The following is a 144179-nucleotide window of genomic DNA, read 5'->3' as shown; positions in this document are numbered from 1 at the left end:
GATCAGCAAATTTGTGGATGACTCCAAGATTGGAGGTATAGTGGACAGTGAGGAAGGCCATCTTGGCTTGCAGAGGGATCTGCATCAGCTGGGGCAGAAAATGGCAAATGGAATTTAATACAGACAAGTGCAAGGTTTTGCACTTTGGTGGGATCAACAGGGGTAGGTCTTCCGCTGTGAACAGTAGGGCACTGAGGAGTGTGATAGACGAAATGTATCTGGGAATAGAAGTACATGTTAGCATTCATTTCAAGAGGTCTAGAATACTAGAGCAAGGGTATGATGCTGAGGCTTTATAAGACAGTGGTGAGGCCTCACCTTGACTATTGTTAACAGTTTTGGGCCCCTCATCTTAGAAAGATGTGTTGGCATTGGAGAGGGTCCAGAGGAGTTCACAAGGATGATTCCAGGGATGAAAGAGTTATCACATGAGGAAAATTTGATGGCTCTGGGTCTGTACTCACTGGAATTCAGAAGGATGAGGCAGGGCGGGGGGGGGGGCGGATCTCATTGAAACCTTTCGAATGTTAAAAGGCCTAGACAGAGTAGACATGGAAAGGATATTTCCCATGGTGGGGGAGTCTAGGACGAGAGGGCACAGTTTCAGCATAGAGGAGCACCCTTTCAAAACAGAGATGCGGAGAAATTTCTTTAGCCAAAGGATGGTGAATTTGTGGAATTTGTTGCCACATGCAGCTGTGGAGGCCAGGTCATTGGGTTTTTTTAATGCAGAGATCAATAGGTTCTTGATTGAAAGGTTACAGGGATAAGACCGGGAACTAGAGTTGAGGAGGAGATAGAAAAAATGATTGAATGGCGGAGCAGACTCAATGGGCCAGATGGCCTAATTCTGTTCCTATGTCTTATGGTCTTATGGTCTTACGTAATTTGTTAAAGGTAGCATCACAGTTAGAGTTGTAAGGAAAGCTTTTGGCACATTGGCCTTCTTAAATCAATGTACTGAGTACAGAAGATAAGAAGTTATGTTGAAATTGTATAAGACATTGATGAAGTTTAATTTGGAGCGTTCTGTGCAGTTTCATCACCTACCTACGGGAAAGATATAAACAAAGTTGAACAAATGCAGAGAAAACTTACAAGGATGTTGCTGAGTCTGGAGGACCTGGTTTATAAGGAAAGATTGAATAGGTTTGGACTGTATTCTTTAGAACGTAGAAGATTGAGAGGGGTTTTGATAGAGATATACAAAATTTTGTGGGGTATAACTAGGGTTAATGCAAGCAGGCTTTTTCCATTGAGGTTGGGTGAGACTACAGCTAAAAGTCATGGGTTAAGGGTGGAAGGTAAGAAGTTTAAGGGGAACATGAAGGGAAGCTTCTTCACTCAGAAAGTTCTGTGTGTGTTAAATGATCTGCCAGCACAAGTGATCTTGATTTCAACGTTTAAGAGAAGTTTGTTTAGGTACATGGATAGAAGGGATACAGAGAGTTATGGTCCTGGTGCAGGTCAATGGGAGTAGCAGTTTTAATGGTTTTGAAAATAACTAGATGTGCTGATGGGCCTGTTTCTGTGCTGTACTTCCCTATGACTCTTGTTAACTATGGTTTCTTTACCCTACATGCCCTTCCCTGCTTCGATTGGATAATCCTATGGAGAAACCCATGCAAGTGTTTCCTCTGGTGGAGGTATGCAGAACTAGAGGGCACAACCTCAAAACTGAGAGGCGACATTTTAGAACAGAGGTAAGGAGGTATTCTGTGAACCTGTGGAATGCGCTGCCACAGACTGCGGTGGAGACCAAGTCCATAGGTATATTCGAAGTGGAAGATTATAGATTCCTGACTTTCCATGACAGGGGTTTCAAAGACAAGAAGACATGGGTTTAAGCTGCAAGGTAGGATTTTTTAGAGGTTATGTTAGGGGAAATGTTTTCGCATGAGAAGGTGGTGAGAGTCTGGAATGTGCTGCCATGTGTTCACCACAGAAACAGCAGCGAGCTGTGGACGCAACTCAGCACATCACAAAAACAAGTCTACTCTCCATGGACCCTGTCTACACTTTTCACTGCCTTGGTAAAGTGACTAACATAATCAAATACCCTTCCCAGCCTGGACATTCTCACTTCTCCCTCTTACCATCAGGCTGCATCACTGGAATGCGAAGTTCATTGAAGTTGATCAACCTGTCTCTTTCTGAACATTTCCAGCGTACTCTGTTTTTATTTTTGAACTAATTGTGGTAGGCTGTATGTGGAAAAATCCTTTCTCAATGCCTTCTCCTTTCTTTCATCAAGGTTATAGTATCAACAGCATCATCCTCATGGACATTAGATTAGATTATGAGGAGACACAGTCCTCTTTTATTGTCATTATGCGTTAAGAAATGATACAATGTTCCTCCAGTATGATATCACAGAAACACAAGACAAACCAAGACTGAAAAACTGACAAAAACCACATAATTATAACATATAGTTACAACAGTGCAAAGCAATACCGTGACTTGATAAAGAACAGACCTTGGGCATGGTGAAAAAAAGTCTGATAGATCTTAAACCAGGCAGACATGAAATATAAATATCAGTTCATGCTGAAGGGGAAGTATTTGCATGCAATACACAGTTCAAATTTCCACTGTACCAAATACACTGTTAGAAAATCATACCTATCTCTAATGGCAATTGAACATAATAAGCAGCTCCATGAGATTAAATTGTTATTGTCAATGGATAAGTTCTTCTTCTTTGCATTGATGACAGTTTAATAGAACGTTTTAACAATAAAATCATCTACAAATCTCCGTCCTATGCTTTCTTCATGCTGCTGCCACTAGCGAGGAAGTACAGAAGTCTCAAATCCCATACCACCTGTTTCAGGGACAGTTATTGCCCATCAGCCATAATCTTGAATCAGAGGGTCCAACTTCACTCACCCCCTACACTAAACTGAATCCACAATTAGTGGACTCACTCTTAAGGATGCTACAACTCATATTCTTGATAATTTATGCTTATTTATTTATTATTATTTTCTTATGTTTTGTATTTGTACAGTTTGTTCTCTTTTGCACATCAATTGTTCATCTTTGTCGTGTTTTTCATTGTTTTTATTTGAATCCAGCATGAATGACCACAAGAAAATGAATTTCTGGGTAATATATGGTGACATATATGTACCTTGATAACAAATTTACTCTGAATTTTGTACTTAAAACATTAAGCCCAAACAGATCACAATCAGGCCTGAGATATGTTGTGGCTCTGTTCAGCTGTCTTTGACCATGTGAGTGTAATACTCAGACACTCCCTTGCTGGTCTACATTCCACATTCCCCAGAAAGCACAAATGCATGTTCATACCTCAATGAGTAGCCTGATTTGTCACATTTTTGCATGCATTCTGCAGAGATAACAGAGATGGAACTATTTAAAAAATTTAACTGAAGGCACACTTTACCTCAAGCCATATGAAATTCCTGCTTTTTTTCAGGTACACTTGCATCTGGTATGTCAATGAAGACTTGCACATTTCCATAGATATATGGTGGAGAGCTTTCTGACTGGTTGTGTCACTGCCTGCAATGGAGGCACCAATGCACAGGCTCACAAGAGGCTACAGTAAGTTGGAAACTTAGCCTTGTCACTATTATCACAACCTTCCTATCATCAAACTTCAATGTAAATTTTATTATCAAAGTACATGTATGTCACAATATACAGCCATGAGATTCATTTCCTTGTGGGCATACTCAACAAATCTATAGAATAGTAACTATAACAGGACAAATGAAAGATCAACCAGAATGTAGAAGACAACAAATTGCATATATAAATAAATAGCAATAAATACCAAGAATATGAAATAGTGAGATAAGGAGTCCTTAAAGTGAGATTATTGGTTGTAGGATCATTTCAATGATGTGGCAAGTGAGTGTAGTTATCCACTTTTATTCAAGAGTCTGATGGTTGAGGACCAGTAACTGGCCTTGAACCTGATAGTATGTGTCCCGCGGCTCTTGTACCTTCTAACTGATGGCAGCAGCAAGAAGAAAGCATGACCTGGGTGGTGGGGATCTCTGATAATGGATAAGGATTGGTTCATGGACCTCTGGTTTCCCTCTCCTGAATTTTATAATTGTTTCCTTGGTCTTGCTGATATTGAGTGAAAGGTTGTTGTTATGACACCACTCAGCCAGATTTTCAATATCCCTCCTATATGCTGATCCATCATCACCTTTGATCCGGCCCATGACAGTGGGGTCATCAACAAACTCAAATATGGTGTTGGAGCTGTGTTTAGCCACACAATCATAGGTAAAAAACAAGTAGAACTGGGGATAAAGCAGACAGCCTGTGTAGATGGAGATTGTGGAGGAGATGTTGTTGCCTATTCAAAGTGACTGGGATCTACAAGTGAGAAAATCCAGGATCCAATTGCACAAGGAGGTATTGAGGCCAGGGTCTTGGAGTTTATTGATCAGTTTTGAGGGATTGATGTTTTAATAAACTAAGCTGCAATCAATAAGGAGCATCCTGATGTATGCATTTTTGATGTCCAGATGTTCCAGGATTGAATGAACAGCCAATGAGATCGCATCTGCTGTGGAGCTGCTGGGCCGGTAAGCAAATGGTCTTGGCAAGGAATGGCAGGCATTCCTTATCTTAGTATAGCAGTGGTCTAGTGTGTTGGGACCTCTGGTGCTGCAGGTTATATGGGCAGGGTTTTCTTCAAACAAGCCCAGTTGAAGTCTTTGAGTATAATATGAAGAGTGTTGGGATTAGCTGTTTCTTTTTGGAGATGACATCATGCAATGTCACGAGTGTTTGATTATAGTCGGGTGGTAGATACACTGCAGTTCAGATTACACATGAGAACTCCTGAGGTAAATAGAATTGTAACTACCTCTTGAAGAAAAATGTACCAAACTCCTTGGCAAGTGGGTAGTGAGAAATTGCCACTTATACAAAATAGATTAACTACTACTGAAATAGCTAAGTTCACAAAGGCTCTCTAGCCAGTAATAGTAGATTGCATTTTAAACAATACATTGCTTCCACATAAGTTTACAGGCACAGGAACCCATTTTCCTATGTTAATCTCCACCGAGTCTGATTTCAGGACATTAATATGTTGTCCTCGGTTTGGGAAGTGCAGAATGCAATTCAGATCAAAGACCATTTCCAATTATACTATTTGTAGGGCGCAGAGCCTGTTCTTTCATCAGTCCTGATTATTGTTCCATTTCTGTACTATCTTTGTGTTGCCCTTAAGGCATTTATTTGATTTTGTTGGGTCTATGCTTTAAATGATTTGTTTGTAACTATTTTCTAGTTAAAGTTAAAGGTTGATAACTAAGTCACAGTATAACAAAGGTAAATTCATTGTCTATGGTATACCGCGGCATGTGATGACATCACCTACGGTTTTGCCGTGTCTTATGTGTAACCTCCAGTTCGGGAAGGCGTAAAGGCGGCTGCCATGCATGCAGCATGATCATGAAGAGCTCCGTTTCTACCCACAAAGAAACATTATAGAAGTAACGCCGTAAGTTCCTATGAAAGTATTTGAAGTAAAAATATTAACACGGTTTCTGCCAAGGAACCGGCGGTTGGGGCGGCACGCATGTCGGCTTTTCAATTTCAAACGCAGGGTCGGTTTGAGCCCGATGGCAGTTTGATGCGACCCCCTTGCTCCCTACTCGGGCGGCTGGAGACAATCGCTAAAAGAAGAGAGTGCGGGTGGTCTCCAGAATGAAACAGACGCTGTATATGTTTGTATTTTTTTATCAACAGTTTTCACCATACGCTGTTAATGTGGAAGAGTGCACAGTAAATGGTTGACCTTACTATGACTCTGTCTTCATTGGCTCCAGTTTAACTTGGTGCTTAGTCAGAGTTTCAACACACTGCACGAGTTCACTACAGTGAAAAGGCGGAATCATTTGGTGTTTCAACAAGTGGTACGATGGCTTCGCGATCAAGCATCAAGTCGCTTGCACTCAGCACCAAGAGCAGTAGGACGTCGACAAGTGTGGCTGCCCTCGCAAGAGCTAAAGCAGAAGCCGCCAAGGTGCGAGCGTCATACGCTAACCAAGAAGCAAAACTGAAAATGGAAAAAGCTGCCAGAGAAGCGGAAAACCAGAAGGAAAAGGCTGCCAGGGAAGTGGAAAACCAGTTGGAAAAGGCAAGGATAGATACAAAGTTAGAAGTGCTGATGCTACAACGAGAAGCTGATACAGCCGCGGTGGAAGCACAAGTGTTGGAAAACGCTGAAGAAATGCACGTTCTAGACGAAACAGGAAATTCTATGTCAGAAAGGGTCAAATTGGAATGCACCAGCGAATATATCCAATCTCAAATTGACCTGCAGATTCATTCTCCCTCTCCATACTTGCCTGTTGGCGTCGCATCTCATGTGAAATCACAGGGAAGCTTTGTTGCATCGCGTCCACCTGGGGAAGACAACTCACAATTGCACCCTTGCCACAAACTCAAGTATGAAAGGGCTGACTACAAATACTTCCCGACACCAAACTTACCGGATCCGGCGAGATCAGAGACAAAGGCTGAAGTCAGAACATTGAATCCCATCATGAACGTCCATGCTCAGTCATATGTTCCCCAACATATTCCCCCGGCTAGCATGCCACCTGCAGCAGAACCCTTGGCACAGTATTTAACGTGACAAGACTTCGTCAATTCAGGACTGTACCAGTTTGACGATAAACCTGAAAATTACTGTGCGTGGTACTCCTCATTCACCAGTGCCACTGGCGGAGTCCAGCTTACAGCAACTCAAGAGGTGGACCTTATGACTAAATGGCTGGGAAAGGAATCAAGTGAACAGGTGAAATGCATACGATCAGTGTACGTCAACAACCCCAAGCTAGCCTTACACAAAGCATGGGAGAGACTTCGGGACTGCTATGCGGCCCCTGAAATTATTGAGAGGGCGCTATTTCAACAGCTGGACAATTTTCCTAGGGTGTCAGCCAAGGACCACACTAAATTACGAGAACTCGGAGATCTACTCATGGAGATTCAAGGTGCTAAAGAAGACGGCTATTTAACTGGCCTGTCGTATCTGGATACCTCACGCGGAGTTGGACCAGTTGTGGACAAGCTTCCATTTGGGCTGCAGGAAAGATGGGTGTCTATTGGCTCAGAGTACAAGGAAGAGAACGGTGGTCGATTCCCTCCCTTTGAGTATTCTAGTAGGTTTGTGTGCAAGGAGGCGAAGAGGCGAAATGACCCTAGCTTCATGAATCAAGGCAGCACCACAACTCACACCAACCCAGTCAAACCCATTTCGAACAAGTTTTTCATCAATAAACCCGTCTCAGTGCATAAAACTGAAGTCTCCACAATCAGCGACAACCCCAGCAAGAATTGTCCATTGCACAACAAACCCCACCCCCTCAAAAAATGCAGAATGTTTTGAAACAAACCCTTTGATGAAAGGCCCTTCTCAAGGGAAAAAGAATATGTTTTAAGTGCTGTTCCTCTACCTCCCACCTCGCTAAAGAGTGTACGTTCCCCGTAAAGTGCTCGGAATGTAACAGCACTAATTACGATGGAGCCTTGCATCCCGGCCCGTCACCGCAAACTGCCAAGGCTCCTCTGCTCGCACAAGGGGATGGCGGGGAGGGAGAGCATTACTCTGATACAACTATTGGCAGTTCGAGCTGTGCAGAAGTTTGCAGTCTAGGTCAGTTAAGCTGTTCGTGCTCAAAGATCTGCCTCACTAAGATATACCCTAAGGGAGCCAAAGACAAGGTCATCAAAGCCTATATAATTCTGGACGACCAGAGCAACCGCTCACTAGTGAGACCAGAGTTTTTCGAGTTGTTCAGCGTAAAGGGTAATCCATTCCCATACTACCTTAGAACTTGCTCTGGCATCGCAGAAACATATGGCAGGAAGGCAGAAGGCTTCCAGCCCGAGTCGCTGGATGGCAAAGTCGTCATCAGTCTCCCTCCACTCTTAGAGTGCAATGAGATCTTAAATAACCGATCTGAGATTCCGACACCAAGTGCCATATACCAGCCCCATCTCCACCACATCCCAGAACTGGATCCGGAAGCAGAAATACTCCTGCTACTCGGAAGAGATGTTCTTAGGGTGCACAAAGTCAGGCAGCAGGTCAATGGACCACACAATGCCCCCTTCGCCCACCGTCTGGATCTGGGCTGGGTGGTGATAGGAGAGGCGTGCCCTGGCAACGTACTCAAACCGACAGTTAAGACGCTCAAGGCTAACATGCTAGAGAGAGGCCGCCATTCAATTTCTCAGCCCTCCACAAGTGTAACATGTATCAAGGAAGCACAACAAAGGCACAAGCATAATAAAGTAACTGAGAAGACACTGGGACAGTCAGTCTTCATTCAAACTAAGCACGACAATAAACTTGCTCCATCGGTGGAAGATGCCATCTTCTTAAAAATAATGGACACAAAGATCTTTAGAGACGAAGCAAACAACTGGGTCACCCCACTACCATTCAGAGTACCGCACCAGCGCTTGCCAGACAACAAAGAGCAGGCAGTCAACCAGTTCACATCTTTACAACAAACCCTGAAAAGGAAACCTGAGACCAGTTACAGAGGTTGTTCTACTTCTACCTAAAGACTGATCTAGAGACTGAAGTTCTGTACCTTGTTTATAGTGACCTTACAAAGGTCAGGCGGGGAGTGTGTTGCCCTTAAGGCATTTATTTGACTTTGTTGGGTCTATGCTTTAAATGATTTGTTTGTAACTATTTTCTAGTTAAAGTTAAAAGTTAATAATTAAGTTACAGTATTACAAAGGTAAATTCATTGTCTATGGTGTATCACGGTATGTGATGATGTCACCTCCGGTTTCGCCGCATCTTATGTGTAACCTCCGGTTCAGGAAGGTGTAAAGGTGGGTGCCATGCATGCAGCATGATCGTGGAGAGCTCCGTGTCTACCCACAAAGAAACATTATAGAAGCAACACCGTAAGTTCCTATGAAAGTATTTGAAGTAAAAATATTAATGTGGTTTCTGTTAAGGAAGCGGCGGTTCGGGTGGCGCGTGTTGGCTTTGCAATTTCAAACGCGGGGTCGGCTTGGGCCCAGTGGTGGTTTGACATGACCCCCTCGCTCGCTACTCGGCGCGGCTGGAGACACTCGCTAAAAGAAGAGAGCGCGCGTGGTCTCCAGGATGAAATAGACGCTGTATATGTTTGTATTTTTTTTATCAACAGCTTTCACCATACGATGTTAATGTGGAAGAGTGAACAGTAAATACTTACCTGGCAGGGGAGAGACCGTGATCATCAGAAAGACGGTTTCTCCCATTGTTTTTAGTACAAACGTAGCGGTCCATGTTGTTCTCGGAACAGAGAGATCGTTGGCTGGGGAGAGGATCTCACGCTGACACCAGCGGTGGGTGTGCTGTGGATTGTTTGCACCTGAGCAGCGGAGAAGAGGATGGCTGGTGAGACCAGTGCATCTGGAAGGAGTGCTGGAGAGACCAGCGACTTAGAGGAGAGAGTTGAGGGGTCCAGTGGATCAGAGACGAGAGCTGGAGAGTCCAGCGCATCAATGATGAAGACTGGAGAACCCGGTGTATCGGGGAAGAAGACGGCTGGAAAGTCCAGCCAATCAGGGAAGAGAGCTGCGGAGACCAGGGAATCGGGGAAGAGAGCTGAGAAGACGAGCGATTCGGGGAAGAGACCTGCAGAAACAAGTGAATCGGGGAAGAGAGCTGCGGAGCCAAGTGAATGGGGAAAGAGAGCTGCGGAGACCAACGCACCGGGAAAGAAGACTGGGGAGACCAGCCCTTCGACTCGGGGGCTGGAATCAAGAATACCGTATGATTGAGTGTTAGGGATCTGAAGGATGGCAACGGCTTCAGTCGGGTGACCTTCATTCGTAAGGTGCTTTTAGACTGCTGTGGCTTCAAGACAGATGATCTGTACTGCGTGCAGGATTTCGCGAGCTACTACGACGTCACCTTCCGGCATGCAGCAGGGTGGCAGAAACTACACCAGTGCTTCTCCGAGAAAGGGAGCGAGATGCCGCTGTCGTTATTTAAAGCGCAACCCCTCTTCGCCGAGGCAACGCAAGAGAGAACAGTTTAATCCCTATGTACCTGTCGTCGACGTTCTCACGTTCCTAGTGTGATATGTAGAGAGCGTGGGAAAGTGTGAGAGCGTCGACGACAGTCTAGGAGCTTGGACATCTAAACGGCAGGTCAGGGTAAAATTGAGGATGGATGCCAATGGCTGTGTCATCCACCCACCCTCAGTCTTCGCAATAGGAGAGAACCGGGGCTTCCTGGTTTACGCCGGGCAACCGAAAGTGTGCCGCAACTGCAGCAAGGCGGGACACATCACAGCCCAGTGTAAGGCTGTGGTGTGCAGAAACTGCAAAGTGGAGGGACACCTCACCAAAGACTGTACGCAGGCCAAATCCTGCAACCTCTGTGGGCAGGCGAGCCACCTGTATAGGGCCTGTCCGAAACATGCGGGCTCCTACGCACAGGTGGCCAGGGGTAGTGATATCATCAAGCTCCTTTTCGCTATATCTTATAACAAACAACAATTAACTCATAGGGGACCAATCGTAAGTGTGTATATTTTACCAGCTGTAACGAAAGGCAGCAACGCACAAGAGCTAGCATAGCTTCAAAAAAATCACATAGTGTAGTCACTCCTTTATACACAAATGTCATCTACCCCCATCAGCTCAGGTAAAGGGTGCATTCTGCTAGTCTACTTAATTAGTATACTGGTCTTTCTGCAGTTTGTTGTACATTCTGCACAGACATTATTAGCAAAGCACTCTGGTACAATACAGGTTCCATTTTGTTACAGACAAGAATGCCATTTTGTTACTACAGGTAAAGTACATTTCCACACTGCACATTGGGTGTATGAAGGCCCTCTTTTTTAGCAGGCTCTATTGCATTTCCTTGTTTTGTGGCTCTCTGTAAGGAGATGAATCTCAAGGTCGTATATAGCATGCATACTTTGATAATAAATATACTTTGAACTTTGAACTTTGAGTAAGTTCAAGTTAAAGCAGCTTAATGATTTTAAACTCAGTAACATAGAAGTTCTGGTGATATATTTCTCCATCAGGATGATGCGCAGCTTCGAGGGGACCTGTGTTGGGGAATTGTCAGACATGGGTCATATTTTATGGGATTATGGTATAGCAATAGCAGGTACTGTATATCAACAAGGAACAACCAGTCTTCTAAAATAAACATTGAAATATAATGTAAGAGTATTAATCAGTTCTGAAGTTAAAAGGAATCTACAGAATCTGCCCTCTCCTATAGGCCAGCAGGGGGCAGGCTGCTCAAGCAATATGATTTGTAAAGTGATCGTGGCCATGAAATGTTCTCATCTGCATCAGCAAAACATAAGACATGGGTCCTAATTAACTGGCCTACCTCAAGACAGGCACTTATAGCTGCACACACAACATGTTGGAGAAACTTAGCTAATCAGGCAGTATCCATGGAGGAGAATAAACATTTGATATTTTCAAAGGCTTTCGAAGTTTCAAAGGTACATTTAATGTCAGAGAGATGTATACAATATACATCTTGAAATGCTTTTTCTTCACAACCATCCATGAAAACAGAGGAGTGTCCCCAAAAAATTAATGAGAGTTAAATGTTAGAACCCCAAATTCCCCGCTAGCTTATCTCCCTTCCGCGCTTAGGTGCAGCAAGCAATGATCCCCCCTCCCCACCAGCAAAAAAAAGCACCGGCACCCACCATCAAGCACTCAAGCGTGCAGCAAAGCAACAGCAAAGACACAGACTTGCAGTACCCCAAAGACTACATGTTCACCCGGTAATTGACATACCACAGGCTCTTTCTCTCCCTAATAAGGGAGAAAGAGGTGTCTCCGTTTCACAGCGAGAGGGGAGACATAACAAACAACTCGCTGCTTTACAATGTTAAAGGTCCGTTACATTGCTTTTTCCGAGCTCTGTCCCAAAGATCTCAGGTCTCTGGGCACACAGCCATAGATCTTCCGACTCCCATGATTTCACATTGGGAATGGAAAGGGAGGGAAAAGAAGCCCGATTTAAAAGGAGGGGGAAGAGTAGAAGAACAAACTTGCAAGGGTAAGACCAGGTGAGAGTGGTTGGGGGAATGGGGATGAAGTAAGAAGTTGGAAATGATAGATGGAAGAGGTAAAGGGCTGAAGCAGGAATCTGATAGGAGAGGACAGTGGAACATGGAACAAAAGGAATGGAGGAGGGAAACTAAAGGGAGTTGATGGGCAGATGAGGAGAAGAGAAGGAGTGAGAGGGTATCCAGAATGAAACATTGAAAAAGAGATTGGGGGCGGGGGAAGTAATTACCGGAATTTACAAAAATCAGTCTGAATCATTGCTTTTACTTAGAATTCCCTGACTGGAGAATTGGCAGCAAACTTCCATTCACCATCGAGACAGAGAGTGAGGGAGGGAGAGAGAGCAACAATCATGGAGTTGTGAGGCCTCTGACAACCGCCCTCACTGTCCTCAATGTTCTGGCTCCCGCTACGTTTCATTTCACGACACCGGTGAGAATTTGTGTCAACAGGGCCATGCAATGCTGCACCCCGAAGGCACCTGACTGAGGCCAAACTCGGACCTATCAACACATGGGAACACGTCATAGTGCAGAACCGCTGTTTAAATGCCAGTGTAGATCAAAGACCCCAACAGAATGCCAACCACCCTGAAAAGGAAAATAGATACATTAGTGGAGGAAAAATTTAACTGTTTCGCTGATGGGCTTGGAGAAATCACACTGTGACGCCATTTTTGGCACTGTTTCTTATGATGCCATGTCTCTTAAGAATTTTTTTTATTACTTTCATCTATTCTTATGGCTATTGTCTAGAACTTTGGTGGCATGAATGCTGCTTATCACCAATCAACCCATGCCTGAACCTCATCCTTGGCTGGCTTCATTTTTTTGAGGAATTGCGAATGGAATTGAGCATTGTGCAATCACAAGACAACATCCTCACTAACCTCTTCAAGATGAGATAAAAGTCATTAATGAAGCAAGCAAAGATCTTTTAGAAACATAGTGATCTTAGTATGATTGACTTCCAATCACTAACTTCTATGTACCATCCACCCTGTTGTTTTTCTTATGGATGCACATTGAGTTAGTTTTTCTAGGGCACCTTGAAGCCTCACTTGTTGACTTGCTGTCAAAGCCAATCATTATCAACTCTAATGGCAAACCAACCCCTTATCCATACTAATACATTATCCTCAACTGCATGCATTCTTATCTTATGGATAGGTCTTCTATGCAGCATCTTAATGAACGCATATCATTGTCCACCCTTGTTCTGAATATTTGTGTGTCTCTGCTCCATGAATAGGACAATTGCTCTGACCTGGTAAAGTTGAGCGAATCAGACTTCAACAAATGTTACTTCTTTCACAAAGTTAAGGCAAGATCAATAGGTGAGAGGAATCTTCATTTCCTGACATTGTATTGTTCATGTGCTTGTAACCCCGATCAGTTATTTTTCTCACCAATTTATGATTTTGTTTCTTTGATGAATTTTGGTGCAGCTAGTGGATCCATGTTTCCTAGCGCTGAAGACTCAGCTTCAGTCCTGACCTCTGGTGTAGTCTGTAAGATGTTTGCAAGTTCTTCCTTTGACTGGGTGAGTTCCCTCTGCCCACTCCCTGGTGCTCTGTTTCCTTCCCACATCTCATTGATGTGTTCATTAATAGGTTAATTGGTCACTGTAAGTTGTCGAAACTATGTAGGTGAATGTTAGAACTTGGGATGAGTTGATGGAATTGTGCAGACTTTACAAACAAATGGGATTAATACAAATTTGAAAGTAGCTGAAAGAGCCTGTTACTAAGATATCTGTAAATCTGTATTTTTGTCCACTTACATTGTGCAGCCTGTTTGTCAAAAAGTTTGGACCTGGCTCAAGTGCGGAGAGAGAGAACAGGAGCAGGTCAGCAGTTTACTGACTTTAATAAGAACTATTGTAAAGGAAAAGAAAAACAATAAACACAAAGTGAACAGGGCCATTAACCAAAACTCCCAAACTGAATGTAAAATGCCAGCATTGTGGCTGGAAGCAATAACTAAACGCTAAATTCCTTTAACGCATCTGTCGAAATGGTAGTTTTCTCTCCTCGGTAAGCAGGGAGCTTTTGGTCAAGTTTCGACAAGACTAGAAGGAAAAGAGGGCACTTAAATACCATGATAATGAAGCACTAATTGGCTGGAACATGCGCACTCACAACCATGATTGCTGAACCTGTTCCACAGCCTGCCTGCGTGGGCACATAAACCACACAGAAGATTTGTGATTGTGACAGGGTATCCCTCCAAGGCACAGCTCCTGAGGTGCCACAGTCCTGTGCCCGCTAGAAGTCCCAGATGAGAGTTTTGTCTGGGATGTCATCGACCAGGATCCAAGAACGTTACTCAGGACCATACCTCTCCCAAACCATGAGGTACTGGACCTTGCCCAACACTTGGTGAGATGCACAATATAGACCAGTAAACCATTCACCAAGGGAGGTGGAATAGGGAGGTAGGACAACAGGAGCCAGCAGGGAGGTAGTAACCAACTTGAGCCAGGAAACATGGAATGCTGGGTGGATCTTCATTGATGATGGTAAGCGCAATCTGTATGAGACCTAGTTGATAGCTTTTCCCACTATGAATGCGGCTCTCAGCTTTCAGGGGAAGGTCCCTCTATGCCAGCCAGACTTTCTCTCCTGGCTTTGAGGACTCAGATGTCAGTGCAACCAATCAACCCACCAGGCACATTGCTACTGAACACGCAGCGGAGAAGCCCTGGCTTGTCTCCATGTGGACTTGTAGCGTTGGATCAACTGCTTACCAGCAGGAATGGCCACATCAATCTCCCGGTCAAGGAAGAGCGGTGCCTGGAAAGTCTTCTGGCATTCAAAGGAGGACATGCCACTAGGGGACAACTGGAGGTTATTGTGGGCAATCTCTACCCAAACCAATTGGGAGCTCCAGGACATGTGGTTGAAAGAGGCGAGACAGTGCAGGGCTGTCCCCATCTCCTAATTCACTCTCTCAGTCTGGCCATTAGACTGGGGGTGGAAACCAGATGAGAGGCTGGCCATGGCTCACACAAGAGTGCAGAAAGCCTTCCAGAACTGGGATGTGAACTGCTGTCTTGAGGGAAGCCAGGTGGCCTGAACACATGTTAAACCATGAAGATGGCAGTCTCACAAGCCAACGTGAACTTAGTGAGGGAAATGAAGTGAGCAGTCTGGGAGAATCAATCCACAACAACCAGAACGGTGGTGTTTCCAAAAGACCGGGTCAGCCAGTGATGAAATCCACCGAAAGGTGGGACCAGAGGCAGTGGGGCACAGGCTGCGGACATAACAGACCCGCAGGGCACTGGCATGACACCTTGTTCCGAGCACAAGTAAGACAAGCAGAGACAAAGTTGTATACATGCAGGAATATAGATAGCCACCAAAATAGTTTCTCGATAAACTCCCAAGTCCGTTGAATTCCCAGATGGCCAACTAGATGGGAGGAGTGACCCCATTCCAACACTTTGGAGCACACCATAGCAGGGACAAACAACCGGTTGGGAGGTCCCCCCACCTGGGCCTGAGTCTGACTGTTGGGCAGCCCTCACCCGCACCTCTATTCCCCAGATTACCAGAGCAGCAATGTATGAGTGAGGAACGATGGGCTCTAGATTGCTGTTGTCCTCAGACATGTTGAACTGCCAGGAGAGTGCATTGGACTTGGTATTCTTGCTGCTGGGATGAGAGATGGGTTGAAATTAACCTGGGTGAAGAAGAGAACCCAACGGACTTGATGGGAGTTGAGTCTCTTAGTGCACTAAATGTAGGAAACATTCTTGTCTTCTGTCCAAACCAAAGAGGGATGTTCTGCCCCCTCCAGCCAGTGTCACCATTCTTCCAGGGCCTTCTTGACGAACAAAAGTTCTCAGTTCCCAACATCGTAGTTACTCTGGAGTCAAGTGACAGAAAGGCAAGGTATAAGGGTGCAGCCAGCTATCTGCAGAAGAGCGCGGAGAGAGTACAGCTCCTATGCTGACATCTGATGCATCCACCTCAACAATAAATGGGTAGGATGGGTATGGGTGTTGTAGCACTGTGCAGTAGTAAAGTGTAGCTTTAGTTCCAAGAATGCTTGGTCTGTAGAGGTCATCCTTGGTGAGTGCACTTATGGAGGCCGCAAGAGAGCTGAAATTTCAGATGGAAGGCCAATAAAAGTTCACAAATCCCATGAAGCAGAGGACCTGTTTGACTATAGATGGTTTGGCCACTGTGTGACCATCTGAACTCTACTTGGGTCCGTCTGAACACTGGAGGAGGTAAGTACCTAGCCCAAAAATGATAGCTGGTCTTTACGGAACTCACACATCTCTGGCTTGGCTTACAAGCAGCTCTCCGGATATGTTGGATGTTTTCTTGATGAGAGGGGGAAACGAATGATCAGAATGTCATCCAAAGACATGAAAACAAACTGATTCAACATATCCATGTCACATTATTGACCAGGACCTGAAAAACAGCGAGGGCATTGCCCAGACCAAACTGCATCACAATAGGCTCATAGTGGCCAGTGGAGGTGTTAGCAATTGTCCCCTTCTCTAATATGAGCAAGATTATAAACATTACGCAGATCTATCTTGGAAAATATGATTGCCCGCCTGGAGGTGTTCGAAAGCAAGGCAAATAGGGAAGAGGGTAGTGGTTCGTCATGTTAAGGGGCCAATAATCAGTGCAATGATGGAGCTTACCATCCTTCTTGCTCACAAAAAAGAAGCCTACCTCCATTGGCGAGGTCGACAGAATGAATAAACCCCAAGGCCAATGCCTCATTGATGTACTCTTCCATGGCCATTGTGGAGGGCTGAAGTGGCATTATTTTTACCGAAGACTTCACGAAGATCAGCATATTCAGCCAAAATGCCAGACAGGTCCACATAAGTAATAGACACAGGAGGGGATTCATGGATTGGAGCTTGAGCTGGACCCATACAGGTAGGCAGGCATGTCGGTCTCCATCTTGGAGTGCTTCAAGGGACCAATCAATCCATGGGTTATGTAGGGATAACCAGTGAAGACCAAGCAGCCATGTCAGTTCAGGTGAATCAACCAGATAGAAGGATAGTTGTTCCCTTTGGTTGCTTTCTAGCACATTTTGAAAGGATTCGGTGGAAAGGTGGATCTGGCCGGTGCCCAGATGTCAACCATCCAGGGCCATGATGTCAATCTTTTCTCACTATTTCTGAGTCAGAACTCTCCATCTCCATCTTTGAACCAGAGGGATGTCCATGAGGTTCCCAGCTGCCCTAGAGTCGATAAACGCCTGGCATTCAGAGCTCTGAGACCCCCACGACAAGAAAGATGGGAGCATAACACAGTTAGCGGAGGCTGACTGCAGGAGAACTGATCCATCAGAACTCCCTTCCCTAATGATGAGTATTCTGTTCTACAGCTTGCTTGGGATGTGACGCAGGAAATGTCCTGCATTGCCACAATAGAGGCAGGAACCTGTTCTCTTGCGCTGATCTCGTTCCTCCTGAGATAGGCACATGCATGTCACTTGCACAGGTTCCTTCATGGACTGGGTACTGGGTAGAGAGAGCTGGTGATCCAATGAGTATGAAGCTCCAGTCATTCACTTAGTTACCCGGATGCCAATTTGAATAACCAGATTAATCAGGTCATCCAGACTGTCCTGCTCATCACGGTCAACGTTCTCGTGCTGCACCCCGCATTCAGTCTGTGCTGGAAGGCAACAATGAGGGATCTCTTGTTCCATCCTGTCTCCACTGCAAGCGTGTGAAATATAACTGCTTTGTCCCTCAGTTTCCCTCTACCTTGGTGCAAGTTCAGGAGTCAGTGGGCAGCCTTCTGACCCTGTACTAGAAGGTCAAAAAACTCAGATTGAGCATTGAACAGGCCATCCAGGAAATTTACCATGTATGCCAGTTTGTGCACATCGTTACCAAACAGACCACGATATAAAGTCAGCTCACACTGGGCAATGAAATTTTTCCAGCAGCTGTTGAGGTCACCAGAGTATATGCCCAGTGGAGGAATACTTGGCTCTGGTCCAGATGCGGGAGTTGGGACATTAGTGACCGACGTTGTTAGGGCAGTGGAAAAGGAGGATCTGGGGGTAGGGCTAACATAGCCAAAGGCTTCTGAATTGCATTTGTGAGAATACTAAAAGCTGTCAGCTGTAAGGTCCTGGACTGTGGCTGTGCGAGCAAAGACCGCTGCCACCTGATTCCGATTGTCTGCGGTGAGCTGCTGAACTGTTGTTGTGAGGGATGACACCTGAGACTGGACATGTTGAACTGAGTTTATCTGTTGCATTGCTTCGGTCACTACACCCAACGCAAATTCGATCACCTGTAACTTCTCCACGACCTGGCCAATGAGTCTCAGGACCAAGGTCAGCTGCTCTCTTTTCTAGATCCATTTGCATGGTCAAGATGTGTTGCCAAAATAGTTGGATATGGCCCAAGAGTGGGGAGTGAGACACTGAAGTGGGTGAACAATTTACTGACTTTAATTAGAACTGCATTGACATACCTGTCATCTGAATTTTCAGAGCTCTGAAGAAAGGCGTCACAAAATGTTAACCCAAAAGCAGAGCAGTGGAGACAATTCAGCAGTAAATGATATTATGGCGAACATTCGGTCCATGATGTCAGATGAGAAAAACTCGTTTATCTCAACTGGCATCTTGATTGCGACAAGCATAAAAACAGACCAGGCGCTAAGACCCTGGGAGAGAACCCACTCAGTCACATACAGAGGGGGGAAGTGATTATTACCCACCCCAGTCACAGTCAGAGTGGCCCAGAAATACACATGCAAATAACTGTATAATCCAAGGTAAAATGTAAAAAGAACATCCCACTATAATCTCACAAAAGCATTTTAAAACAAGAACAATAAATAGAACTGGCCACTAGGACTGCTGAGTGGGGGGTATCAACTACACTGCCTCCCCTGCCTGGAGCAACTACACTGCCCCCCCGCTTGGAGTACTACACTGCCCCACCACCTGCCTGGAGCACTACATTCCTCCCGCCCCACCAGGAGTACTACACTGCCCCCCCACCTGGAGCACTACATTGCTCCCCCACTTGCCTGGAGCACTACACTCTCCCCCCTGCCTGGAGTGCTACACTGCCCCCCGGCCTGGAGTACTACACTGCCCCCTACACTGGGGAGTCTGTAGACCTCCTCCCCCACCCCGCCAAATAGGAGACACTATTTGGTGAGGCAAAAGGCAGGACACCCAAAGTCCCAGAGTGTATTTCTTTCCTTCAGCCTCACTGGGTTGGTGTTGGCTGAGGGCCAACACGGTCCCAGCCAGTCCCAGTGCTGTATGACTGGCTTCTGCCACTCAGGAAGCCACACCGTATATACCACATTGCAGACACGATAAAGCACAGCTCCTGGCCCCTTCCAACAGCTTCCAAGCCTGTGGGACAGATCCTTCTTCCATGTGGGGTCCCCACAGATACTGCTGCAATGGCGGCCTAGCCCCTTCTGGGACATGCAAGCATTGGGACAGTGCACGAACAGCTCCACATCCTGCCCGTACCCAGGCCCAATCAGCTCCAATTGTCGTGGTTTCCATGCCATTGGAATCAGTTGGTTGATTTGTGAAGTATCGTGTGCTTCTTGGAGTGCAACATCAAGTACATGTTAAACAAATACACGCACAGGCGTCTTTGCTCTGTATGGAACGAAGACCATCCTCCTCGACCTCGAGGGAAAGCCACGATGACCCAGGCCAGTAGAAGCATTCATGCAACTTGCCCGACTGCTTTGACGACCCCAAAATGGCCAGCCTCCACCAGCCCATGCACTGACCGCAGCACCATGGCATGGAGCCCCTGGGGGACCACCATCTGAAGGAGATGTCTGTCATCACCTGAAAATGGCCACTGATGGAACAGCAACTCTTTGTGCATCTCCAGTGTGCCCCACTGAGAGTATGGGGCTTAGGCCTCTGGATCCAGGGTGGAAAGCTGTGCCCACTCCGCCTGCTGTCCCGTGCTCAGCCATCCCTTCAACTGAGCCATTACGGATTGCTCACCTGCTTGCTGCCCAGCTGCTGGTCAATGGCGTGAAAGACTACATTGCCACCGGCTGCCTCATGAAGTGCCACCACCACCGTTTGCTCCAGTTTCTGCTGCATTGCACCAGGCTGCTGTGGGGTGTGCTTCACTACAGCAAGACCCTGAGAGACCAGCGGCAGTTATTGTTGTCCCCACTGGGGCCGCTCTGTGGAGCTACTCTGCCAGAGAGCCACGGCTTCAGCGCCAAGGCAGAGTGTTTCCCCCAGCACATCTACGTGAATCCCCCAGCAGGACAGCAGGTCCAGCCCAATGATGCAGGACTCCCAAGATGTCAGCTAACCATACCTTGTGCTCCACTGTGTTTCTCCCCATTGTGATGCACAACCATCTCTTCCCTCTTCTCGTCGGACAGTCACCAGTGACTGTAGCCAGCTGGACTGCCATCATTGTCCACCCAGGAGGGGATGGCTGGTCCTTGTTGGGGAGGACGCCGGACAGATGTTTGACCCTGTGTCCAGTAATGCACGGCATCTGATACCTCCACCATGCAGTCCGTGTATAAGCCTTGCTCTTCACCCAAACAGCCCACCTGGAGAAGCAGCAATGGAGGGAGGTGTCAGGTGGTGCCCACTGCTTGGCATTTCCTGATGGCTGTGTGGGGCTGTGGTGTGGCGCTGGTGTGGGGTATTTCCAGGCCACATGGCCTGCCTCGCCACTCCAGTAGCACATGTTGCTCCATGACACACAGCAAAGGCTGGCGCGGTGCTGGTCGGACCTGTCTCAAGGGCTCCTCCTTGTCAGTTTTCTCCTTTGCCCCAGGCTGGTGGGGTGCAGGACAATGCTGGATTGCCTTGGGGGTCTAAAATTGCTTCTGTGCTCTCCTGCTCTGCCAGTGCTTCGGCCAGTGATGATGGTGATATCAGGTGAACAAGCTGCTGAAGGCACTCTGTCAGTGGCTTTACAAAGGCATGGAGAGCAAGCTTTTCCTGGGCCACAGGAGGGAATTGGGAGTAGGCATAATGAGCACAGTGGTGGAGATCTGCTGCAAACGCCCCCAGGCTTTCTCCCACACAATGCTGCCTGATGCCCAGTTCTTTCCCCATTCCCTGAAGTCCCGCTCCAGTGGCACTATGAGGGCCCTGTAGTCACGCTGCTCAGCTGGAGTAAGGTCGGGAGGGCCCACAGAGCATCTCCCTCCAGTGCCAAAGCAAGGTTCACTGCTGTCTCGGTGGAGCTCCACCTGTTATGCCATGCAGCAAGGTGATTTGCACCTGGGAAGTCTCCAGGCAGCTGGCACTATTGTACCTGGCGGGCTTCAGGGCAGTCTTTGCGGGATAAATTGCTGAGGCCCATTGGTCTTTTTGCTCCAGCGGTGTCACCCATCCTCCCATGACTGTAGTATCTTGGGTTCCCCAATGTGGGCCATGATGGAGGTGGGAGATGCACTCTCCCCCAGGTTGGGGAGCCTGGGTACCCTCACCTCTTCAGGTTTTCCTGGGAAGGCATGATGATCGGTTCCCAGGCCCTCCCTCCAGGTCAGTATCCCATCTTCATAAGCCCGGCCCAGGGACATAGGGGAGGCACACTGCACAGTTCCTCAACCTATTCCCCGGGTCTTGAGGCACTCCATCCAACATCATAGCTCTTCAATCTCATCAGCAATTTCTAATTCCACTCCTGACACCAATGGGGCAAGCATTCGGTCCATAATGACAGACGAGAAAAGCCCATTTATCTCAACTGACATTCTTATTGAGACAAGCAGAAAAACAGACCGAGCACGATGACCCAGGGAGAGAACTACTCAGTCACATACTGACGGGGAACATGCTGATCACACACCCCCGGTAATAGTCATGGTGACCCTCAAACACACATGTGAATAACTGTATAACCCAAGTTAAAATGTAACAGTAAATGAACTTGAACATCCCTCCATAATCCCATGAAAACATTTGAAAACAAGAACAATAAATAGTGCTGCCCACTAAGAATACTGGGGTGGGCTGTGGATGAGAGTTGGGTTTAAGTAGGCTGCAGGTGATGAGTTGGAAACAAGTGGCAGGTGGTTCTTGTTAGCTGGATGGAGACTGGGAGGTGTCTGCCTACGCAGTCCTGATAAAAGGTTATCTTCTTGAAAAATTAATTTGGTCCTCACAGTTGCCACTTTATATAGTGAGAATTTCCAGCATTTTTAGTTTTGGATTTTCAATATCTGTGTTTTTAATATATATTTCACTTTGAACTTTGAACTTTTAAATTTATGATGGTGTTACCTGTGATGGAAAGATCCAAATATGAAAAAAAATTCAATCAACCTGCTACCTTTAGAATAGAGGAGACTTGCGTGAAGATTTAGTTTTCAATATTTGTGAGTAATTCAAATTTTAACAGGAAGAGGAGACTATCTCCATTGTGTCAGGTACAAGCATGAGAAAGCTTAAAACAAGGCAAACACTTTTGCAGGACTAGAATTGGATCACCAAATTTATGGATGATATCAAGATTGCAGGCATCGTTGGCAGTGAGGAAAGCTACCAAAGTGTGCAACGGGGTCTGCACACGTTGGTAGCATTCCTCACTGCCGACTGCCCGCAATCTGGGAAAATGGGCTGAAAAATGGTAGATGAAAATTAATGCAGACAATTGTGAGGTATTGCACTTTGATAGGACAAACAATGGTAGGACTTGCACAGGGAGTGTTAGAGCACTGAGGAGTGTGGTAGAACAGAGGGTACTGGGAATATAGATCCATAATTCCTTGAAAATGGTATCACAGGTAAATTGGTCATAAAGCGAGCTTTTGGCACCTTGGCCTTCATAAATCAAATTACTGAGAATATAGGAGTTGGGAAGTTATACTGAAGTTGTAGAAGATATTGGTGAGGCTTAATTTAGAGTATGGTGTGCAGTTCTGGTCACCTACTTACAGGAAATATATCAATAAGTTTCAAAGAGTACAGAGAAAATTTACAAGGATGCTGCCTGGATTTGAGGGCCTGTGATATAGGGTAAGATTGTAAAGGTTAGGACTTTATTTACTCAAGAGTAGGAAAACAAGTGAATATTTAATAGAGATATACAACATTATGAGGCATACAGATAGAGTAAATGTAAAAGTGTTTTATTCCCACTGAGGTTGGGAGAGACTAGAATAGGAGATCGTGTCAAGGATAAAGGTAAAATATTTAAGGGTAACATGATAAGGAACTTCTTCACTCAGAGGCTGGTGGGAGTGTGGAACAAGTAGCCAGTGGAAGCTTTGACAAAATACTCTGCAGATGCACAGTAAAGAGTATCCTTACTGGTTGCATCACAGCCTGGTATGGAAATGCTAATGCCCAAGAATGGAAATGTCTAGAACAAGTGGTGAATACAGCCTATTCTAAATTTATTCTACTCTACGTCTTTGTTTTGCTGTGAATGCCTGAAAGAAATGTATTTCAGGGTAGCATATAGTGACATATATATTTTTTTGATAATAAATTTACTTTGAACGTTGAAAATAGATGATCCAAATCAGCTGCCTCCTGTGATCTCTATTATCAGACAGTCTTCAAATAGTTAATTAATCCTAGGTGATGTCATAAAATGGCTGCGAGCACACACGAGACCTCACGTCGTCCCAGCTATAGTACTGAATTCATGCAGAGCTACATGCAATCTGAGCTAAGTTGTTCCTACACAGTTACAACACCTCCATCTCCCTGTAGAAAATTGATTACATTTGTCCTTTTTACAAAATGCAGAGAAATCTAATTCAGCCATTCTCAATCATTAAAAATGTGGTGGAAATATCCAATCAAGCAGTCAATGCTCATTATGGAATTTCCCACGTCATTTCATCTCTAGCAACACACACAAAATGCTGGAGGAACTCAACAGGTCAGGCAGCATCTGTGGAAAAGAATGAACAGTTGACATCTTGAGCCCAGACTTTGTCATTACTCTTTTCCATAGATGCAACCTGGCCTGCTAAGTTCCTCCAGCATTTTGTGTTTGTTACTTGGATTTCAAGCATCTGCAGATTTCCTCTCTAGACTCATCAGAGCCTTGATACAAATATGTTTGAAGTTCAAGATTCAGCATTCAAAGTAAATTTATTATCAATGTACACATATATCTCCATTTATAACTTTGAGATTCATTTTCTTGTGGATATGCACAATAAATCCAAAATAGAAAAATAACCATCAAAGAATTAATGAAAGATCACACTAACTAGAGAGTTCAACCAGTGTGCAAAAGATAAGAAACTGTGAAAATACAAAAAAGAAACAGATAATAACAATAATAAATAAATAAGCAATAAATATCGAGAATAAGAGATGAAGAATCTATAGATTGTGAGAACATTTCAATGATGGGGCAGGTGAAGTTGAGTGAAGTTATCCCGTTTGGTTCAGGAGCCTGATTGTTGAGGGGTAATAACTGTTCCTGTGGGCTCGTGGCCAAGTGGTTAAGGCATTGGACTAGTGCTCTGAAGGTTGTGAGTTCGAGCCCCAGCCGAGGTGACGTGTTGTGTCCTTGAGCAAGGCACTTAACCACACATTGCCCTGCGATGACACCGGTGCCAAGCTGTATCGGCCCTAGTGCCCTTCTCTTGGACAACATCGGTGTTGTGGAGAGGGGAGACTTGCAGCATGAGCAACTGCTGGTCTTCCATACAACCTTCTCCAGGCCTGCGCCCTGGAGAGTGAAGACTTTCCAGGCGCAGATCCATGGTCTTGCAAGACTAACGGATGCCTCTATAACTGTTCCTGAACCTGGTAGTGTGAGTCCTAAGGCTTCTGTATGTTCTTCCTGATGATAACTGTGAGAGGAGAACAAATCTTGGGTGGTGGGGGTCCCTCATGATGGATACTGCTTTCCTGTGACAGTGCTTCATATAGATGTGCTCAATGATGGGGAAGGTTTTACCCATGATGGACAGTGCTGTATCCACTACTTTTTGTAGGATTTTCCATTCAAGGGCATTGGTTTTTCCAGCCAGTCAATATATTCCACCACACATCTATAGAAGTTTGTCAAGGTTGTACGTCTGTAGATGTCACGCCAAAACTTTGCAAACTCCTAGGGAAGTAGATGCACCGCTGTGCTTTCTTTGTAATTGCACTTATGGGCTGGGCCCAGGACAAGTTCTTGGAAATAATAACACCAAGGAATATAAAGTTGCTGACTCTGTCTACCTGTGATCCTCCAATGAGGACTGGCTCATCGACCTTTGTTATTGTCCTCCTGAAGTCAACAATCAGCTCTTTGGTCTTGCTGACATTGAGAGGGAAGGTGTTGTTATGGAACTACTCAGCCAGATTTTCAGTCGCCGTTCTGTATGCTGATTCATCACCATCTTTGGTTTGGCCTATGACAGTGATGTCATCAGCAAACTTGAATATGGCATTGGAGCTGTGCTTAGCCACACAGTCGCAAGTGTAAAGCAAGCACAGCAGAGGGCAGCAAAGCATACAGCCTTGAGGTGTACTTGGACTGATAGAGATCGTGGAGGAGATGTTGTAGTCAATCCAAACTGATTGGGGTCTGCAGGTGAGGAAATCCAAGATCTAATTGCACAAGGATGAATTAAAGCCAAGGAAGTACTTTGAAGCTTATTGATTAGTTTGAGGGGATGATGGTATTAAATGCTAAGCTGTAGTCTATAAAGAGCATCCTTATGTATGCATATTTGCTGTCCAGAATTGATACAGGGTTGAGTGAAGAGCTAACGAGATGGCATCTGCTGTGGGCCTTGTGCTCTGGTAGGCAGGTTGGACTGGATCCAAATCACTTCTCAGGCAGGTGTTGGACTATAAGACCATAAGATATAGGAGCGGAAGTGGGCCATTTGGTCCATCGAGTCCGCTCCACCATTCAATCATGGGCTGATCCAATTCCTCTAGTCATCCCCACTCCCCTGCTTTCATCCCATAACATTTGATGCCCTGGCTAATCAAGAGTCTATCTCTTTCTGCCTTAAATACACCCAATGGCTTGGCCTCCACAGCCGCTCATGGCAACAAATTCCACAGATTTACCACCCTCTGACCAAAGTAATTTCTCTGCATCTCAGTCCTAAAAGGACATCCTTCAATCCTGAAATTGTGCCCTCTTGTCCTAGAATGCCCTACTATAGAAAATAATTTTGCCATATCTAATCTGTTCAGGCCTTTAAACATTCGGAATGTTTCTATAAGATCCCCCCCTCATTCACCTGAACTCCAGGGAATACAGCCCAAGAGCTGCCAGATGTTCCTCATATGGTAACCCTTTCATTCCTGGAATCATTCTCGTGAATCTTTTCTGAACCCTCTCCAATGTCAGTATATCCTTTCGAAAGTTGATATGTTTCATCACCAGCCTCTCATACACTTTGTCATTGTAAGCTACTAGATGATAGTCAGTGAGATATGTTCCCATGTTCTTCTTTGCCGCCAGCATAATGGAAACCTGCTTGAAGCAAGGCGTTAAAGATCTCAGTGAACACTTCAGCCGTTTGATCAGCACAGCTCCTCAGTACTTGACCAGGTACCCTGTCTGGGCTGGATGCTTTTCATGGGAGAGTGGCTGCGCTTGACATCAGGCAACGTATGGCCAGATATGACATCAAGGAAAAACAAAGTCATGGGTATCAGCAGGACCCCTCCCACCTCCTTCCCCCATTGATTGGAGGCATAACTTGCACAAAAAAGATTGTTATAGTTCAATGTGGGTGATCATTTCATCCCCAGGATATCATCATAAATTCTCCTTAGGACTGTATCCGAAGTTTATATTCAGCTGCCTCATCAGGAGGTCAAAGACAGAACATTCATTAATGAATGTAATGGAGCACAGAGTCCATTGAGCTATGGAGGGAAAGAAGAATTGAAATAGATTTTAATCCATAATCTTATTTAAAGATTGAAGGCACTATGTGGCTAATTACTTATTATTAGATCTAATCATAATCTCATCTGTTTCTTGTGGACTATTTAACAAGAACTGCACCAGCAAAGTGATGACTCTACATACAAAGGAATGTATAGGTTTCACAGTTTGATAATAGACTTGGAAGTGATTAAAGTGTCAAAAATAAATTTATGTGCTTGTCTTTTCATTCAAATATATGTTAGGCTTATTTTTAATCTTAGTTTTAATTCATTCATCATCATTCCTAACCTGTCACATCAGTTGCTTCAACTCCATCCTTTTTTTGGATTGTATCCATCAATAAATGATGAAGGCTCTTCTGTCAATTGATACCAATCCCTTATTAGGTGCAGCTTGTTGTGCTTTGCACACTGTTTGTCTGCTTTAGACAAAATCCCCAGCCACAAAAGTTTCATTTCACATTACTTCCTTCTCAGAAATTGATAGAAAGCCTACTTCCTTTTTATGCTTTGCAGTGGTTGAGCAAAACAGAACTGCAGAAACTTAATTTTATCACCCTTTCATTTTACAACTGAGAGTTACAGAAACTGAGGTTATTTTGGTTTAGAGAGAATGATCTATTTGTTCATTCTCATGGCACAAAGTGGGCACCCTGCAGAATCAGCAGATTAGGTCTGGTATATCACAAAGAGCAAACTTTAATGAGTCATTCTAATCAGATTTCCAATCTGCGCCTTGTAAGGCATGAAAATACCCAGTGCAGGCCTTTCATGGTCTGAGTCAACGTTCCCTCCCTCTAATCAGGTAGAACTTAATGATGGCTTCACACTTAAGTTAACAGTGTTGATGAAAAAAAGATGGTTGTATGTTCATGCTTATGTTTTGAACCTTTGTGAGTTATGCAATGGGAATGACATTTACAAGGAACTTGTTGCAGGAAAGCAACATCCATCTCCAAGGCCCCGCAGCAAACAGGCCATGCTCTGTTCTCACTGTTACCATCAGGAAGTTGGCACGGGAGCCTCAGGTCCCACACCACCAGGTTCAGGAACAGTTATTACCCCTCAACCATTAAGCTCTTGAACCAGAGGGGATAACTTCACTCACCCAGCACCAAACTGATTCTACAATCTTTTACTCATGTTCTTGATATTTATTTAATGGGTATTTATGTATTTATTTATTATTCATTTATGTATTTATTTATTATTGTTGCTGTTATACTTTTATTTTCCTTAGCTCAGACTGGTAAAACCAGAGGTGCTGGCATAGCCAAGCACCACTCATTTCTCAATTGCTAGGAGCTTTCGGACCATTCTAATGGTGTTTAGTATTGTGGCTTTCTGAAGATTTATATAAATATTGCTATGTAGGCCTAATTGTTTAACGCTATTGTGTAGAGACTTTGGGATTACACCAGCCATAGATATTACTATTGGGACGATGTACAGCTGTTGATGTTCCATAGTCTTTCAATTTCCTCCTTTAATTTAGCATTTTTCTGGTGTTTTTCACTTACTGATTTCTGTATTATGTTATGTGTGCTTGAATTGACTATATCTACATCTTTGTTATGAGTGGTTTTTCATAGATTCTGTTGTGTTTCTTCATACCTACCGTAAATGTGCACAAGAAAATGAATCTCAGCATAGCATATAGTAACACATTTGTGATTTGATAATAAATTTACATTGAACTTTTGAATTTTGAACCGAGCTGTCCTGCTGGAGGAGAGCCCAGTCCAGTTTGGATAAGCAGTACATATTGGAAGTATGTGAAGTGATCAGGGCAAGATAGATCAGGAAGTTGGAAGCATCATACGACACCGGAAATATCAGCATAAAGAATGCTGGGAACATTCATAGCGGGGAGCATCAGACACCTTCAGAGAAAGAAGCATTAAACATTGGGTATATTAGGTAAGAACATGATATAATGGAAGAAGAATCCCAACAACTGAACGAGCCAGAACGAGTCTGGGTGAGGAGATGAGAAGCTCCGTTCAGTGTGCTATTAGGAAACCTGAGGACATCAGGTATGAAGAAACATCAAAGAAAGAACAAATATGAAAGAAGGACTTCCTCTAGGACTATGAATACCAAGCCCCTGCAACTCATCAGTTGAGTTTAACCCATTTAGATAATAATCAAAGCAGACCTCAAATCTTCAACGAAGGCTTGTTTCTAAGGCTGAAGATGTTTGCACAATTGGCTTCAGAGCATGCATTACGCACCATTTGATACTGTGCTTGTGCTGAGCACCCTTCATGCTTATGTACATCACACAATCCAGACAAAATTTGCCGAGGTGTACACAAAGTTCCGGATCATATCTAGCTATTGTAGATTTGAATAAATTCACTACTATTACACTTGAAAACATTGCAGAATGCAAGACAATCTCTCATTGTAAACCTTCTTTAGGGGCAGTAATTTGAAGCAATCACCTGTAATAATAATATGAGGTACTCAGGTTCATTTACATTGTAGTGTTCTACAGGATCTATCAATGCATTATGAACATAATGGCAGAAAATCTGCTGCCCTGTCATGTTGTTGCTCAACCCTCTGTGGATATATTTCTGAAGTTATCACCTTATGATAGCCCCAGGGACAATCATAACTATTATCAATCTGCTCCTTTGTTCTGGGGTGTTGGATTATCTTACGGTAAAAGGATCAAGGCAAATCTCTGGCTAGCTGCCATGGTTATGTGGAACCCACTTATCAGCGTATACACTGTCTGAAATACTATAAAATATATAAGGAGCTGCCACTGCAGATTTTATGGAGTTCCTCCTACTGGTTTTTGATCCCGAAGGAATAAATAGGTTTTTACAATTTTTTTTCTCTCTTCCTGCTTGCTTTTTGTATTCTAATCCCATTGAGAAGAGCAATGAACTGTGCAACTATGACGTTTATAATAAGCTGTTTGGTTAATGTGTCAAAGTCAAATGACAAAATGCTCATTATATCCATTTTCACATGATTAAACTTTCAGAGTGAAGTGTTAGTAATAGACGTATGGAAAATTGAATGAATACACCTGCTGGAGAAAATGGTACATTTTAAAACCTGGGGATTATACAGCAGTAAGCCTAACATTTGTGGTAGGTAAGTTATTATGTCACTTGGTTACTACGCCCACAGTATCTTATACAGTTCATAAAAACTCATGTAACTTCATTGGAAACACTGAACAGTAAAAACAGGAGATGACCCACAAATCTGTCAAGCTTGTCTAAAAATATAGTCAATTATTCTACATTATTTAGAATGTAAATTACACTACCATTATAAATTTACAGATTTCTTAACATCCATGATCATATCAGGGAGTAAAACCAGAAATCCAAAATAAAAAGGAGCACGAGATAGCTTTGGCAGAAAGATTACAAGAAAAAAGTGTAACTAGTGAGAAAATAAGACTCTCAAAGATCAAAATGGACATCTTTGTGTGGGGATGCAGGAGATGGGTGAGATCATCAATTAATAATTCTCTGCTGTTGTTATCATGGAGAAGTAAATAAAGACTTCAGAACTTGAGTAGCTAATGGTGGTAGATATTAAACCAGAGGAGATACTGGACGTCATGAAACATAAGAGGGTAGATAAATCTCCAGGATGTGATCTGGTATGAAAAAGAATACTACGAATCTGGAAAAGAACATGCAGGAGCCCTGGCTTTGATATTTGCACTATCATTAATTATGGGTGAAGTGCTAGAAGACTGAAAGGTGAGTAATGTTGTTCCTTAACTTAAGAAAATCTGCCTAGAAAAACTTGGGAACTATACAGCAGTAAGCGTAACATTTGTGGTAGGTAAGTTATAAGAAGGAATTCTGAGGGATAAGACATGTAATCATTTGTAAAGACAGTGGTTGATCAGAGCAAATCAATGCAGCATTATGCATGAAAGATCATATCTAAAAAATTTGATGAGATGTTTTTTTTTAAAGAAGTAACCAAGGTGCTTATTGAGGCTGGGTGGGAAATGTAGTATATATTAATTATAGTAAAGCCTTTAATAAGTTTCCGCATGGTAGACTGTCATGTAAAGTCTGTTTCCATGGGATCCAGGGACAGCTAGCTAATTGGTTATAGAGTTAGCTTAGACAGGAAGACCAAAAGACACAGGGCAGAATTAGGCCATTCAGCCCATTCCATCATGATTAATTTATTATTTCTCTCAACCCCATTCTTCTACCTTAACCTTAAGATCATAAAACTTAGGAGCAGAATTAGGCCATTCAGTCCATCAAGTCTGCTCCGCCATTCCATCATGGCTGATCCCGGATCTCAATCAACCCTATATAGCTGTCTTCTCACCATATCCCTTTGATGCCCTGACCGATCAGGAAGTGATCAACTTCCAATATACCTATGGACTTGGCCTCACTGCAGTCTGTGGCAGAGCATCCCGCAGATTCACTACCCTCTGGCTAAAAAAAATTCCTCCTTACCTCTGTTCTGAATGGTCATCCCTCAAATTTGAGGCTGTGCCCTCTAGATCTGGATATCCCCACCATAGGAAACATCCTCTCCACATCGACCCTATCTAGTCCTTTCAATATTCGGTAGGTTTCAAAGAGATCCCCAGGCATTCTTCTAAATTCTGGTGAGTACAAACCCAAGACTGCCAAACATTCCTCATATGTTAACCCCATCATTCTCAGAATCATCCTTGTGAACTTCCTCTGGACTTTCTCCAATGACAACACATCCTGTCTGAGATATTGAGCTGATACCTGTTGACAATACTCCAAGTGCGGCCTGACTATTGCCTTATAAAGGCTCAGCATCATCTCACTGGTTTTATATTCTATTCCCCTGGAAATAAATGCCAACATTGCACTTGCCTTCTATACTACAGACTCAACCTGTTAATTAACCTTCTAGGAGTCTTGCATGAGGACTCCCAAGTCCCTCTGCACCTCTGATGTTTGAACCTTCTCCCCATTTAGATGATAGTTGTTACAATTGTTCCTTTTACCAAAATGAATTATCATACATTTCCCAACATTGTATTCAATCTGCCACTTTTTTGCCCATTCTTCCAATTTGTCTTAAGTCCTGTTGCAATCGCATTGCTTCCTCAGCACTACCTACCCCTCCACCTATCTTTGTATCATTCGCAAACTTTGCCACAAAGCCATCAATTCCATTATCCAAATCACTGACAAACAATGTGAAAAGTAGAGGTTCCAGTACTGACCTCTAAGGAATACCATTAGTCACTGATAGCCAACCAGAAAAGACACCGTTTATTCCTACTTGTTGCCTACTGCCTGTCAACCATTCCTCTATCCATACCAGTATCTTTCCTGTAACGTCTGAGGATTTATCTTGTTAAGCAGTCTCATGCGTGGCACCTTATCAAATGCCTTCTGAAAATCCAAGTTAATTGCTTCCACAGCCTCTCCTTCATCCACCTTGCTTATAACTTCCTTGAAGAACTCTAACAGATTTTTCAGGCAAGATATGCCTTTACAGAAACCTTACTAACTTTGACTTATTTTATCATTAGTCTCTAAGTACCCTTAATAATAGACTCCAGTACCTTCCAACTAAGATAGCCTTTCCCCGAGTAGGCGCATGCACAAGCCACTCTAAAAAGCCATCTCATAGGCAATCAACAAATTCCTTCTCTTGCAATTTGATGCCAACCTGATTTTCCCAATCCTCTTGCATATGGAAGTCTTCCATTATAATTGTATCCCCCTTATTACATGCCTTTTCCAGCTCCCTTTGCAATCTCAATCCCATATCTTGGCTACTATTTGGAGGCCTACAGTGGCATGCAAAAGTTTGGGCACCCCCGTCAAAATTTCTGTTACTGTGAATAGCTAAGCGAGTAAAAGATGACCTTATTTCCAAAAGGCATAAAGTTAAAGATGACACATTTCTTTAATATTTTAAGCAAGATTATTTTTTTATTTCCACCTTTTACAGTTTCAAAATAACAAAAAAGGAAAAGGGCCTGGAGCAAAAGTTTGGGCACCCTGCATGGTCAGTTCTTAGTAACACCACCTTTGGCAAGTACCACAGCTTGTATACGCTTCTTGTAGCCAGCTAAGAGTCTTTTAATTCTTGTTTGGGGGATTTTCGCCCATTCTTCCTTGCAAAAGGCTTTTGGTTCTGTGAGATTCTCGGGCCGTCTTGCATGCACTGCTCTTTTGAGGTCTATCCACAGATTCTCGATGATGTTTAGGTCAGGGGACTGTGAGGGCCATGGCAAAACCTCCAGCTTGCGCCTCTTGAGGTAGTCCATTGTGGATTTTGAGGTGTGTTTAGAATCACTATCCTGTTGTAGAAGCCATCCTCTTTTCATCATCGGCTTTTTTACAGACGGTGTGATGTTTGCTTCCAGAATTTGCTGGTATTTAATTGAATTCATTCTTCCCTCTACAAGTGAAATATTCCCTGTGCCACTGGCTGCAACACAAGCCCAAAGCATGATCGATCCACCCCCGTGCTTAACAGTTGGAGAGGTGTTCTTTTCATGAAATGCTGCACCCTTTTTTCTCCAAACATACCTTTGCTCATTGAGGCCAAAAAGTTCTATTTTAACTTCGTCAGTCCACAGGACTTGTTTCCAAAATGCACCAGGCTTGTTTAGATGTTCCTTTGCAAACTTCTGACGCTGAATTTTCACCCTTTTGCAGTTTGCCACTTTTATATAGCTTAAATTCTTTGCTGTGTTGCATTTGTACCCAATCATTGGCTTGTCCTTCCTTAGATTCATGTTACACCAATCACCTACTTGTAAATCTGCTGGCTCATCCTCAGCTCTATCATCCTGGGTTCCATCCCCCAACAGCTCTAGTAAATCTGCCTGCAGGGATATTGGTCACCCATCCCATTTGTACAGGATGTCTACAGATCATAATCTGTGCGGATTGATGATAATACCCCCTCCTCGCTGACGATCAACACTGGTGCACCTCGGTGCTGTGTGCTTAGCCCTCTACTCTACTCCCTCTATACCCATGACTGTGGGCCCAGTATAGCTCAAATGCCATCTATAAATTTGCTGATGACACAACCATTGCTGGTAGAATCTCAGCTGGAGATGAGAGGGCATACAGGAGTGAGATATGCCAACTAGTGGAGTGGTGTCACAGCAACAACCTTGTACTTGACATCAGTAAGAAGAAAGAACTGATTGTGGACTTCAGGAAGGGTAAGACAAAGGAACATGAACCAATCCTCAGCGAGGGATCAGAAGTGGACAGAGTGAACAATTTTAAGTTCCAGAGTGTTAAGATCTCTCAGGATCTAACCAGGTCCCAGCATAAACAGCATGCAGCTGTAAAGAAGGCAAGACAGTGGCTATATTTCATTGGGAGTTTGAAGAGAGTTGGTTTGTCACCTAAACACTCACAAAACTTCTATAGATGTACCATGGAGAGCATTCTGTCAGGCTGCATCACTGTCTTGTATGGGGGTGGGGGGAACTACAGCAAAGGATCGAAAAAAGCTACAGAAAGTTGTAAATTTAATCGGCTCCATCGTGGGTACTAGCTTGCGTAGTATCCAAGACATCTTCAAGGAGCCATGCCTCAAAAAGGCAGCGTCAATTATTAAGGACATCCATCACCCAGGATATGGTCTCTTCTCATGTTACTGTCAGGAAAGTGGTACAGAAGCTTGAAGGCACACACTCAGCGATTCAGGATTAGCTTCTTCCCCTCTGTTATTTGATTCCTAAATGGATATTGAACCCATGAACACTACCTCACTTTTGTAATATTATTTCTGTTTTGCATTATTTTAAATCTAAATAGATACACACACACATACATACACTTACTGTAATTGATTTCCTTTGTTCTTTTTTTTATAATGTTTTGCATTTTACTGCTGGTGCTATATTAACAAATTTCACAACACATGCGGTGATAATAAGCCTGATTCTGATTCTCCTGGTTCTGACATTGGCTAAATGACTGATATTAACTCATTTGCCTTGAATACCTCTCTATCACAGTTGTGATGTGGGCTGTTTAACATCCATCTGAATGAGCAGACAGAACTGGGGCTTATCACCCTCCTCTGAATACCAGCTCTTCCAACAACAGCATTTCCTCAGTGTCACACTGGCAGGGATGCTTGGACACATGTTCTCAAGTCACTGGAATAAACTTTGAACCTACAATCTTTTGGCTTACACTTGCTAACTGTGCTGCAACATTGCTAAAGTCTACCGCCAAATAAGTATTTCAGTTATCAACTATAAGTAGTTACAGGAACACAGTGTGGAAATGTTTAACAAGAAGCAGAGTTTACACAAAATGAATTAGCTTATGTAATTGCTTGTGGAAAGAATATGGATCCAGAAATAAACAAAATAGTTTCCCAATGTCTGATGATATTTTGGATTTCACTATCGATTTTATTATTTCATGAAATAATTTCAGGGTAACAGAAATCCCAAAGATGCATACAGGTATATGATGAAACATGCCTCATTTGCAGGAGAAATTTACCCTTGCTATTAGTCGTTAAAATACTTAGCACCAAGACCAAACAATCAATTTAATTTGCCTCAAGGGATACTTCAAGAAGATCCATTTGGCATTCACTATTTCGTCCAATGCAAATCATCAGTTTGCAAAAAAAAATCAACAGGCATGGAGATCATTCAACTAAAACCAAAATTACAAGGTGCACAAATAGGCAGAGATAGAGGAAAATGTGATATTAGCTATATCAGCAATTTGGAACCAGCTTTTCATATTGTCACACCTCAAAGAGAATTAAATGAGATCTATGAACAAGGAATATGAATATCTTCTTGCATTACTTCAAAAATCTAAAACCAATTTAATTATTTAGGTATATATTCCACACAACGGGACTCTACAGGTGGCAAAAGTTATATTGGCCATATTCTATAGACAGTAGTGCTATGTGAAAAATAAATTTGGATAGGCGACTGGGGGAAACTTATCGCTGTTCTCCTTTGAACTCAACTTTCCTGGCCACTGAGAGAACAGATGTGAGTACAATAGATAACTGAACTAAAAGTTCACGTAAGCACTGTTTGTATTGTTTGACTGACTCTTCAGTCTTTCAACACTCCATCTGCAGCCTGGATATCTGGATAAGCTTATTCCAATAAAACCTCCCACAACCATATTACCATTCACCAAAGTAGTGTAATGTCAAAGCTGATCATTAATTACAATTATAGCCACGTACATTCAAACATGTAGACTGTCTGTAGATATATAATGATATGCAAAATCACAGAAATTTAGAAAATGAAACAAAAGAACTTTTCATGTTGTCTTCTTTCTCTATTCTTCTTGGACATCAAACTCTAAGCAACCTTTTGCATTTTTCAGTAGATTGCAGTCAAAATCCACAAGGAGTTTTCTTTTCCCTGTCTTAAAGGGAGTAAAGTCACAATTCACTTTCGCATTTCCATTTGCTTTTACATCTTCAACCCTAAAAAAATCAAGGGAAACAAAATGATCTTTCCTTAAATACATGAAATTACAAAGACAAGACTACTGCATGGCTAGTCACTGTCAAGAACTACATCATAATAACTCCAGTTTCTGTTTGAATACTTAAAAAGGAAAAACAATTCTTTGGAGGAAAAGCATTAAACATTAGCACTTGGCCGTAACACTTTGACTTAATCTCTGCTCCTCCACATATTCCAAAAATCCAATCATATTCATCTTTTTTAACAGCACAATTCACTAATGAACCTATCCATTGAAATAACTCCTGTTGATGCATGAAAAAAGGTCCAACAGCTTCTAAAATCACTATCTGCCACATGGTGTCTTTGTTCTTCACAAGGCATGGAGCTGCTCTACACAGTAGGCTGACAAGCACCCAAATGCCAGCTCTCCCAAAACGTTGCACAATCAAGCATTTATAATTTTGCCACATTTTGTCAGGTTCCTGACTGAACTGGGATGGTAGAGATACAGAAAAGGCAAGTCTTGTTTGGCTAAAACATGATGTTTAGAAAAGAAATCAAAGACATTAGCTTAATTATATCCTCCGGGACAACTGTATTTATTACATGTGTGAGATCTGATAAGGGATGAGGCAGATTAAAGGAATTTTAAGAAGGCCATTTGCAGCGAATAACCGATGGTATTCCAGGGAAATCCTAAAACAGTGAACAGTTTTGACAGTGGATAGGTCCTGGTATTGCTTAATGTGGTCCTCCCAGATCTGATAGTGCATGGTTGTCTTCCATACTGATTTAAATCTTTATTCTTGGCATTATGAAATTGAGGTGAGGGCTATAATAGGGATAATGGTCAAGGAGAGAGATAACTTTAATGCAAACAGGTCATCAAAGAAGGAGCTAAGTGATGTTGTAGGAATGTAATGATGAGAGAAGGAATAAAGAGTTGCAATTTGGAAAGCACGGTTGGGAGTGAATTGTGCCACATTTCTTGTGCAGAAGCAAAGAGGGTTGCCATTAGCAAATATTCTGGAGTTATGGGAATAGAGTGGATATTAATTCAAACATGAACCAAGCTTCAGTTCTCATTGTAAATGTGAAAATAAGTTCAGGAAGCTTGCCACTAGCCTGCATTGACAAGCAGTAAACTAGAGTTAAAGCACACAAACTATGAGATATGCTTTGCAAAATGATGACATGAGACATTTGCGTATGCATGAACTAAATGTTAAGACAATGGGGTTAATTGACCTGCATTGGACCAGGAAACTATGGACTTAAGTAATTTGCACCAATGTAAATAAGCTCAAGCAAGCTTGCAATTAGAAAAGGTATTTGAATATGTCTTCCACTGTAGATATAGAATTCAAAGGAAGCACTGTTCACCCAAAGTACTTAAGTAAATGATGTCATTTGTAACTGTTGAAACTTTTGAATCACCTATTGATCTTAAGGGTATTAAATACGATGTACTTTGGAGGTCTTGAGCCTCAACTGAGAGTATCTCCACACTGCTTGTGGTGACCTAAATCTCCAGCTTCTGTGCCTCTCCAGTGACTTTGATCACAGTCACAATAGTTGCAAAGAGAATAGTCAGAAAAGAAATCCTCCTGTAAGGACTTGGATTCTCCTCATAGATTCTCAGATAGACCCTGATCTTGTACTGTCTGTCAAATGCCTGAGCTCACCAACAACTCCCCTTAGAGGATGTACCGTTCCAATGCCCAGCACAATCTTCTAGTAGACCAAATGCTAGCTGATGAGAGTGAAGCTGTGTAGCACTGGAGCTTCCTGAGCATAATGGACCAGCTCCCTCCTAGAATAGTGTGCCCCAAACTCACTGATTGTCACCATTAGTGTTTAAATTCAACACCTGCGATTGCCTTTTACACACACATGCACACACTACATACACAAGATTATACTAAGGACATTCAAATTCATAGAAAATAACTGAATTAAAAGATGTAAATATAGAAAATTGGCTTTTCCCCTCTCCTTAGTCCAGTGCTTAGTCCCATCATTTCAGTAGATATATGTACTTGCACCTTCCAGGTGCACTTGGCACAGACTCAGCTGGCAGACCTCCCTGCATACGTTGTGGGAAATCTGACGAAGAGTGTGCTGCCGACTGGAGCCCTTGGACAGGAGTCTCCATGCTGGCATTAGCTCTCTAGGAGACCAGACTTCAGTCTGATTTCAGGAGAAGATGAGCTTCCATCTGGCTAAGCGTATTAAAGCAGATTTTAGAACCTTACAACCTTACACCTTTGTGCATTCTCCAGTAGTCCCTAACATAAAGTTTCAAAACTTGTTTGCACTCTCTGTCATCCTTAATTACTGTATCAAGTCTTACAACATGATTATTAGTAACCAGATGTCACAAATATGTGTGATTCATGTTCTTTTCAATATGTTAACTTACATTATTGTCATTTCATCTTCAATCAGACCTTTTCCCTCAAGGGTCATGACACAATCCTTCAGTGTTTCAGGAAAAGGATTCTTAAAGCTGATCTGTATACGTAACTTTTCATTCACGATAGCACGATAATTCAGCATCTGATGAAGTAAATCAGTTTTTAGCATTGTAACTGATACTTCACATTCTTTGGAACATAAAGATTAATCGAACAGCTTAGTCATGACTCAATTCACAAATAAATGGGAACCAACTGAAAACAACATATAAAATCAATATATCTAGTTTTACATTTTAAATTTTCAACTCAGATATCAGAAACAGGTCATAAAAGGATGATAGGCAACTGAATATTGAAAAAAAAAGTATGCATATCTTGGTCACCCAACGCAGGTATCACAATTTTCAGACCCGATATTAGTGGCGGTCGGTATTATTATTGACGATAGCTGGCAAGGTTTGTAGATATGATTGGTGGCTTAACCAATAGATGAAGGGAGATAAAGTTACAAGCTTCAGTTGGCAGGTCTTGCTTAGCTTTAAAGCTTCTTGGAAGTTTCTATAAAACCAAGCCTTGTCATTAATTTTAAATCCTTGATGCATAATATAATGAAAGTCTGCTTTAATCCTACTTGGTTTCAGTAAGCTACATGTTGCCCTTGCTACTGCTTCATTGCCCTCTCTTTGACAGTGTAGCAATCTAGGCCATGAAGATGACTCCTGATCGTCAACGTGTGATGCTCTGGAAGTAGAAAGATCATTTCCCATCATTGTTTTGGAAGCCAGCTAAGTCACACCTCATGGGTTATTAACTGTGAAAAGACATTGAAAATCTTCAGATGCAGGTCAGGCAGCATCTACAGAAAAGTAGTGAAGAATCAATATTTTGGGCTGAGACTCCTCATTAGAGTAATGAAGATTTTCAGCTTAAAATGTTGACTCTTTATTCCTTTATATTGATGCTGTCTGACCTGCTGAGCTTCTACAGCATTTTGTGTGTGTCACTCTGGATTTTCAGCATCTACAAAATCTCCAGTATATTTGAAAACTTTCAGGTGTTCCTATTGGTGAAAGAGGCAGATAGTCTCACAACAGCTATGAAATATTCATATCAGCACTTGAAGCACTGAGGAAATTTATGGTAGGTGTAAACATGACAGGCCAAAGGATCTATTTCAGTGCTCTTTCCAAGGCTGAACTCCCCATGGAGCTTAATTGCAAAAGAAAATCTTACAACAGTTTCCTAGTGAAAATCTGCATGTTGAATCTACACCAGGTGAGATCTAGCATAGATTTAGGAACTGCATTCATTTCAATGGAAATGAATGATTATGAAGATAGGCATATTTAAAATAAATTTTATGTTTTTTTTTCTAATTTAATTAGTTTAATTGTTTTCTGTTTTAGATGTATTAGGCTGATCTCCACTTCAGCGCAATTTGTCTATATTTGATCTGCATCTCTTATCGAAAAGCTTTTCTTAGCCTTAAGGTTGTCAGCTCCTTAACATCTACAACTCTTCATATGAAGAGGTGAGCAAATTTCCCACCAGAACAGTTTCTTCCTGGTCCTTGAAGATATGCCAAACAATTTGCCTGAACTATCACTATATTTGATTTTAATCCATAGAGTTACCTGTTCATGCTCATTTCCCAGATAGGCTAGGCCCTTCCAAAGCAATGGCTAATTGGGCAGTGACATTCATGATAAATTTGGAATACTTCTTATATATTTCGTGCAATAAAACTCAGACAATTTGATTTCATTTCCTGACACTCATACATTGATTTCCATTCAGTACGATAAAGTTCATCAGCACATAATCTGCCCTGGCGTTGTAAGAAAAGTAACGTCAACTGAGTTTTGACTTCAATGAGGAAGACATATATAGATCCTTACCTTAATTGTGAGGGGAGGGTTGATCAGACCAAGATCTTTTACAGCTGCTGCATTCTGTTGAGATTTTGGCTCACTTACAACAGCTATCAGCTTCATCAGGTTGTACATGTCAGGGAATGATCCATATTCTTTGTAGCTCACTTCCAAAGAAATTTTCTTAGCTATGAAATATTAGGAAATAGCAAATGACTTGTACTTAAGGATCATATGGAATTTTTGATACAAACCAGCTATAGATTTGGCGGTGGGGGGCAAATATAGGCTCAAACATTATTACCCCTGAATCAGGTATTTGAAGAAAATGCTAAGAGTTGAGCCCTCTTTGCAACAGGAATAAGGCTATATTCCATAGCAAAGCTGTCTACTCATGAAAGCAAATTGGAACAATACTCTGCCCCCGGACTTCTGTGTGGGTTATATAATTTTGGCTCCAGTTAAATGAAGGTGAGCACAGATTTCACCAAGGCTTTGCAGTGCCATTGTTAACTGATGAATGCCTAATGTCAATATTAGATTATTTTCGTAGAAGTTATTATATTAAGAGAATTATACTTGAAAGTCCATTAAAACTTTAAATAAGAGAAGGCACAAGAAAATGCTAATGCATACTTCTGGTTACTTCTGAAGTGCTGAGGCTATATATTACACATGCAGTAATAATGCATATAGCAAGACTTTTGATGTAGTCAGGAAATAGATGTCTAGCTAATATGAAGCATTGGTGGTGGCTGATTACTTTCCAAATGCCAGAAAAAATTTGTCACTTTCTCAAATTTAATTCATTAAATTCATTCCCTTTTTTTCATTTCCTTTATCTTCGCCTCATCTGTTCCCAGTATGAGGTTTCCCTTTCCAAGACATCATAGATGTTCTCGTTCTTCAGAGAATGGGGTTTTCGTCCTTTTACTATTGATGCTGCCATCACCCTCATCTCCTCCATTTCCTGAACATCTCTACCTATCTCATCTTCCCACTACCTTAACAGTGATAGAGTTCCTCTTGTCCTTACCTCCACTCCATGAGCCTTCACGTCCAATACATCATTCTCTGAAACTTCTGCCATCTTCAATGAGATCCTACCACCAAACACACCTTGCCTTCCCTTCCTTCTCTCTGCTTTCTGCAAGGATTGCTCCCTCCATGATTCCCTAGTCCATTTGTCCCTTCCCACTAACCTCCTTCCTGGCACATATCCTTGCAAGCAACAGATATGCTATACTTGCCCATTCACCTCTTCCCTTATCTCCACTCAGGGCTCCAAACAGTTCTTCTTGGAGAGGCAACGTTTCACCTGCAAAACCGTTGGAGTTCTCTGTTGCATCTGGTGCTGCCAATGCGGCTTCCTCTTCGTTGGTGAGATGCGATGTAACCTGGGTGGTCACTTTGATAAGCACCTCTGCTCCATCCACCAAAAGCAGAATTTCTCAGTAGCCAACCATCCCTATTCCCGTTCCAACATACCATTAAATTGTCTCCTCTTCTGTCACAGTGAGGCCACTCTCAGGATGGAGGAGCAACATCTCATATTCTGTCTATGTAGTATTCATGAAAATAATTTCTCCTTGCAGTAAATTGTTCCCCTCCCCCTTCCCTCTTCTTCTATTCCCCACTCTGGCCTCTTACCTCTTCTTCTCACCTGCCTATCACCTCCCACTAGTTCCTCTCCTTCTTCCCTTTCTCCTATGGTCCTCTCCTCTCCTATCGTATCAGATTCCTTCTCACGCGCTTTACCTTTCCCACCCACCGAGCTTCATCTATCACCTTCTAGCTAGTCTTCTTCCCTCTCCCCCTACCTTTTTATTCTGACATCACGCCCTTTCTTTCCAGTCCTGAAGAAGGGACTTGGCCTGAAATGTTGACTATTCATTTTCATAAATGTTGCCTGATCTGCTGAGTTTCTCCTTCATACTGTATGTTTTGTTCTGGATTTCCTGCATCTGCAGAACCTCTTGTGTTTATAATTTATTTAATTCAAAACACTCAGCAGTCCCTCAGTAGTGGAGTGAAGAACTGAATCCCTAATAATTTGGCAATTAATCAATGTTTTCCTTAAAATGTCTTCTATTACCTTCATCAGGGGCAAGATTGATCTGTTCTTTATGTTTCTTGATACATTGTTTCTCTGTACTTCCATCATATTTTCTTTTCCTAGCCCAAAATTTGACGTCATAGACCTTTTTCTCCGAAGACTTGTTGGCAACAACTATGGATACTTGAACAGAATTTCCACTGTAAATGGGCTGCTCAGTGAGCAGAGACACTTGCAGTGACTTTTCGGGTGGTGGAAAATTTTGTATCCTGTTAGCCTTTGCAAACACATCTTCTTCTTGCGTGGAGCCTTGGAACAAAAAAAAACAGGGGCATTATGTAAAATAAAAACACCTGCTATCTTTACTTAATAATTGTATTCTGACACAGCTGTATATATTGGCACCAAAATCATATGATCCAAAATTAAAACCTTTAGTACCTAATCACATTCTGATAACTACACAATTAAGATCTATTGTTCTTATTTTTAGAATTTAGTAGTTTCATAAACTGACCAATTTTTTAAATTCTGGTTTAAGGTCTTAGGGTCTTATGGTCTTAATTATTATGTACTTATGTCAGTTTCAAGCTTTCCTTTAAACTAATTCATTTTTACAACGTACTGTCACTCTACTATTTAAACACATGCTTTAAGAAACCTTCTTTTAAAATTCCCACAAAATTTGTAAGATTAACCATCGGCAGATTTCATTACAATGTTAAATTCAACAGGTGAAATTTTGTCCCTGAAATGTTGTCATTCGAGTCTACCAGAACTCCTGACTGATTAGTGGGACTGAAGAGGAGGTCACCTCTTTTTCCCTTATTAGGGAGAGAGAAAGAGCCTGTGGTATGTCGAATTACCGGGTGAACGAGTAGTCTTTGGGATACTGCAAGTCTGTGTCTTTATTAATGCTTTGCTGCACACTTGAGTGCTCAGTGGAGGGAACAGATGCTTTTTTGCTAGTGGGGGAAGGGGTCATTGCCTTGCTGTTGCTTGTGCATAGGAGGGGGGGAAGCTGAGGGGGGGCGGACTTTGGCGTTCTAATGTTTAACTGTCATTCATTCTTTGGGGCACTCCTCTGTTTTTTCTGGATGGTTGCGAAGAAAAAGAATTTCAGGATGTATATTGAACCTAAACATATCAAAGTTCAAAGTACATTTATTATCAAATTATATATGATATACAACCTTTCATCTCCTTACAGGCAGCCAGAATACAAAGAAACCCAATAGAACCCATTAAACACCCAATGTGCAAAGAAAAACAAATTGTGCGAACAATAAAAAGTAAGCAAAATACATTCAGAACTAAAGTTCACAAAAGTGAGTTTGCAGCCACAAGGCCAGTCATCACTGCAGCTGGTCCAGGAGCCCATTAGTTGCAGGCCACAATCTCAGTTTAGCACTGAACATTTGCAGTAAGATATAACTCAACTATTATATATAGTTACTTCAAAACACTGATTCAAAAAGATGCTTACGAGGTAAAATTTGATACTTATATACAGAGTATTTAATTTGTATATTGGTTAAAATAGGGATAGAGAGGCAGGTGAAGTTTAGAGAGAGAATTTTTAGTTTAGAATTTGGATTACTTAAAAAGATCGTGCTAGTGATGTTGTAAATAAAATGGAGATTCAAACCAGCCAAGAAAAAGAGAACTGTAAATTTCTTAGAGAGTTGTAGTGTTCGAGGTGATTAAGAATCTGTGGAAGGTAATAAAATCCTTTTCTCAGATATTTCCCTGACATTACCCCCATGCCCACAATCCTCCTCCAGTTCCACTTTGACCAAGTTTTAACTTCAGCATGGAAGAACATAAAATTGTTGATTTGGTTTTGTTTTGTTGTATTGATTCGTTTTTGATATTGGTTTATTCATTTATTTGAGTAATATAGACACTGCTGTCAACGCCAGCATTTATTGACCGACCCTAATTCTCCTGAAAATGAGGAAGCGGTTAAGAGTCTAGAACACTGATCATTCTGGACCAGATTAGTGAAAAAAACAGATTTCCTTCTCTTTCCTTTGACTTACTAGTTTCATTGAAGTATCCAAATAACACATTGTTAAAAACAAGCTGTTTTTTGAGGGAATGTGGATTTTACATCAGCAGGAGAGGGCTCAAAAAGGCAACAAAGTTCATTGCACAATACGTTGCATTTCAGCTTATTTCAGGTAAAAGTTCACGGTCAAGTTGATTGTCATCTGACTGTACTGTACATATACACAACCAAATGAAACACTGTTTCTCTGGACCGCGGTACGCCCACAAAACATATATCATACATAGCACATAAAACAAAATATTACCATAAATAAGTTAATAATATATAATTCAAAGTGCATATAGTGCACAGCACAGGTAAAGAATAAACTGTAAACAGCTTGCTGCCCTCGTGAGGAGACCTCGGTGGTGGCAGGGTATTCATTAGTCTCACAGACTGAGGGGAGAAACTGTTACCCAGTCTGACAGTCCTAGTCTTGATGCTCCTGTACCACCTTCCTGATAGTAGTGAGTCAAAGTGATTGTGGGATGGGTGGTAGGGATCCTCAACCATGCTTCGATCCTTTGTATACAACGCTCTGGGTAAACGTCACAGATAGGGGGAGAGGGAGATCCCGATGATACCCTCGGCAGGTTTTATTACCAACACACATAAAAAATGCTGGTGAACGCAGCAGGCCAGGCAGCATCTATAGGAAGAAGTACAGTCGACGTTTCGGGCTGAGACCCTTCATCAGGACTAACTGAAAGAAGAGATAGAAAGAGATTTGAAAGGGGGAGGGGGAGATCCAAAATGATAAGAGAAGACATGAGGGGGAGGGATGGAGCTAAGAGCTGGAAAGTTGAATGGCAAAAGGGATACGAGGCTGGAGAAGGGAGAGGATCATGGGACGGGAGGCCTAGGGAGAAAGAAAGGGGGAGGGGAGCCCAGAGGATGGGCAAGAAGTTATAGTGAGAGGTACAGAGGGTGAAAAAAGAGAGAGAGAAAAAATAATAAATAAATAAGGGATGGGGTACGAGGGGGAGGTGGGGCATTAATGGAAGTTAGAGAAGTCAATGTTCATGCCATCAGGTTGGAGTATTTTTAAAGCACTTGAAAGTAAATAGTTGAGAGTAGTGGGGTCAAAATGGGCCAAAACTGTGGTCTCCATCGAGGTCACAGCTCAGATTTACTTGGTTTTTAGGTTTTTTTAGTTTCATAGGGATAGTTTTGGAGACAGAAAGGGAGATTAGGGGTCAAGTTAGGTTAGAGACAGGCGTGGGGGATATTTCGAGGACAGGCTGGAGTACAAGTCTAAACCTCTACTCCATGTTCAAAGGCCAGTGGCATAGGCTAACAAGAGTTCGAGGCCTAGGTTTTAAGGTCCCATTATTAGTGAGTCTGGTATTTGAGGCCTGGAGTTCGTGCCCTCATCCAAGTTCCTCGTTTGTCATCGTCTGTGAGTGCTGGGTCAATACCACAGATTAAAGCCTGAAGATCAATTGGAGGTCCATTCTAAAGTCCAAAGGTTGATAGGAGGCCCATTATTGAACCCTGAATGTCAATTGAAAGTCTGGTCTGGACCAAATGGCCAGAGTCCAAGGTCTGAAAACCTGGCTGAGTCCACTGGGGCAGTTGGGGCCCTATGTCTGTAGATTTGCAGGCCGCTGGAGGTGGGAGACCAAAGACAGCCTGTCCTGGGGTTAGGGAGCTGTTTATGTGCGTGGGTGAAGCGGTTTGTGGGTGGAGGGAAGAATGTGACTTGTTTCACTGTTGTGCTTTGTTGCTTCATACGTTCTGTTTGCTTGTGTTCTGAGTTGTTCTGCCTAGCACTATGGGTATGCGATGTTGGAGCAGGAATGTGTGGTGAACCTTAGATACGTTGATTGTTTACACAACTGGTAAATTTCACTGTATTTTTCAAGGTACACATAACTCAATCTTGAGTTTGGAGATAAAATTTTCTTTGCCTCTTTTTACTTTCTGCTAATTTTTATTTTCTTACCATCAGGATACTTGTAGATGTGCGTGATGTCCTCACGCTCATCAGTGCCACACTTCTTCGTGCTCACGTGGTGGCCAATGTTTTCTTCATTAACGTCGATTTTCATTTTTGTTCCATCACTGAGCACCAGCCAGTTCACACAATGTGCATTCACTTCAGCGAAAACAAATGGGACGTCATACTTCAAATCCATGTCTCCCTCTTTGATTGCTCTTACTGGTGCTGGACCACAGCGATAAACACCTTAAAGTGTGAACAAATTATGGAGAATTCAAAATAAATGATATCAAAATAAATCTAACAATTAACTGAACTGAATTGATTTTATTTTTTACATCCTTCAGGTACATGAGGAGTAAAAATCTTTATGTTATGTCTCCGTCTAAATGTGCAATGTGCAATCATAAATAAAACAGTCAATGTAACATAGAACTACACTCAAATCAGCTCGAGTTAATCAGTCTGATGGCCTGGTGGAAGAAGCTGTCCCGGAGTCTGTTGGTCTTGGCTTTTATGCTGTGGTACAGTTCCCTGGATGGTAGCAACTGGAATAGATTGTGGTTGGGGTGACTCGGGTTGCCAACGATCCTTCGGGCACTTTTTACCCACCCGTCTTTGTAAATATCCTGAATCGTGGGAAGTTCACAACTACAGATCCATATCACTCTCTGCAGAATCCTGGCAGTGATGCAGCCAGTCAGGATGCTCTCAATTTTGCTCTTGTAGAAAGTTATTATCTTAGCAAACACATCTGCTCCGATTAATATTGTATGTAAATAGGCTAGCTATCTCATGCATTTTGACAGAGGGAACTATACAGGTATATCTGCTAAAACTAGAACCATTCCCTGAAATGAGGTAACTCTGGAGCCACATTTCTGTAAGATGCTGAGATACATCCTGTGATGGGCACACCATCAGTGATGTAACCTGAGATCGTCGGCTGTTTTGGGTCTTTCAACAGCAGTCACCCTCGCCCAAGTGATCCAACCAGGATTGATCAGGCCCTGGCTTGTGTCCCAGGAGCATTGGTTTACAGGTCACACCTCATGATCCATAACCATCTGTAGGCTCTCTCAGTAGCCTCTCTGACAGTCCTGACGGCTCATTTCTTTGCTACTCCCATAATGCCAAGGAGAGAGTAGGTTCTGCACAGCAAGCAGCCAACAAAACCTCTACACCTCACCTCTAGCGGCTCACCCCTGTCTCTGGCACTGTTCCTGGTATTTGGCTTTCTTACATTCAAACGCCTCCTCAATCCTCCCAAGGCATTGTCAGTTCTACCATGACCATTGGCTACAGAGTAAAATTACTAATTACTTTTAAAAAAGTGAAGATATTTTTCAAAGATCACTTCCCTTGTGATTCCTTTCTTTAAGGATTCAATAGGAGAAAGGAAAGAGTAAACTGAGATTTAATTAAATGCCAGACTAGACTCCAGGGATCCTGCCATGTTCCTGGTGCATATAGCATGCCCCAACCTGCATTCAACCATTACCGCAACATACATCAAAGTTGCTGGTGAACGCAGCAGGCCAAGCAGCATCTATAGGAAGAGGCTCAGTCGACGTTTCAGGCCGAGACCCTTCGTCAGGACTAACTGAAGGAAGAGTGAGTAAGGGATTTGAAAGCTGGAGGGGGAGGGGGAGATGCAAAATGATAGGAGAAGACAGGAGGGGGAGGGATAGAGCCGAGAGCTGGACAGGTGATAGGCAAAAGGGGATACGAGAGGATCATGGGACAGGAGGCCTAGGGAGAAAGACGGGGGGGGGGTGACCCAGAGGATGGGCAAGAGGTATATTCAGAGGGACAGAGGGAGAAAAAGGAGAGTGAGAGAAAGAATGTGTGCATAAAAATGAGTAACAGCTGGGGTACGAGGGGGAGGTGGGGCCTAGCGGAAGTTAGAGAAGTCAATGTTCATGCCATCAGGTTGGAGGCTACCCAGACGGAATATAAGGTGTTGTTCCTCCAACTTGAGTGTGGCTTCATCTTTACAGTAGAGGAGGCCGTGGATAGACATGTCAGAATGGGAATGGGATGTGGAATTAAAATGTGTGGCCACTGGGAGATCCTGCTTTCTCTGGCGGACAGAGCGTAGATGTTCAGCAAAGCGGTCTCCCAGTCTGCGGCGGGTCTCACCAATATATAAAAGGCCACATCGGGAGCACCGGACGCAGCATATCACCCCAGTCGACTCACAGGTGAAGTGATGCCTCACCTGGAAGGACTGTTTGGGGCCCTGAATGGTGGTAAGGGAGGAAGTGTAAGGGCATGTGTAGCACTTGTTCCGCTTACACGGATAAGTGCCAGGACTCGACACTGTTTTATCACCCCTTGTTCAATCCCTTCCGACCTATGTTCGTGACACTTCTCACGCTCTTAAACTTTTCGATGATTTTAAGTTCCCTGGCCCCCACCGCTTTATTTTCACCATGGATGTCCAGTCCTTATATACTTCCATCCCCCATCAGGAAGGTCTCAAAGCTCTACGCTTCTTTTTGGATTCCAGACCTAATCAGTTCCCCTCTACCACCACTCTGCTCCGTCTAGCGGAATTAGTCCTTACTCTTAATAATTTCTCCTTTTGCTCCTCCCATTTCCTCCAAACTAAAGGTGTAGCTATGGGCACCCGTATGGGTCTTAGCTATGCCTGCCTTTTTGTTGGGTTTGTGGAACAATCTATGTTCCGTGCCTATTCTGGTATCTGTCCCCCACTTTTCCTTCGCTATATCGACGACTGCATTGGCGCTGCTTCCTGCACGCATGCAGAACTCGTTGACTTTATTAACTTTGCCTCCAACTTTCACCCTGCCCTCAAGTTTACCTGGTCTATTTCCGACACCTCCCTCCCCTTTCTAGATCTTTCTGTCTCTGTCTCTGGAGACAGCTTATCCACTGATATCTACTATAAGCCTACTGACTCTCACAGCTATCGGGACTATTCCTCTTCTCACCCTGTCTCTTGCAAAAACGCCATCCCCTTCTCGCAATTCCTCCGTCTCCGCCGCATCTGCTCTCAGGATGAGGCTTTTCATTCTAGGACGAGGGAGATGTCTTCATTTTTTAAAGAAAGGGGCTTCCCTTCCTCCACTATCAACTCTGCTCTTAAACGCATCTCCTCCATTTCATGTACATCTGCTCTCACTCCATCCTCCCACCACCCCACTAGGAATAGGGTTCCCCTGGTCCTCACCTACCACCCCACCAGCCTCCGGGTCCAACATATTATTCTCCGTAACTTCCGCCACCTCCAACGGGATCCCACCACTAAGCACATCTTTCCCTCCCCCCCTCTCTCTGCATTCCGCAGGGATCGCTCCCTACACAACTCCCTTGTCCATTCGTTCCCCCCATCCCTCCCCACTGATCTCCCTCCTGGCACTTATCCGTGTAAGCGGAACAAGTGCTACACATGCCCTTACACTTCCTCCCTTACCACCATTCAGGGCCCCAAACAGTCCTTCCAGGTGAGGCATCACTTCACCTGTGAGTCGACTGGGGTGATATATTGCGTCCGGTGCTCCCGATGTGGCCTTTTATATATTGGTGAGACCCGACGCAGACTGGGAGACCGCTTTGCTGAACATCTACGCTCTGTCCGCCGGAGAAAGCAGGATCTCCCAGTGGCCACACATTTTAATTCCACATCCCATTCCCATTCTGACATGTCTATCCACGGCCTCCTCTACTGTAAAGATGAAGCCACACTCAAGTTGGAGGAACAACACCTTATATTCCGTCTGGGTAGCCTCCAACCTGATGGCATGAACATTGACTTCTCTAACTTCCGCTAGGCCCCACCTCCCCCTCGTACCCCAGCTGTTACTCATTTTTATGCACACATTCTTTCTCTCACTCTCCTTTTTCTCCCTCTGTCCCTCTGAATATACCTCTTGCCCATCCTCTGGGTCACCCCCCCCCCCGTCTTTCTCCCTAGGCCTCCTGTCCCATGATCCTCTCGTATCCCCTTTTGCCTATCACCTGTCCAGCTCTCGGCTCTATCCCTCCCCCTCCTGTCTTCTCCTATCATTTTGCATCTCCCCCTCCCCCTCCAGCTTTCAAATCCCTTACTCACTCTTCCTTCAGTTAGTCCTGACGAAGGGTCTCGGCCTGAAACGTCGACTGCGCCTCTTCCTATAGATGCTGCTTGGCCTGCTGCGTTCACCAGCAACTTTGATGTATGTTGCTTGAATTTCCAGCATCTGCAGAATTCCTGTTGTTTGCGTTTAAATTCAACCATTACCTTCACTTTCCTCCTGTGGTGTTGCATCCACAACCTGCCATCCATCAAATCCTGGGGGTAAGTCATTTCGTGCTATCCAGCACTCATCCCAAACATGAAAATTCCTGAAATAAAGGCAATAGACATGAGACAGGGGAAGGGTAAGACGAGGTAACACAAACTAATCCTCATAGATGGATCAAAAGTGGAGAGAGTGAGTAATTTCAAGTTGCTAGGTGTCAATATCTCTGAGGACCTAACCTGGTTACAACTTATTGACGCAGCTGTAAAGAAGGCAAGACAGTGGCCATACTTCATTGGGAGTTTGAGGAGTATTGGTTTATAAACAAAAACACTAAAAACCTCTATAGATGTAGTGTGGAGAGCACTCTGACTGGCTGCATCACCATCTGGAATGAGGAGGGGGAGGCTACTGCATAAGATTGAAATAAGTAGCAGAAACTTGTAAAATTAATCAGCTCCATCATGGGTGCCAACCTCCATAGTATCCAAGACATCTTCCAGGAGCAGTGCCTTAGGAAGGTGGTGTCCTCATTAAGGATTCCCACCACCCAGGACATGCCCCCTTCTCACTGTTACTGCCAGGAAGTAGGTACAGAAGCCTAAAGGCACACGCTCAGTGATTCAAGAACAGATTCTTCCCCTCTGTCATCTGATTTCTAAATGGACGTTGAACCCATGAACACTACCTCACTACTTTTTAAATTTCTGTTATTTTGCACTGCTTATTTTATCTGAACTATTTAATGAATATAAATATATTTAATTTAACTCATTTTTTCTCTATATTTATTTAACATGCGCTTCATTGTACTGCTGCCGTAAAGTTAACAAATTTCACAACATAGGCCAGTGATATTAAATCTAATTCTGATTCTGAATTCTAACATTGTACTTGCCTTCCTTACCACCAACTCAACCTGTAAATTAATCTTTAGGGAATCCTCCCAAGTCACTTTGCACCTCTGAATTTTGAATTTTCTCCCCGTTGAGAAAGTAGTCTATGCCTTCATTCTTTCTACCAAAGCTTATGACCATACAGTCCCCTACTTCATTTCCCCAGCTGCCACTTCTTTGTCCACTCTCCGAATCTGTCCAAGTCCTTCCGCAGACTTCCTGCTTCCTCAACATGACCTGTCCTTCCACCTAGCTTCATATCATCCACAATCTTTGCCACAAAGTTATCAATTCCATCATTCAAATCATTGAAATACGATGAGAAAATAAGTGATCCCAACATCAACCCCTGTGAAACACCACTAGTCACCGCCAACCATAAAAGGCCCCCTTTATCCCCACTCATTGCCTCCTGCCAGTTGAACAATCTTCTATCTATGCTAGTATCTTTCCTGTAATACCCTGGGCGCTTATCTTCTTATGTAGCCTCATGTGCGGCACCTTGTCAAAGGCCTTCTGAAAACCTAAATAAATAACTTCCCCTGACTCTTCTTTGCATATTCTGCCTGTTATTTCCTCAAAGGATTCCAACAGATTTGTCAGGCAAGATTACACTTAAGCAAACCAGGTGCATTTTGGACTACAGTACTTTATTATGTGCCTCCAAGTGTCCTGAAACCTCATCCTTAATAATGGACTCCAACATCTTCCCAACCACTGAAGTCATGCTAACTGATCTGTAATTGTGAGTTTCACTGTCTCTCCTTATCTGATATTAGTAAGTTTCCAGTCCTCCGGAATCATTCCAAAATCTAGTGATTCCTGTGAGATCATTACTAATGCCTTCACGATTGCTCCAGCTAATTCTTTTAGAACCCTGGAATGTACTCCATCTGGTCCAGGTGACTTATCTACCTTTAGAACTTTCAGCTTACCAAAGACCTCTCCTTCTTAATAGTAACTACATTCACTTCTGCGCCCTGACTCTCATGAATTACTAGCATACTGCTTTCTTCTTCCACAGTGAAGACTGAAGCAAAATACTTATTAAGTTTGTATGCTGTTTCTTTGTCTTCCATTACTACCTCTCCAGCATCATTTTCCAGCACTCTGGCATTCAATCTCATCTCTCTTTCATTCTTTATATATCTTTAAAAAACTTCTGGTATCTTCTTTTATACTATTGTCTAGCTTACTTTCATATTTCACATTATCTCTCCTTGCAGTTTCTTGGTTGCCTTCCGTTGTTTTTTAAACACTTCCCAATCCTTTGTCTTCCTGCTACTTTTTGTTTTCATTCATGTTCTTGTTGACTGTTATTGTCTGGCACAGTTGTGTCATCCTTCTATTAGAACTTCTCTTCATCATTGGGATGTATCTTTTCTGTGCCTTCTGAATTTCTTCCAGAAATACCATCCATGCCATTCTGCCATCACCCCTGCTAGTGTCCCCTTACAATTAACTTTGGCCAGATTCTTTCTTATGCCTCTGTAATTCCTTTTACACTTTAATACTGATACCTCTGATTTTATCTTCTCCATCTTAAACTGTAGGCTGAATTCTTTAAGTTTATGATCACTGCTTCCTAAGTGTTCCTTTACCCTAAGCTCACCGATCAAGTCTAGTTCATTATGCAACACCCAATCCAAAATTGTCTTTCTCCTTATGAGTTCAACCACAAGCTGGTCTAGGATGCCACTTCATAGGCATTCTACAAATTCCATCTCTTAGGATCCAGCATCAACCTGATATTTCCAATCTACCTGCATATTGAAATCCCCCATGACCAACATAACATTGCCATTTTCACATGCCTTTTCTATTTCCCATTGTAATTTATATCTCACACCTTGGCTACTATTTGGAAGCCTGTATATAACTCCCATAAGGATTTTTTTCACCCTTTCGTAACTCTACCCACAAGGAATCTATATCTTTTGATCCTATGTCACCTCTTTCTAAGGATTGAATTTCATTTTTTTACCAACAGAGCCACTGCACCCTCTCTAACTATCTGTTTGTACTTCCGATACAATGTGTATCTTTGGATGTTAAGCTCCCAACAATGGATTTCTTTCAGCCGTGACCCAGTGATGCCCACGATATTATATCTGCCAATCTTTAACTGTGGTACGAGATCATCTACCTTATTCTATATACTGAGTACATTCAAACATAACACCTTCAGTCCTGTACTCATCACTCTTTTTGCTTTTGCCTCCCTGTTACATTTCAACTCATTTCACTGACTAGTTTTTGTCCTATCATCTGCAGGTGCTTACTTGTGTACAGGTCATACCTTCCCCAGAAGAGATCCCAATGATCTAGAAGTCTGCCTCTCTGCCCCTTGCACTACTTCTCCAACTACTCATTCATCTGTACTATCATCCTATTCCTGCCCTGATCAGCCTGTCAAATCTGGAGTAAGCCAGAAATTACTACCTTGGTGGTCCTGCTCTTCAGCCCCTCCCCTAACTCCCTGCCGCCCTGCCCCGATTCCTCAGCCACGCAATCCATCTGCCAAAATCTTCCTATTCTTATCCTCACAGGCTGTGGTACAGGCAGCAATCCAGAAGTTACTACCTTGGTCTGCATCAATGAGCTTCTTTTGTTGCTCTTTAGTTTAAAAAGTTAGTCACTAGGTACTCCAAGCAAATATCTAACTGTGACTAAACTACCAATGCGTTTAATATTTTACATGTAATGCACACTCTTTCAATATTAACATCTTATGTTGAGCTCTTAATCTACACTGTTTTTAAAAATATTTATCACAGACAACCTTAACTAAATATTTTGTGATGGCAATGCATCTCAATAGTTGGGTGCATTTATAGAGTTCCAGTTGCCAATTGTAATTAATAAAATACCCAGATCTTCCATGTACAGTGTACTTGAACACTTTCAAGAATTTCACAGACTTAATGACTTCACACAGATCAGTGAATCTGGAAATGTGAGTAGCAACATACTTACAACACAAACTTTACTTTAATTTCTGAAATGTTGACAGCTAAACATTTTTCTGTTGTACTAAAACATTCTCTACTTACCAAAACTATCACTGCACGCAGAAGTGCTGCTGAAATATTTCCCAACCTAGCTCCACCTGTTGATTGGATCTGCCCTTCTTCTTAGTCTCATTCTTCTTTCATTTCAATTTCCTTTCTTCCTACCCTTTGGTTTTACCTCTGGTGCTATATACTGACTATCAAACATGACCTTTTGGACGTTTATAAATCATGAGGAGCAGAGAAAAAGTGAATGGTCACAGTCTTTTCCCAAGATATGGGAGTCTAAAACTAGAAGACAGAGGTGGTGGAGGAGACTTAAAAGGTAAATGAGGGACAACTTTTCCACTCAAACAATTTTAGGTATATGCAACGAGTTGCCAGAAGGACGTGATAGAAGTGGGTAAAATAATAACATTTAAAAATACTTGGATGTACACATACAGGGAAGGTTGAGGGGAACGTGGGCCAAATGCAAGAAGATAGAACTAGCTCAAGTAAGCAACTTACTTAACCTGGAAAAATTGGGTCATAAAGCCTGCGTCTGTGCTGTGCAACTCAATAACTCAATGATTCTAAGAAGGATGTTCATCACCCCTCAACCCGTGTCCCCCCCCCCACCATTCTTCCATGGCTCAAGGGATTGTTGCAATGAAATTTTCTACAATTAGAATTCACAGTAAGTACATTACAATGTTTTGCAGAATGCGTTTGGTAGCAAAGCATTGTTCTGTTTCAATATTTATATCTTTTAACTCACCAGACACTGTCATTTGATTCTCCTGTGTTATCTCCTTCAACACTATAGTATTTGTCAATGGTTAAGTTTGCATCAGCATCGTGAGCAGAGTCAAAGTTTGTAACCACACGGGTTGGAATTCCTAAGCATCTTAAAACTAAAGAAAGAAGTTATCAATTTAAATTTTGTGCATATGTTTCTGTGCTGCCCTTAAGGCATTTATTTGACTTTGTTGGGTCTACGTTTTAAATGATTTGTTTGTAACTATTTTCTAGTTAAAGTTAAAGGTTGATAATTATGTTACAGTTTAACAAAGGTAAATTCATTGTCTATGGTATATCGTGGCAGGTGGTGACATCACCTCCGGTTTCGCCGCGTCTTGTGTGTAACTTCCGGTTCGGGAAGGTGTGAAGGCAGGTGCCATGCGTGCAGCATGATCGTGAAGAGCTCCGTCTCTACTTACGGAGAAACATTGTAGAAGCAACGCCGTAATTTCATCAGAATGGATTTGAAGTAAAAATATTAACGCGGTTTCTGTTAAGGAACCGGCGGTTCGGGTGGCACGCGTGTCGGCTTTTCAATTTCAAACGCGGGGTGGGCCCAAGCCCGATGCCAGTTTGATGCGACCTCCTCGCTCGCTACTCAGGGTGGCTGGAGACACTCGCTAAAAGAAGAGAGTGCGGGTGGTCTCCAGAATGAAACAGACGCTGTATATGTTTGTGTTTTTCATCAACAGTTTTCACCATATGACGTTAATGTGGAAGAGTGCACAGTAAATGGTTACTCTGTCTTCATTGGCTCCGATTTAACTTGGTGTTTAGTCAGAGTTTCAACACACTGCACGAGAACACTACAGTTTCCAGTAGTGGCGAAATATCCTCTTGGTTGAGTGAATGAAATTTAAAAATTTTAAATAATAAATGTTTCCACTGAAAATTATGATCATCAGAGATTTAAATGTCCAAAATCAATTTCAGTAACTGCTTTTTTTTACTGACAGTAAAAGAAGTTATGATAAAATCTTTCACTTTGATGTGGATCATCTGCAGAGCAAATTTCAGGACACTGCTTATTGAAACCAGTTGCACTTTGCTGATTTCGTGCATTAATTCTGTCAGGTTATCATATTTTCTGTTGTGACAAAAGCATAATATCACCAGTTAATATCACTTAAGTCTATGGTGCACACTTTGGAGTTGCTTTTTTTCTCTATTTCTACCATATGCTTACTTTGATATAGAGAATCGGCCTCTTCACACACTACATGTATTTTCGTACTCTCCGTAGTTCCTACCATTAGTGACATTATGTAAACTGTCATTTGTATTATTCCATTGGATTTATGTTAATCTGCTACTGAAATGCTGTTCCCATGCAACATTTAGGAATATGTCATTTAATATTAAAATATTTTTCTATAACCATTTACCTATGAAAAAATATACTTCAATTATACTCAGAAATGTTTAAATGTACAGTATATGTACATTTAACACAAATTTTAACTCAGTTTCTTTGATAGATCAAATGCCAATTGTCTCTCTACCTGTACAAGTCACTCCTGCAAACACCCAGCACTGCCCATAGCGAACTGCTCTACAGTTCTTTTTATTCCATTGGCGAAGAATTGCAACACTTCCATTCCATCTCCCTGGACTCACTCCATCAGTATATGGGGAACTCCACCTACCAGTCAGAATTCCTTTATCATCTTGAGAATTCACCTGGAAATGAATGTGTACAGATATTTTTTGAAGATGCAAAAATGTGACAATGAAAAATAAATAAAACAAATGAGTATATTGGATAACTTACAAAGAACTGACTCCCTTTTTTGCATCTGACAGTCATGACAATTTCACTTTTTTCAACGTATTATTTGGTCCTACCTCATATTGTTTTTTCTGGATCTACTGGTAAGGAAATGAATAATCCACAAACATGGTGGTAAGGGATAACCTTATTTACTTTAAGACCATAAAATATAGGAGCAGAATTAGGCTATTTGGCTCATCCAGTCTACTCCGACATTTCATTATGGCTGAGCCAATTTCCCTCTCAGCCCCAATCTCCTATCTTCCGCACCCCACCCCCAATATTCCCTGAGCCTACATGCATATGAAGTCAAATCACTGTGAAAAGTCCCTATTAATGCCTAAGCTAGAATCAAGATGGCAGGAAAGAGAAAACAGAAGATGAATGTCCAGGGGTGAGCAGACGAGATTTTGTTTGGACCAATGGCATGGGATAGAACATTAAATCATAGTTTTGCTATTAGTGAAAAAGTCTAAAGAAATCTACGTCCAGTCCAGATCAGTCCAGATGAAGGTTCTCATTCCAGGCATTCATTGTCTATTTCCCTCACATGAACATATACTCAGTGGCTACTTTATTAGTAACAGGAGTTATCTAATAAAATGGTTCATTGAGTGTAGAGTGAGCTATCAGAGACATTTTTCCCTTGGGAGCGAATGGCTTAAGCAAAGGAGAATAATTTTAAGATGTTTGGTGGAAAGCATGGGGAGTGTGGGTGGGATATCAGAGGTAGTTTTTTGTTTCACATAAAGAGACGGTGCATAGAATGCGTTGCCTGTAGTGACGGTAGAGGCAGATACATTAGGGACATATAAGAGAATCTTAGATAGGCACTTGGATGAAAGAAAAATGGAGGGCTATGTGGGAGGGAAGGTTTAGGTTGATCTTAGATTAGGTTAAAGGGTTGGCACAGCATTGTGGACTGAAGGGTCTGTACTGTGCTGTATTGTTAATGCTCGGTGTTTTATTCTCCTCCTCCTCTTCTGAGTTTCCTGCCTTGTGGGTTTCATTCAATGACATGCATTCTTCAGTTCGTCATCAAAGTGATACTTCTTCAAAGTGAGAATTGGCAAATTAATGTATCACTAATCCTCTCAATAGACTTCCACAGGAATGAAAGTATCTGAACCTGACCACATTCACTCTTCCTTGACCCAGAGACTGGAGATAACTGGTGTGCAAAATGGTCTTTCTATCCTAGATGAGTTAAGATACCTTCATGCTTGCACTGTTTCTGACAGAGTGACTCTGCCAAGAGTACACCAGGGATGTCGTAGCTTTATCCTTGACATTTAAATGCTTACCATGGCAGACACAGTTCTAGCAATGTACACAGCAGAGTTTCGATTTTTAATCTCCTTGTATGGTGATTTCAGATATTTGGGCGTCTTGTCCAATACCTTTAGGCAGATGTCCAAAATATCTTCTTCAAACTGGAGAAATGAATGTTTATATCAGTTTTAAACATCACAAATTTAATTCCCAGAGTTATTCCCGTGCTATATTGTTTTAAATTTAACTTAAAGTTACTTAATTTTATTTTCCTTTTCTCCAGTAATTAAGAAAGTAACATTTCAGCTGCTCTTAGCATTTTTTCTTCAGTTCTTTGACCTTGAATCCAAAAGTGGCTCATCCTTTCTCAGCTTCACTCGCCTTGTCAATTAAAGTACAGATTTTTAATCCCAGCATTGGAGGCACCTACCTTCTTCCTTTGTTTCAGTTTCAGAGGCCACCCAACAGTTTCTGCTATCAAATGTACAGCTTACTGCGGTGATTAATTCATGTAACAGTTTTTCATTTGCAGATCGGGATTCTGTACTCATGGCTATACAGCTCAAGCATTCACACTTTCAGTATTCAGACATAGGCCCAATGCAAGAATCAGCAGGTCTTTGGTTACAGGAACAGTACATACAGCTTAATTTCAGTATGGTATGTAATGCGAAAAAGGCACTCTGGAATGTCAAACCCTAAAAGGTGAGTGATGGAAAGTTTTGCAGAGATGTCAGAGGCAGGTTTTGTAGAGTGGTATGTGCTGGTGGTAGTCGCAGTGGCATTTAAGAGGCTCTTAGATAGGCGCATAGATGGAAGAAAGATGAACAGTTATAGAGTGTGTAGGAGGGAAGGGATAAAGGAGTTGGCTGATCTAGATCAGCACGACATCATCGATCAAAGGGCCCAGACAGTGCTACATTGTTCTATGTACAATATTCTAACCCAAATGAACTAACATTATTCTATCTCTGGAAATTAGCATATCTCAGCTGATTTCCATTATTTTAGTGCAAAATGAATACATTTAGTTCTTTAAATTACTTAACAAAGAATGATTTAACACAGAGATACATGACCATGGAATCAAAAGAGCTCTTTCCATGTTAACCAGTAGAAGTATAAAAACGTTATGTGATTTTACTCTGTCCAGCAAAGTAAAGCAATAAACTATTTCCTAAAACTCATATACCTGTCCAAAATTCCAGTCTCTGCCCCTGATGTAACCGCTACTACCAAAATAAATAATTCCATTTTCATTCAACAAATATTCATTTCGTTGAATGTCACTGTTGAGAAAAACTTCATCCTCTGAAAGATAAAGGAGACAAGGCAATAATCATATGATCCTGACAATATCAAAGTAAGTTGCAGAAACTTGTAAAATTAGTCAGCTCCATCATGGGTATTAGCCTCCGTAGTATCCAAGTCTTCTTCAAGGCACGGTGCCTAGGGAAGACTGTGTCCATCATTAAGGATCCCCACCACCCAGGACATGTCTTCTTCTCATTGTTACCATCAGGCAGGAGCTACAGGAGCCTGAAGGCACATACTCAGTGATTCAGGAACAGGTTCTTCCCCTCCGCCATCCAATTTCTACATGGACATTGAACCCATGAACACCACCTCACTACTTTCTGTTTTCTTTTGCTCTACTTATTTTAACTTCACTATTTAATAGACAGATATAAAAACGTAATTCAATTTTTTTTCATTTATTTATCATGTACGAAGGGTGATTGATAAGTTCGTGGCCTAAGGTAGAAGGAGTCAATTTTAGAAAACCTAGCGCATTCATTTTTCAACATAGTCCCCTCCTACATTCACACACTTAGTCCAGCGGTTGTGAAGCACACGGATCTTTGACTTCCAGAAAGTGTCCGCAGCAGGGGTGATTGATAAATTTGTTGCCTAAGATAGGAGGAGATGAGTTATACAGCTCTTGTTACATGCACATGCATTTCAACTCTGAGTGATTATGCAGAAGGTTTGAAGTTAATAACTCATCTCCTTCTACCTTAGGCCATGAACTTATCAATCACCCCAGATGAGTTATTAACTGATGAGTTATTAACTTCAGGCTTTCTGCGTAATCACTCAAAGAGTTGACCTGCATGTGCATGTAACGAGAGCTGTATAACTCATCTCCTTCTACCTTAGGCCACAAACCTATCAATCACCCCTGCTGTGGACACTTTCTGGAGGTCTAAGATTCATATGCTCCACGACCGCTGGACTAAGTGTGTAAATGTAGGAGGGGTATGTTGAAAAATAAATGTGCTAGCTTTTCTAAAATTGACTCCTTCTACCTTCGGCCACAAACTTATCAATCACCCTTCGTATTTCATTTTACTGCTACTGTAAAGTTAACAGATTTCATGACATGTGCTCATGATATTAAACCCGATTCTGATTTGTAAGATATTAATAATGCAAATTCGACTGAGACTTACAAAGCACTAGTTCCAGTGCCATCTGTTAAACATAGGCAAACTTACATTGGAGAAATTCATCATAGCATCTATTGCAATGAGGTACTAACTGCAGAAATACAGTTACCTAAAATGAGATGTACCTGAGCACCAGGGATTGAAGAGTACAACAAAATTTCCAAGATTGTACTTCACCTCCTCTTTGTAAGCATGCTTCAGAAATAAGTTGTAGTAACCAATTATGGCTTTTGGCGATGATGATATGGCCAAACATAATTCATTTCCGGTGACAGAGGAGATCATTCCACTCCATCTTTTTGCATTTAATGACTCAGTGAAGCGAACCTCTATTTTGGTATTGTTTTTTCTCTTAGGTTCTTGACCTAAAGCAAGAACAACAGAAATAACTAATAATATATCAAAAACAAATAGTATTCTGTTTTGAAAGTGCAATAATAATTCTCTTTTAACCAAACTATTTTGTAAAGACAATGCAATTTTATTTCAGTATATATTGTATATACTATAGCAAAATGCTATGGAACTCAGCAGGTCAGGCAGCATCTATGGAGAGGAATAAGCATTTCAGGCTGAGACCGCTCATCAGGACAGAAGGTCTTGGCCCAAAATGCTGACTGTTTATTCATCTCCATCGGTGTTGCCTGACTTGCCAAATTCTTCCAGCATTTTGTGTGTGTTACTCTGGATTTCCAGCATCTGCAGAATCTCTTGTATTTAAGTATATACTGAATCCTTTGCAAGATAATAGTTTGTTAGAACTTATAATTCTCCTACAGTACAACTTTAATACATTGAAAACATTGAAAACTGTCCCAATTCTAAATGTTCAGTTCATATCTGGGGACAGGGTCTGGTGTTACTCCAAAGCAGTCTTCCCCAGTCACAGGCATTGGATGACTATTAACCCAACTCCTGTGGGAGCATTTTGGTGGAAGCAAGTGTAACTATACATACGAGTAAATATATCACATTTGTTCATTTATTAAATAAATATCACAGCATAAGAGTACTTTTTAACATATCTGTTTATATCTTTCATGTTGTATTGAAATATTGCAGGACATTTTAAAGTGCACGTCTCATTACCTGTCTCTAAAATCAAGTTTAGTGTGGCCTCTTGGGGATTGAATCCATCTTTGAAGGTCACCTTAATATTGAAGGGTTGTCCCCTTCTGACTATCAGTCGCTTGTTGCTAATCTCAATTGTTCGGTGCTCCGTGTTATTCTTTTCATACTGGAAGTCAACTTGGCACCTGTTAGCTTGAGGAAGATTTATTAAAGATTGTTAAAGATTATTAAAGATTTATTGTTAAAGATTTAAATGTTGCTGAGCTCCCCTGATTGAGGATTCTGTGACTCTTGAAGGGAGAATAAAAATATCTATAACATGAATTGAAGAGAAGTAATGGGACAGAATTCATGGCTGGCAGTAGCTAATCATGTTTGCTGTCAATTTTTGTCATGAATATTCATGCATTAGCACTGAAACAACTTTGGATTTAGTTTGTACATACCAGACAGGAAAAAAAACACACCACTCTCTGGGTGAAGTAGGTCCTCCCTTCGGTCCTTTCTCATCCATCTCTTACCTTTGACCCTAAAGCTACAGACCCTAAAGTACATGTTCTCTGGATTTATCTACATCTGATATGAAGACACACAATCTATACCACTCCTCATTTTATATATCTCAGTCCTATCTTCTGTTAACATCTCTGGACCAAGGAGAACAGACCATGTCCAACTAATCTCTACAATCTCTCCTCAGGACAAAAGCATTCTATGGTAGGCAACAACCTGGTGAATTGCCTATGCATCTTTCGATAGTGTGGAAACCAGGACCATGTGCTCTACTCCATCTGAGCTCTGGCCAATCTTTTATAAATTTGAAGCATGCACTCCCTGTTTTATTCAATGCTACAACCGGCAAAGGCCAATATCCCATATGCCTCCGTAACCAAATGATCAAAGGGGAAAAAAGATTATGAGAGAAAACTGGCAGGGAACATAAAAACTGACTGTAAAAGCTTTTATAGATATGTGAAAAGAAAAAAGATTGGTTCAGACAAATGTAGGTCCCCTACAGACGGAAACAGGTGAATTGATTATGGGGAGCAAGGACACGGCAGACCAATTGAATAACTACTTTGGTTCTGTCTTCTCTAAGGAGGATATAAATAATCTTCTGGAAATAGTAGGGGACAGAGGGTCCAGCGAGATGGAGGAACTGAGGGAAATGCATGTTAGTAGGGAAGTGGTGTTAGGTAAATTGAAGGGATTAAAGGCAGATAAATCCCCAGGGCCAGCTGGTCTGCATCCCAGAGTGCTTAAGGAAGTAGCCCAAGAAATAGTGGATGCATTAGTGATAATTTTTCGAAACTCTTTAGATTCTGGACTAGTTCCTGAGGATTGGAGGATGGCTAATGTAACCCCGCTTTTTAAAAACGGAGAGAGAGAGAAACTGAGGAATTATAGACCGGTTAGCCTAACATCGGTGGTGGGGAAAATGCTAGAGTCAGTTATCAAAGATGTGATAACAGCACATTTGGAAAGCAGTGAAATCATCGGACAAAGCCAGCATAGATTTGTGAAAGGAAAATCATGTCTGATGAATCTCAGAATTTTTTGAAGATGTAACTAGTAGAGTGGATAGGGGAGAACCAGTGGATGTGGTATATTTGGATTTTGAAAAGGCTTTTGACAAGGTCCCACACAGGAGATTGGTGTGCAAACTTAAAGCACACGGTATTGGGGGTAAGGTATTGATGTGGATGGAGAATTGGTTGGCAGACAGGAAGCAAAGAGTGGGAATAAACGGGACCTTTTCAGAATGGCAGGCAGTGACTAGTGGGGTACTGCAAGGCTCAGTGCTGGGACCCCAGTTGTTTACAGTATATATTAATGACTTAGATGAGGGAATTAAATGCAGCATCTCCAAGTTTGCAGATGACACGAAGCTGGGCGGCAGTGTTAGCTGTGAGGAGGACGCTAAGAGGATGCAGGGTGACTTGGATAGGTTAGGTGAGTGGGGAAATTCATGGCAGATGCAATTTAATGTGGATAAATGTGAGGTTATCCACTTTGGTGGTAAAAACAGGAAAACAGATTATTATCTGAATGGTGGCCGATTAGGAAAAGGGGAGGTGCAACGAGACCTGGGTGTGATTATACACCAGTCATTGAAAGTGGGCATGCAGGTACAGCAGGCGGTGAAAAAGGCGAATGTTATGCTGGCATTCATAGCAAGAGGATGCGAGTACAGGAGCAGGGAGGTTCTACTACAGTTGTACAAGGCATTGGTGAGACCACACCTGGAATATTGTGTGCAGTTTTGGTCCCCTAATCTGAGGAAAGACATCCTTGCCATAGAGGGAGTACAAAGAAGGTTCACCAGATTGATTCCTGGGATGGCAGGACTTTCATATGATGAAAGACTGGATCAACTAGGCTTATACTCATTGGAATTTAGAAGATTGAGGGGGGATCTTATTGAAACGTATAAAATCCTAAAGGGATTGGACAGGCTAGATGCAGGAAGATTGTTCCCGATGTTGGAGAAGTCCAGAACGAGGGGTCACAGTTTGAGGATAAAGGGGAAGCCTTTTAGAACCGAGATTAGGAAAAACTTCTTCACACAGAGAGTGGTGAATCTGTGGAATTCTTTGCCACAGGAAACAGTTGAGGCCAGTTCATTGGCTATACTTAAGAGGGAGTTAGGTATGGCCCTGGTGGCTAAAGGGATCAGGGGGAATGGAGGGAAGGCTGGTACAGGGTTCTGAGTTGGATGATCAGCCATGATCATACTGAATGGCGGTGCAGGCTTGAAGGGCCGAATGGCCTACTCCTGCACCTATTTTCTATGTTTCTATGTTTCTATGTTACTTATGCTGCCACCTTCAAAGATCTTTGAACTTGTACAGCAAGGCCACTTTGTTCCTTGGTGCTCCCTCAGACTCTACTAGGTATGTCCTCATTAGCTCTCCCAAGATGCATCATCGCACATTTATCTGGACTATACTCCATCTGCCATTTCTCGGTCCTTTACACTAACAGACTGATATCATCCTGTAGCATAAGTGTACCCTCCGTATTATCAATAACTCCAGCAACCTTTGTAAAATCTGAAATCTTGCTGATCATGCTTCCTTCATCTGTATCCAAATTATTCATGTTTTACAAATAGCAAAGGTACCACTCTGATCAGTGTGGAACACCACTAGTATGAGGCATCCAAACACAAAAAACGACCTTATACAGTCACCCTTTATCTTCTAATGCCTAGTCAATTTTGGATCTGATTTACCATTTTTCCTTGGATGCTTCGGACCCTAACTGCTTAGACCAGTCTGTTATTGAAGTCTGTGTAAAACACGTCCACTGCACTGCCCACAGTCAGTACACCTCTTCAAAAAAATTTTGTAGATTGGTCAAGCAAAATATGCTTTTGCCTTTTTAAATGATCATTACTCCTACCTCTCAGAATCTTTTCCACTAACTTCTCTGCTACTGATGTCAGGCTCCCAGGTCTGTAATTACTAGGCTGTAATTACTCTGTTGCTTTCTTGAAAAAGTGGATCACATTTGCTATCCATCTGGTACTTATAGCCAACAAGCTTTAAAAATCTCAGTTAGAACCCCAGCAACTTCTTCCCTTGTCCTGGGGAGCAGCCTGAGATAAACTCACAGCCCTGGGGATTTATTCCCCTTTAAGCATGCCAAGGTCTCAAAATAGCTCCTCTTTATGGAGATTTCATCTGTCACTTTGTATATCAGAAATTGCTCATGTTGTTCCATTGTTTAAAAGGGGTTCTAAAAGTAAACCTAGCAATTATCGGCCTGTAAGTTTGACGTCAGTGGTGGGTAAATTGATGGAAAGTATTCTTAGAGATGGTATATATAATTGGATTTGTACGTGGAAGGTCATGTTTGACAAATCTTACTGAATTTTTTGAAGAGGTTACTAGGATAATTGACAAGGGTAAAGCAGTGGATGTTGTCTATATGGACTTCAGTAAGGCCTTTGACAAGGTTCCGCATGGAAGGTTAGTTAGGAAGGTTCAATCATTAGGTATTAATATTGAAGTACTAAGATGGATTCAACAGTGGCTGGATGGGAGATGCCAGAGAGTAGTGGTGGATAACTGTTTGTCAGGTTGGAAGCCGGTGACTAGTGGTGTGCCTCAGGGATCTGTATGGGATCCAATGTTGTTTGTCATATACATTAATGATCTGGATGATGGGGTGGTAAATTGGATTAGTAGGTATGCAGATGATACTAAGATAGGTGGTGTTGTGGATAATGAAGTAGGTTTTCAAAGCTTGCAGACGTATTTGGGCCAGTTAGAAGAGTGGGCTGGAAGATGGCAGATGGAGTTTAATGCTAATAAATGTGAGGTGCTACATTTTGGCAGGATTAATCAAAATAGGACATACATGGTAAATGGTAGGGCATTGAGGAATGCAGTAGAACAGAGGGATCTAGGAATAATGGTGCATAGTTCCCTGAAGGTGGAATCTCATGTGGATAGAGTGGTGAAGAAAGCTTTTGGTATGCTGGCCTTTATAAATCAGAGCATTGAGAATAGGAGTTGGGATGTAATGTTAAAATTGTACAAGGCATTGGTGAGGCCAAATTTGGAGTATTGTGTACAGTTTCGGTCACCTTATTATAGTAAAGATGTCAACAAAATAGAGAGAGTATAGAGGAGATTTACTAGAATGTTACCTGGGTTTCAGCACCTAAGTTACAGAGAAAGGTTGAACAAGTTAGGTCTTTATTCTTTGGAGCGTAGAAGGTTGAGGGGGGACTTGATAGAGGTATTTAAAATTATGAGAGGGATAATAGAGTTGACGTAGATAGGCTTTTCCTTTGAGTGTAGGGGAGATTCAAACAAGCGGACATGAATTGAGAGTTAAGGGGCAAAAGTTTAGGGATAACACGAGGGGGACCTTCTTTACCTGGAGAGTGGTAGCTGTGTGGAACGAGCTTCCAGTAGAAGTGGTAGAGGCAGGTTCGATTTTGTCATTTTAAAAAAATGGATAGGTATATGGACAGGAAAGGAATGGAGGGTTATGGGCTGAGTGCAGGTAGATGGGACTAGGTGAGAGTAAGCGTTCGGCACCGACTAGAAGGGCTGAGATGGCCTGTTTCTGTGCTGTAATTGTTAAATGTTTATATGGTTATAAAGTTGCCAATTTGCAAACAGGAAAATATAAACATGCCTGCAGTCCCTGTAAAAACTGGGTCATTCTTCTAATTCATAAATTTAGTCAGTGCAAGTTTTGACATTTATTCCCTTATGATAAAGAAAGGGGCTATTTCACCTGCTGAGCCAATACCAGTTTGCAGAGCAATCCTGTCAATCCCATTCCCCCATTTATTTCACCATAACCTATACTCTCACACATGCAAGTTAACTTCCACTAATTCCTTGATTTTCCTCCCAGCCACCCACCCTGGGGATAATCTGCAGTAGGCAGTTGACCTACAGCCAGTATATCTGGTGGATTAGGAGGAAATGAGAGCATGAGAGCATGACCAGGAAACTCGCATGGTGACAGGTAGAATGTGTTAGTTCCACACAGATGGCGCTGGCTGAACTCAAATCATTGGCTCTGTGCAGCAGCTGCACTACCTGCTACATCTTGGTGCCTTGAGGAAAACATTTATTTTTAATGACAGTAACTAACCTTGCAAGGCACATAGGTGCAGCTAGTATTGCTGCCACCTCAGACCTCCAGCAACCCAGGCTGTGTGGGGTCTCCCTGTGACTGCATGCATTTAGACCATAAGACCATGCTATATAAGAGCAGAATTAGGCTATATAGCTCATCGAGTCTGCTCTGTCATTTTATCATGGCTTATCCATTTTCCCTCTCAGTCCCAAACTCCTGCCTTCTCCCTGTATCCCTTTATGCCCTCGCTAATCGAGAATCTATCAACCTCTGCCTTAAATACACAAAATAACTTGGCCACCATAGTTCCTGTGGCAACAAATACAACAGATTCACCACTCTCTAGCTAAAGAAAATCCTGCTCATCTCACTTCTAAAAAGATACCCCAATTTTCTGAGGCTATGTCCTCTGATCTTAGACTCCCCCACCATAGAAAATATCCTCTCTACAACCACTCTGTTTGAGGCCTTTCAATATAGAGAAGATGGCGGCGCGACTCAGTGCGCGTGGCCACTCCGGTGAATGATATCTGTAATCTGCCAAGTAGGGTGCCGTGCACAATCCTGATTTGATGGAGACAGACGTGAGAGAACGGAGAACATCTAGAGAAACTTCTGAACTGCCTTTTTCGCTATCGCTGCTACTGTGTTATACAGAATCTCCAGAGGGGAAGGCCCCGAGTCCTCGGCTTTGCTTGTTGCTCGCCGGCCGGGACGGGGTCGAAGCGCTCGGCAGAGATGGTGCTCGGTGCTCGGTGTCGGAGGGCTGGTCGGAGGCTCGAAGTTTCCGGACAGACTCAGAGTCGGCTGTGGTTGGGTGCTTCCAATGGATCAATAGTAGTCAGTGCCTGGAGGTTTATGGCAGGGAGAGTTTCTCCCTTTTGCTGCCTGCTATCGGAGACTATCGGGAGTTGATCGGAATTTTGAGACTTTTTTTTACCGTGTCCATGGTCTGCTCTTTATCAAATTATGGTATTGCTTTGCACTGCTGTAACTATATGTTATAATTATGTGGTCTTGTCAGTGTTAGTCTTTGGTTTGTTCTGTTTTTTTTTGTGATATCACTCTGGAGGAACGTTGTATCATTTCTTAATGCATGCATTTCTAAATGACAATAAACGAGGACTGAGTGTCCTCATAATCTAATCTAATCTAATTCAATAGGTTTCAATGAGGTCACCCCTCATTCTTTTCAATTCCAGTGAGTGCAGGCCCAGAGCCATCAAATGCTCATCATATGACAAGCCTTTCAGTTCTGGAATATTTTCATGAACCTCCTTTGAACCCTCTGCAATGTCAGCACATCCTTTCTTAGCTAAGGGGCTCAAAACTGTTCACAATATTCCAAGTAACAGCACAGCAGTGCTTTATAAAGCCTTGTCTGGATGCTTAGCTTTCTACTCACATCCCAATATTGTGCTGTTTGGAAGGTTAATTGGCCATTGTATATTACTCCTAGTCTATAAGTAAATGATGGAATCCAGTGGGAATCGATGGGAATGTGGGAAGAATCAAATGGGAGTAGTTTATCATTAGTGGAAGTGAACGTCTCACTGATAGTGGTCACACAAGTAGTAAAGCGTACAAAATAAGGTATTGTGAATGTCATGCTTGCCTTCAACTGGATGGGGCATTGAGTAAAAGAATAAAGAGGTCATGTTGCAGCTACATAAATCTTTGGTTAGGCTGTATGGAGGATTCTGTGCAATCCTGGTCACCCCATTACAGGGAGGACAGAGAGGAATTTAAGGCTTGGGAAAGGGTGGAGAACATGTTCACCAGGATGCTGCCTAGATTAAAGGCCATGTTCTATCAGGTGATACTTGGGTTGCTTTCTATGGAGAACCTGGGGCTGAGGGGGGAACCTAATATAAAATGAAGATAAGCATGGATAGTGTGTACAGTTGGAATCTTTTTCCCAGGGTAGAAATACCAAGTACTGGACAGCATATATGTAAGATGAGATGGGAAAAGATCAAAGGAGGTGTGAGGGATAAGGTTTTTACACAGAGAGTAGTGGGTGCCTAGAATGTGCTGCCAAGAGTCGTAGAGGAAGCGGATATGATAGTGATGGTTATGCATGAATCTGCAGAAAATGGTGGAATATTGATCATACCACAGAAAAGATTTAATTCGGCACCTTGTTTGGTGCAGACATCATGGGCCAAACGACATGCTCATGTGCTATTCAATGTTTTATGTTCTGTGAATTCTTAAGTGTCATCTTGGACCCGTTGACTGCAAGATCTTGCTTCCACGCTGTACAACTCCGTTGATAGAAATCTATTGTGGTTTATATTTAAATATAGGCATATACTATTAAATGTGTTCTATGAATTTCACCCAGACAGAGTTTTTTTTAAGTTGGTGTTCCTGATAACTTGGGAAATCCCCTGGGGGAATCAAAGTCTTGCTACATCTTCATTAAGTCTGATGGTCTTAATGTTGTATTGATTCTCCAGCTGTTTGGTTTGAAATACAGTGCTTTAAAGGAAAATGACAAGGTAAATATAAATGTGTTTTTAAAGTCACATGATGGAAAGTGTACTAACACAAGATTTAAATTTTATAAGCTATTATGCTGTTTCTTCTAAATAGTTTCTTGCTTCTATTTGGTTCATTTCTTTAAATTAATATTCCTGAGTTCTCATAATTGATTTATTTACTGTAGATTAGACTCCTTCCTGTTCTCAAAGCATTCCTATCAATCCCATTCCTGAACTTACTCACTTAAGCTCAACACCCCTACTGGGGCATAAGCCACTGAAAGCAGCTTGCATAGTCCCCTCTCCCGGACTAGTCTTTCAAGTTGTTCCCAGGTGTAGCCCCATCTTTGATATCCTTCCTTTCCCAGGGGTCTGGTCTTTAGAGTTACTGTTGGTGTTTCTGTAGTTGTGGATTTTACGTGATGGGGTTACTACCCCATGCCCAACCCTTCTCCTTCTGCAGCCTGCCTTGGGAGCATGCATCGTGGAGTTCACCCCTGAATTTATTTTCCTGTAATCTTAGAGTGCAACACTGTCCTAATTATCTCCTTAGGATAATTTGCACCAGCCAGTTTTGTAGGTGTTGCTGGTTCCTGGTTTCTGATTCTAGTATAATCTGCCCAGTCAGTCTCATCCTCTCCCTTCCTGCAGGTATCAAATTTGACTGTGATACATTTGATTTAGGGTGGTGGCTGTTCAAATTTAATTTCAGCTATCTGTCATAACAAGAAGATATGCCTGATATGCATTTTAGCTGATCATTGTTCTGAGTGCAATAACACTCCTTCCAACCCCACCTTCAAATAATCCTACACGTACCAATCATCAACCCATTATATGTCAGGAAAAAATCTGAAATAGTAACCTGTCACGCTCGACTCACGCAGCCCTATGGCAAGTAATGTCACTGTTTTCACTCTAATGTGGGACATTGCCTGAATCTAATTTGAGATGATGTGCAATACAGTCATTAAGTTTATGTCTACTCAATAGAAGGATCTCATTAGGTTCACTGCACCCTTCCTTGTTGCCTCCAGCTTTTTCTTTCTCATTTGCTTATCAACCAATGTTTGGTTCATTTGTGACTTGCCTACACCAAAGGGCAATTCATTGTAGTCAACTAAAGGAACCCATCCCTTAACAGGAAGAGACTGCAACTCCACAAAAATAGCACCTAAAAACAGAATTGAATGCAGGTCCCTGGAGCTATGAGTAGCAGCATTAGAAGAGTAAGATAATATGCATTAATGACTTCTGCACAGTGGCTCTAACACGTACCATCATGAGGAGCTTTGAGAGCTTAGTCATGAGATATTTTAAAGAATATTCAGGAGTTATGTGAATACACCATATCATGTATTAATTCAAACACGAGCCAGTCTTCAGTTCTTAATGCAAATTGCAAGCAGTAATCAGTTTGAAGTTGCAAGTACAGCTTTGCAAACAATACTGTCTATAGTGCACAGGATGATAGCCTGCAGCAAAGTGTTGGCTTCTCAAGAGATGTGGCTTGTGAAGTGGTTAAAGTGAAATGACCGAGGAATATGTGAAACAATCCAGCTCAGGAGCATGGGATGACACATGGCCAACGGGTGGAAATGGCAGTAATGAGAGAAGGTATCACAGCTTTAAATTAAGGAGGCACTGGTTTACTTGGAGAGAGAAAGTTTAAAAGATGCAAGCAGAGGTAGTCGGCACATTTTGCATGCCACGTTCCTGAGGAGACATTGGATTACACATTATTAGGCACTTGGCAAGGACTAATCAAAGAAAGTTGTTTAAGCCGAGTGGCCATTGTAAGAGTAGGCTAGTGTCGGAGTGGGAAGTTGAGGCTCTGGTGAGGAGAGACTAGTCTGTAGGTAGATTATTTTCCATTATTTATTCTTTCTTTACTTCAGAAATAGGAGTAGGGGTAGGCCATCTGGCTCATCAAGCCTGCTCTACCATTCAATAAGATCATGGCAGATCTGACCACCCTCTGGGAAAAGCAGTTCCTCCTCATCTCCACCCTAAATCTACTCCACCAAGTCTTCCCCTAGTTCTAGTCTCACCCACCAGTGGAAACACCTTTTCTGCCTACATCTCATCTATCCCTTTCATAATTTTATATGTTTCTACAAGATCTCCTCTTCTGAATTCCAGTGAGAATAGTTATTTCTTATTGCGCATTTAGTGTGGATTCCAGACAGAATACTGGAATGCTCCTCTTGTGGATGTGGGAATGTAAGGATACCTCTAGTGTCCCTGATGACCTCATTTGCAAGAAGTGCATCCAGCTGCAGCTTTCAACAGACTGTGCTATGCAGTTGGAGCTGGAAATGGATGAACTCTGGATCATTCAGGAAGCTGAGGGTTTGAAAAACAGGACACGCAAGGAAGTAGTTGTATCCAAGGTGCAGGACACAGTTAACTGGGTGACCATCAGGAGGGGGAAAGGGGATAGGCAGCCAGTGCAGAGTCTCCCTGTGGCCATTCCCCTCAATAACAGGTATACCACTTTGGATACTTCTGGGGTGAAGGCCCAGTGGAGAAAAGCCACAGGGGTCAGGTTGCTGGCAATGAGTCTGGTTCTGTGGCTCAGAAGGGAAAGATGGAGAGAGGTGAATGGCAGTGAGAGTGGATTCATTGGTTAGAGGAACAGAAAGAAGGTTCTACAGATGAGAATGAGGTTTCCCGGTAGTTTGTTGCCTCCTGTGTGCCAGGATCACCTCAGAGCTAGTCCACAGCATGCTTAAGTGGGAGGGCGAGCAACCAGAGGTCGGTGTCCATGTCGCTAACAATGACATAGGTAGGATGGGTGAAGAGGCCCTGCAAAGTGAATTCAGGGAGTTAGGTGCTAAGTTAAATGACAGGACTCTAGAGTTGTAATCCCAGGGTTGCTGCCTGTGATGTGCGAATGAGGCTAGAAATAGGAAGATCATATTGTTTGACATGTGGCTAAAGGGATGTTGTGGCAGGGAGGGTATCAGATTTTTGGATCATTGACTCTTTCAGGGAAGGTGGGACCAGTACAGAAGACAGTTCGCACTTGAACTGACCACATTAACGGGATTATGTTACAGACCACCCAACAGTCCGCAAGATTTAGAGGAGCAAGTTTGTAGAGAGATTGCAGAACGTTGCAAGAAACATATGACTGTGATAGTAGGTGATTTTAACTTTCCACATATTAGACTACAAGACCATAGTATATAGGGGCAGAATTAGGCCATTTGGCCCATTGAGTCTGCTCCATCATTTCATCATTGCTGATCCAATTTTCCTCTCAGCTCCAGTCTCGTGTCTTCCCCCAGTATCCTTTCATGCCCTGCCAAATCAAGAATTTATCAACCTTTGCCTTAAATATACCCAATGACTTGACCTCCACAGCTTCCTGTGGCAAGGAATTCCACAGATTTTCCACTCTCTAGCTAAAGGAATTCTTCCTCATCTCCATTCTAAAAGAATGCCCCTCTATTCTGAGGCAGTGTCCTCTGGTGTTTGAATCTCCCACCATAGGAAACGTCCTCTTCACATCCACTCTATTGAAGCCTTTCACCATTCAATAGGTTTCAATGAGGCCAAACGTTATTCTTCTGAATTCCAATGAATACAGGCCCAGAATCATTAGACACTCTTCGTATGACAAGCCATTCAGTACCGACTGGAATCATTTTTGTGAACTTCCTTTGAACCCTCTCCAGTTTCAGCACATTCTTGCTACAATAAGGGGCCCAAAACTGCTCACATTATTTCAAGTGAGGCATCACCAGTGCTTTATAAGATCTCAACATTATATCCTTGCTTTTATATACTAGTCCTCTTGAAGTGAATGCTAACATTGCATTTGTCTTCCTCGCCACAGACTCAACCTGCAAATTAACCTTTAGAGAATCCTGCACAAGGACTCCCAAGTCCCTTTGCACTTCAGTTTTTGGCATTTTCTCTCCATTTAGAAAATAGCCAACCCTTTAATTTCTTCAACCAAAGTGCACTTTCCAACACTGTAATCCATTTGCCATTTCTTTGCCCATTCTCCTAATCTGTCTGTCCTTCTGTAGCCTCTCTACTTTCTCAAAAGTACCAGCCTCTCCAGCGATCGTCATATCGTCTGTAAACTTTGCAACAAAGCCATCAATTCCTCCATCCAAATAATTGATATAAAACACAGAAAGAATCAGTCCCAACACAGACCCCCTGTGAAACATCACTAGACAGATCGGATGGGAGATTCAAACACTAGAGGACACAGCCTCAGAATAGAGGGGCATCCTTTTAGAATGGAGATGAGGAAGAATTCTGGGAGCCAGTCAGAAAAGGCTCCTTTTATTCCCACTCTTTGACTCCTGCCAGTCAGCTGCTTTATCCTTAGAAACATAGAAAACCTACAGCACAATACAGGCCCTTGGGAGTCCTTGTGCAGAACACACTGAAGGTTATCTTGCAGGTTGAGTCGGTGGTGAGGAAGGCAAATGCCATGTTAGCATTCATTTCAAGAGGTCTAGAATACAAGAGCAGGGGTGTGATGCTGAGGCTTTATAAGGCACTGGTGAGGCCTCACCTTGAGTACTGTGAACTGTTTTGGGCCCCTCATCTTAGAAAAGATGTGCTGGCAGAGGAGAGGGTCCGGAAGAGGGATGATTCCAGGAATGAAAGGGTTATCATACGAGGAACGTTTGATGGCTCTGGGTCTGTACTTGCTGGAAATCAGAAGGATAAGGGGGAACCTCATTGAAACCTTTTGAATGTTGAAAGGCCTAGACAGTGTAGATATGGAAAGGATGTTTTCGATGGTGGGAGAGTCTAGAACAAGAGGGTATAGCCTCAGGATAGAGGGGCGCCCTTTCAAAACGGAAATGAGGAGAAATTTCTTTAGTCAACGGGTGGTGAATTTGTGGAATTTGTTGCCACATGCAGCTGTGGAGGCCAGGTCATTGGGTGTCTTTAAAGCAGAGATTGATAGGTTCTTGATTGGACATGACGTCAAAGGTTACGGGAAGAAGGCTGGGAACTGGGGTTGAGGAGGAGACAGAAAAAAAAGCATCAGCCATGATTGAATAGCGGAGTAGACTTGATGGGCCGGGTGGCCTAATTCTGCTCCTACATCTTCTGGTCTACTGAGCACAGGCTGCTGGCCCACAACAGGAGCTAGCTGTTCAAGGTATGTGGTTTACAAGGTGAAGTGACCACGAGATATTCTTGTATGCAACTGCCAAACATGAGACAATGAGGTTATGATAATTAGTCTGCATCAAACCAAGCAAGATGGGCTAAGTTATTTTGCACCATTGTGTCTGAGTACAAGGAAGCTGACAGAGCTGACTGATGTTGTCTTTTAACACATCAAACATGGTCATAGGTATAATTGATCAATCAATAGTTGGGATATTTTTGCATTCAAAGTCAGCTCTGACAACATTTATTTTGAATGACTGGGATTTCTGTTCCCAGAAGCTTTTAGCATATCTGTGTGAATTACATTCTCCCAGTCAAAGCGTTTGAACATTCAGTTGTGTATCCTATTGTACCCCTCTAATTCAAAGAAGGAATTTTCAACCCAAGAAATTGAAGTGATGTCATTGTAACTAGTGAAAATGTATTGAATTACCTGCTGTTACCTTTGATGTTAAGGGTATAAAATAGAATATTTTTTGAGTTTGGACGAGTCTTCAGAGAGGGCGTCCAGGAGAATGATATAAAGATCTTTATATCACCAGCTTTGGTGTTTCACTAGTGACTCATCAACTCCTGCTTTCCAAACACTGTTGACCCTCTGCAATTTGCCTACTACCGAAACAGATCAACAGCAGAGACCATCTCCCTGACCCTACACCCGTCTATGAAGCAACTAGACATTAAAGACACCCGTGGCAGACTGTTGATAATTGACTATATTTTTGCTTTCAATACTGTCGTTCCAAGCAAACTCTTCACCACATTCCAACCCTGAGAGTTAATGCTTCCCTCCGTTACTGGATCCTTTTCTTTCTGACCAACAGACCACAATTAGGATTAGTGCCACCACCTCTGCCACAATTATTCTAAACACCGGTGCTCCACAAGTTTGTAGCCTGAGCTCCCTACTCCACTCCCTGAACACTCAAGACTGCATGGCTAGATTCTGCACTAACTCCATCTATAAGTTTGGAGATGATTCCACTGCAGTCGGCCACATCTCAAATAACAATGAGTCAGAATACAGGAGGAGATGGTATCATGACAATGGCCTTTTCCTCAGTGTCAAAAAATCAAATGAGTTGATCATTGACTCTAGACAGGTGGGTGGGAGTGGGGGGGGTGCGGGAGGTGTTGGTGCACATCAATGGTGTTGAAGTTCAGAGGGTGCAGAGCTACAAATTCCTAGATGTGAACATCACCAATAGACCTTCCTGGTCCAACCACGTTGATGTCATCATCAAAAAAAGTCAACAGTGCCTCTACTTCCTCTGAGACTAAAGAAATTCAGCACGTCTCCTTCAACTCTTACCATTTTTTATCAATGCACCAGAGAAAGCATTCTGTCTGAATGAATATCATCTTGATATGCCAATTGCTCTGCATATGACCACAAGAAACTACAGAGAGTTGTGGACACTGCTCAGCACATCAAAGGACACAACCTACCCCACTCTCCCCATCCCATTGTTTCCAAATATAATTCTTGCTACCTTAGTAAATCAGCCTGCATAATAAAGGACCTCACCCATACTGGACAGTCTCTCGTTGCACAGAAGGTACAAAAGCCTGAAAGCATGTCCCATCATGCCCAAGGACAGCTTCTATCCCACTGTTATCAATCAGACTCTTGAATGGACCTCTAGTGCAATAAGATGGACTCTTGGCCTCACAACATACCTTGTTATGAACTTACACTTTATGCTAACATGCACTGCACTTTTTTGGTAGCTTTTACATTTTATCCTGCATTGCTGTTCTTTTACGTACTTCAGCTCAAGGCACAGTATAATGATTTGATCTGTATTAACAACATGCAAGACAAGTTTTCTCAGAATCTCGGTACACGTGACAAGATTAAACTAATGCAAGAAGGTAATCATACTGATACCTACCACCCTCTAGCCCTCCATATAAACTGTTACTAGCAAAGCTAACTATGTACCATGTGCATACACATAGATTGTATCCCAAGCTTGCTTCAAAATCCCTGTTTTTTTCTTGCTGATTTCATTGATTATCATTGTAAAGGAGTGCCGCTGCCAACATTAAAATGACTCAGATTCATAAAGTTCACCACAACTGTCTTTTCTTTTTTTTGTCATTTTTTTAATTGAATTCCATCATCAAACAAACATTTCCATATGATGTATTTCAGATACTGTACATATATATCATATAATCCTATTTGTCGCACATCTCCACATAATATTTATCTGAGGTATACATTTATAGAAAGGAGAGGAAAAAAAGAACAATCGAAAGAAGAAAACTATGTACAGAGTGGGGAGTGATTTTTTTTTACAACATACTCATTGACTTGTGAGAATAAAATCAGGCCAATGAGGTGTTATGTAGCTAAACCATTTTTTCCAGGATGAATCAAATTGTTCCAACTTATGACTAACAGATGCTGTTTTCTTCTCCATTTTGTAAATGTCCATTGTAATTTCCATCCATACATTTAAAGTTGGGCTCTCCTGTGATAACCATTTAACATAGAACATAGAATAGTACAGCACAGTACAGGCCCTTCGGCCCACAATGTTGTGCCAACCCTCAAACCCTGCCTCCCATATAAGCCCCCACCTTAGATTCCTCCATATACCTGTCTAGTAGTCCCTTAAACTTCACTAGTTTATCTGCCTCCACCACTGACTCAGGCAGTGCATTCCACGCACCAACCACTCTCTGAGTAAAAAACCTTCCTCTAATATCCCCCTTGAACTTCCTACCCCTTACCTTAAAGCCATGTCCTCTTGTATTGAGCAGTGGCGCCCTGGGGAAGAGGCGCTGGCTATGCACTCCATCTATTCCTCTTATTACCTTGTACACCTCTATCATGTCTCCTCTCATCCTCCTTCTCTCCAAAGAGTAAAGCCCTAGCTCCCTTAATCTCTGATCATAATGCATACTTTCTAAACCAGGCAGCATCCTGGTAAATCTCCTCTGTACCCTTTCCAATGCTTCCACATCCTTCCTATAGTGAGGTGACCAGAACTGAACACAATACTCCAAGTGTGGCCTAACCAGAGTTTTATAGAGCTGCATCATTACATTGCGACTCTTAAACTCTATCCCTCGATTTATGAAAGCTAACACCCCATAAGCTTTCTTAACTACCCTATCCACCTGTGAGGCAACTTTCAGGGATCTGTGGACATGTACCCTGAGATCCCTCTGCTCCTCCACACTACCAAGTATCCTGCCATTTACTTTGTACTCTGCCTTGGAGTTTGTCCTTCCAAAGTGTACCACCTCACACTTCTTCGGGTTGAACTCCATCTGCCAATTCTCAGCCCACTCCTGCATCCTATCAATGTCTCTCTGCAATCTTTGACAATCCTCTACACTATCTACAGCACCACCAACCTTTGTGTCGTCTGCAAACTTGCCAACCCACCCTTCTACTCCCACATCCAGGTCGTTAATAAAAAGCACAAAAGGTAGGGGTCCCAGAACAGACCCTTGTGGGACACCAGTAGTCACAATCCTCCAATCTGAATGTACTCCCTCCACCACCATCCTCTGCCTTCTGCAGGCAAGCCAATTCTGAATCCACCTGGCCAAACTTCCCTGGATCCCATGCCTTCTAACTTTCTGAATAAGCCTACTGTGTGGAACCTTGTCAAATGCCTTACTAAAATCCATATAGATCACATCCACTGCTCTACCTTCATCTATATGCCTGGTCACCTCCTCAAAGAACTCTATCAGGCTTGTTAGACACGATCTGCCCTTCACAAAGCCATGCTGACTGTCCCTGATCAGACCATGATTCTCTAAATGCCTATAGATCCTATCTCTAAGAATCTTTTCCAACAGATTTCCCACCACAGAAGTAAGGCTCACTGGTCTATAATTACCCGGACTATCCCTACTACCATTTTTGAACAAGGGAACAACATTCGCCTCCCTCCAATCCTCCGGTACCATTCCCGTGGACAATGAGGACATAAAGATCCTAGCCAGAGGCTCAGCAATCTCTTCTCTCGCCTCATGGAGCAGCCTGGGGAATATTCCGTCAGGCCCGGGGACTTATCTGTCCTAATGTATTTTAACAACTCCAACACCTCCTCTCCCTTAATATCAGCATGCCCCAGAACATCAACCTCACTCATATTGTCCTCACCATCATCAAGTTCCCTCTCCTTGGTGAATACCGAAGAGAAGTATTCATTGAGGACCTCTCTCACTTCCACAGCCTCCAGGCACATCTTCCCACCTTTATCTCTAATCGGTCCTACCTTCACTCCTGTCATCCTTTTCTTCTTCACATAATTGAAGAATGCCTTGGGGTTTTCCTTTACCCTACTCGCCAAGGCCTTCTCATGCCCCCGTCTTGCTCTTCTCAGCCCCTTCTTAAGCTCCTTTCTTGCTTCCCTATATTCCTCAATAGACCCATCTGATCCTTGCTTCCTAAACCTTATGTATGCTGCCTACTTTCTCCTGACTAGATTTTCCACCTCACATGGTTCCTTCACCCTACCATTCTTTAACTTCCGCACCGGGACAAATTTATCCCTTACATCCCGCCAGAGATCTCTAAACATCGACCACATGTCCATAGTACATTTCCCTGCAAAAACATCATCCCAATTCACACCAGCAAGTTCTAGCCTTATAGCCTCATAATTTGCCTTTCCCCAATTAAAAATTTTCCTGTCCTCTTTGATTCTATCCTTTTTCATGATAATTATAAAGGCCAGGGAGCGGTGGTCACTGTCCCCCAGATGCTCACCCACTGAGAGATCTGTGACCTGACCCAGTTCATTACCTAGTACTAGATCTAGTATGGCATTCCCCCTGGTCGACCTGTCCACATACTGTGACAGGAATCCATCCTGGACACACTTAACAAACTCTGCCCCATCTAAACCCTTGGAACTAATCAGGTGCCAATCAATATTAGGGAAGTTAAAGTTACCCATGATAACAACCCTGTTATTTTTGCACCTTTCCAAAATCTGACTCCCAATCTGCTCCTCTGTATCTCTGCTGCTACCAGGGGGTCTATAGAATACCCCCAGTAGAGTAACTGCTCCCTTCCTGTTCCTGACTTCCACCCATATTGACTCAAAAGAGGATCCTGCTACATTACCCACCCTTTCTGTAGCTGTAATAGTATCCCTGACCAGTAATGCCACCCCTCCTCCCATTTTTCCACCCTCTCTATCCTTTTTAAAGCACTGAAATCCAGGAATATTGAGAATCCATTCCTACCCTGGTGCCAGCCAAGTCTCTGTAATGGCCACTACATCGTAATTCCATGTATGTATCCAAGCTCTCAGTTCATCACCTTTGTTCCTGATGCTTCTTGCATTGAGGTACACACATTTCAGCCCTTCTACCTTACTGTCTTTACACTGTTTATTCTGCTTCTCTTTCCTCAAAGCCTCTCTGTATGTTAGATCTGGCTTTACTCCATGCACTTCTTTCACTGCTCTATTGCTCTGGGTCCCATCCCCCTCGCAAATTAGTTTAAACCCTCCCGAACCATGCTAGCAAACCTACCTGCAAGGATATTGCTCCCCTTGAGTTCAGGTGCAACCCATCCAATCTGTACAGGTCCCACCTTCCCCAGAAGAGATCCCAATGATCTAAAAATCTAAAACCCTGCTCCCTGCACCAACTCCTCAGCCACGCATTCAACTGCCATCTCCTCCAATTCTGACCATCTCTGTCACGTAGCACTGGCAGCAATCCTGAGAACGTCACCCTTGAGGTCCTGTTCTTCAGCCTTCTGCCTAATTCCCGAAACTCACACTTCAGGACCTCATCCCTCTTCCTGCCTATGTCGTTGGTCCCAACATGTATCACGACTTCTGGTTGCTTTCCCTCTCGTACCAGGATGTCGTGCACCCAGTCAGAGACATCCGGACCCTGGCACCTGGGAGGCAACAAACCATGCGGGTGTTCTTTTCACGTCCACAAAATCTGCTGTCTGCTCCCCTGACTATAGAGTCTCCAATGATGACAGCTCTCCTCTTCTCCGTCCCACCCTTCTGCACCACAGGCTCAGACTCAGTGCCGGAGGCCCTGCCACCATGGCTCACACCTGGTCAGTCGTCCCCGCCAATAGTATCCAGGACGGTAAACTTATTATTCAGGGGAATGGCTACAGGGGTGCTCTGCACTACCTGTCTGCTCACTTTCGCTTTCCCCCCCTGACTGTCACCCAACGACCTGCTTCCGACAGCCTAGGTGTGACTACCTCCCTGTAGCTCTCATCTATGACTACCTCATTCTCCATTACGAGTCGAAGGTCAACCAGCTGCTGCTCCAGATTCCTTACATGGTCTTCCAGATCGCCCAGCCGTATGCACTTCTGGCAGATGTGACTCTGCGGGAGAGGGGCATTCCCCCAAGACTGCCACATCTCACATGAGAGGCACATCACAATCTCAGGGGACATTGTAAAAACTAACTGCGAGCTAGCTTGTCCTCCGCCTCTTCTCGTCAAAGCCTCTCGAGTCAAAGCCTCAAAGCTCCACTCCTTCACTGGCCCACTCAACTCACTGGCCCTTTTCCATTGGCCACTTGGCTTGAGCTATCCCTCTATTTATCTGTTTGAGCTTTTCAAAATGTTTTGTTACCTGACCTCGACTGCCCAATCAGCTGCTTTCTGCTGAGTCTGACCTTATTCAAATCTTGATTGTCTAATTAACGGCTTACTGCTGATCTATTCAAATCTTGATTGACTTGATTGCACAGACCAACTGCCAAAACTGCCAGAATCTCTCGAGTCAAAGCCTCAAAGCTCCACTCCTTCACTGGCCCACTCACGCTCTGGCCGCTTTCCTGGTAAGGGTCTTTTTACCAGCCACCAGCAGTACATTCATTAATATTTATCTCTTTTCCACCATTCTTGAGGTATATACCCAAAATATACAGTCTTACTCTCTAAGGATAGTTCATATTTAAAGATGTCTTGTAGGGCATTATGTGTCCCACTCCAAGAGTCTTGGATAATGGGGCCTCCCCAGAAAATATGATAATGGTTTGCATTTTGATTTCCACAATTTCTCCTAAGCACATAAGCTAAATATAAACATCTAGAAGAAAAACCAGGTACAAAGCATTTTAAACTTTCATCCATGATCAAAATACCAAAAAGAAAGGAATTCATGCTTTCAAAAAAAAACAATGCAGAACCAATAGGAGCACAGGAGAAAGAGTTAGACACCATCGCAATCACTGTAGCAGGCATTCTTTAATCGTACCACATGCTAATTACATGAATATATAGGCATAAAGCAAAACGAAAAAAATCATTTGCCACGAATAGAGAAAGCAAAGCAAGCAATCTTTTAGCATTAAAACTTCGAACTCACAAGTGTCCATGTTGTCGTGACAAGATAATCTTTTATTCTTTTTCTCAAATGCTCAGATCAACGTCTCCAAATGAGAAAGTTACTTCCACTTTTACAGTTCCTGCTTATAAAGTATCTACAGCTTTAGCACCTAACCACAACCACACCCCAGTAGGAGGTACCTAAGTAGGAATCCACGTAAAAATTATGCAACTACTATCCTTGTTTAACCCATCATACAAATAAACAATTCTTTGAAAGAAAGTTCAGTATATTCCAAACATGCACACAGTTCCACCCTGTTACACCCTTGGGCTGTGACTTTAAAAGGACAGATTGCAGTCATCTGCTTTTTTCTGCCATGGTTTCCTGATTTTTTAAAAAAATAACCTAATAGTCAGCCACAATAACTGTCAGTAAAGATGTGATTCACAACCATCAAAAAGGGTCACCACACTTGTACAATGTCAAGTTCCTTCCACAACTCCTGGGATAGTGCAGCTCCTCGTGTCTTCCTGTTGCAAGACTGAAAGAATTCGGGCACTTATATTCTCTGCCATTTGGAAGTGCAAAGGCAACAAGTACAAACAAGCTCACATATTACTGAGTATCAGAAATATTATCAAAAGGAACCCCTAGAATTTCCCTTTAGGGTGGCCTTCACTTAAAAGTTTGTAGTAGTTCATGACCATGTGGGTAATAATCAGGTGTTCCCAATTCTTCCATCTCAATTTTTAAAATTTATTCATTTACAGAATGTGGACATCGCCAGCTAAGTCAGCATTTATTGCCCATCCTTAGTTGCCCTTGAGAAGGTGGTGATGAGCTGCCTTCTTGAACTGCTGCAGATTCTGAGGTGTAGGTACACCCACAGTGCTGTTAGGGAGGGAATTCCATGATTTTGACCCAGCGACAATGAAGGAACATTTCCAAGTCAGGATGGTGAGTGACTTGGTGGGGTATTTCCAAGTGGTGGTGTTCCCAGCTGTCTGCTGTTTTCATCCTCCTAGATGGTAGTGATCATGGGTCTGGAAGGTTCATGGGATAATTGACCACTGCAAATCACCCCAGTGTGCAAATGAGTAATAAAATCTCAGGGGATTGATGGGAATGTGAACAGAATTCTTAAAAATGGAATTAGTGTAGGTACATGCTTGATAGTTGGCTTAATTGGCAAAAAAACCTCACTCCATGCTACAGAACATTATAATTCTATGACTTAGCCTTGAGCTGAAGGAGAGTTGGACCAATTTATGCTGAAGTTTTACAAGCAATTTTTCACTCTATACTTCTGGTGTTTTTAGTTCTCCACAAGACAAAAATAATCATAGATCAATGCTTCATCGGCTATAACAAATCCGGATTTACTCACAAAGCCTTTGGAAATGAAATCCTCCACTCAGCAATGGAATAAAATAATTCATCCACTATGCAGAAGGTTGATGAAGGAAATACTCTGTGGTACTTAATTAAGGATACAAATATGAGACTGTGTGCTGCTTCATTAGCAATTCCTTTTTATCCATTACTATTGTAAAAATAGAACATAGAACACTATAGCACAGTCAGGCCATTCGGTCCACAAAGTTGTGCTGACCTTTTAACGTACTCTAAGATAAATTCAACTCTTCTGTTCTCCATAGCCATCTGTTTGTCTATTATCCCTGTGTCTATCTAAGAGTTTCTTAAATGCCCCTAATATATCTGCTCTACCACCCCTGGTGGTACATCCACCACTCTGTGTAAAGAAATTACCTCCAACATGCCCCCATTACTTTCCTCCAGTCGCTTTAAAATTATTCTCCCTTGTATGTGAGGAAGTCTCTGGGTCTGCACTCTTATTACTTTGTACACACCAATCCAGGTCACATCTCTTGCTCCATCAGCCCAAAGAGAAAAGCCATATCTTGTTCAAGCTATGTTCATAACCCATGTCCTCTAGTTCAGGCAGCATCTTGGTCATTGCCTTTGCACGCTTCCACAGCCTTCCTATAATGAGGCAACTAGAACTAAATGCAATATTCCAAGTGTGGTCTAACCAAGTTTTATCGAGCTGCAACATTACCTCATGGTTCTTGAAGTCAACACCCCAACTAATGAAGGCCATCTTACCATAACATCCCTTTCAACTTGCATGGCAACATGGACCACTGAATTCTCCTTCATTCCTCTACACTGCCAAGCATCCTATTAGTAACCCTGTAACCCTGCATATTCGAACTTCCTAAATGTATCACTCTGAACTTTTCTGTGTTGAACTCCATTTTCTCAGCTCAGCTCTGCATTTGGTCAATGTTGCAATGCAAACTTGAACAATTCTCCACACTATCCACAACTTTATGTCATCTGCAAACTCACTAACCAACCCCTGCAAGTTATTTATAAAAATTATAAAGAGCAGGGGTACCAGAACGATCGCTGCATAACAACACTGGTCACCGACCTCCAGGCAGAATAGTCTCCATTTACATCCTGACTCTGTCAATAGGCAAGCCAATTCCGTATCGACTCAACCAAGTTTCCCTGGATCCCATGTATCCTGACTTTCAGAATGAGCATTTCATGGGGAACCTTATCAAATGCCTTTCTAAAAATCCATATACACCATATCCACCACAGCCACTGCTGCGCCTTCATCAACGTGCTTTGTTACACTCTCAAATAATACAACCAGGCTCATGAGACATGACCTGCCCCTTATAAAGCCATGTTGACTATCCTTAATCAGACAATGCTTCTTCAAATATTTGCAAATCCTCGCTCTAAGAATCCTCCCCAAAAATTTGCCAACCACTGAAGTAAGACTCACTGGTACCCTAATGGTACTGGTATCCTAATGTTTTTCTAAAGCACTAGTACATCCTCTTTCTTCACATTAACATGTTCAGGCATATCAGTCTTTTTTATGCTCACCACAAAAATGTCAAGATCCCTTTCACTGGTGAATGCTAAATCAAAGTATTCATTAAGGATGTTCCTTACCTCCTCTGACTCCAGGCACGTTTCCTCAACTATCCCAGATCGATCCTACCCTCACTGTGGCCATCTTCCTATTCTTTACATACATGTCGACTGCCTTGGAGTTTTTCTTAATGCTACTTATCAAGGTCTTCTCATGCCCCCTTTAAGCTCTTCTAATTCCATTCTTCAGCTCCTTCCTGACTGCTCTGTAACTCTCTTGAGCCCTGGCTGAACCTCGCCTCCCGAACCTTAGGTAAATGTTGTTATTCTTCTTCAATTAAAGCTCCATATCTTCTGTCAACCATGGTTCCTTCACTCTACCATCTTTTCCCTGCCTCAAAGGAGCAAATGTATGCAAAACACCCATCAAGTGCTCCCTGAAAACCTTCCTTATTTCTGACATGTACTTCCCTGAGTACATCTATTTCCAATTCCTGATGCTGAGGTCCTGTCTAACAGCATGATAATTCACCCACCCCCAATTAAATACTTCCTCATAATGACTGCTCCTGTGCCTGTCCAAGTCTATACAAAAGTCCGGAAGTTTGGTCACCATCTGCAAAATGCTCTCCTACAGAAATATCTGACACTTGACCTGTCTTATTACCGAGCACCAAATCCAACATGGTCGCTCCTGCTGTTGGCCTGTCAACATTTTGTATTAGGAGCCCTTCCTGATCACAACAAATTCTGCTCCATCCAAATATTTTGCACTAATATTAAAGAAGTTGAAGTCACCCATGACAATAACCCTATTATTTATTTTAAATCTGCCTCCAAATCTGTTTCTCAGCACCTCTGTTACTATTGGGTATCTAAAACTCCCAGTAGTGATTGCTTCCTTCCTGTTTCTGACTTCCTCCTACATTGACTCAATAGACAATCCCTCCACATCATTTTCACCTTCTGCAGCTATGATATTATCACTGATTAGCAATGCCAGTCTCCCACTTGTTTTATCTCCCTCCCTGTTCCTTTTGAAACATCTAAATTCTGGAACATCCAGCTCCACTCCTGCTCTTGTGATAGCCACACTTCTGTAATGGCCACAAAATCTTAGTCCCATATACAGATCCATGCTCAAAGTTCATCACCCTTGTTTCTGACTCTTCTTGCATTAAGTAGACACACTTCAACCCATCCTACTGACTGAAGTTTTGCCCTTTCAACTGCCTATCCTTCTTCACAGATTCTCTACATGCAGCATCTACCTGTACACCAGATGCCCCATCCTCTGACCTACCATCCCCTTGCCAAACTCGTTTAAGCCCTTTTCAACAGGTCTACCATATCTGCCCGCAAGGATAGTGGTCCCCTTCAAGTTCCGGTGTAATTAGTTTTTTTTCTACAGGTCATATCCTTCCCAGAAGAGATCCCAATGATCCAGAAATCTGAAATCTTGCCCCCTGCCACAAATTCATCTGCAGCAAATCATTCTATTCTCATCCTCCCTAGTACGTGGCACAGGCTGTAATTTAGAGATTATTCCCTTGAGGTCCGGCTTTTCAGCTTTCTATCTACAGTGGCTCCATCTTTCAGGACCTCTTCATTTTTCTTACCTATGCCATTGGATCTATTTATGTATCACAACTCCTGGCTGCTCACATTCCCCCTTTAGAATTATGTCAAAATCTCTAACTCCAGGTAGTATATATTAAAATATATATTAAAACTACATATTAGATTCCAAACTAATGGCATGAATACCAATTTCTCCTTCCGGTAAAAAATAATCCCCCCCCCCATCCCTCTATTCCCCATTGTGACCTTTCACCTCTTCTCACCTACCTATCATTTCCACCAGGTTCCCTCCTCCTCCTTTCTTCTATGGTCCACTCTCCTCTCCTATCAGATTCCTTCTTCTCCAGCCCTTGGCCTTGCTCACCCACCTGGCTTCACCAGCTAGCCTACTTCCCCTGCCCCCACTTTTTTATTTTGGCTCCTTCCCCCTTCCTTTTCAGTCCTGAAGAAGTCTTGTCCCGAATTGTCCACTGTTTATTCATTTCCATAGATGCTGCCTGACCCACTGAGTTCCTCCAGCATTTTGCGTCTGTGTTGCTTTGGATTTCCAGCATCTGCAGACTTTCTCATGTTTATTAAAACATTTTTTTTTGGGATTAGTGCTTCACAAGCAAGGCTAACACTTTCTGTCCATTTCTTTTTGCCTTGAGAACATAGTGGTGGCCAAATTCTTGAAATGCTAGAGTCCGTCTGATGAAGCTACTCCTACAGGGCCTTTTCAGAACCAGAATCCTTTATTATCGTCAAGTATGTGGACACATACAGGGAATTTGATGCCGGTTTCCCTGAGCACTCGCTGTACAGAATCAAAAAACAAACAAAACAATAGTGCAAATAATCGTGAACCATATACAATGAGGTATACCTGTGTATGTACAGGTGGACTTGGTTTATAATAAACTAAAATTCAAGTGTTCATAAGACTGATGGCACATGGAAAGAAACTGTTCTTGTACGTATTTGTCCTGGCATACAGTGAGTTACAGGATTTAGATGCATTGATGATGAACTGCCAGCAAATGTATTTCCAAATCAGAGAAGCAAAACATGGAGAGCAACCCATAGGTGCTGGTGTTCCCACTCATCTTATGTCCTTGTTTTTACTCGTACTTAGGTTTACAAGTTTTGTAGTTGCTTTCAAAACCGATTGGAGAACTCAACTAGTGAGACTTTCTGGGTAAAACTAAAGAATAAGAAAGCATTAACCACATTAATGGGATAATGTTACAGACTACCCAACAGTCCCCATGACTTAGAGAGATGGCAGACTGTTGCAGTTGTTACTGACTTTATTGAAACCTGTGTGGATGAGTATGTGGCTACAAAGACGTACTGTACATTCCCAAACCAAAAGCCATGGATGAACCAGGAGGTGAGTGGTCTGCTGAAGGCTGGATCTGTGGCATTCACATCTGGCGATCTAGGCTTGTATCAGAAAACTAGATATGATCTGCGGAGGGCTATTTCAAGGGTGAAGAGACAATTTTGAATGAGGTTGGAGGCGACATCAGATGCAGGACAACTCTGGCAGGGCTTGCAAGACATTACTTCCATCAAGCGAAACCCAATATAGGCTTCCCCCGCCATCCGAAGGTAGAGCATTCCTATGAAATGGTTCATAAGCCGAAACGTCATAAAACGAAGAAGCAATTACCATTTATTTATATGGAAAATTTTGTGAGCATTCGCAAACCCAAAAATAACCTACCAAATCATGCCAAATAACACATAAAACCTAAAATAACAGTAACATATAGTAAAAGCTGGAATGATATGATAAATACACAGCCTATATAAAGTAGAAATACTTTTCCACAATCATTACTGCACTGTTCTCCGTACCGAAAATCTCACGCAAGCGCCGTCAGCAGAAAATCTCACGCAAGCGCTGTTGGCAAAAACACGGCGCAAGTGCTCTCCAGTAACTTTTAAGCTATGAAGCTGCCAAATGATACCAAATAACATGTAAAAATACACAGCCTATATAAAGTGGAAATAATGTATGTACAGTGTAGTATCACTTACCGGAATTGGGAAGACAGTGCAGAGCACACTGATGATGGTGTGTTAGACTGAGTCGTTGCAGGTTGGGGTGGTACAGTGGCCGCAACCCTCCAGGCCACCAACCGATATACTGCTGCGAAGCACGCAGTGGTGCAGTGGTAGCCGGGAGGTACACAGCACATCTTTAAGAAAAAAGCCGAAACAAATATGCTAATTAATTAGGTACCGCCCGGCACGTAATTGTCGGCCCAGATCAGTGCCGATTTCCAATTGTGTCGTCTCTGATCTCAGCCGACAATTAGGTGTTGGGTGGCACCTAATTAATTAGCATGTTTATTTCGGCTTTTTTCTTAAAGATGTGCTGTGTGTCTCCCGGCTACTGCTGCATTCCCCGCGAATCGGTATCTGTCCGTGGCCGGGGGGTTGGGGTGGTGGGACATTGTGTCATCTTGTCATCGTCTGTTTCCATTAGGGCAGGCAGGTCATCTTCTATCTTTGCCCACCTCAATGTTGAAAGTCGACGTTCGTCGTCTGCTGTGGCTGATGTGGAAGGCTTGCTTGACTGCTGAGCCTTGTGCATTTTTCTATCACACAATTCTTTGTAAGGACTCAAACCATCCTGCAAATATCCCCTAAACCGACGTACCCTTTCAAAATTAAAGTCATACTTTGTCATTACTCATTCGGTTTCGATTGTTATCCTTTTTTCTTCCAATTGCATCAGCTATTCATCTATCAGATCTTGGTCATGGGATGCCAAAACCTCTTCAACACCATCTTCATCAGCTTCCACAAGCCAAACTCACGTTGTCCTTACTTCGTTCACCACGATCGAAATGCTTAATTATGTCTAGTTTTGCGCTAAGTGTAAAACCCTTATGAGCTCTTTAAGGCTTTTCCGATACCTTAGAACTCATCTTGCAAACGGCTGCTCACAGGCACGTGTTTAAGCAACACCGTTCCGAATCCGGGGGAGAGCAGCTGCTGGGGGTGCGCTGCCTTTTATTGTGTGCTGATTTTTTCACGCGCTGCTTTTTTTTCATAACAGTGAGGTTTCATAAAGCGAACGTTCGAAAAGCGGGGGACACTTGTAGCATGAATGGCAGCGATGCTTCACTACCAGATGAACTTAACGCCTTCTGTGCCCTCTTTGAAAGGGAGAATACAACTACATCTGTGAATATCCCTGCTGCACCTAATGACCCTTTGATTTTTGTCTCAGTGGCCAATGTTAGGCTGTCTTTAAAGAGAGTGAACCCTCGTAAGTTGGAAAATCTCGATGGAGTACCTGGTAAGGCTCTGAAAACTTGTGCCAACCAACTGGCGGGAGTATTCAAGGACATTTTCAACCTCTCACTGCTACGGGCAAAAGTTCCCACTTGCTTCAAAAAGGCAACAATTATTCCAGTGCCTAAGAAGAGTAACTTGAGCTGCCTTAATGACTATCACCCGGTACCACTCACATTGACAGTGATGAAATGATTTGAGAGGTTGGTCATAACTAGACTGAACTCCTGCCTCAGCAAGGACCTAGACTCATTGCAATTTGCCTATTTCCACAGTAGGTCAACAGCAAATACAATCTCAATGGCTCGCCACATGGCTTTAGACCACCTAGACACACAAACATGTCCTCTGGTATCCAGGCTGGAAGGTCTCACAGCAACTGGTTACACTAACATTTGTTCAGCACAACCTCAGAAAGGACGTGTGTGATTGGACTGCAGCTTACGTGGAGTGCCAGTGGGCAAAAATTAGCTGTCATGTTCAGGCGCCATTAGCACCTTTTGCGATCCCTGAGCCACAGTTTGACCATGTCAATGTGGACCTTGTTGGTCCTCTTCCTCCCTCCCACTGTTTCATGCAGCTTCTTATCATGCTGGATCATACCACCAGTAGCCAGAGGTCATCCCTCGAGCATCGACGACAGCAGCAGACATGACTCAGCACTCGGGTTGCTTGGTTTGGCACCCCATCTGTTATTTCCTCTGACCGCGGTCCCCAATTCATTCCAGACCTCTGGGCTGCGATGGCTCAGAACCTTGGCGTTAGGCTACATCATACCACAGCGTATTCACCCACTGTCCCATAGCCTATGCAAGTGGTTTCACCGGTCCATAAAGGCTGCTCTGAGGGCTTCCCTGACCAATGAGTGTTGACAGACTTGTCTCCTGTGGGTCCTGTTTGGGTTCAGATCTGCTCCAACAGAGGACCTGCAGTCATCTGTGGTAGAGTTGGAATATCGGCAGCCTTTACGAGCCAGGTGATTTCATTCCTAATGCCATGGCCACCTGGTCGGCCTCTCAACGGTGTTCCACCCACCTCAGTAAACTCAATTCCTTTTTACCTATTGCTACCTCCCATCATGGCATACGGCGCTCTTATGTTCCTGTGACCTACATTCTGCCCCATTTATCTTTGTCCAACATCCCCTTAGACCCTCTTACGATGGCATGTTCCATAATCCGGAACGGGGAGAAAAGACTTTTATCATAGATGAGAGGGTAAATCCGAAGGTATTTCAGTAGATTACCTTAAACTGGCCCACCAAGATTTGATGAGTTCTGCTGCCATGCCCCTGGCATCACAACATGACCATGAGAGTGGCGATACACCTCAGGATGAGCCACAGGCTCCTGCTGTTCCTCCACCCACGGAACACAGAACCCAAGCCGAGTGGCTTGTTCAAGCTCCAGACAAACTCACAATGGTGGTTTTAGTGAACTCTCTGCAGGGCCGTGTAGGGTAACGTAACATAATTAGCAGAAATGTACATAATTCACAACCACTGACATTGAGCTGGAATTTCACTTTCAGAAGCTGGTCTGACGTGACAACGTTATTATGTAAAGATTTTGAAGCACGCTTTGGAGTTTAGCTTTTGGAGTTCAATAAAATGTGTTAAGGGTTACATTAAACATTAAACACCTCTCTTCATTTTATTTGCGAAAACCTGCAACTCTATCTACTGTGACAAGAATACACATAGATGTTAGCTGTCCTGTGTGATCAGCAGTTGGTCTGCCACCTGTCTTCGGGAGAGAGAGAGATAAGGAAGACAATGGAGCAGCAATTGGAGATGTGTAATGAAGGGACGGGAGAGAGAGCTGTCTAGAGCGGCTCCCCCTTTGAACCCTGAACTGTTTGAAGTGATGGACAGGCGATACCCCAGCAGGGGGATAAAAAGGGACAGGTTCGCTAAGGCAGGACACACACGACACCACGAGGTAACGAGACCCTGGAAGCGGTGCCCCCCCGCAAGTCGGTGGGAGTTGTTTGGAAGGCTGGTTGCGGAACCAAGCCTTAGACGCACAGGGTGGAAAGGTACGATCAGCGGGAACCCGGTGTGTGTCTGCCCTTGCTTGGGTGCCAGGTTCACTGCAGAGTATCGACCGCATCTGGAGGAGGGGTCACAGTCGGTGACCTCAGGTGACATCACAAAGGACTCGCCCGAAAGCTGCTTGTGAGCAATATTGCAGGTCTGTGTGTGGAAGCCGTTTTTGAATGATCATTCGTTCTTGTTCTCTCTCTCCTTCCCCCCATATTGTCCATCGCCACGGCAACGATTACTGCGAACTGAACTAAATTGAACTGGACTTTGTGTCACTTTGAAATTGGTCATTTACCCCTAGACAACGATAGAGCTTGATTGATCCTGTTATCTTAATTCTGTGCACATGTGTGTTTATCATTGCTGAACTGTTGCATTTATTATCCTTTCGATTACTGTGTTGCTTGTTTCTTTAATAAAACTTTCTTAGATCTAGTAATCCAGACTCCAACTGAGTGATCCATTTCTGCTGGTTTGGCAACCCAGTTACGGGGTACGTAACACTACATACTACTAAAACTCTCATACTCTGTTCGTCTGTTTGTGACCTTCAATTAATGCAAACGGTGCATTACAGCGGCACTTTTTTGCCTAAATTGAATTAAAATGCGCTAACTTACAGAATACACGCAAAGTTCAGGGTTATATATTCGTATAAAGTTGCTCACTCGCCAAAAATCAACAGGCTGCCTTTCGCCCGAGACCCGCACAGCCATCATGGATATTAGGACACCACAGCCCGACGCATGCGCACGGCCAGCCTCAGCAGCACTGCACGATGCTCACAGCAGCCACACGAACCGCAGCAAAAGGGCAGGGCTATCACATCCATTTAGCAGAGCACCAACCACATCATCAAGAAACAACAGAATCTCGGAGGCTTTAGTTTTACTGCTTCCTATCTCCTATCAAGCATAAGGGTAAAAGTATATGGATAGCCTAATTATGCCAGGAGGAAAGAGAAGAGGGACATTATGGTCAAGATATAACGCCAAACATCATCGTGAAGCGGCAAGGAGAGGGAGAGAACAACAATCGGGTGAGGATAGGGCCGCACAACTCCAGGATAAAAGAGTCAGGATAAAAAAGATGAGAGAAGATGAGACAGAGGAGGACAGGCATGCACATCTCCAAAAAGACAACAATAGGCACAGACGGAGGAGAGAACAAGAATCCGATCAGGTCAGGGCCGCACGACTCCAAGATCAGAGAGAAAGAACAAATGGTAGAAGAGATGAAGAGACGAAGGATGAAAGAGCTGCACATCTCCAGAATGACAAAAACAGGCAGAGAAGGAGGAGAGAGGAAGAGACAGAGGTGCCTGGTGGTAGGACAGCACATTCACGATTCAAAATACCCATCAAAGTCAATGAGAATGCCCTTTGTAACATCGATAAAAACACCAACACTGCAAATTTACTCCAAAATGTGAAGCTTATTGTCTGCGATTAGGAGGGAGAGCTTTGAAGCTGTGGGCCGCACTCTTCGTGATGCATGCAGCAAGAATGAGGCCTTCGGGGGTATTTTAACCATTTGCTGTGGCAATTTCCGTCAGCTTCTAGTAGAAGTGAATCACGGAAATGATGCTGATGTGGAGAATTCATGCACTAAAAATCATACTTATGGAGAAGCTTCATCAAGTTTCAATTGAAGAGAAACATGCAATTGAGTGAGGGAGAAGGACAATATTCTCGGTTCTTATTGGATGTTGCAGAAGGCAAGATTGAGAAAAATGAAAACAATGAAATCAAATTACCTGAAGATATGTTTCTGCCAGCAACAACTAAGGAAGAATGCGTTGATTTCATCTACCTGACATTCGACAATCCTGCAGAACTCTTCTCGAGGAATTCTATCTTGGTTCCTCGTAATGAAATGATGCGAAAAATAAACTTCACGTGCATTAGACACTTCCCTGGAATCATGAAAGAATACTGCTCCTTCAATGCCGTAAGTGAAGGAGCTAACGCCACTCATTTTCCTACAGAATTCCTTGATTCCGTCGAAATCCCTGGATTGCCACCACATAAACTGGAATTGAAGAGGGGATCTCCCATCATTTCAGTGAGGAACTTGGATCCACCAAGGCTTTGCAATGGAACGCGAATGATGGTGGAAGAACTGCACGACAATCTCATCGTAGCAAAGATAAACATTGGTGCATTCAAAAATGACATTGTCATGATCCCAAGAATTACTCTCAATTTATCAGAAGGGGAAGATGTCCCTCCCCAGCGGAGCCAGTTCCCGATACAGTCATGCTTTGCTATAGCTATACATAAGGCGCAAAGCCAAACCATAGAGAATATGTTGATTTATCTGGAGAAACCGGTATTCCAGCATGGTCAGTTGTATGTGGCTTTAAGCCGGGGAAAATGAAATGAAGATGTTAAGAGTATTCCTGAAGGGTGACAGATCAACCAGAAATGTGGTCATAAAAAGTGTCATTCGTTAAACAAGGAGGAGAAATATTTGTCTTGCTACGCGTCTTTCTTCTTTAATACACTGAGTTCTCCTTCTTTAATTTCCAAAGCACATCACATCACACTGCACTACCTTTCTTGCAAAAGGTGCCCCAACGGGTCACCCGGTTGTCTAGTGACTCTTAAAGTTCATAGGTTCATAGGTTCATTTTTATTGTCAAAGTATGCATGTACAGTACAACTCTGATATACATCTTCGCAGTACAACCAATCAGTGTAGGAGGATCCAAGAAATGAAGCTATAAGTTGTGCAACCATTCAAATAATGGAGAACTGAAAGTGGTGGTATAATCTCATGTATTTTGCTGATGGAACAACAGAGATTCTCACTGTGTGACCAGTCTGTGTTGCTGCAAATTCAACATGGAATATCGTAAATCAAAATCCTGTGAAATGGCAAGAATTCCACCACTCAGTAAATACGTACATTTTCAATCTACTTATAAGGATAAAAGATCAGACCCTATGACCAACCATTAAGCAAAACTCACAAAATGCTGGAGGAACACAGCATGTCTGGCAGCACCTAGTCTGGAGGAATAAAGAGAGGAAATTTCCACCTGAGACACTTCATCGGGACAAGAAAAGAATGGGGCAGAAGTCAGAATGAGAAGGTGGGGGGGGGTGGAATATTAACTAAAAAGTGGTAAGTGAAACTAGGTGAGGGGGGAAATGGGTGGGTGGCAGATATGGGATGATGAGAGAAGCTGGGAGCTGATAGAGGCAAAAGAGCTGAAGAGAAAGGGGCCTGATAGGAGAATAAACAAAGGAGGTGTGAACTAGAGAGAGGTAATGGACAGTAGATGACCCCAAGAGAGAGACTGCATCTGAAGCGCTGCCTCACTGGGAAGGACTGTTTAGGATTCTGAATGGTGGTGAGGGTTGAGGTGTAGGGGACGCGAAAGCATTTATTATGTCTGCAGAGAATAGTGCCAGAAGAGAGATATGTGGGGAGGGATGAGTGAAGGAAGTCATGCAGAGATCAATCCCTGTGGAAAGCAGGGTCGGGGAGAGGCGGGAGAGGTGCCTGGTCACATGATTCCATTGGATGCAATGGAAACTACTCCAAAACCTTCATATCCAGCATATCATTCTCCACAACATTCACCGTCTCCAATGGGATCCTACACCTAGTCCCAACTATCACTAGTTTTTACATCTCCCCCTCCACCTACTTTCTATTTCTGGCTTTTGTCCTCTTCTTTTCCAGTCCTGATGAATGGTCAACTGGTTATTTCTGAGTTCCTCCATCATTTTGTGTGTTTTGCTCAAGATTTCCGGAAACTGCTGAATCTCCTGTGTTACCAATCATTAAGGTTTTCGAGATCAGGACAAGGAGAAAAGTAGATCTTATTGTAGTGAAGAAATAAATGCCACATCATAAGATAAATAAAAGTAGGCAAGAATAGACATGAGTAAGGTTAAGATTTAATAGGGGAGTTCGAGTAGGGAGGGCAGATGTAATGTATAATCAGATCCTGAAAGAGTCTGATGGAATATTATGTTTCAGCAAATAACATAATGATGGAGCTTGGAATAATCTGATCATTCCCAATCTGACAAGATGTATTCAAACCAGAAACGTGCATCTCCTTTCTTATTAGATTAAGGAGCATACTTAAGGCATCCGTTCGTCTTACGAGACCATGGATCTGCGCCTGGAAAGTCTTCACTCTCCAGGGTGCAGGCCTGGGCAAGTTTGTATGGAAGACCAGCAGTTGCCCATGCTGCAAGTCTCTCCTCTCCACGACACCGATGTTGTCCAAGGGAAGAGCATTAGGACCCATACAGCTTGGCACCAGTGTCGTCGCAGAGCAATGTGTGATTAAGTGCCTTGCTCAAGGACACAACACGTTACCTCGGCTGGGGCTCGAACTCACCACCTTCAGGTAGCTAGTCCAATGCCTTAACCACTTGGCCACGTGCCTATACTATACCTATCTATATATGAGCTTGTTTAGAATAAGGATATAAAGATTTAAAGATTATCTTGATTTGTCATATGTATATAAAAATATCAAAAACAAGCAAAATGTGTCGTTTGTATCAACGACCAACGGAGTTTGAAGATGGGCTAGCGGTAGTCCACAAGTGTTACCATGCTCCTAGTGTGAAAAGAACATGTCCACAAGTTATGAAACATCACTCAACTATATCCCTTTGCAATGTGGGAGGAAAGTGGAGCACCTGAAGGATAATTACATGCACCCGGTGAAAACCCATGCAGGAATCCTTGAACTCTACCATAATAGGAACTCCAAGACAGAGCTTTTCCTTGCAGTCAACCTTCCAAAGTACAAGGAAATGTTGTATAACCACTCTGGATCAGAAGTACAGGAAAGGCAAGAAACTGAGCCATCCTGTTCCATTGAAAATATTTTGCTTTTCTCTGATCCAACATGTGACACACAGTATAAGTGTTATTAAGCATGCATTTGCATGAATAATTAAATGCCATGATGTTGGAGGGACTTAAGAAGCCTCTATTGGGTTTCTTAACCCATTTTCAAATGTACTGTCGTTTCATGAAGCATGGATTGGAAACGGACCTCCACCATTTATAGTATATTTGATAGAGTTGATAAACTAAGCTAATCAGTTACAAAGGTATTATTACACTCTGATATGAGAAAAAAGAAAGCAAGAAGGTGAGAAGGAATTCATTCCAGTGGAATATTGAACTCCACACTTAAATATTGAACACTCTTTTAATCTTTAATCTTTAATTTTATTGGGGGATTAGAACCCAATCACAAATTCTTATCACAACAGATGCACCTCTTAATTTAAGGCTTTTTCTGATCTCAGAGGTATAAAAGGACAATTTAGCCTGAATCCATTACAAATATAATGGCAGCAAACTAAAAGGAGGCTTCTGCTTGAGCTCAAGTTGAGGAAGGATAGTGCAGAAAGACTGGATCAGCAAGAACAGGGATGGAACAGGAGTGTAGCTGTTATTGTAACACTATTACAGTGCGAGTGACCCAGATCCAATTTGCGCTGCTATCTGTAAGGAGCTGGCACATTCTCCCTGTGACCATGTAGATTTTCTCCAGGTGCTCTGGTTTCCTCCCACATTCCAAACATATACAGGTTAGCAGCTTATTTGGTCACATGGACATAATTGGACATTACAGGTTTGTTGGGCCGAAATAGCCTGTTACCATACTTATTGTCTAACTTTTTTAAAAAAATCAAAATAAAACAGAAAGAATTAGATTCAATGCCACTGGTCTGAGGAATCAGAATATCAGTCATTTCGTGAACCAAACGCCCAGCAAGAAAATTAAATCAATATTAAAGGGACCAGTCACTGTACAGTCAAGGTAGTCTTGTTGAAAATTGACCAAGTTTATTCCCCTAGCAGGCAGTGAGAAAGCAAGTTGCTCTGCGATGAATATCTGGTGATTAAATTGTCAATGATAGATCTGCAGGAAGGACTGATGTGCATTAGAAATTTAACAAGTTATTTTCTTTGGTGTCATTTTGCTGATGATAACACTCACAAAGAAACAATTTTGGCAGCACAAAGTCTGGAAGAGTATTGAAGACTGCAATGACAGCCATTCTACAGATATTGTAATCTGTTGATTAAATAGAGGTAGATTATGACTATGAAGTTATGATCAGTCATCATCTATTAACTGCCCAGGTCTGTTCCAGTACAGCAGGTAGTGGTTCTGCCACAACTTATTGTAGAAACAGATTCTGTATCATACAGGTGATACGGCTTTATCCCTTTCTGTTTGCTATGTGGGTGTTTCCTTAATTCCATATTCCACATTTTCTATACAAGACTTTGCAAAATATACCCCAAAGACATTTGCCCTAACAAATCAATGCCAGACATCAGCAGAATTCATTTTTCCCTCTTTTTTTGTAAACTATTCTCTCTCACTTGCCCAATTGTACAACCTCCCTAATTATCTCTTCAGCCATCTCATTCACAGTCATCAATGAACTTACTAACCAGCGCGCCCGTGGGATACGGGTGGGAGCAAGCACACCTGAGGTTGGCCTCATGGAGAATGCTTAATCTGCACACAGACAATCCCTGAGGCCAGGCTCAGAAGCAAGCCACTGGAACAATGAGGTAGCTGTGATGCTCGTGGCACCTCTCTGGCTCATCAACCAACTGCTTGCTGTGAGCTTGCATCAATTGTATCTACCGCATGAGTTCAGACAATAAAATAAGTTCAAGACAATAAAACGCTGGATCTCTTGTTTGTAAATGTTGAAGACGCATGCAGTTCCACAGCTCTCCCCCCACTTGGAAGATCAGATCACAACCTGGTTCTCATCATGCCCATGTATAAACCCAAAGTACAGCAACAGCTAGCTACAACCATGACAGTGAAGAAATGGTCTCCAGAGGCCATCGAGGCCTTGAAGTGCCGCTTTGAGGTTACAGACTGGAATGTGCTTTGTGAACCATATGGGGAGGACATTAATGGATTTACTGATTGCATCACTGGCTACATCACCTTCTGTGTGGATGCTGTAATACCATCAAGATCTGTTTTCTGATTCCCCAACAACAAACCATGGGTCAGCAGTGATCTAAAGGCTCTTCTCAACCACACAAAGAAAGCTTTTAGATCAGGAGACAGGGAGGAATTGAAACGTGCAGAGGGAGTTAAATGAGAAGATCAGGGTGGGTTTAGAGGAATACAGGAGAGAGCTGGAGAACAAGTTTGGGCAGAGTAGTACACAGGAGGTGTGGAGAGACATGAAGAACATCACTGGCTTCAATCAGCCTAGCTTGAGAGCCTTGGAATTCAGCCGGGAATGGGTTAATGAGTTATACTAATTCTTCAACAGGTTTGACAGTTGCACTCCTGTTCACACCAGTCCAAGTGCCGAGGCACCTAGTTCTCCCTCAGCACCAATGCCTCCCCTACTCCCTCCTCCCCCCTCAGTTCAACAAGTGGATGAACAACACAGGCTATCACTGTCTACATCCCGTCCTTGCCCTGTGCCTACCATCCACACCTCCACATACCAACTACTATTGTCCCAACCTTCACCTACCCCAGACCCACCTTCCACCAACTTCCCAGTCATCATGGATTCATCTTCACTACTGATCAGGTGAGAGGAGTTCTGGGAAAAATCAGATATGGCAAAATATTGGGACCAGATGGTGTGAACCCCATGGTCCTGAAGGAGTGTGCTGATCTGTTGTGTGGAGTTCTCCAGGGCATTTTCAATCTGAGTCTCAGCCTGGAAAGGATCCCAACTGTGTGAAAAACATCACGTGTGGTCCCTATAGCTGGGGAAGTGATGACCTCTTTCTGTTAGACTGCTTGAGGTAACTTATTTTTTTATTCTTTTTTACTTTTCTTCTAATATTTGTATACCTGTGCACTTATAATATTACTGCGACACTGTAATTTGCTTTGTGAGCTATCTATCTATCGGAAGTTTTTCCCAAACAATTATTTTCTTATTCTGTGCTGCTTTTTTAGGGAGTGGGGGTTTCTTTGTTTATAAAATATTGCTTGGTCCTGATGTCCAGAAATTCACATGATTCCATAAGCTTCTGGAGTGCAGGAAGTCAGATCAGCTAATGCTAAATCACCAACTCAAAATTTCATGTTAGCCTGGGAACTCTTCCAGATCTACAGGCTAATATTTGTGAAACTGGTCTCACTCATTCCTTAAAATTAAAACTTTTCAGAATTTCAGATAAGTAGGGAGCAGGCAAGAGCACATAAATCTTATTGCATGCACTGCACAGGCAAGTGGTGAAAGGTTGGACTTCTCCATGGAAAGGGAGGCATTCAAAGGTCTCTGGTTACTTAAGTAAGGGGCTGCTGTGTATTGTAGTGGAACCGCTGCACAGTTCAGTAACATCTGTCACAATATAAACCTTTCAAAAATCACAGGATCAGTAAATTACCTATGCAGGGCACAATTATTAGTGGGCATACACCCTCAGAGACTGAGCCTGCAAGCTGAATTTACACACAATGACATTTTATCATCAGCTGCATTATCCACAATTTCTGCATCCACTCCAAGTTGCATTCTTTCTAAATATGTTTTTAAATATTAGCTTTATTTGTCACATGTACATCGAAGCACATGATGAAATATGTTTACTGCATCAAATCAAATTAGTAAGGATTGTACCTGGCAGCCTGCAAGTGTTGCCACTCTTCCAGCACCAAAAATAACATGCCCACAACTCAGTAATGTGGGAATGTGGGAGGAAACCAGAGTCTGTCTGTCTAGGTACCATATCCGATGCGGATGTTGGTGACCATGGTTTTCCATATAGATCTATCCTTCGTTTTTTTGGATGACTTCCATTTCCTCGATGTGTAGTCACCTGGCTATGCTTTTGATGTACATAAGCCGAGGTCTTCCTCTATGTTTGCTCCCCCTGAATCTTTCCAGAAAGTATGAGTTTTTCTAGTTCATCTTTCCGCACGATGTGTCCCAGGAATCTGAGTTGTCTTTCTCTTATTGTTGGTATGAGTGATCGAACTGCTTGGGCTCTTCTGAGAACTTCTTCATTTGATGTGTGTGTGGTCCATAATATTTTTAACATTCTCCTGTAGAACTGCAATTCAACTGCTTCTAGTCTCTTTTCCATTGCTGGAGAAATGGTCCAGCATTCACTTCCATACGTCCAGATAGAATAAATGTAGCACTGCAGTATTCTGTTTTTAGTGTACAGTGCGTGCTCATCTTTCTGTCTGTTAATATGGTCTTCATTTTTTGGAAAGCTTCTTTCGTCATTGCTATTCTGTATTTGATATCTGTGTCACACCTGCCATCACTTGTTATTAGGCTGCCAAACTATTTGAATTTGTTGACTTGTTTGAGGTTTGTATTTCCGATCTTGATCGCACATTATGGGATGTTTGTTTTTCTGGAGATGACCATGCTTTCTGTCTTCTTGGTGTTGATTGAGAGGCCTCTGTGATTACTTTCTGCTGCCACTATAGTGAGTAGTTCTTGAAGTTTTGTTTCTGAGTCAGCTATTAGTACGATGTCATCAGCATATCTGATGTTATTTATATTATGGCCTCTAATTGTGAATCCTTTGATGTCTTTGATACTTCTCAAGATATTTTCGCTATACAGGTTGAATAAGTCTGGTGAAAAGACACAACCTTGCCTGACTCCTCTCATGATATTCACATACTCACTCACTTCTCCTTCTATTCTGATGGATGCTGTCTGGTCCCAGTATAAGTTTCTTAAGAAACGTATATCTTTCCCATCTATGTCAAGATCTTGAAGCATTTCCAGAAGATCTTGCTGTCTGACAGTGTCAAAAGCTTTTGTATAGTCAATGAAACATAGGTAGATGTCTTTTTGTACCTGGATGGCTCGTTCACAGATCATTCGTAGCATGAAAATTGCATTTCTGTTTCCAGTGTTTTCCACAAAGCCGCTTTGTTCTTTACTGATTTCTGGTTTTATACAGCGTCTTGCTCTCATCATGATTACTCTGAGAATAATTTTTGCCACGTGGCTCATCAGGCTTATTGTACGATGTAACTCACATTCTGTTGCTCCCTCTTTCTTTGGAAGTGTGATGAACACTGATTTACTTAAATCATCAGGTATCTCCCCCCGATCATAGATTTCATTTGCTGTTTCTGTTATTTTCTCTATTCCAACATCTTCTAAGGCCAGTATCATTTCAACAGTGATGGTGTCTGGACCAGTTGCTCTGTTATATTTTGTTTTATTTGTGGCTGCTCGAATTCCTGATTTTAGAACACTAGGTCCTTCAAGATTCTTCTTTATGTTCGGTTTTTCTCCTCTTTGGTCTTCAAAAAGTTCTTTTATATATTCTGTCCTTCTGTTTAGGATTTCCTTTTTGTTCATAATTAACCGCCATCTTTTGCCTTGATGCATCCACTTGCTGAGCAAGGTAATTTCCCCGTTGGTTCTTTAATCTTATTGTGCATCAACTTTGTTCCAGGGTTATGGGTTTGTAGCATTTCTATCTCTGAGCATTTCTCATTTAGCCATCTGTCTTTAGCTTCTCTGCATTTTCTTTTTATTGTCTTATAAAGTTGTTTGTATTCTTCGCTGTCTCTTGGTTTGATGGTCTGTTTTTGTTGCATCAATTGTATTATATCTTCAGTTATCCATTTCTTCTTACTTTTCCGTTCTTTTCGTGGGATGGTTTCTTTTGCAGTTACAACCATGCATTCCTTCAGTATGTCCCAGGAAGATTTGCCTCCTTCATCCTGCAGCAATTAAAAAAGGTTTTTCACCTTGATTGTGTATTCTGTTTTCAGATGAGGGCTGTTTTGGAGTTGTTGATAATCCAGTGGTTCTGATCTTATTGGTTTCTTTAATTTTATCATCTTTATTTTCATTTTGCAAATGTGATCGCTTCCACAGTCTGCTCCAGGGTAGCTTTTAGATCGAGTTATCAGGTTTTAGAATCTGTTATTGATTGTTATATAGTCGATTTGATTTTTGTTGTTCCCATCTGGGCTTCTCCATGTCCACTTCCTTCTTGGATGTTGTTTAAACCAAGTGTTGGTGATTATCTGATTGTTTGCTTTACACCATGATATAAGCTTTTCTCCTCTTTCATTTCTTTCTCCCAATCTCTGGTCTCCAACAATATGGTCTTCTCTTCCCTCACCAACTTTTGCATTGAAGTCGCCCATGACTATGATGGCTTCTTGTGATTTGTATTCTTCTAGTGCTTTGTCTTGGGAGCGGTAGAAGCATCAGTTTCTTTCTCTGAGCTTGCCCTTGTGGGTGCATATACCTGGATGATCAAGATGTTGTTTTGTTGTCCTTTTAGTTTGATTAGCATCATTCTTTCTGAGATATGCCAGTATCCGAGCAGGCTCTTGGATGTTTCTTTGTCTAAGATGATTGCAACACCCTTTTCATGTTTATCTCCATCACAGTATATCATCTTATAGTCGTCTGGTTGGAATATTGGAATACTCCAGTGCCTTTCCATCTTATTTCACTTAGGCCTAGGATGCTGACTTCTCGCCTCTTCATTTCTAATTTTACGTTTTCTAGCTTACCAGCTTGGTGCAGGGTTCCAACATTAGGACTGAGATGAGGAAAATCTTCTTCACACAGAGGGTGGTGAATCTGTGATATTCTCTGCCACAGGAAACAGTTGAGGCCAGTTCATTGGCTATATTTAAGAGGGAGTTAGATATGAGTCTGAAGGCAGTGAAGTCTTGAATTCTAATCCTGCTAAGAAACAGAAACTGCAGAAAGTGTGTCAATACAATGTTACATTCCTGGAGTGTGGTTTTGTTCCATTCTGATCAGATCAGTGACACCTCATATGTGTTATTTGTAATACTGCACAATGAAGCCATGAAACCATCAAGATTGCAGGAACAATTCTGTAAAAGACACCCTGAAAAGGCTACTTATGGTATTACTCAGTTCCAAAAGAAGAAAGAAGCATTTGAAAAGCAAATTTGCCAAGAAAGCTAAAAATGACCTTGATAGTGGCCTCATTGCTTCTTATAACATTTCCAAAATTAGAGCAAAGTATGGAAAATCTCATACAATTAGTGAAAGATTAATAGTGCCTGCTGTATCAAAAGTGCTCACCACTGTTCTCAAAATGGATACCAGGATTTTAAAATCAATTCATCTGAGTAATAACTCTGTAGCTCATTATATTGATAAAATGAGTGAAGACATTGAGTATCAACTGTTACACAAATCACCCATTGTAATACTGAACGGGGAGACACAGTCAGAATCTGTAATTGTCAACAACTACATTTGTTGTCTCAATGAAAGAACATGTGAACTTACACAGCCAATATCTGTGTGCACACTAACTAAGTTTTCCTGACACTCCATGAACAGCCAAAGATCAGAAAAGATATCAGCAGTTAAAAAGGAGTTTTCTTGCTGCTGGCCACACATTCCTCATAGTCCCGATTTGAATCTTCACATATCCGTGGGGTACCTCACATGATACAATCCTCTATTAAGGTAGAAATCTTCAGGCCTTTGAGTCACTCTGAAACATTGATGACATTCAGAAGAAGTAATGGCAGTATGTTTCTGAACTGTGAAACAAATTCCCCCAAATATCGCATCAATTCAATGATGGAAGAAGGCTTCCCCAACCAGTTTAGGAAATATTTTGCATTTTGATTTAAGATTACCCATTTGAGTATGCACCTCAGAGATAAGAATATCCAAGAAAGCTAAAAACAACTGCTGTTTAGTTGTCTATTTTGCATGATAATAATATTACAAAACGTGAGACTATGTTAAAAACATATTGCGTGATTTTATTTTCATTGTAAAGAAAAGTGCCTCTGGAATATTTGGCTGCACTACCAATTTGAACACAATGAGAAAAAAAATCTGTGTGGTATGAAGCAGATGTCAAATTTGAATTGGTGAATAATGATCTCCCACTGGTTTTCTTCACCGATTCCTTTAGGACAAGCCTCGGGCACCCAAGTCAACAATCTGCATCTCTGTTCTCTGCTGACAATTTAAAACAAACCAAGGTGGGGCTAAGTATGCTTTATGAAAAAATCAAGACTTCTTTCCTATCTATTTTAATTTAATAGCTTCAGCGATCTACTAGTCCTTAACCTATGTATTGGCCCGAGGGGAAAAGGGGTCTGATTTAATTTACTTACGGATATTCATAAGCACAGGGGTCCACACTAAATCAGATTATCTATCTGCTAATCTAGTTCCCATGATTAATCATGCTGTTCAATGGCTGTTCTGATCTTGCATCTTTTGGGTCAAGTCTGAAGAATATGGCTAATAGCAAAGCAATTTATATCACTGGACTTTTGTTCCAGTAGGCCTCAACTATAGGTGTATATTCAGTTTCTACTTGGAGGATTTAAATAGAGTATATTTAATAAACTGATCTCACAGTACCATAGGATTGGATTTTTAAATCTCTTTATTAACTAATGCACTTTGTCTGTTCTCATGCTGTCTGGCCTTAACATAATGCTGATTCACAACAATGTGATTGAATTTTATTGGAGCCATAGAGTCATAGGGTAATGCTGCAGTTGTTACTGATTTCATTAAAACCTGTGTGGATGAGTGTGTGCCCACAAAGACTTACTGTACATTCCCAAACCAAAAGCCGTGGATGAACCAGGAGGTATGTTGTCTGCTGAAGGCTGGATCTGTGGCATTCAAGTCTGGTTATCCAGGCCTAAAACAGAAAACCAGGTACGATTTGTGGGGGGCTCTTTCAAGGGTGAAGAGACAATTTCAAATGAGGTTGAAGGTGACATCAGATGCACAACAACTCTGGCAGGGTCTGCAGCACATTACTTGCTACAAAGCAAAACCCAATAGCATGAATGGCAGTGATGCTTCACTACTAGATGAACTCAATGCCCTCTATGCCTGCTTTGCAAGGGAGAACACAATTACAGCTGTGAAGATGCCTGCTGTACCTGATAACCCCGTGATCTCTATCTCAGAGGCTGATGTTAGGCTGTCTTTAAACCTTGCAAGGAGGAAGGTCCCGATGGAGTACCTGGTAAGATTCTGAAAATCTGTGCCAACCACCACAGCGGGAGTACTCAAGGACATTTTCAACCCCTCACTGCTACGGGCAGAAGTTCCCACTTGCTTCAAAAAGGCAACAATTATACCAGTGCCCAAGAAGAATAATGTGAGCTGCATAATGTCTATCGCCCGGTAGCACTCACATCGACAGTGATGAAATGCTTTGAGAGGTTGGTCATGACTAGACTGAACTCCTGCCTCAGCAAGGACCTGGACCCATTGCATTTTACCTATCACCAAAATAGGTCAACGGCAGATGCAATCTCAATAGCTCTCCACCCTGCTTTAGACCACCTGGACAACACAAACACCTATGTCAGGATGCTGTTCGTCGACTATAGCTCAGCATTTAATACCATCATTCCCACAATCCTGATTGAGAAGTTGCAGAACCTGGACCTCTGTACCTCCTTCTGCAATTGGATCCTTGTCTTCCTAACCGGAAGACCATAATCTCTGCGGATTGGTGATAACATCTCCTCCTCGTTGACGATCAACAATGGCGCACCTCAGGGGTGTGTGCTTAGTCCACTGCTCTACTCTCTATATACGCATGACTGTGTGGCTAGGCATAGCTCCAATACCATCCATAAATTTGTTGATGATACAACCATTGTTGGTAGAATTTCAGTTGGTGACGGGAGGGCGTACAGGAGTGAGATATGCCAGCTAGTGGAGTGGTACCGCAGCAACAACCTGGCACTCAGTGTCAGTAAGATGAAAGAGCTGATTGTGGACTTCAGGAAGGGTAAGATGAGACGAAGGAACACATACCAATCCTCATAGAGGGATCAGAAGTGGAGAGAGTGAACAGTTTCAAGTTCCTGGGTGTCAAGATCTCTGAGGATCTAACCTGGTCCCAACATATCGATGTAGTTCTAAAGAAGGCAAGACAGTGGGTATACTTTAATAGGAATTTGGCACGTCAACAAATACACTCAAAAACTTGTACCGTGGAGAGCATTCTGACGGGCTGCATCACTGTCTGGGATGGAGGGGATACTGCTTAGGACCGAAAGAAGCTGCAGAAGGTTGTAAATCTAGTCAGCTCCATCTTGGGTACTAGCCTACAAAGTACCCAGGACATCTTCAGGGAGCGGTGTCTCAGAAAGGCAGCGTCCATTATTAGGGACCTCCAGCTCCCAGGGCATGCCCTTTTCTCACTGTTACCATCAGGTAGGATGTATAGAAGCCTGAAGACACACACTCAGCGATTCAGGAACAGCTTTTTCCCCTCTGCCATCCCATTCCTAAATGGACATTGAATCTTTGGACACTACCTCACTATTTTTTAATATACAGTATTTCTATTTTTGCACATCTTATAAATCTATTCAATATATGTATACTGTAATTGATTTATTTATTATTATTTTTATTTTATTTATTATTATTTCTGTGCTAGATTATGTATTGCATTGAACTGCTGCTGCTAAGTTAACAAATTTCACGTCACATGCCACTGATAATAAACCTATTTCTGATTCTGATTCTGATAATTCTATGAGCCAAATGGCCTAATTCTGCTCTATGTTTTATGGTCTAATTCAGCATGGAAACCGGCCCTTCAGTTGAACTCATCCGTGCAGATCAAGATGCAGATCAAGATCAAGATCAAAAACCAGCATGGATTAAAATAGAATTAGACAAGATAGGAGAAAATAGACCTGAAGATTTTATATATAAATGGGAATCTAAATGGATACGGGAAAAGAAAGAATCTCCTATATTAACACATTTGATTGATCATTGGAATAAGATAAATGTTGATAATGAAATACAAAAATCTTTATTAGCAAGGAGACCTTTGTTCCAAAACAGACTTATTCCTTTTACAATGGAAATCAAATTTTATATAATTGGTACCAAAAAGGGATTAAATTTATAGGAGATTGTTATGAACGAGGTATTTTGATGTCATTTGAACAATTAAAGGATAAATATAAAATATCAAATAATACTTTCTTTTGTTACCTTCAATTAAGGGCTTACTTAAAAGGTAAGCTGGGTCAAACAATGTTTTTGCCAAAACCTAATGAAATTGAAACTTTAATTCAAAAAGGGAAAATTAAAAAAATTATTTCATGTATGTATAATTTGATTCAAGAACAGACAATTAAACAAGGAATCCGTAAGTGAAAACAAAAATGGGAAACAGATCTGAATATTAATATTGATGAAACAAATTGGTCAAGACTCTGTCTTGACAGTATAACAAATACAATAAATGTTCGACTTAGATTAGTACAATATAATTTTTTACACCAATTATATATTACACCATGAAAAATAAATAGATTAAATTCAAATCTATCCGATAAATGCTTTCGGTGTAATCAAGAAATTGGTACTTTTTTACATTCTACTTGGTCTTGTTTTAAAATTCAACCTTTTTGGATAAATTTAAGAGTCTTATTGGAACAAATTACTGGAACTCAACTTCCACATAACCCTGTATTCTTTCTATTAGGTGATATTGAAGGGATAAAGCCGAAACTTAAATTGAATAAATATCAGAAAGAATTTATAAAAATTGCATTGGCAGTAGCTAAGAAGACTATAGCAGTTACTTGGAAATCTGATTTGTGTTTAAGTATGAATCGTTGGAATAATGAAATGGCTAGTTCTGTTCCACTCAAAAAAATTACTTATAATTTAAGAGATAAATATGTAACATTTCTGAATATTTGGCGCCCTTATTTACAAAAGATAGGATGGCATATTTAAGTGCTCCGATAAAGATCTTGGTCCCTTGGGGAAAGTAACGAATAAGTATACCAAATTTATTTTGAACTTCATGGAGCATGTGGAAACCTTCCAACACCCAGACGGCTCTTCATTTTTTAGGTAGGACTATATATGGGGGGGGGGAGGGTTAAGGGGAGGGGGGTGGGTAGACACTATCTCTTCATGTATTCATTTTGAAAATTCAATTAAAATTATATTTAAAAAAAAGATGCCCATCAACATTTGCCCACATTTTACCCATATCTCTGCAAACCTTTCCTATCTATGTTCCTGTCGATAAATGCTGTTATTGTGCCTGCCTCAACTACATCCTCTAGCAGCTCATTCCATATGCACATGGCCCTCATAAAGAATCCACCCCTTAGGTCCATTTTAAATCTTTCCACTCTCATCTTAATCCTTTTCCTTCTAGATCTTAATTCCCCGTCCCTGGGAAACATACTGTATGTATTCGCCTGATCCCCGCACTTCTATGGCTCTGTAGGCTTCTGTGACATCACCCTTCAGACCCCCAGGCGAAAAGAGTACGGTTCTAGCCTACCAAACATCGCCTGGGAACTCAGATCCCTCACTCCTAGCAACATGTCGTAGGACAATTAACATACCCTCTTGTATTATATTTGGCTGATGAATATAAGAACATTTCATGATCACATCAGTTTACAAATCATATCTCTTGAGCAGCCAACTTCCTGCTGAGGGCCCACACCAAAAGCTTTCTCTATGAACCTGTGACACCACTTTCAAGGAATTAAGGACATATGTTTCCAAATCGCTCTGTTCTACAACACTCTTCAGTGACCTACCGTTCACTGTGTAATTCCTACCCTGGTTTGTCCTTCCAAAGTGCAAAACCTCACACTTGTCCACATTGAATTCCATCTTCCATTTTTCACCCATTTTTCCAGCTGGTCCAGATCTCTCTCCAAGATTTGATAGCCATCCTTGCTGTCCAATATTCCCCCAAACTTGGTGTAATCCACAAATGTTCTGATCCAGTTTATTACATTTAGCATCCAGTCCATTGATATAGATAACAAACAATAATATACCCACCACTGATCCGTGTGGCACACCACTAGTCACAAGCCTCCAGTCACTAGGCAACCATGTAAAACCACTCACTGGCTGCTTCAGGGAAATCAATGTCTAATCCAATTTACAACCTCATCTTGAATGCAAGCAACCAATCTTGCATCGAGACCTTGTCAAAGGACTTGCTAAAGTCCATATAGACAACATCCACTGCTTTGCCTTCATCAAGTTTCTTTGTAAATTCCTTGAGAAGCTCTGTAACATTAGTTAGACATGACTTACCATGCATACTATGTTGCCTATCCCTAATCTGTCCCCGTACATCCATGTATTTATGTAGCCAGTCCTTTAGAATACCTTCCAATAGTTTACTCACTTCTGATGCCAGGCTCCCCAGCTGATAATTTCTTGGTTTTGATTTATTCTTGGAAACATGGAACAAGATTAGCTATTCCCCAACTCCGTGGCACCTCACCTGTTGATAAGGATGATTTAAATACCTCCACTGGGGCCCTGGTAATTTCTGCACTAGCTTCCCATAAGGTGCAAGGGAGCATCTTGTCAGGCCCTGGTGGTATATCCACCCTAATTTTCTGCAAAACAGCAAACACCTCCTCCTCTGTACTCTGTAGGTCATCAATAACCTCCCTAATGTTTTGCCCCACTTTTATAGACGGTGTTCAGCTCCAGAAAAAATACAGAAGCTGTCATCCATTTATGATCGCCCCATCTCTTTCAACTCCATGCATAGATGACTACTCTGATCTTCCAGAGGACCAACTGTGTCCCTTGCTATCTGTTTGCTGTAAATAAATCTGTAGATGCCCTGGGGATTCTCCTTCACCTTCTCTGCTAGAGCAAGCTCATACCTTCTTTTAGCCCTCCTGATTTCATTCTCGTGTTCTCTTGCATCTCTTATACTCCTCAGGTACCACATTCATTCCTTCTTGGCTATTCCTGCTATGCACTTCCTTCCAATTCTTAACCAAGCCCTTAATATCCCTTCAAAACTGAAGTTCCCTCAACTTGTTTTCCTTACCTTTTATTCTGGCAGGAGCATACAAATTCTGGAACCTGAAATTTTCACTTTTGGAGGACTCCTAATTACTCAGCACACCTTTGCCAGGAAACAACCTGTCCCAATTCACACTTGCCACATACTTTCTGGTGCCATCAAAACTGTTCTTTTTCCAATTTAGAAACTGAACCTGAAGGTCAGATTTACTCTTCTCCATAATTGCCTTGAAACTAAGGACTTCCTGATTGGGAGACCTCAGTCAGTCCAGATTGGAAGCAGCATCTCCAACACCATCATACTGAGCACGGGGGCCCCCCAGGGCTGTGTGTTCAGTCCACTGCTGTTCAATCTGCTGACCCACGACTGTACTGCAACACACAACTCGAACCACATCATCAGGTTCGCCAATGACACGACCGTGGTGGGTCTCATCAGCAAGAACGATGAGTCAGCATACAGAGAGGAGGTGCAGCGGCTAACGGAATAGTGCAGAGCCAACAACCTGTCTCTGAACGTGAACAAAACGAAAGAGATGGTTGTTGACTTCAGGAGGACACAAAACGACTCCTCTCCGCTGAACATCAGCGACTCCTCCGTAGAGATCGTTAATGGGAGAATGGATCAGCTCATGATAAAATGGCAGAGCAGACTCGATGGGCCGAATGGCTGACTTCTGCTCCTTTGTCTTATGGTCTTATGGTCTAAATCTGTTGTTTTGCTGCAGCAGTACACTGCAAGGCAACAAAAAAAACTATAAGTTACAAAATAAGTAGTGCAAAAGAAGAATAATAATGTTCAGAAATGTTCTTAAAGAGCATTGTTTTCTGAATTGGCTTGACCACAGAAGACAGAGAGTAATGGTCTTTGCTACTTACTCTGGCTGGAGTTCTGTTACAAGCAGTGTTTCACAGGGATCCATACTGGAACTACAACTGCTTGTGATATACATAAATGACTTGGATAAATCGTGAATGGGTGGTAAGCTTGCAGTTAATACAAGGGGACATTGAGAGAACACACATCAATCCTCAGTGAGGGGTCAGAAGAGATTTGGCATGTCACCAAAGACTCTAGAAAAATTTTGCAGATGTACCATGGAGAGCATTCTAACTGGTTGCATCTCCATCAGGTCTAGAGGTGCCAATGCACAGGATTGTAAAAGGCTTCAGAAGGTTGTAGAGTCAAACAGCTCTATCATGGACACAAGCCTCCCCTTCATTGAATTCATCTTCAAAAGCCAGTGTATCAAGAAGGCAGAATACATCATTAAGCACCCTACAATCTAGGATATGCCTACTTTTCATTACTACCATCAGCGAGGAGGTGCAGGAGCCTGAAACCCCACACTCAGTGTTTTAGGAACAGCTTCTTCCCCTCTGTCATCAGATTTCTGAACAGACGATGAACCCGTGAGCATTACATTGCTATTCCTCATTTGAACCCTTCATTTATTTTTCTATTGTAATGTATAATAATTTGTTATGCCTGCATATTAAATCATAAAAGTTGTAAATTTAGTCAGTTCCATCTTGGGTACTAGTCTCCATAGTACCCAAGACATCTTCAAGGAGCAGTGCCTCAGAAAGGCGACATCCATTATTAAGGACCCTCATCACCAAGGACATGCCCTCTTCTCATTGCTACCATCAGGAAGGAGATACAGAAACCTAAAGGTGCACACTCAGTGATTCAGGAACAGCTTCTTCCCCTCTGCCATTCGACTCTTAAATGGATATTGAACCCATGAGCACTACATCATTTTGTTTCATGTGTGTGTGTGTGTGTGTGTGTGTGTGTGTATATATATATATATATATATATATATATACACACACACACACACGCATATAAATATATGCTTACTCTAAGTGATTTACTTATTTCTTTCCTTCTTTCTATTTTATCATATATTGCATTGAACTGCTGCTAAGTTAACAAATTTCACAACGCGTGCCGGTGATTCTAATTCTGCAATGTACAGCTCCCAGAAAGCAAAGCATTTCATGACTGACGTCAGTGAAAATAATCCTGATTCTGATTCTGATTCTGATTCTAATTCAGGTTCTGATACAGAGATTTATTTGTAGGGTTGTGCATAATGTAGAAGATTGTCAGATATTCTGCGGTTTATGGTTTAGTTGTAGATGTAAGTGGAGAAACATCAGAGGCAGATTAACACAGACAGGTGTAAGATACTGCACTCTGAATATCAAATGTAAGGAGACTATTAATGGTAAGACTCTTAACTTAGAATAACACAGTCACAGAGCACCACAGCATAAAAACAGGCCTTTTGGCCTATCCACGTTGTACCGAATTGTTATTCTACCTAGTCCCATTGACCTACACTTGGACCATAATCCTTCCCAGGGGTTTGGGCTCAAAATGCCGACAGTGATTTTTTTCCATAGCTGCTGCCTGGCCTGCTGAGTTCCTCCAGCATTTTGTATGTGCTGCTTGGATTTCCAGCATCTTCACATTTTCTCTTGTTTACAATATGTGCACAGGCCAATTACTGAGCAGACCATACTAGATTTTGTGGTTCGCAATGAACCAGGTCAGACGTCAGATTTCTCAGTGAATGAGCATTTCAGAGACAGTGACCACAAATCCCTTACCTTTACCATAGCTTGGGTGAGGGATAGGAGCAGGCAGTATGGGAAAGTACTTAAAAGGGGGAGGGGGAAGGGGGAATTATGACGCTATTAGGCAGGAACTCAGAAGTGTAAATTAGGAAAGGATATACTCAGGGAAAATCACAACAGGAATGTGGAGGTTGCTTCAGGAGAACGCATAGGATTCTAGACAAGGTTTGTCACATTGAAGCAGGAAATTGATGGTAGGATAAAGGAGCCCTGGTTGACAAGAGATGTGAACCATCTAATGAAGATGAAGAAAGAAGCTTACTTATATTTTAAGGTTTGGACAGGACTCTAGGGAGATAGAAGGTAGCCAGGAAAGAGCTGAATAGTGGACAGGAGAGTTAGAAAGGGGCATGGGAAAGCCTTAGTGAGTAGAATTAAGGAAAACCTCAAGGTGTTCTACAAGCATGTGAAGAACTGGAGGATGACTAGAGTAAGAGTAGGACTGATGAGGGATAGAAGAGAAAATGAGTATTGAAGCTTGAGGAAGAAGAGGAGGTCCTTAATAAACACTTTTCTTCAGTATTCACCAGTAAGAGGGACCATGGCGTTAATGAGGATAGCATAAAGCAAAGCAATGTGCTAGAAAATGTTGGTATTAAGAAAGAGGATGTGTTGGAACTTTGGAAAACCATCATGATGGCTAAGTCCCCATGGCCAGATGCAATATACCATGGTAGTGTAGTGATTAGCGCCACGCTAGTGTAGCTCAGGGTGTCAAAGTCCAGGGTTCGATCCAGACATTTTTAGTTAGAAGTCTGTACATCCTCCCTGTAGAACACATGGGTTTTCCTCGGGTTCTCCGGTTTCCTCCCACAGTCCAAAGGCATATTGGTTAGTAGGTTAATTGCTCATTATAAATTGTCCCATGACTGGATTAGGATTAAATCAGGGGTTGTGGGGGATTGCTGGATGGCTAGGCTCAAAGGGCCTATTCCACATTGCATCTCCAATAAATAAATAAATACCCCAGGTTACCATGGGAAGCGAGAGAAGAGATTCTTGTGCCTTTGGCAATGATCGTAGCATCCTCACTGGCAATCAGAGTAGTATTTGGTGATTGGAGGGTGGCAAATGTTATTCCTTTGTTCAAGAAGGGGAGTAGGAATCACACTGGGAATAATAGACCAGTGATTCCTACTTCAGTGGTGGGTAACGGATCGAAGAAGATTCTTAGCAACAGGATTTGGAGAGGCATCGTCTAATTAGCAATAGTCAGTGTGGATTTGTGAGGGGCAAATCATGTCTCACAAGCCTGATTGAATTCTTTGAGGATATGACAAAGCAGATTGACGAGGGAAGGGCAGTGGATGTGGTGCATATGGATTTTAGTAAGGCGTTACAGAAGGTTCCCCATAGTAGGCTCATTCAGAAAGTCAAAGGCATGGGATCCAGCGATACTTGGCTGTGTGGGTGCAGAACTGGCTTGCCCATAGAAAGTAGAGGGTGGTTGTAAATAGAGCACATTCGGCCTGGAGGTCGGTAATCAGTGGTGTTCTACTAGGATCTGTACTGAGATCCCTGTTCTTTGTGATCTTTATAAATGACTTGGATGAGGAAGTGGAAGTGTGAGTTAGTAAGTGTGTGCAGATGGCATGAAGGTTGGTGGAGTTGTGGATGGTGTAGATATTGACAAGATGCAGAGCTGGGCTGAGAAGTGGTAGACAGTGTTCAACACAGCAAAGCATCAAGTGATTCACTTGGGAAGGTCAGATTTGACGGCAGAATACAAGGTTAATGGCAGAATTCTTAGCAGTGAAGAAGGACAGAGTGATCTTTGAGTACACGTCCATAGATTCCTCAAAGTTGCCACACAAGTTAAGAAGACGTGTTGTGCTGGCCTTCAATAGTCCTTGGATTGAGTTCAAGAGCCATGAGGTAATTTTGCAACTGTATAAAATCGTGATTAGACCACACATGGAGTATTGTGTTTATTTCTGGTCACTTCATTAGAGGAAGACTATGGAAGCTTTAGGAGGTTGCAGAAGAGATTTGCCAGGATTTAAATGTGTACGGCCTAAGAGGGTAAATTTTAGCAAACTTGGGCTTTTCTCTCTGCAGCAAAGGAGGTTGAGAGGTGATTTGACACAAGTGTACAACAAAATAAGAAATGTAGATTGAGTGGATACCCAGAAATTTTCTCACTGGGTGGAAATGTTTAATTTTGAGATGATTAGAGGAAAGTACAGGGGGGAATCTCACAGTTAAGTTTTTCTACACAGAGTGGTAGATGCGTGGAATGCCCTGCTAGGGGTGGCGGTGGAGGCAGATTTAGAAGCATTTATGGAACTCTTATACATAGATCATATAAAAATACGGAGATACATAAGGGAGAAAGGTTACATTGTTCCTGGATTAGATTAAACACTTGGCATAGCACAGTGAGCCAAAAGGCCTGTACTGTGCTATAATGTTCTTTGTTTAATATTCTATGTTCACTCCACTAGTTGCCCTGGCACTCCGATTTGCATCCCTCTACAACTCTAGTTTAACCCCCTCCCCCTGCCCTGGAGCAGCACTAGCAAACCCTTCCAGTTCAGGTGCAAACCATCCTTTTGTGGAAGTTCTACATTAACTGGAAGAGAGCCCTCTGAAGGCCTCCTTCCTGCACCATCTCCTGAGCCGCACGTAAAAACTGTATTATTTTCCTACTTCTCGCCTCATTAGCACATGGCACAGGTAGAAATCCTGAGATCACCACTCTGGAAATCTTGGCCTTTAACTTAGCTCCTAACTCCCTGAACTCACCTTTCAGGACCTCATTACCCTTTCTGTCTACGTCATTGGTACTGCCGTGAAGCAAGACCTCTGGCTGCTCACCCGCCCCCTTAAGGATGGACTTGATCTGAGATGTCCCTGACCCTGGCACCTGGGATCAACAGACTGTCCAGGAATCTGGTTCTTGTCCACAGAACCTTCTGCCTTTTCCCCCTAACCAATGAATCTCCTGCTACTACAGCTCTTCCCTTGTTCCATCTTCCATCTGAGTCTCACTGAGCCGGACTCAGTGCCAGAGTCTGCTGTAACATTCCTCTGACAGGTCTGTCTGCATCATTATAGGAATGCATTTAAATTGACCAAACAATGAATGTCGAAAGGCTCTGGTGCTTTGGAGAGAGCAGTGAACATCGCAGAGAGTGAGTGAAGTCAGCCTCTGATCTGGGCCAGCATCTAAGTTGTTTAAACAGCAAGTTGTATCTTGCACTTGGACTGGGACACCGCTGCAGCGAAAGGCTCTGGGACCACGCTACCCAGTGATGTACTGGGCCCAGATACCATAGCCCAGCCCAAAGCCACTTCCAAGCTCTTCAAATCAGCTCGGTGCCAAGAGCGATCTAACTTTGCACGCAGGCTGCTTGTACAGGCACCGAATCTCCTCTGCACAGGCCCTGACTTCTCTCTTCGGTGCCTAGAGCAACCTAACTTCCTACCCGGGCCAGTCATACAGACATTGGAACTCCATCTGCAACACACCGTCTCAGCTCATCCCCCGAACTTGCCTCACCATTACTCGCCCCTTTACTGGTTGCAGAGATAATTTAACACAAATTACCTCAGAAAAGGTCTTTTCATTGATGTTTTGAGTTGGATTTCTTATCTTTTTAACTACCAGAAAGCTGTTGCACATGTTCAGTAATGCCACCTTAACTGGAAGTGATTAAGCGTTTGAAGTTCCATGAAGAACGGAGTGCTTTGTGTTCTACCATTTGCTTTAGAGTGTAAAGCAAATTAATGATTTTGCACTTTTGTGTTGGCTAATTTATTTGAGGGGAGCACAATTTTTTACTGGCACTTCATACAAAGATATTCTAGTGCAGCTGAATTAAAGGAAATCTGATCTCTAGGCTAATATACATGAAAAGGCATGACACTTCTGAAAAACTATATTCAGTTGCAACTCATGATATACTATCTTCTGACTTTCTGATATTTCTTTTAGAGGAATGATTTCCCTAAGCACTCCCTTAGGGCTGATAACTTACCTATGCACAATGGTCTGTTATCAACGCATGCACATTTATCTGCTGTCTCTCTCACTGCAAAGTGAATACACGAGTTATCCTCACCTCCCGTGTGCTTGCTTTATTTAATTGATATGTAGTTGTACAGACACAACAAACTGTTGAAGAGGACGAACCCTGAATGTTAACGAATATCACCAACTGCACTGACAGTTACAGAGCAACAGACTTCGGAGGAAGGGAGAGAGACAGCGAGAGGGAAGAGTGAAACAGTACAGAGAAGACTGTCACGGAAGTTTCAAACACCAAGCTAAGCAATTACATGAAGTGGCTGAATGTGAAACTGAATCAGATAACAGAGTCTGTCGACACTGAGCTGTCATGCCCAGAACTGTATCTCGTTACTGAAGCAGATCCCAAAATCATATGGATCACAATAGATGTGTCTGGTGTACAACTGAAACTGGAGCAGGATACAGGGTCAGGTTTGTCTATAGTTTCAGAGGCTGACTACAATAGACTGTTTTCTGAGCTACCATTAGAAAAGACCTCAGTGATGCTCAAGACCTACACAGGTGAAAAAATGTCTCCCAAATGCAAACTGAAATTGAATGTGACATATGGAGGCAGAACGCAGCAGTTAGAGGTTTATTTATTGAAACGAGGAGGACCAGCACTTTTCAGATGTGAATGGTTGAGAAAAATTCAAATGGACTGGCACACAATCAAAGCTCTCAATGTGTCATCAATGGGCAATTGCAGCTCAAATGATAGCACTAAGCAGAGACTGTCACAGCTGCTTAATGCTAATGAGAAGGTGTTTGAGAAGGGTATTGGTAAACTCAAAGGCACAAAGGCCAGAATTGACCTGGATGAAGTAGCAACACCAAGATTCCATAAAGCGTGCCTTGTGCCTTATGCACGATATCCTAAAGTGGATACTAAATTTCAGAGCTTGGAGGAGTCTGGCATTCTCTCCAAGGTTGAATGGAGCAATTGGACCATGCCTATCATCCCAGTGATCAAAAAGGGGAAGGCCAGAGCTGTTCGCATATGCAGGGACTTCGAAGTGAACATCAACCCTGTGCTGTGTACTATACAGCTTTGGCAGACGGAGAGAAGTTTTCAAAGACTGACTTGTCACAAGCCTATCTGCAAATGGAGTTTGAGGACTCAAGCAATGAACCAAGTGCTCCAAGATATCCCAGGGATACAATGTTACCTTGATGACATCGCTGTGACCGGTAAGAATGATGAAGAGCACCTCCAGAATCTTGGTAAAGTGCTTACCAGGCTATGTGTGAGTATGGTCTGTGGAAAGAGAGAGAAAAATGAGTTTTTCAAGAATGAAATCCCATATTGTGGACATGTCATTGACAAGCACGGCTTACATAAATCACAAGAGAAGATTGAAAACGAAACCAGAAACCAGAAAATATGTCACAACACAATGGGCCTTGTAAACTGCTACCTCCAGTTTCTCCCAAACATTGCTACAGTGCGGCACCCTTTAATCACATTGTTTCAGAGAGGAGCAAATTGGGAATGGTCAGAAAGATGGGAAAGAGCATTCAAGGAAACAGGGAGACTGTTGACCTGTTATAGCCCAACTCTGCCCATCTGATTGGTGTGCAATGTATCCCTTTATGGCATTGGTGCCATTTTATCACACACTATGAAAGCTGGATCTGGACACCTGATTGTGCTTGCTTCAAGATCACTGACAAGTGCAGAACACAACTATGCACAGATCGACCAAGAGGCCTTTAGTCTAGTCTGGGGAATAAAGAAGTTCCACCACTACCTCTACAGACAAAAGTTTACGCTACTGACAGATCACCAGCCCCTTGTGTCCATTTTCAATCCCAGGAAAGAAATTCCAGTAACGTCCGCTATTCATTTGCAATGCTGGGGACTTTTCCTAGAAGCCTAACATAGAGTTCAAGGGTAGCAAACACCACAGCAACACTGACAGCTTGTCACATCTTCCACTGTTGGCAACTGAAGAAGAAATGTCTTAAATTCTGTGACCAGCAGAGGTGTTCCACCCAGCATTGATGATCCAGTTCCCGGTAACAAGTTCTGAAAAACAAAGAGAAATAAGGAGTGACCCAACATTGTTAACTGTCTATGACATCACCATGCAGGGATGGCCAGCTCGTGGCAATCCTATGCTTCCAGAGTTTTCAGCGAGACGAAACCAACTGTTGGTGTGTCAAAGAACACTGATGTGTTGATCTTGTGCTATGGTTGCCTCTAAACTATGAACCAGAGTGTTAAATAATCTGCATGAAGAACACCTGGGTACAGTGAAGATGAGTAATCTCACCCAGAGCTACGTGTGGTGGCTGGGAATAGATAGATAGATTGAAGACTTGACCAAAAGCTGGTCAGAATGCCACAAAGTTCAAAATGCACCACTACAGGCACCATTACACCTGTGGGAGTGGCCTTCTTCACCATGGAAAAGAGTGCGTATTGACTTGTACAGAATCTTGTAGAAAATCTAGTTAAGAAGGAAAGAAAAGCTTACGAAAGGTTTCAGAAACTAGGGACTGTTAGAGCTCCAGAAAATTACAAAGGTGTCAGGAAGGAGCTCAAGAATGAAATTAGGAGAGCTAGAAGGGGCCATGAGAAGGTGTTGGTGAGCAGGATTGAGGAAAACCCCAAGGCATTCTATAAGTATGTGAAGAGTCAATAGGAGAGCCATGTGAGAATAGGAGCAATAGTGGAAACATGTGCATGGAGCCAGAGGAGGTAGCGGAGGTACTTAATGAATACTTCACCAGTGAAAAGGACCGTGGCAATTGTGGGGATGACTTATAGCAGACTGAAACACTTGTATAGACATTAAGAAAGACGATGTACTGGAGCTTTTAAAAGGTATTAAGTTAGATAAGTTGTTGGGACCATATGAGATATATCCCAGGCTATTGTGGGAAGTGAGGGAGGAGATTACTGAGCCTCTAGTTACCATCTTTGCATCATCAATAGGGATGGGAGAAGTACCAGAGGATTGGAGGGTCACAAACATTGTTCCTTTGTTCAAGAAAGGGAGTAGAGATAACCTAGGAAATTATCAACCAGTGAGCCTTACTTCAGTGGTGGGCAAGTTGTTGGAAAAGATCCTGAGAGGCAGGATTTATGAGCATTTGGAGACGCATGATCTGTTTAGGGATAGTCAGCATGGTTTTTTCAAGGGCAGGTCATGCCTTATGAACTTGATTGAATTCTCTGAGGATGTAACAAACCCCATTGATGAAGGTAGAGCAGTGGATGTAGTGTATGTGGATATCAGTAAGGCATTTCATAATGTTTCCCATGCAAGACTTATTCAGAAAGTAAGGAGGCATGGGATCCAAGGAGACCTTGCTTTGTGGATCCAGAATTGGCTTGCCCACAGAGGCAAAAGGTGGTTGTAGATGGGTCATATTCCGCATGGGGAACGGTGACCAAAGGTTCTCTGCAGTGATCTGTTCTGGGACCCCTGTTCTTTGCAATTTTTATAAATGACCTGGATGAGGAAGTAGGAGGGTGGGTAAGTAAGTTTACTGATGACACAAAAGTTGGGGGTGCTGTGGATACTTTGGAGGGTTGTCAGAGGTTTTAGCGCAACATTGCTGAGAAGTGGCAGATGGAGTTCAGCCTGGATAAGCGTGAAGTGGTTCATTTCGGTAGGTCAAATTTAAAGACAAAATATACTATCAATGGTCAGACTCTTGGCAGTGTGGAGAATCATCAAGGTCTTGGAGTCTGTGTCCATAGAACACCCAAAGCTGCTGCACAGGTTGACGGTGTTGTTAAGAAGGCGTATGGTGTGATGGCTTTCATCAACCATGGGACTGAATTCAAGAGCCTTGAGGTAATGTTACAACTATATAAGACCTTAGTTAGACACCAGCTGGAGTACTGCTTTCAGTTCTGGTCACCTCACTAAAGGAAGGATGTGGATACTATAGAGAGAGTGCAGAGGAGATTTAGAAGGACGTTGCCTGGATTGGAGTGCATGCCTTATAAGAATAGGTTGAGTGGACTTGGCCTTTTCTCCTTGGAGTGACAGAGGGTGACCTGATAGATGTGTATAAGATGATGAGAGACATTGATCAGGGGCTCTTTCCCGGGGCTTAAATGGCTAACATGCGGGGGCACAGTTTTAAGGTGCTTGGAAGTAGGCACAAGGGGGATGTCAGAGGTAAGCTATTCACACAGAGAGTTGTGGGTGGATGGAATGCACTGCCAGCGACAGTGGTAGAGGCAGATACAATAGGGTATTTTAAGAGACTCTTAGATAGGTATTATGGTGCCTAGAAGAATAGAGGGTTATGCAGTAGGGAAATTCTAGGCAGTTTCTAGAGTAAGTTACATGGTTGGCACAGCTCATGGACTCCATGTTTCTGATTTCTGTGGACGCACATTCAAAGTGGCCAGAGGTCATACTAATGAAATTATTTCTGCTATTTCTGCTCTGAGGACTATGCTCACCAGAAATGGCTTACCTGAACAAATCGTGAGTGACAATGGACCACAATACACACCGGAAGAGTTCAGACTGTTCATGAAGAAAGATGGCATCAAACATTTCAAGTCAGCTCCTTGCCACCCAGCAACAAATGGGTTGGCTGAAAAGTTTACCCAGACCTTCAAGAAGTCCATTAAAACTATGGACAAGGAGGACATTTCTCTCCAGCACAAGGTGGACAACTTCCTTTTTGATTATCAGAACTCTGTTCGTACAATGACAAATCAAACACCTGCAATGCTGTTCATGAGCAGGAGTCTGAGATCTCACATAGACCTCCTGAAATCAAATCTACTGAGGGAAATGCAGAATAAATCACTCAGCCAATTGCCAAGTAAATCAGCAAGAAACTTCAAGGTTGGACAGGAAGTTCTAGCACATGATTACCGAGAAGTGGACCCCTGGTAGAACAGCTACAAGAACTGAACCACTGATGTACACAGTGGATGTTGCCGATCATACATGGAGACATCACGTGGACCAGATACTGGATGCTCAGCCGAGGAACACACCTGAGTTGACTGCATCCAACAAGATGGACACATTACAGCCACTGGACTTACCTCTCCATGATGATCATGTCACTAACAACAACATAACATCCACAACAGAGAAAGTTGTCTTTGTCAAGACACCTGGCAAACCTGACACCACTCCACAGGTCCAGAGATGCTATTCTGGAAGAAACAGAGCACAACCCAAAAGACTGAATCTTTCGTATAGTGAAGTTAGTTATGAGCTGTTATTGTGAAAGCATGTTTATTTGAATATGGTTTGTAAAAGTGTAATTGAATGTTTTGTTACATATACAGTTTTATGTTACAGTAATCTAAAGGGGGAGGAAGTGAAATGTATGGATCTATTTCTTTTAGAGCAATGACTCCCCTTAGCATTAAGTATGATTTGTTGTCTACACGTCTGCTCTCTCTCTCTCTCTCGCTGCAAAGTGAAAACTCAAGTTAATCTCACTTCCCATGTGCTTACTTTATTTAATTGCTATGTAGTTGTACAGACACAACACACCCTTTCATCATCATACTCTGTATCAATTGTTAAATTCCCATTGGTGTCATGAGCAGACTCAAAGATTGTGACAACACGGGTAGGAATTCCCAAGCACCTCAACACTAACAAGACAGAATATGAGTAAAGAACTTCTTTTTTCATTTTTTACAATTTTAACAACAGGAAGCCTCTGATAGCCAAATCAATCAATAATTTGGGATTATAGTTTGAGATAAATCTTAGGAAACCACATTTACAATGAGGGTTATGCTTCTGTCTCCAAACCCTTCGGGCTTATTTTTAATTATACTCTTTACACAGAAACTGCTGTGAAGCTAAAATTTGTTGGCATGTCATCTGCTGAATCAATTGGAAATGACTTATTGACAGAGGCAGGAGGCATTAATTAATGGATTTGGTTTCTGAAACAAGAGAATAATGAAAACGAGAATTGTGCAATTTGAGTCTAAAACACTGTAAAACAATAGGATGTTGTGTTGTTGGCCATGAATGAATTAAAGTATGGAAGAAAACATGTAACTGGAATATGTTAGGGACAATGGAAGTAGATAAAATAAATGTTTTTGTGCTTGTAATGTGGTGGAAGGAATGGAGTCTGTCATTTGTGAGACTGTTCTGCAACCTTCATTTTGTAAACTGGTTTTGCTCAGGAAGAGGACACTGTGAAGTTGCTTGTTGGCCAAATGGAGTGTGCAGGTTTATGGAAATGGCCGTCTGTATTTGTGACCAGAGGTAACCTGAGGCTAACAATTGGCTGATCGAGCAGACATGCTCTGGTTCAAGAAGAACAAGGAAAGAGGTTTTATTTACAAGTCATGGTTTGTGAGAAAGGCAATAAAACGATGCTGCTTTAGACCAGAGTCAATGAAAAATATTCGCCAGATAGGCCAAAAACAACAAAATCTAAACTCAAACAAGAGAAAATGTGCAGATGCTGGAAATCTGAGCAATACTGCAGGCTAGGCAGCATCTAGGAAAAGAGTACAGTCGACATTTCGGGCCGAGACCCTTTCAGCAGGATTGAACAGTTCAAACCCTCAACAGTTTGAATCGATAAGGAAAGAGAATAAGATTGAAAGCAGCAAGAACTTCAAAGATTAATTATTGCAAAGAATAACCACCCACCTCGCCCCCTCCATGCCAGCAGCAGGGAGATAGAAGATTAATTGTTTGGCCAATGGGAGATCCTCTATTTCAGTATAATAAATTAGAGAGGTCATCTAAGTGAGTTTTGGTACAAACGGAACATTAATATTCGTAACTTGAATTGTTGACTTAGGGTTAATAAATTGACATTGATAGACAGAATATGTAGACCATAAAATGTGAGTTCTGAATTAATTAAAAGTTGTGTAGTGAATTAAGTTAGCTTGTGATAAGTAAGCAATGTGTTTTTTGATACGAGTATATATATTGATGCCAGTCTGTGGTATATTTATTGTGAACAATAATTATTACTGTAAGGCTGTCAACTTCTTGAAGATTATGCCAGGTGATCAATTGTTTGCTGGATCGTATCAATATTTGTACAGGTTTTTAGAGGTGTAAAGAATCATTAAAGAAATGACTCATATTTTATTTGAACTCTGTGCCTCATGTTTATCAGTTTGAAAACTCTGCATGGACATTATTAGAGGTTAAAGATGTCCTGAGCACAGAGAATGGCAAAGATTCATAGCCATCAAACATAGAGTCATAGAAAAGTACAGCATAGAAATAGGCTATTTGGCCCATCTAGTCCATGCTAAACCATTTACACTGCATAGTCCCATCAATCTGCATCAGGACAATAGCCCTCCATACCCCCGTCAACCACATACATATCCAAACTTCTCCTAAACATTGAAATCAAGCTCGCCTACACCACTTGCACAGGTTGCTCATTCCACGCTGTCATGACCCTCTGAGTGAAGAAGGTTCCCCTCGTGTTCCCCTTAAACTTCTCACCTTTCACCTTTAACCCATGACCTCTAGTTTTAGTCCCGCACAAGCTCAGTGGAAAAAAACCTGCTTGCATTTACCATATTTATACGCCTCCTAATTTTGTATACTATGATCAAATCTCCCCTCACTCTTCTATGTTCCACAAAATACAGTCCTAACCTATTCAATCTTTCCTTATATCTCAGGTCCTCCGGACCCGGCAACATCATTGTAAATTTTCTCTGCATTCTTTCAATCTTATTTACATCTTTCCTGTACGTAAGTGACCCAAACTGCAAGCAACACAGTAAATTAGCCATCACTAATGTCTTATGCAACTGCAGCATAACATCCCATCTCCTGTACTCACTACTTTGATTTATGAAGATCAATGTGCCAAAAGTTTTCTTATGACCCTATCAAATTGAGGGGCCACTTTTAATGAACTATGACCTGTACTTGCAGATCCCTTTGTTCTACTGCATTCCACAGTGCCCTATCATTCACTGTGTTAATACCTACCCTAGTTGATCCAACCGAAGTGCAACACCTTGCACTTGTCTGCATTAAATTCCATCTGCCATTTTTCAGCCCATTTTTCCAGCTGGACCAGATCCTGCTACAAGCCATGATAGTCTTCCTTGCTGTCCACTATCTCAGTGTCATCAGCAAATTTCCTGATCCATAACCACATTACCATTGATATAGATGTCAAACAACAGTGGACCCGGCACTGATCCAGGAGGGAACATACCATCTGAGAATCTCATTCTCTCCCACAGAACCTCCTTTCTGTTCCCCGAACAAAGGAACCCCTATCACCACATCTCGCCTCCTCTCCCGCCTATGCTTCTGCATCAATGAGCCAGACTCAGTGCTAGAGATCCGACCACTGTGATTTCATCTACTAGGTCATCTCCCCTAACAGTAGTCGAAGTGGTTTGCCTGTTGTTGACAGGGATGACTACAGGGGTCATCTGCACTGGCCATTAAATCCCTCATCTCTTCCTGTCTGTCACCCTGTCTGGCTGTGTTCTGCACCTTGGGTGTAATTACCTCCCTATATGTCCTGCCTATCACCACCTCCACCTCCTGAATGATCCAGAGTTCATCCAGTTACAGCTGCAGCTCCCTAACACGGAGTGTTAAAAGCTCCAGCTAGATGCACTTTTTGAAGGGGTAGTCATCAGGGACACTGAATGTCTCCCTGTCTCCCACATCCTGCAAGAGGAGCATTCAACTATACTGCCTGACATCTCTACTGTTCCTAACTGAGCAACTATAAAGAAGGAAATAGAATAAACATGACAAAGTTTCAATAGCTTTGAAAGGCTGCACTACGGTGTTAATAGGTTGAAGTGGAGAATCCCACATATAATTGTTAAAAGAAAGCTGTGTGGTAGACTGGAGCATGACTGAAACATAGAACATAGAACGTTACAGCACAAGAACGGGCCCTTTGGCACACAACCTCCGCTGAACATGATGCCAAATTGAAATAAATTTCCTCTGCTTGTTCATGATCCACATTCCTTCATTCACTGCATGTTCATACAGCAATCTGATCGCTTCTCATAACATCACAGTTATCTCTACCTCCACTGTTATGTTTGTGACCCAATTACATGGCCAGCAACCTCAACAGTCTAAGGTGGTGAGCATTTCTAATTGTGACACCCCATGTTTAGATCTCAGTTTGGCCAATGATCATGGGATCACAGGGTATTGGGCATGACAGACAGCTGGAGAGATAAATATGAAAGTATAGTCTTGAGTGTGTTTGTGTAAGGGACCAGCTAGCAGACTTGGGTGCTACAGGGCCACCAGTTGCAAAAGTTGGTCACTGAGAAATTGGAACACCAGAAGTGTGTGTGGACCATTCTTTGGGAAACTATAGCAATGCATTTTTTTATAATCATGTCTCTTACTGTGTGTGGGAAAACCTTAGAATCAAAGTGCAAGAGGGACAATACAGCAGAAATATTTAATGTTCTACCTAAGAGGAAAAGTGAAACAGCATGGGCTTCATTGTGAAGAGGGCAAATTCACAGAGTATATACTCCAAAACTCTGAACCGAGCTGATGGGTTAAAACTTGGAACCTGGAGGAACATTGACAGTGCTGGAAAGGTCAACCAAAGAGAAAGGTAGATAAAGCAACAGTCATTCTATGTCATGTATATTTGCAAGAGAACAAAATGTCAGGAGTCATATAGTACACAAATTGAGCTACAGAATTACTCAAAGGTTCAAAGTACATTTATTATCAAAGTATGCATGGAGATGCTTTCCGTGGTTCACCCTGCTGAAGAATGCTGTCATGTTGGCCTCGGATACTGAAATCACAGCCATCTGTGGCTGTAGGAGTCTGTCAAGGTGCTTCCATGTTTTGTGAGGCAAACTAAGCATAAAATGCATTCCTTGTAGTGAGGGCTGCACACTATTGTAAACTTCAAAGCCAAGTGTTGTGGTGCTGCCAACATCGTGGCCTGTCTCCCAGGTGAGCTCAATTGCTTTTATGCTCGGTTTGATGTTGCTAACTCTGAGCCGCCAAGGAAAACTACCGCTACAACCCGCAACCTGGTCATCTCTGAGGCTGAGGTACGCAGATGTTTGCAATGAGTGGACAGTTGCATGGCTGCGGGACCAGACAGCATCCCAGGGCGAGTACTCAGGATAAAAGCCAGGACCAACAGGCTCCGGGACAGTTTCTTCCACCAGGCCATCAGACTGATGAAATCATGCTGATTTGGGTGTACTCTATGTTACATTGACTGTTCTATTTATTATAAATTATTATAAATTACTATGATTACACATTGCACATTTAAACAGAGACATAACATAAAGATTTTTACTCATGTATGTGAAGGATGTAAGAAATAAATTCAATTCAATTCATTGAGTGAAACTTTGTTGTCACATATTGTGTGTTGCTTGGTTTTGCTCTGTAGAAGGTGATAGCATTCAATTCCAGTCACAGCTGTGGAGTATTTTTATATGTGCACCTCAGAAGAGCGGTGAGAGGTTCTCACAAAGCTCCTGTCAAAAGAAATATTCTTCAAAGTTGCCATACATTGCCGTTACTTCCCAGCTGATTAGTACAATGATCAGAATCAGAATCAGGTTTAACATCACTGGCATATGTTATGAGGTTTGTTAACTTTATGGCAGCAGTACAATGCAAAATATGGTAATACAGAAAAAACTGTGAATTACAGTATATACTATATATATAGTTGCTATTTGCACAATTCATTATTTTTTATGCATGGAGTTGGTGGACTTGATGTTTTTCTTTGAAAGTTTGAAAGGGTCCATGGTTTTTCTTTGGTTTTCTTCATTTCGTGGGTGTCTGTGGGGAAGACAAATCTCAGGCTCAAACCAGCCTCAATGACCATCATCCGGTAGCACCTAAATCCACTTTGATAAAGTGCTTTGAGAGATTGATCACGAAGCAGATCAACTCCTGCCTGACTTGGATCTGCTGCATTTTGTCTAACATTACAACAGGTCAATGGCAAATGCCATTTCATTTGCTTGTCACTCATCTCTGGAGCATCTGAAGACGCAAACATCAGAATGGTCTTCATTGACTACAGCTTAGCATTCAACACTATCATCCCTTTGAAGCTAATCAATAAGCCTAAGAGCTAGGCTTTGATACCTACTTGTGCAAATGGATTCTTGATTTTCTCACCTGCAGTCAGCATGGATTGAAAGCAACATCTCCTTCACCAGTCAGTATGGATTGGCAACAATATCTCCCCCACAATCACCATCAACGCCGGTGCACCAAAAGGCTGTTACTTAGCTTGCTGCTCTACTCAATTTATACTTAGGAATGAGAAACTAATTACAGCTTCAACACCATATTTAAGTTTGCTGACAGCATCACTGTTGTTGGCCAATCAAAAGTTGTGACAAATCCTAATATAAGGGGGCGAGATGGAAAATGGTTGAATGATGCCACAACAACGTCCTCTCACTCAATGTCAGCAAAATCACAGAGGAGGGAGAAATTAGGGGTCAATGAGGCAGTCCTCATTGGGGAATCAGAGGTAGAGAAGTTCAGTAACTTTAAATTCTTTAGCTTTATCATATCAGAGGATTTTCCCTGAGACCAGCACGGAAGTGCTGTTTCAAAGAAGGCGTGCCAGTGCCTCTGCTTTCTTAAAAGCGCACAGAATTGGTACGAACTTTGAAAAGCTTCTATAAATACACAGTGGACTGTACCCTGAATGGTCATGTCACAACCTGGTATGGAAACAGCAATGCCCAAGAGCAGAAAAGACTCCAAGAAGTGGTGGATAGTGCAGTCCATCACAGGAAAAGCCCTCCCCCATCATTGAGTACACCTCCGAGTGCTGCCACAAGAAAGCAGCATCCATCATCAAGGACCCCACCATGCGCGTCGTGACCTGCCGATCGATTGCCCCACCCCCCGCCGTCGCCAAGCAAATCCTTTTTGGCGATTCTGTTCGTGGGGATGGGTGTTAATCACTACTGGGACATAGGTGATAAGTGGATAATACACTCAATTTTGTTTCCAGAAAGGTTTATCTGACGAATTTAATATTAAACACAGAGCGCATATTTTCCTCGCATGGATATAATGATAAGTCAATTATCAGGGGAGCTTTAAGTGTTGAACGAACTTTCGGTAGAAGTGGTAGAGGCAGGTTCGATATGGTCATTTACAGAAAAATTGGATAGGTATATGGACAGGAAAGGAATGGAGGATTATGGGCTGAGTGCAGGTCGGTGGGATTAGGTGAGAGTGGCGTTCGGCACGGACTAGAAGGGGAGAGATGGCCTGTTTCCGTGCTGTAATTGTTATATGGTTATATAGGTCACTTATAAGTCAATAACATCATAACATTTTAAGTAATATTTGGATAGTAAACGCACAGCAAATATTTTCCCCGTATGAATATATAAAATCATTGCAACACACCAATATTGCTGAATCAGTGGGAGCCCTGGGCTTGTTTCCCTGCAACAACACAGTCCTATCGAGGGGTGATGGGAGACAGCGATACTTGAAGGGGGTTCCTGATGTCCAGTCTATTCCGCAGTTTAGTTTTCGTTGCATTCCTTGCAGAAAACTCCGCTTCGCAGAAAAATGTTGGAAATGGAAGCAACGTTTTCAGTGCTTTCGTGGCTATCTCAGGATATTTAGCCTTGACTTTGATCCAAAATGCCGACAGAGATGTTCTGTCAAACATACTTTTCAGCCCGTCGTCATTTGCAAGCTCGAGGAGTTGATCGCCTTCCCGCCCTGACACGGATGACGCGTGTGTAATGACCTCGCGTGCATAATGGCTGATCAGTGACCGTGACAGGGAATGAGGAAAGGTGCAGCCGACCAAATCATATCACTTCCTCGTGGCCCGGAAGCGCATACTCTGCGGCCCAGTGGTTGGGGACCGCTGATCTAGGCCATGCTCTCTTCTCTTGGTTGCCATTTGGAAGACAGTACAGAAGGCTTAGGACTCATACCATCAGGTTCAGGGACAATTATTAGCTTTCAACCATCAGGCTTCTGAATCAGCTTGAATAACTGCACATTCACCTCAACACTGAACTGATTCCACAACCTATGGGCCCACTTTCAAGGTCTCTACAACTCATGTTCTCAGTATAATTTATTTTTTAATTTATTTATTGTATTTGCACAGTTCATCTTCTTTTCCACATTAGTTGCTTGTTACCAACACACACAAACGCTGGAGGAACTCAGCAGGTCAAGCAGCATCTACAGAAATGAATAACCAGTCAACACTTTGGGCTTAGAGCCATCATCAGGTCTGAAAAGGAAGGGTGGAGTTGTCAGAATAAGAAATCGGGGACAAGGGAAGGAGTACAAGCTAGAAGGTGATATACGAAGCCAGGTGGGTGGGAAGTTCAAGCTGGAAAATCATCCCAACATGTATTTATTTGTTTGTTTGTTTGTTGGGATACCGTGCAGAATAGGCACTTCCGGCCCTTTGAGCCGTGCCACCCAGCAAGCCCCGAGTTAATCCTAAATTAATCATGGGACAATTTACAATGACAAATTAACCTACTAACATGTACGTCTTTGGACTGTGGGAGGAAACTGGAGCACACAGAGGAAGCACATACAGTCATGGGGAGGACATGAACGTATAAGTTCGACAAGATGAGGCCTTTCTCAGATTGGAGGAGCAATGCCTTATATTCGTGATAGGTAGCCTCTAACTTGATGGCATGAACATTGATTTGTCCAACTCCCAGTATTTATCCCTACCCCTTTGCTCTTCTTCAATTCCCCACATTGAACTCCCAACTCTTTTCTTCACCTGTCTATCATGCCCTCCTGGTGCCCCTCCTCCTTACCTTTTTCTCATGGCCCACTGTTCACTCCTATCAGATTCCTTCTTCTCCAGCCCTTTACCTTTTCCACCTATCACCTCGGAGCTTCTTACTTCATTCCTCTCTCTTCAAATGACCTCTTTTGTCATTAGAACAAATCCCACAGTGGAATAGAAATCAAATATCATATCTCAGGGTGGCTGGAGTAGCCTTTAAAACCAGCTATACAACATTCTTACTGATATAACACAGGTACCTCACCAGTATCTGTGTCTCACAGGGAGTGGTGCTGATTTTGCAATGTTGAAAGAATGAGTCTGCTCCAAAAAAAAATCATGTCATAACATGAATACCAGTTGTCCAAAGCGCAGCCCAGAACTGCAGCTCAATGTGTGTAAAAAGATCTATTCTGATAATTTTTTTCATAGCACTTTCACTGTTCTGTTCAAACAAAATTAACTTTGTTCATTCCATGAAGATGAATATTTTAGGCATTCATATCTTGAAAATATTGGAAAACAGCCCTAGAGATAACTCATTGGTAGTTGATGCTTCTATCTACTTTCATCATCTGATAAATGAATTCTTACCATTGATGCAAACAAAACAAGATGTGTGAGGGTATCAATGAGAAGACACAGAGCATACCTTGGTGAACTCCAGCTTAGGTATCCCTGTGGTTCCACTCTGCGTCATTTGAGCCATTGATATATGTAATTCATCTGCAGAGTGCATTAATAAATTGATAATGCTTCAGCAAAGATATTCAAAATGATTGACTCAAAGGCTCATGGCAACCTGAAACCAATGAGTGAAAAACAGCCACCAGGGATCTCAAAGTGCAGATATATGCCTCACTTCCCTATCTGGAACTGTACAATACCATGGACTCTGACATGGTATAACTTCCATGGAACTTGTTATATAATTCACATACTTTCTCATGATATAAATGCAGGACTAGAGAGGGAGTGGATAGTTAAGAGAGGTCAGTCAGGCTTGTTATGACTGTAAGTTACTGGAAAAATCAGAGTAGTGGTGGATGAGAAAGTCCTTATACATCACAACACGCAGGTTTTCCCCTGGAGATACTCTCGATAGAGGGCATTGAGATTTTATACTCTTGGGAACAATGGTAACCGTAGGTGATTTGTTACAATTTCAAAAGCTACAAAAACTTTGTGTACTTTAATATTTTGGTGTCTGACAAATAGTTCCATTGAATACATATTCACAGTGAGAGCTCATTGTAACCGATAAGACAATTCTGAAGATATTTAAACATATGTTGGGACAAATGGTGTAAAGCGTTCTTGGAATAGAGAACTAGATGCCAAAAACTAACTCTATGTGTACACAATATCCCAACTATTGATAGATCAACTAGTTGGTAACCACGTTTGATATGCTAAGTGATAATTTTGTGTTCTGGTCTGCAAGCTTCCTTGAATGTACCAAGGTTCAAGGGTACAATTTAATGTCAGAGAAATGTATACAATATACATCCTGAAATGTTTTTTCTTTGCAACCATCTATAAAAACAGAAGAGTGCCCCAATAAATGAACGACAGTTAAATGTTAGAACCCCAAAGTCCCCTCCTGCGTGTAGGCAGCAGCAACAACAATCCTCCCTCCCCTCACTGGCAAAAAAAAAGCATCACACTGCCACCGAGCACTCAAGCATGATCAAAGCAATAGCAAAGACACAGACTTGCAGTTACCTCAAAGATTTCAAGTTTCACCCGGTATTTGACATACCGAAGGTTCTCTTTCTCCCTAACAAGGGAGAAAGAGGTGGCTGCATTTTCCCAGCGAGCGGGGAGACACAACAAACAACTCGCTGGTTTATGATGTTAAAAGTCCGTTAAGTCACCTTTTTCGAGCTCTGTGCCTGAAGATTGCAAAGATCCCGGGTCTCCAGGCACACAGCAGATAGTCCCAACTCCCCCAGCGACACAGGGGTCTCCTGTGGTGACACTGACCCTCGATCCGCCCGCCTCCAGAGCCCTGAGATCCTAAGCTTCTGAATTTGAGCCAGACTCTTAGGGTGAGCATTTGCCATGCCAAACCACGGCCAGTTATGGAACCCTGAGAGCGGGTCCTATTCCCACAAAGAACTGTAGTCAGCATGTAACTCTATGGTAATCTGGGTTACCTGTATGGGCATGCCTGGACTCGCCCCTCTGCTGACTGCTCCTATGGCTCCTCCCACAGATACCTGAATAAGGGCGATTGTGTCACTGCTCCTCCCTCAGTCCAGGACAGATATTCAGTATGGACGTTGTTACATACCCCGTAACTGGGTTGCCAAACCAGCAGAAATGGATCACTCAGTTGGAGTCTGGATTACTAGATCTAAGAAAGTTTTATTAAAGAAACAAGCAACACAGTAATCGAAAGGATAATAAATGCAACAGTTCAGCAATGATAAACACACGTGCACAGAATTAAGATAACAGGATCAATCAAGCTCTATCGTTGTCTAGGGGTAAATGACCAATTTCAAAGTGACACAAAGTCCAGTTCAATTTAGTTCAGTTCGCAGTAATCGTTGCCATGGAGATGGACAGTGTGGGGGGAAGGAGAGAGAGAACAAGAACGAATGATCATTCAAAAACCGCTTCCACACACAGACCGGTGATATTGCTCACAAGCAGCTTTCGGGCGAGTCCTTTGTAATGTCACCTGAGGTCACCAACTGTGACCCCTCCTCCAGATGCGGTCGATCCTCTGCAGTGAACCCGGCACCCAAGCAAGGGCGGACACACACCAGGTTCCCGCTGATCGTACCTTTCCACCCTGTGCGTCTAAGGTCCGATACTTCCCACCGACTTGTGAGAGGCGCACCGCTTCCAGGGTCTCGTTACCTTGAGTGTCGTGTGTGTCTTGCCTTAGCGAACCTGTCCCTTTTTATCCCCCTGCTGGGGTATCGCCTGTCCATCACTTCAAACAGTTCAGGGTTCAAAGGGGGAGCCGCTCTAGACAGCTCTCTCTCCCGTCCCTTCATTACACATCTCCAGATCGCCTGTCCATCACTTCAAACAGTTCAGGGTTCAAAGGGGGAGCCGATCTTGACAATACCCAGACTGATGGCTCCTTCATTAACATCTCCAAATGCTGCTTCATTATTCCTTATCTCTCCTTCCCCTGAGGACAGGTGGCAGACCGCTGCTGATGCCACTGGTGCAAGCCCAGGCCAGCAAACATCTTAATTTATGTGTATTCTCGTCACACTTCCCCCCCTTTAAGGATTTTCACTGGGGTAAAAATTACAAACATGAGTACATTATTTGATACACACAAATATACATCTTTATCAGCTATTTGGCTAATACAGAGAATTTGAAGTTGTCAACACCTTGACAGACAGTCAACAATCACATTTTCCGTCCCTTTTATATGTGTTATTAATAATCCCTTAGACCAAGCTCCAACTTAGCAAACCTCACAGTGGCCAAAAACATTGATGAATTGCGATCAATGTAACCTCTCATTTGGTTTTGTCCCAGACCACAATAACAAGGGTTGTCCCATTCCGACTTAGTTTTCTCTCGCAAGGGCTTAGTAGGAGGGGGAGGGGTAGTGACCGAAGAGTTATTGCAAAACTTCCTACAGTACCCCACCATCTCCAAGAGCCTTCTGAGGGCCCTCTTGTCTGTCGGGGTTGGGAGGTCAGCGATAGCCTGCACTGTAGCTTGCATCGCTGCCAGCTGCCCCTGTGTCACCACAATTCCCAGGTAACTGACCTTCGTGTGGCCGAACTCATTTTTTTCAAGGTTCACTATCAAGCTGGCTTCAGACAGCCGTAGTAAATTGCCAATACACACCTCTGTGTTTTGTCACTGAATTACTCATTCTATATGGTGTTGTTTACTAGGCTCCCCTATTGTAACAGACACCACCCAACGTCCCAGTTCTTTGCATCGCCTCGGGACAATCAAACACACAGGTGCGAGTCGTTTAATTACTTCTCCTAAAGAGTTGCTTTGTTCGGGGATTAAGAGAGAGACCTTATCAGCAGACCTGGCCAAAACAATAGCCTTCTCCCATCTGGTCGATACCATACTCATCTTTTCCAAATGGTTTTTCTCTCTTATCGGGGGGACCCTAGCTTCATTGATTTCCACGCTAACCCTGACTAGGTTTATTAGCATATCAAAAGCCTGTGACCGTCTCAGTTCCCGTCGGCCATAATCAATAACATCCTTCCCCCTGGGCAGCCAGTAAACCTCTTTCATGATTCCACCAACTGTTTCCTCCAGCACCGCAAAATGTCCACCGGGGGGTACCTCGTGGGCCATGTTAAAAACCTCATCCCCAAAACTCTTTTGCACCACCCCCCACTCCTCATCTGCGGGCAAGGTACTTGGTCTCCCTTGCTCCCTTAGCACTGCCTCCCCCACACAATAGCCTACTAGTTCCCTTGTCGAGTCTGTGTCAGAGAGAGCTGTCTCTGCCGAAACCATCAGCTCCTCGTCTCGCTCCCGTGTCTGCACAAATTCTTTCCTGGCTAATGCTAAGTCTGTCCCAGCTCCCTCACCACCTCTTGTCTCACTACACTCCTTTTCATTTTCTACCCCCTTCTCGTACAAGGTTGGCAGAAACGTCTCAGCTAAATTTACCACCGCAGCTAAATTTACTACCGCAGCCCCGTGATGAACCTGTGAGTCCATGGGCGGGGCCTCAATGCTGGCAGGCTGACCTGTCAATCTCACGACTGGGATCACGATTCCCCCGGCGAGGTCATTACCGAGCAAGACTTCCACGCCTTTCATCGGTAATTCGGACCTCACCCCGATCGCGACTAGTCCAGAGACCAGGTTGCTTTGTAAGTGCATCTGGTGCCAAGATGACTGACTCTGTCCCTTCCCCAACACCTTTGACCTTGACCTCTCCAATCCGGGTCTCTGAGCTAAGCTCTAATACGCTCTTCAGCATTAGTGACTGACACGCTCCTGTGTCTCTCCAGATCCGCACTGGAACTGGTTTTAACCCCTCCTTCACTGACACCAATCCGGCCGAGATAAACTTCTCGTGCCCTTCCTGAACTTTGGCAGACCTGTCCTTCCCTAGTGGTTCGCTTAACAGCTCGCTACAGCCAGTCAAAATTGCTGTCTTTCCTTTTCCTGTCTCCTTTTTTGGGGCAAAGCACCTGGACGCAAAGTGTCTGACTTTCCCGCAATTATAACAGACGACCCCAGGAGACTTCCTGCCAGACTGCTCCCGGTCTACCTTATCCTTCTCACTAGTCCCTGGCTTACTTTCTGACTTTTCCGGCGGACTCTCCCCGCCATCCTGACTACCCTTCTGGTAGCCTTTACTCGGGGCAAACTTCATTTTATGCATCAACGCATACTCATCCGCTAACTTAGCAGTTGCGGCTAACGTGGCTGTCTCCTTCTCATCTAGGTAGGGTCTCATACCCTCAGGGACACAACCTTTAAACTGCTCAATCAGGATCAGCTGTAGCAGTCTGTCATAATCCCCCTCTACCCCCTTCGAGGCGCACCAACGCTCACAATATGTCTGCATCTCACGGGCAAACTCCAAATACGTGCGGTCCCACTGCTTCCTCGCATTCTGGAACCTCTGCCGGTATGCCTCCGGGACCAACTCATAAATCCTGAGGATGGCCTCTTTCACCACCTCATACCTCTGGGCATCTTCCGCGGACAAAGCTGAGTAAGCTTCTTGGGCTTTCCCTTTCAGTACACTCTGAAGTAAAACAGCCCACTTATCCCTTGGCCATTCCTGACTGGTAGCAACCTTTTCGAAATGAAGAAAGTACCGATCCACGTCGGTATCGTCAAATGGGGGAACCAGCCTAACCTCCTGGGTCGCCCGGAACCCTCCACCTTGGTTCGGCACGAGCCCCTGCTCGGCCCTTATCTTTAACTTCTCCAACTCGAATTCCCTTTCCCTCTGTTTCTCCTCTCGCTGCAACTGTCTCTCTCTCTCTTTCTCTTCTCTCTCCAACTGTCTCTCTCTCTCTTTCTCTTCTCTCTCCAACTGTCTCTCTCTCTCTTGCCTTTCTACCTCTCTCTCCTTCTCTTCTCGCTCCAACTGTCGTACCCGCAACTCGTGCTCGAGTCTCAGTTTTTCAAGCTGCACCTGTACCGCGTCTCCAGCAGGTTTTTCAATAGACACCACCTCCAGCTCGCCTTGGGGAAACACACCTTTAGATACATAGTGCTCTACGATAGCTCTGTGTATCTCCTCTCTCCTCATTGTCGACTTCCCCTTAGCAAGATTCAACTGTTTGGCCACAGCTACCAATTCCAATTTCCCGGCATCCTCTAATGCCTCCAAGGTCGGCGCCTTTATAAATTCCTCAGCCTCCATTTCTGCTGTTTGTCTTTTCTTTCTTTCGGGAATTTTAACCCAATCAATTTACTCCGTCCCAAATTTAGCGTTCAAAATCGCAGACGAGAACCCCACTTGTGTTACGTACCCCGTAACTGGGTTGCCAAACCAGCAGAAATGGATCACTCAGTTGGAGTCTGGATTACTAGATCTAAGAAAGTTTTATTAAAGAAACAAGCAACACAGTAATCGAAAGGATAATAAATGCAACAGTTCAGCAATGATAAACACACATGTGCACAGAATTAAGATAACAGGATCAATCAAGCTCTATCGTTGTCTAGGGGTAAATGACCAATTTCAAAGTGACACAAAGTCCAGTCCAATTTAGTTCAGTTCGCAGTAATCGTTGCCATGGCGATGGACAGTGTGGGGGGAAGGAGAGAGAGAACAAGAACGAATGATCATTCAAAAACGGCTTCCACACACAGACCTGCGATATTGCTCACAAGCAGCTTTCAGCCGAGTCCCTTGTGATGTCACCTGAGGTCAGCGACTGTGACCCCTCCTCCAGATGCGGTCGATCCTCTGCAGTGAACCCGGCACCCAAGCAAGTGCGGACACACACCGGGTTCCCGCTGATCGTACCTTTCCACCCTGTGTGTTTGTGGCCTGATACTTCCCACCGACTTGTGAGAGGCGCACCGCTTCCAGGGTCTCGTTACCTTGAGTGTCGTGTGTGACTTGCCTTAGCGAACCTGTCCCTTTTTATCCCCCTGCTGGGGTATCGCCTGTCCATCACTTCAAACAGTTCAGGGTTCAAAGGGGGAGCCGCTCTAGACAGCTTTCTCTCCCGTCCCTTCATTACACATCTCCAGATCGCCTGTCCATCACTTCAAACAGTTCAGGGTTCAAAGGGGGAGCCGATCTTGACAATACACAGACTGATGGCTCCTTCATTAACATCTCCAAATGCTGCTTCATTGTTCCTTATCTCTCCCTCCCCTGAGGACAGGTGGCAGACCGCTGCTGATGCCATTGGTGCAAGCCCAGGCCAGCAAACATCTTAATTTATGTGTATTCTCGTCACAACGTGTGTCCATTTACTGTTAATAAAAACCTTTCAGTATTTACTCTACTTCCAGTCTTTTGGAATAATTGATAGTGCATCAAACTCCAAGTCAGGGTCTTCAAAACAACCCTAAAAGGGAAAAATAGAGATATTAAAGATGAAAATTGAGCTGTTTCCAAAGACACAAGCAAAGGAGTCCTCGTTAGGTGTCATTAACCCTTCTAAGCTCTGCCTTTTGGTCGCAATGGTGCAAACAACTTAGCCCATCATTGCTGTATTTGATGTTGAACAATGAACATAGCCACGTGTTTATAATATTTAGCTGATGCAGCTGAGAATGTTCCATGGTCATGTCAAGCTACAAACTATCTCTCTAGCAGCCACCCGCCTGCTGTGGGCCAGCAACCTGTGCTCTATAGATACCTCTTAATTTCAAACCTGACAACTGTTTGCAAGTTACATTAAGAGCTAAAGGCAGGTTCTCATTTGAATATTTGCATGTCTATAATTAACATCATTACATAGCTCCTAATAATCTCCTGACAGACTCAGACTTGTTTCCGTGAAGCATGATGTGTGATATAATAACATGAGCCATAGATAGGGTCAATGGACACAACCTTTTTCCCAGGATAAATCATGAACAATGGGGCATAGGTTTAAGATAAGAGGGAAGATATTTCATAGGAACCTGAGGGTAACATTTTCACCCAGTGTTTGGTCCATGTAAGGAATCAACTTCCTGAGTAAGTGGTTGATGGAGGTACATTAAGAACATTTTAAAAGACATGTTGATAGAAAGGGTTCAGAGTAATGTGGGCCAAACGTGATGGACAAATGGGGCTAAGTTGGATGTGAACCTGGGTCAGCAAGAACTATTTGAGCCTAAGAGCCTATGTCTATGATGTATGACATTATGACTCTATGACATTTGGTATATATGTCAGAGCAATCCCATTAATTCCATTTTTCACGTATTCCTATAACCTATTCTCTCCCACGCACCCATGAACTCCACCCTGAGTCTTCCACCTTCCACCAACGTGAGGGCTATTTTGCAACAACCGATTAATCTATCAACTCACTCCACTGAGACATGGGAGGAAATTGGAACACCAAGGTAAAGCAAATGCTCCAGTATGCTGTTACTGATCCTTGCCCACTTCCCTATCCTCAAAAAAGAAGTTGTAAATGGAATATTGGAAGGAGGTTCAGCCCTTCTGTTCTAGGTTAAAAGTTATTCTATTCTGAGTGCCTTTCCTGCTTGTTTCCTCCTTCTCGGACTTGTTGATGCTATAATGGTAGCACAAGGGATGCTTCAAGGTTGAAGATACATTGCTGTAAAATCTGGAAAAAATATGAAACCATTTCCATTGTGAATATTGCCAAAGCTGTTATACTTTTAACGAGTCACATGGTGATTGGAAGCGTACATTTAAGAGGCATGATAAGTAGGCATTCCAGATGGGATCGGAAGGCATGGGGCTGATTGTATAGTAGCAGGTATATTCACTTCTGAGATTGATAGGAGTGGAAGGCCAGGTTAAACTGTAGTGAAAGTCAGCATGAATAGATTTAAAATCAATGCTTGTTTAACTAACTTCATGGAGTAGTAGGCAAGATTTGTTAGCACAGCTGGAAGATTGTCTTGGCGAAGGATTGGAGGGAAAAGTACAATGGATTTCTGCAGGACTTGGCCAGAGCTCTTCAAAAGATATGTGAATGACTTGTACTTGGTTGTTTAGGAGATGATTTATAAATTTGTAGATGAAGCAACTTGTGAATAAAGTGAACTTTAAGGAGAATGAAAATTGACTTCAAGAAAGTATAGACAGCCTAGTGGTTTGAGCCAATTCATGTGATCAAGAAAAGGCTGAGAGCCCCAGCCTTTTGTCTCTGGGATGACACTACATCCAGGCAGTGGAAATGAATACATAATCTAGAACCTAAGGCAATTTCTAGTACAGTTATGACACTGGGATCTATCCAGTAGTGCAAAAAATTCTTAAAGTACATCCAGGTTACAAAAAGCTATCTATCTAACAAATTCTAAATACTACCCAAACAATTCTGTTCTTACAAATTAGCATATGATGAAAAGCATCACCAACACTGCTAGATGGCGTTTACTAACAATAGCCTGTTCACCAATGTCCATAAAGCATAAGACTGTAAGACATAGGAGCACAATTAGGCTAATCGGACCATCAAGTCTGCTCGGTTTGGATTTTGCCAGTTCCATTTGGCTGCAGACTTGATGATAATCCTGGTCCAGCCAGCTGAGTTCCAATGGTAAGGTGTGAGTACATGTCCTTGGTATGAAGGCAGTAAGTAGTTAATTAGTTTCAACAATGAGGACATTTAGTAAAACTAAGTCTATCAATGCTTGTAGCAGAATCTGGATCAGCTGGAAAAATGGGTTAAAAAATAGCAGATATAGGTTAATGCAGACAACTGTGAGGTGTTGCATTTTGGGAAGACCAACCAGGGTAGATATTACACAGTGAGTGGTGGGTTACTGAGGAGTGTGGTAGAACAAGGGGATCTGGGAATACAGGTCCATAATTCATTGGAAGTGGTGTCACAGGTAGATAGGGTCATAAAGAAAGTTTTGGGCACATTAGCCTTCATAAATCAAAGTACTGAGTACAGGAGATGGGATATAATGTTGAAGTTGTATAAACCGTTGGTGAGGCCTAATTTGGAGTACTGTGTGCAGTTTTGGTCACTTACCTACAGGAAAGATGTAAATGAGTTTGAAAGAATGCAGAGAAAATTGACAAGGACGTTGCCAGGTATGGAGACTTGAGTTATAGAGAAAGATTGAACAGGTTAGAACTTGATTTGCTAGAACAAAGAAGATTGAGAGAAAATTTGATAAGGGTTTCCAAAATTATAAGGGGTGCAGATAGGGTAAATGCAAGCAGGCATTTTCCACTGAGGTTGGGTGAGACAACAACTAGAAGTCATTGGTTAAAGGTGAAAAGTGAAATGTTTAAGGGGAACATGAGAGGAAATTTCTTCACTCAGAGTGTGGTGAGAGTATGGAATGAGCTGCCAGCCCAAGTGGTGGATGTGATTTCAAATTCAACGTTTAGATTAGATTAGATTATTAGATTAGATTATGAGGACATGCAGTCCTCTTTTGTTGTCATTTAGTAATGCATGCGTTAAGAAATGATACAATGTTCCTCCAGTGTGATATCACAGAAACACAAGACAGACCAAGACTGAAAAACTGACAAAAACCACATAATTATAACATATAGTTACAACAGTGCAAGCAATACCGTAATTTGATGAAGAACAGACCATGGGCACGGTAAAAAAAAAAAGTCTCAAAGTCTCTCGATAGCCCCATCATCTCACGCAGATGGTAGAAGAAAGAAAACTCTCCCTGCCATGAGCTTCCAGCACTGCAAACTAGCCAATGCAGCATTCTGGAAGCACCTGACCACAGCCGACTCCCGAGTCCCTCCGAAAACTTTGAGCCTCCGACCAGCCCTCCGACACTGAGCACCGAGCACCATCTCTGCCGAGCACTTCGACCCCAGTCCCGGCTGCCTGCAATAGGCAAAGCCGAGGATTTGGGGCCTTCCCCTCCGGGGATTCTCGGTCGCACAGTAGCAGTGGCAGCGAAGCAGGCATTTTAGAAGTTTCTCTAGACGTTCCTCCATGCTTCTCATGTCTGTCTCCATCAAATCAGAATTGTGCACGGCCCCTATTTAACAAATACAATATCATTCACCGGAGAGGCTGCACGCACTGCATCCCGCCACCATCTTCTCCTCCCTCCCTGCTTAGGAGACGCTTGGATAAGTACATGGATAGGAGAGGTATGGAGGGTTATGGTCTGGGAGCAGCTCCATGAGACTAGGCACTTTAACTGGTTGGGCATAGACTAGATACGCCAAATGGCTTGTTTCTGTGTTGTACTTTTCTATGAATCTATGACTCTAAGTCAGGAAGGAAACACTTCAATAGCAGGAGTCATTTCTCATTCAAATTCCCTTTCACTTTTAACCAGCTGCAACAGGTTACTGCACCAGACGCATACAGTATTCCCCTACCTCCACTTACAGCAATTTGAAAGGACTATTACTCCCTGATCCATTCCCCCATCCAACCAAACGCTCTCCGTCTAATAGCACGTTCTCACAAAACTACAGGGAACGCAACACATACCTTTTTATCTTTTCTCATTCATTCCACTGATGAGAATCCTAGACAAAGCAACTAATAACTTGCACAAAGCGTGGCCTTCCCTACATTGGAGGAATCAAATGCTGATTGGGTGACAGTTTCCAGAGCACCTGTATTCAGTCAACAGGAGGGACCCTGCCCTTGTTGTTTTCTGCCTCTTTAATTCCCTATCTCACTCCCATTCTGACCTTACTGTCTGCACTTCTCTTACATTGTTACAACAAGGCTTAATGAAAGTGAGAAACATCGTATCTTCTTCCAGCTGAGTACATGACATCCTTCAGTTGTTTCAAATGAAGCAACATCAGCTTAACCACAACAGACAATGTCCTGAAGCACAATGCTTCTGTTTTCTTTTCTTTCCTATAACAACATAATGAAAATCAAATGAATGTATGTATAGTAAACAAGCAAAAAGAAAAGGAAACCCTACCAACCCATCTCCTTTCCCCTTCCCAGCCCTCCCCTCCCCTCACCCCTCCCATATGTGCTGTTTAGGTCCTACCGCCCCCCACACTTAGTTCAGCTGTTGGTTTCTTCTAAATACAACAGTAATGGTTGCCAGGTTTTTTCAAATTCCTTGAGTCTGTTCTTGATAACGTATTTTATCCTCTCTAGATGCAGAGTATCCATTAATGCAGCCAGCCATTGTCTGAGTGATGGAGTTTCCTCCTTTTTCCAGAACATCAGTATGAGTTTCTTTCCATTAAGTATGCCATACGTCAGGAGTTGTTGCTGGGTAGCCTGGAATTTATTTGACCTCACAGAAGTTCCAAAAATTATTAAAAAGGG

At 42.6% G+C, this 144179-nt stretch overlaps 1 protein-coding gene across 2 annotated transcripts; it reads right to left on the bottom strand.

Annotated features, from left to right (window-relative positions):
- Window positions 1–35313: 35313 nt before the first annotated feature.
- On the bottom strand, window positions 35314–131901 carry LOC134336842 (protein-glutamine gamma-glutamyltransferase 2-like). Of its 2 annotated transcripts, none has more exons than XM_063031418.1 (13): window positions 131834–131901; window positions 62228–62401; window positions 61264–61503; window positions 59881–59999; window positions 58721–58849; window positions 57148–57325; window positions 55623–55758; window positions 50955–51058; window positions 46712–46954; window positions 42753–43022; window positions 40685–40845; window positions 38789–38925; window positions 35314–36380 (listed from the first exon to the last, which is right to left on the bottom strand). In XM_063031418.1, exons 3-13 carry the CDS (start codon window positions 61421–61423, stop codon window positions 36230–36232), a joined length of 1788 nt encoding a protein of 595 aa, XP_062887488.1. In that variant the 5' UTR covers window positions 61424–61503; window positions 62228–62401; window positions 131834–131901; the 3' UTR covers window positions 35314–36229. The 2 variants fall into 2 exon arrangements, with proteins under 2 accessions (XP_062887488.1, XP_062887478.1); XM_063031408.1 differs by lacking the exon at window positions 131834–131901 and adding an exon at window positions 82791–82916.
- Window positions 131902–144179: the final 12278 nt, after the last annotated feature.

This window comes from Mobula hypostoma, chromosome 2, assembly GCF_963921235.1.
Source record: "Mobula hypostoma chromosome 2, sMobHyp1.1, whole genome shotgun sequence".
Taxonomy (NCBI): Eukaryota; Metazoa; Chordata; class Chondrichthyes; order Myliobatiformes; family Myliobatidae; genus Mobula; species Mobula hypostoma.
The sequence above is the reverse complement of the archived record's forward strand: the minus strand, read 5'-3'. Positions and strand labels throughout refer to the sequence as shown.

Excerpts from the sequence above, each read along its gene's own strand:
- LOC134336842 (XM_063031408.1), bottom strand. Across the intron at positions 43,023-46,711 it reads CATCTACAAGTATCCTGATG|GCTCCACGCAAGAAGAAGAT; the intron begins GTAAGAAAATAA and ends TTTTGTTCCAAG. Across the intron at positions 38,926-40,684 it reads ACCCTCCCCTCACAATTAAG|ATGCTGAATTATCGTGCTAT; the intron begins GTAAGGATCTAT and ends TTACTTCATCAG.